Source organism: Salmo trutta, chromosome 14, assembly GCF_901001165.1.
Source record: "Salmo trutta chromosome 14, fSalTru1.1, whole genome shotgun sequence".
NCBI classification, from domain to species: domain Eukaryota; kingdom Metazoa; phylum Chordata; class Actinopteri; order Salmoniformes; family Salmonidae; genus Salmo; species Salmo trutta.
In genome coordinates this window covers 61,550,213-61,694,391 of record NC_042970.1, presented here as the reverse complement: position 1 = coordinate 61,694,391, position 144,179 = coordinate 61,550,213, and the positions used below count along the sequence as shown (strand labels likewise).

At 42.4% G+C, this 144,179-nt stretch overlaps 3 protein-coding genes across 4 annotated transcripts; 1 reads left to right on the top strand and 2 right to left on the bottom strand.

The window, feature by feature from the left end:
- Positions 1-33,156: 33,156 nt before the first annotated feature.
- Positions 33,157-34,509, bottom strand: LOC115208534 (microtubule-associated proteins 1A/1B light chain 3C). The gene is made up of 4 exons (XM_029776664.1): positions 34,387-34,509; positions 34,248-34,303; positions 34,052-34,158; positions 33,157-33,784 (listed from the first exon to the last, which is right to left on the bottom strand). Exons 1-4 carry the CDS (start codon positions 34,445-34,447, stop codon positions 33,577-33,579), a joined length of 432 nt encoding a protein of 143 aa, XP_029632524.1. The 5' UTR covers positions 34,448-34,509; the 3' UTR covers positions 33,157-33,576.
- A 745-nt stretch (positions 34,510-35,254) lies between these two features.
- Positions 35,255-122,953, top strand: LOC115208533 (striatin). 2 transcript variants are annotated; one of them, XM_029776662.1, is made up of 18 exons: positions 35,256-35,623; positions 69,977-70,080; positions 75,821-75,897; positions 79,277-79,358; positions 104,168-104,338; positions 104,670-104,805; positions 107,236-107,395; positions 109,943-110,053; positions 111,785-111,928; positions 112,261-112,397; positions 115,405-115,580; positions 116,040-116,087; positions 116,338-116,459; positions 116,839-117,006; positions 118,100-118,240; positions 118,696-118,797; positions 118,976-119,062; positions 119,366-122,953. In XM_029776662.1, exons 1-18 carry the CDS (start codon positions 35,405-35,407, stop codon positions 119,533-119,535), a joined length of 2,355 nt encoding a protein of 784 aa, XP_029632522.1. In that variant the 5' UTR covers positions 35,256-35,404; the 3' UTR covers positions 119,536-122,953. The 2 variants fall into 2 exon arrangements, with proteins under 2 accessions (XP_029632523.1, XP_029632522.1); XM_029776663.1 differs by lacking the exon at positions 109,943-110,053 and having other exon boundaries at positions 35,255-35,623.
- A 9,247-nt stretch (positions 122,954-132,200) lies between these two features.
- On the bottom strand, positions 132,201-140,191 carry LOC115208532 (opsin-5). Its single transcript, XM_029776661.1, has 6 exons — positions 140,015-140,191; positions 138,806-139,011; positions 134,007-134,106; positions 133,757-133,861; positions 133,196-133,419; positions 132,201-132,879 (listed from the first exon to the last, which is right to left on the bottom strand). The coding sequence occupies exons 1-6, from the start codon at positions 140,175-140,177 to the stop codon at positions 132,379-132,381; spliced, it is 1,299 nt and encodes a 432-aa protein (XP_029632521.1). The 5' UTR covers positions 140,178-140,191; the 3' UTR covers positions 132,201-132,378.
- Positions 140,192-144,179: the final 3,988 nt, after the last annotated feature.

The following is a 144,179-nucleotide window of genomic DNA, read 5'->3' as shown; positions in this document are numbered from 1 at the left end:
TCCTCCAGTCCAGACACAGCTAATGGAGGAAAATATGAGCCTGTAGAACACACACACATACACATACACTCACACTTGCAATAACATACACACATGCACACACAGACACAATCCTTCCCCCCTACCCACACACAGTTCTACAGTATATAACATATTCATGTGTAGAGTGTCCATATTTTATGTACTGTATGTGTTGTGTATGTACAGTGTTAGGCCATGTGCTCAGGGTGCACTGTACTGCAAAGGTGTGTGTGTGTGTGTGCACTGTACTATATGGAGATGGGACTGCTCAGCAGACTGAATGGAAATGTGCCGGAGGGGCCTGCAGTGCTGGAGCAGATGGGCGGGCCAGCGTGGTGCACCTGCACGCCAGTGTGTGTGTGTGTGTGTGTGTGTGTGTGTGTGTGTGTGTGTGTGTGTGTGTGTGTGTGTGTGTATGCGTGTGTGTTTCTGTCCCACCTAGCATGCTATGTAAGTGTTTCTGTTTCTGTGAGGAGTCAGCAGGGAGGGTGCAGAAGTCCACATTTGTTTTTTTCAAAGAACTCAGTCTGGCGTTCATCTTACTCTTGAAAGTTGTAATAGTAGAATGCACAAGGTAACATTTCGAAATTGGGTAGTGCATCATCAGTTCCTCTTGTCATGTTAGTCATTGCAGACCTTAGAGAGCTATTTACAACTTGTCAGAAATGTCCACATCAACTAGCCCATGTCAGCTTTTTTATTTTTTATTTCGTTTTTTTTGTCCATAGATATTGTTGTCAATTTTTTGTCACTCAAATATCACATGAATACACATTAAACATGGCATAATGTATAGAATTGCAAGAAAACTTGCATTAAAACGGCTAAATGGTCTTAGCATCCATGACAAAATGTGTAGAATTACAGGAAATAATCTTTAAACCTGCAAAATTCTCTCCACCAACAACAGTTGTGTGAACAGTTTGTGTCATGAACAGTGGTTGTGCCCATAGAAATAGAAGTGGCGCGCACAGGCGGGGCATGGAATGTTCCCTAATGCTGGAAGGGGGGGGCCCCAAGTGAAAAAGTTAGGGAATCCCTGGTCTAACTATTTACTAAGTTCTGGGGGGAACAAAATATTTTAAATAAAAATTATGCCATTTTTTATCTTAAAAGTCAATTATCTAACAACACTTAAACTCAGATTTTTTTCATATTCACATATGTTCTATTTTAGACTCTATTTTACGTAATCTGCGGTTTTTATGTTGTGCCGGCCAATGGTTGAATACAAGGTGGGTGTCATGTTTTGGCTGATAACTGTGCTAAAATTGGAATAGAATTTAAATGTCAACTTTCAAATGGTATCAAAAGATGATTGGAATTCCACACATCCGAGAATGTTGCCTTGAATGGGAATATCTGTTGTTTTAAATCATACTGTCAATCCTCCATAGGAAACCTATTGAAATCATAGAAATATAGACAATAGAATAAACATGACCATTCAATTTACATTTCAATGGTGTACCAGCTAAATTTAAGTAGTCTGAAGGGATAGGCCCATTCTATGAGTCTCTACTTCTATGAATGAAATGACACCCACCCTGTATTCAAGAGCATGCTGTCTCAACCGATGGCAGGCACAATACAAAAAAACTCAACACAAAAAGTGCCTTTGTTATACACACACTCACACACACACACTCTCACACACGTTTACAGTAAAGTACACACATGAACGCACACACATACAGTACATAGTCACATAGTATTACACAGTACACACACTCACACATGAATGCACACTCACTACTCACACACACATGTATGGTACACACTCACACATGAATGCACACTCACTACTCACACACACACGTATGGTACACACTCACACATGAATGCATGCACATTCGTTTCTCACATATACAGTGCACAGTTCCACATGAATGCACAGACGAATAGTCATACACTCGCTCGCACTCACGCCAGCACACACACATACACACAGCCCCCAGACAGCTGCTGTTGATGTCTCGTGCTTTTTCCTGTGTCCTCCTAACCTCTTCTTCACCCTGTTACAAACTGGGCTGCAAAATAATCCTCCCTCCCCCACTCTCCTTCTCCCTCTCCCTCTCTCCTATGGTCCATGGGCAGAAAAATCATCCTCTCTCTCTCTCTCTCTCTCTCTCTCTCTCATATCCACACAGTGAGGTGATGGTGAGAGCTTCAGTATGCATGACTACTTGCTCTCAACACCACCCCCATTCACTTACATGTACCTCATGAATATTAAATTGGGGAAAACACATCAATGACACACCTTGGCCAGACATACACCTATTTAATGAGATCTTTGGTAGCCTCCCACACAGACACCCACACACACACACACATGCAGGAATGCACGCACACAAGCACACACATACACACCAACCCCCATAGCTGAAACATGGAAACCCTTAAATCAAAGAATCAGCATCAGGCCTTAGTTACCATGATAACCCCTTTCCTGGTTGACCCCATGGGCCCTGGTTGAAAGTAGTGCACTATATAGGGAATAGGGTGCCATTTGGGACACGCCCATTGGGGTTCTCTGGTTTTCTACACTGATATTTATCAGACTTTAAAACATAGCCAAGTCTATATTTGGGAATCAGCCATTCTCACACCCTATTGGTTTCTCACATGTTTTCCCATCATACAAAGTCACCACCTGTGGTCTATTGGTTGACACACCCAGAGGCTCCACCCTCCTGTAATAGCCTGGTTTTGGTATTATATACCAAGGGGACATAAATTCTGTAGGCCAAATATTCAAGAGCCAGCATGTTTATGTGAGAAGCTACAGAGGCCGACTATGTATAATTTTTTGCAGTATATTGTAAATTGCGTCGCCTTCGAGTTTCGCCTATTCGCAAGTGGAGGAGTTTTGAATTGAGTGCACTGACTGCATGGTTTGTGTTGGTGTGTAAAATAAAAAGGAAGTGTCGTTTAAAAAAATCAACATTTCTCTTTTGTGCAGAGATTTACGAGTTAGTGTCCGTGTATGGTTTCTCTGTAGAGAACATGACGCATATTTTTACTGCACCAGCTCTTGTCGACTGGTCCAAAGACTGATTCAGACAGTCTGTGCAGTGTGTGTGGGGGTGTGCCGTGTGACAGTCTTGCGTTTGTGTGAAGGCCAAATCAAACGAAACGCGAATGAGCTTGGCTTCGCGTAGACGTGAGAAAAATAGACTTGCTTTCTAATTTGAGGTGCATGGCGCTTTTGACGCCGTTGACGTTCACGGCTCGTTTGTTTTCTGTCGTTCACTACCGTGCATTCTGATTCCAGCGTGTACACGCTCGTTCGTGTTTCGTTTGATTTGGCCTTGAGGCTACATAAACCTGTCAACACAGCAACCCTAAAGCTTGGATGGGCCATCTGGGTAGTCAGTAGTACCCTTAGCAACAAACCCCACCACCCCCAAAATCCCTCCATCCCCAACATCAACCCATCTTATCCAGAATCCTTCACTGCACTGCCCCGGCTCCCTACGGCTGACACCAGGTGACAGGATTACAGAGATTGGACTCAGCAGGGGAAGGCGTGTGTGTGTGTCTGTGTCTGTGTGTGTGTTTGTGTATGTGTGCTGTCCCATTTCTCCAGGATACACACCATGAATGACGGAGTAGGTAAATTGGCCCTAACCACTGATTCAGGATCAGCCACAGATTATCTGATCCTGGATCTGTTGTTATAAGGGCAATCCCTTTCTGCAGCATGAATAACAGAGGAGGGCATACCAGTCATTCAAAACAGACAGGTGATAGACTGATAAATGTTTGTGCTGGGAGACAGTAATATCCTCTTTATACCCCCCCCCCCTCTCTCTCTCTCTCTCTCTCTCTCTCTCTCTCTTTCATTCTCTCTGTGAGATGTAATAATATTATCCCCTAATCTCTCTCTCTCTCTCCATAACAATATCCTGTCAATGTTCTTTCTCTTTCTCTCTATCTCTCTATCTATCTATCTATATTTACTGTATTTTCTTTCTCCCAAATTGCATTTTTAGGTTGTATAACTCCATATGGACCGTGTGTCTCTTTCCCTGTCTCACTCCCTTTCCCCAGTCCTATCTCTCTTTTCCTGTGTACGTTTTGATGTTTTCTCTTCACCGCTCTCTCTCTTCCGGTTCTCCCCCTTTCTTCCTGTCAGCCCAATGTTTAGATACTTCAGCCCTGGGGTGAAATGCCCCTTCTCCCTCTCTCTCTTCCCCTCTTTCTCCCCTCTTGTCTCTCTTCCCCTCTTTCTCCCCTCTTGTCTCTCTTCCCCTCTCCCCATCACAGGGTGGGGTCCAGTCCAGACACACACATCCACTAGGCAGAGTCATCCCCCAGAGCGACATGATCTGTAGCGTTGCATAATGTTCTGTAGCGTTGCGTAATGTTCTGTAGTGTTCTGTACCCCCCCTATGAGTTGTAGTTCCTCCACCCGACTCCACAGATGTTCAATCAGGCCAAGCTGTTAGAGCGTTTTTCCCCTCTCAACCCTCTGATTTATTTGACTGCAGCATTTTGAGATGGGCCCAATGGTAACAACATGTAGATGTTTTCATGACTACTGTTGTAATGTATGTACAGTACTACACTGTCTATTGGGTTTCTCTGGGGATACACGAGGGATTACTAAATGAAACTAAACCAAAGTTGTTGTTTTTGACATACAACACATGCTGAGCACCGATAGTCACTGAAAGTAAACCTGAGATTGTCACGAGCATTCATACACGTACAGTTTCCACACTCAGTCATAAAAAGGCTGACAATGGTATCGAGACGCGGATTAGCTTTCAATGTACACTAGCCACCCCCTTTAGTGTGTCCGCTATATCGGTCCCACCAGAAACGAGCCACGGTGTTTAATCACTTCCTCTTCTGTGTTTGGGTTCTAGCTGCGACGAGTGTGTGTGTGTGTGTGTGTGTGTGTGTGTGTGTGTGTGTGTGTGTGTGTGTGTGTGTGTGTGTGTGTGTGTGTGTGTGTGTGTGTGTGTGTGTGTGTGTGTGTGTGTTAGACCCCAGCCTTGTGAAAAACGTCAGAGGGGCCCGTGAGGCTACACCCCTCAGTGGTTTCTCTGATGTTACTGATACTCTCCCCCTGTCCTTCATACACCACCCCACCACCACCCACCACCCACCCTTTGAACTCTTGCAGAAAAATAGAGAAATACGCACAGGCACACACACACACACACACACACACACACACACACACACACACACACACACACACACACACACACACACACACACACACACACACACACACACACAAACACTATCCTGTGGGAACAGCTGTGACCTATCATCTCAACAGGGCCCGGCCCCTTTCTCTTCCCACCTCCTCTCCTCCTCTTCCCCTTTCTCTCCCCACCTCCTCTCCTCCTCCCCCCCTTCTCTCCCCACCTCCTCTCCTCCTCCCCCCTTCTCTCCCCACCTCCTCTCCTTCTCCCCCCCTTCTCTCCCCACCTCCTCTCCTCCTCCCCCCTTTCTCTCCCCACCTCCTCTCCTCCTTCCCCTTCTCTCCCCACCTCCTCTCCCCCCCCCCTCGCATGGAAAACGATACCTTAATGGATCTACCACTCCAAGACCTCTCAAGTGTTTGGCTGGACTGGTGAGAGTATTCCTGGATGACTGGAATTCATTGTACCCCCCCCCTCAAACCCACATCCCAGCCCACCTCCCATACTCCATCCCAAACCCTGAGGTCCAAGGGGGGATGTGGGGTGTAATGAAGGCAAGGAGGAGGGAGCAGGAGGAGGAGGGGGGTGGCATGGCAGAGAGAGAGAGAGACTCCTGCAGCATAGCACCCGTTTCAAAATAGCTCACAGCAAATGTACCCTCTTTCCAACCTCTCTCCCCCTTTCCCCTCCCTTCCCTCCCTTCTTCCCCGAGCAGTAATGGAAACCACTACTTAACCAGGTCTTGGGACAAACTGGGGCATTATTGTTGATGAGCGGAGCGACTGAACGGGGGAAAAAAGGACACGAGGGGGGCCTGTATCATGTCTGCATTTTGAAGGAGGGACGGATGGAGGGAGGAGGAGGGTGGAGCGCAGCCAGGAATAGAGGAACGCTAATGATGAAAAGTCCATATGTTCACTGCCCACTGCTGCGTTGGTGAACTGTTGACTCTGTCGGAAAACCAAATAGCAACGCCGGAGAGAAGGTTTCTTTAAGGGAACCTGAGGCGTGTGTTAGAGAACTGTGCACGTGCATCAATTTTTTTTCTACCACTCAAAACCTCAACTTTGATTTAGTGCAGTTTGTTTACTGCTTCTTTACTTGGTAACAAGCGCTATCTATTATCGTCACCCAGTATCATCCATCAAAAATGCACGAAAGAGCATGAAAAGATAAAAACTTAGCACCATTCAAGAATATTGATAGTAGTTCATCAAACAACCAAAACAGAGGGGAAAACAGAGGGAGAAACCGCAAACGCAAAAAAAGGCAGAAACAGAAATAGACAGAGGAGGAAAAGCTAAGGAGGGAGGGAGAGGAGAGCAAAAGATAAACAAGGGGGTCTCCTGCTCTGCTCCCGGCAAACATGCCACTGTTGATGAGCGGAAAGTGGATGAAAGAGAGAGGGAGAAAGAGAGAGGGAAAGAGAGACAGTATTGTAGACAAGCAGGAGGACGTCTTCCCAAGAAACAACGGCAAGTAACTATGTCTGCCAAAGAAAAGAAAACAGCTAGAGACTGACAGACTGAGAGAGAGAGAAAGAGAGAGTGGGAGGACTGAGATAGAGATAGAGAGTGAGAGAGAGTTTTTTCCCTCCAAAAAATCCCCAAGCCCCTTGATATCCAAAGAGAGAGAAAGAGAGAAAGAAAGAGGGGGGAGAGAAAGAGAGAGAGAGAGTACTTTTCCTCCAAATAATCCCCAGGCCCTTTGACGTCAAGGCCCCAACTCACAACGCTTGCATCGTAAGAGGGGTGGAACGAGAGAAGAGATGAGAGGAGGAGAAGAACAGAGAAGAAGAGAGAATGTAAGCCAGGCCAGAGAACTCCCAGGAGCAGAGAGAGGAAAGAGACATTGGGAGGGGTTCAACAACTCAATGAATCAGCGTGTCATCCGCTTTCACTGGGAAAAAGACAGATCGGTGTTTCTAGTGTGCCAGAGTTGACAAGGGAGGAAGGAATAGAGCTCAGATGAACTGTTTGGACCTGGGTTGAAACACTACTTTCAAAGAATTTATTGGTGCTTGATTGAGCTTGCCTGGCATATAATGGACCGCTAGAATAGCCACAAAACTGCAACCCTCTCTCATCTGGCACTCCAGGCAGGCTAGAACAAACGCTCAAAGTATTTGAAAGATTTCAAATAGTATTTAAACCCAGGACTGGAAGAGTTACTGCATTCTTGTGTGATGACTACAAAAAAAAAGTGAGTGAGTGAATAGAAGCGGAGGCCACTCTCCACACCTTATCATGGGCAAAGAATGTCTCGCACCAAGGGACAGTTTTCCTGTTTGAACAAAGCGTTTTATTTGACAGCTGCGATTTGTCAAGTTCAATTGAATTTGCCGAGCCCTCTCTAACAACTTAAACCCTTATCTGGGTGCTAGCGCGTCAATGTTTGCATTGTTACTGCAAATTCCTCAACAGGTCTTCCCCGAAAAAAGGGAAAGAAGACAGAATCACAAAACCGACGACGACGATCTGACTAGCTGTCGACAAGCCTCGAGTATATAAACAGAAACAGCTACATCATCATACTCAAACAAACGTTTTTCACGGCCTCACGTATTATCAGAGAGCATGAGAACAACTTGTAGCGGAGAGATATTTTTGACACAGCTAGCTCCCAGGGGCCCGGGAGCCGAGGGGGTGAGAGGGATTGGGCTTTCTATCTATATGCAGGAGGTGTTGCGTGAGATACGCGCCCGCATTCCAATCAGAACGAGGTCTTGCAAGCCAAGTAGCTGTCCTATCCAGCCGTCCGATTTTAATCTCCACGTCCTTGGCATATTGGCAGGGTGAGCGGGTGAGCGCAGGGTCACACGGCCCGGAACGTCACTCATTTCAAAGGCCATCATCAAGGGCCCTCCCTCTCCAGCCATCCTCCTCCAACAAGGCCCCCTATTCATCGTCCATGGGGCTGGAGGTGATATGTGCCTTGAATTTCATTGGCAGGGCATTGGTTGTTAGGGCATACTAAGCAACACAGCGATGACATTTATGTTTGTGTTTTCGGACCTGCGGGCTAGTAGAGTTGAGTTGTTATGGAGTGTAAATGTATGAAGTTACAGGTGTAGAAAATATATTGACGTGTATGTCGGATTTGACAGGTGTCCGTTTCCAGAGCGCAGATATACAAACTGAATGCTATGTGTATGTGTGTGAGTGTGTGTGTGCATGTGAGGGCATAACACATTTCTACCTCCTACAGTGCTTGGCCCGATACCAGGAGTGGAAACATACCACTGTTTTTATGGCCATCTGCCAATGTTACCCACTATTATTTTTTACTCACACCTCTAGCGCTCACACCCACATAGTATGCCGTTCAGACACACACACACACACACACACACACACACACACACACACACACACACACACACACACACACACACACACACACACACACACACACACACACACACGGTGCAGTTAAAGGTCACCATCTGATCCAACAAAGAAAGAAAAGTATGCTGGGAGGAAAAAATCGCAATCAGTGTTTCATAACTTTATCAACAAAAACTGCCAATGGTCTAAACAGTGAAAAAACAAGGTCAGACAAAAAAAAACAGAAAGAGGGGGCAAAGAAAAAAACGCTGACAGCATAATTGTGGCCTGAGATTGGATAATTAAACATGTGAGAACCTCATTGGTCGGAGGACAATTTCTGAGAAAAGGGGGTGGAGCCGGTTATGAGTTAAAGACAGAAGGTCATGTAGCTGAGGCTGGTTGTGTGTGTGTGTGTGTGTGTGTGTGTGTGTGTGTGTGTGTGTGTGTGTGTGTGTGTGTGTGTGTGTGTGTGTGTGTGTGTGTGTGTGTGTGTGCGTTTAGACAGTTGGTCAGCTGATAACGCCATGCACAGCCGTGTCAGTTAGCTTTGCTGCATCGTTTTGATTGATTGGATGTGAGACATAGGCCCTCCTAGCCCGGCTGTTTGCGTCACAGGGCTCAAAGGCCAGGGAAAGTTCCGGAAACCCTACTCGGGTGATGTGGTATGTGTGTGTATTGTGTATTTTGTGTGTGTGTCTTGTAGCTCGGGTCAGGATGGATCCATAATGGATACTAAGTTTCAGCGGCACCAAGGCCGGGTCAAAGGGTATTCCCTCCCTTCCGTTGTCACTGCCCTTCATCTTTCCTGAACTTTATATGAAGTAAACCACATACCAATGTAAAAAAACACTGGCTTTTGCCAAAGCTTTATAGATAGACTAATATGCATTTAAACTTTCAGTTTAGCAAACCAATGGTAGAGGCTGAATTCCACAAATGTTATCAATGCATTTCTAGTCTTCATGCCTGACTCTCATGTATGTAGGAAAGGGTTACATTTTTGGCCAAGTCGGTAAGCATGCTTTGCTTCTAAACTATGGTGTAGAGGGGACGATGACAAAGCATTCTCTGGAACCTTCTGGAATTGCAACATCAGGTTCAGTAACTTCTTCTTTTGTTTCCTAACAGCGAAATGCAATTGAGTCAGTGCCTCAGGTCTCTAGCAGTTTCACTTGAATTACATCCATGTACACACAACTGTCTACTTGTCACAGACACTGTCGGCCTATATCAACACAGACACATTGTAGCATTTTAAAAGTTGCAGGCTACTCCGTCAAAAGTCATTGTCATAATTGTTCTAGGCAGACGTAACATTCCGTGCACAGTTACAGAAAACCATGTATTCACGAGTGGAGCCTCCTCAGAGAAGGAAGGGAAGACCATCCTCCTCAGTGAATTTCATAAAAATACAAATTGTGAAACATTCAAAAAGTTTTCCTTTTTAGATAAAACTTTACTAAATATATTCATGTCACCAAAAAATGGATTAAAACCCACTGTTTTGCAATGAAGGTCTACAGTAGCCTCAGCAGCACTCTGTATGGTAGCACCATGGTGTAGCCGGAGGACAGCTAGCTTCCGCCCTTCTCTTGGTACATTGACTTCAATGCAAAACCTAGGAGGCTCATGGTTGTCACACCCTTACATAGACTTACACAGTAATTATGACAATTTCCGGATGACGTCCTCCACCCTATCAGAGCTCTTGCAGCATTAACTGACATGTTGTCCACCCTAGCAAAGTATCAGATAATTAATATAGTACTGAACACATAAGCTATAGCTAGCTAGCGCTGCAGTGCATAAAATGTGGTGAGTAGTAGATTCAAAGAGAGAGAAAAACAATAGTTGAACATGAAGGAGAAGCAAGAGGAGAGAGAGAGAGAGTAAGAGAGAGAGATATATGCAGCTAGCTGGTTTAGCCTACTCAAACACTCAGATCAAACAGAGAGGGATGCTATGTTAGCTAGCTGGCTATGGCTATCCAACACTGGAACTCTTCCAAGTCAAGTTAAGCTTTTGGTTTTATTAATTTATTGCCACTGGGAACTGCCGGTGTAACTGTTAAACTGCTTGCAGACTGTACACTGTACTACACGATTGTAGTGGGTTTACTAACATTGTTCTAGTAGCTATGTTGACAATGACGTTGCTAACGATGTTAGCTAATATGGTGACAACAATGTAGGCTGTGTGTAGCGGTTAGCCGTTATGATATGATTTTTTTTGCCTGGTCACAGAAAACTGATGTGTTGTGCACTGAAGTCCACAAGCGAAGAGAAAAGGTGATAGGAGGAGAGCAAGCAAATTCAAAAAGGAATTATACAACGAGCAAAATGTTCATGCTGTTTGTATGTGGCTGCTATATAAGTGAATCAGGGGTGTATTCATTCTGCTGATTCTGTTGAAAAACTTTTCTTAAATGGAAGCAAACAGAACAAAACAGGGATAAACATACCTGAATTTGTCCAATAGAAACTCTTGTTTGCAACTGTTGGACTAATGATCACACCCTAGATCAGCTAGATGCAGGCAAGAGTGTGCAAGGCGGTATTGAATGTGTCTGTCACCTTGATTACTTACATTTTCTCTCGACCTGTGTACCTACATTGTAAACTATCATTCATAGGCTAGTTTTAGCAACTTCCTGATGAGTATAGGGAAAATGTGAGTATCATGTAGTAGCATAAACCTAGCGATGTTACATTGAGCTGGGTGAAAGGAATATTAATGACAGTCATCCAATAGCTGTAATAGAAATAAGGCCATGCTCATAAAAATAATTATTGTCATCCATCATCTTAAATGTCACCATCCAGGCTCTGTCACAGCCGGCCGCGACTGGGAGACCCATGGGGCGGCGCACAATTGACCCAGCATCGCCCGGGTTAGGGGAGGGTTTGGCCGGCAGGGATGTTCTTGTCCCATCGCACACTAGCGACTCCTGTGGCGGGCCAGGTGCAATGCACGCTGACACGGTTGCCAGGTGTACGGTGTTTCCTTCGACACATTGGTGCGGCTGGCTTCCGGATTAAGCGGGCATTGTGTCATGAAGCAGTGTGGCTTGGCTGGGTTGTGTTTCAGATGACGTACGGCTCTCGATGTTCGCCTCTCCCAAGTCCGTACGGGAGTTGCAGCGATGGGACAAGACTGTAACTACCAATTGGATTCCACGAAAAAGGGGTAAAATATATATCTTTTAAATGTACTCAAATATGGCCTATTACGAAATGTTGTTTCAGCAAGAAAAACTCAATGTCCAAATCGATTTGCCTACCTGAAAGAATTTGACCTACAGGTGTGTCTGTGTTGGTTAATACGGTAACACAGCCAAGTGTAATACTTGACAGCGCTAACATTTTGCTCATTGGCTTACATTTACATTACATTTAAGTCATTTAGCAGACGCTCTTATCCAGAGCGACTTACAAATTGGTGCATTCACCTTATGATATCCAGTGGAACAACCACTTTACAATAGTGCATCTAAATCTTTTAGGGGGGGGGGGGGGGTTAGAATAATTACTTTATCCTATCCCAGGTATTCCTTAAAGAGGTGGGGTTTCAGGTGTCTCCGGAAGGTGGTGATTGACTCCGCTGTCCTGGCGTCGTGAGGGAGCTTGTTCCACCATTGGGGTGCCAGAGCAGCGAACAGTTTTGACTGGGCTGAGCAGGAACTGTGCATCCTCAGAGGTAGGGAGGCGAGCAGGCCAGAGGTGGATGAACGCAGTGCCCTTGTTTGGGTGTAGGGCCTGATCAGAGCCTGAAGGTACGGAGGTGCCGTTCCCCTCACAGCTCCGTAGGCAAGCACCATGGACTTGTAACGGATGCGAGCTTCAACTGGAAGCCAGTGGAGAGAGCGGAGGAGCGGGGTGACGTGAGAGCTTCAGGGCATGTTAGAGCATGTTAGCTGTTTCAAGCTTTTAGGTATAGTTTCACAAGCAGTTCATTCCTCATTTCATCAAAGCAAGGCGTCTACTCAAAATAGTAGCCTTTCGGAAAGGCACAAAAAGGTTGTTAGCCAAGGTCACTTTTGCTACAGTTGGTCACTAAGCTAGCTCCAGCATTAGCTTAGCTTGCTCAAGCTCAGCTAGCTCAATCTAGGGTTTGATCAGTGCCTGTTGTCTGGTAACTCTCGGAGCGATTTCACTCACTCCAACCCCCCGCCTGTCCTTTTGGTGTACTAGCCTGTGAATCCTCCTACGCCCTACTCCACACCCAACGACCTTCATGCACCCACGCACATAACCCAGCCGTTACCTGGCAACCCAGCTCCTGCATGGAACACCTCGTTGCCATGTCAACAGAACGCAATACACGTGCAAGTGGGGTGTTTTGTGCTCGCAGTTATTGTCAAGGGGCGGGAAACAAACCTCCAGCCCCCAACTGCAGTTTTGATCTCTAGACGTTCTTTCGAGGCTGATGAGGATCGCATGGGGATGTTGTCGACACACCGCCACACCAGAAAATCCCCCAGATGACTCATATTTCCTAGGTCTCAGTGGAACAATCAGTGTTGACAACTAACAATTTGTCTAAGTCCATTTGTGCCATTCATTGTCTTTTTGTCTGTGTATGTTAAGACATTTTCAATTCTTGGTGTCTTACTTAAATTACACATTTTGAGGAATGAAAATAACCCCGGATTCCCTGTAGACATGAACTTGTGTCTCATCTAGTTACCCTTTCACTTCTTCCTATATAAAAGGCACTTGTTTCTCAATCCCTGCTGGGAAGAATTTCACCACACTAAAATATGCGCACAGAGCCTCTCGCTCAAAGGTTCTCAAAGGGTTGGCGGCTCTCTAACGGTTGTCCTGGCAACCACCCTCCATTGACTCTGTATTGGCATTACTTCCAGGGCACGCCTCAGAACTCTTTCCTACATGCCATATCAGGGGGTAACCTAGCACTCTCACGGTCAAGCTATCAATGTTTATCCCTTCGCTAACTTCCAACAATAGTGTGATGGATGAGCAGGTAAACAAAGTATGCTATACTCCAAAAGTTTGGATTTGAAATCAAACAATGACAAGGGGGGTAGAGTGCAGACTGTCAGCTTTAATGTGATGGTATTTTCATCCATGTTGGGTGAACCGTTTAGAAATTACAGCCCTTTTTGTATATAGTATTGAGACAAATTCACTTAGTGCATTCGGAAAGTATTTAGACCCTTGACTTTTTCCACATTTTGTTACGTTACAGCCTTATTCTAAAATGTATTAAATCGTTTTTTCCCATCATAAATCTACACACAATTCCCCATAATGACAAAAAAACAGGTTTTTAGAAATGTTTGCAAATGTATTAAAAATAAAAAACTGAAATATCACATTTACATAAGTATTCAGACCCTTTACTCAGTACTTTGTTGAAGCACCTTTGGCAGCGATTACAGCATTGAGTCTTTTTAGGTATGACGCTACAAGCTTTGCACATCTGTATTTGGGGAGTTTCTCCCATTCTTCTCTGCAGATCCTCTCAAGCTCTGTCATGTTGGATGGGGAGCTTTGCTGCACAGCTATTTTCAGGTCTCTCCAGAGATGTTCAATTGGGTTCAAGTCCGGGCTCTGGCTGGACATTCAGAGACTTGTCCCGAAACCACTCCTGCATTGTCTTGGCTGTGTGCTTAGGGTCGTTGTCCTGTTTCTACAATCAAGTTGTAGAAACATCTCAAGGATGATCAATGGACACAGGATGGGCCTGGGCTCAATTTTGAGTCTCATAGCAAAGGGTCTGAATACTAATGTAAATAAGTTTCTTAAAATGTCTAAAAAACTATTTTCGTATTGTCATTATGGGGTATTGTGTGTAGATTGCTGAGGATTTTTATTTATTTAATACATTTTAGAATAAGGCTGTAATGTAACAAAATGTAGAAAAAGTCAAGGGGTCTGAATACTTTCCAAGGCACACAATGACTACATCAAGCTTGTGACACATTTGTTGGATGCATTTGCTTTTTGTTTTGGTTGTGTTTCAGATGAATTTGTGCCCAATAGTACATTATTTACCATTCATTTCTATGTCATTTTGGACTCACTTTCATTCTAAATAAGAATAGAACATGTTTATAAAAACTTCTACATGAATGTGGATGCTACTATGATTACGGATAAGCCTGAATGAATAGGGAATAATGACAAAGTTACAGACGCACAAATATCATATTTGTGCGTCTGTAACTTTCTCACTCATCATTATCCACGATTCATTCAGGAATTGGTTGTGATGTTCTACGAAATTTCCCAAAGATGAGTCTCTCTTTAATGCCCAAGTGACATTAAAGTGTGTGAGAGCCTACCTATTCTCCACATCCAAAGTCAAGTCACAGAGTTTAACTGGGGATTAACCTTATAACGCTGAGGGATAACGCCATGGGAAAAAACCCTAAGGAGGTAGCAGCTCACTGGCGCATACTTTCTTTCCAAAGCTTGTGTTTACACAATTCCGTACCGAACAGGGAGACACTCACTGACAACTGATATATGACAGCTAGGTTATAAAACAGGCCGAAATGGGGAGGTACTATCTGAAGTTGTCCATTCATTTTTGTTTTCTGTTGCTCAACATTTTGAAACTTTTTTCTGCCCTAATTAATATGAGCCTTTTGCAATAATCACTTCCTCTTTCTACTTAATGTTTTGGACAGCAGTTGTATAACAGCCCACACAAACACCACTATCTGTCTGGTTATGTAGCTCGTAAATCAATGGGGTATGCTATGTAACAATGCTCTAGCCGCCCCATGGCAACATCAGCTTGGGACAACCTCACCATGCAACAGACAAACAAGACAGAGAGAGAGAGAAAGAGAGTGAGCGAGAGAGAGAGAGAGAGAGAGAGAGAATGAGGGCAGAAAGGGAAGCTCAAATAAGTCATTACCGAGACCAAAGTGTTGTTAAATTATTGATGTCATTCCGGGAACCTCTTGCCACTAGTCATCTCTCTGGGGTGTTATATCACCCACTACGCTGGGCCGGGGGGTCAAACATCGACGCCAGGCCCGGGATCGAAAAAACAACGCATTAATTGATTTGTTAATCAGCTTTGTGTCAATTTAATTCAGGAGGGCTGCGAATTAGCGAAGACAGATTAGCTACGAGGAAGAGAGTTAGGGATGATGCACGAAGGAAAAGAGGGAAAGAGCGTGTCTTGCTTTTAATATTTGGCCCACTCGCGATTCGCTTCTGATCCCCACTTTCCTCATCCCCTACCCTCCCTCCAATCTCCCCCGCCTCTCCCCCAACCACCACATTGGCAAAACAAACACGGTTACAGTCGGAAGCTTCAAAGCTCTCGCGCCTCAGATAAAGACATCAAAAGAGCGTTATTTTCTTTTCAGATGTAAATTGGGTTTTCAGGCGGCGGACAGAGGCGCCGCTTCTTTGCGCTTGTGTGCAAAAATAAACATGTTTCCACGGTGTCACAATTATTCATTGGCACACGCACTCTCTTTCTACACCAGCTGAAGAGAGGATGTGGGGGGCTTTTTGTTTCCTTATTTGGGGATGGGGTGAGGGGGTGGGGGGTAGCTTGACGGACGGGGGTGGATTAGTCAAGCTTTCACAATGGGCTGATAGGATTATGGGGGGTGCGGGGGAAAACAACACTTGTTTGCTGAAGGGGCAGTATCTAGTTCAGCTCATTTGTAATGGGAGTCAGGGGGGTGTGTGTGCAAATGCAAATGAAAAACCCACGTGCCCCAAAGAAGGTAGCGAGGGTGCAGCCTGTAACCAAAAGACATCCATAACCATCGATAGCGGCCCTATTTTAGGAACCATCATTGCTAGCGTAGCATAACTGCTTTAAGTCCAGGGTAACCTAGCTTACGCTATTCATTTGTGCGCAAAAAAATCTCCATAGGATGCTCATGCTAATTGATACAACGGAACGTAGCACAGACTACTCACATTGAATAGTCAAAATAGTCACACCGAATTGTAATATAGGGTAGTCGCATAGAATTGTAAGCCAGAATAGTGATGAATAGTCACATAGTCATGGAGGCTCACAATATATGATAGTCAGGATAGTCACACAGAATAGTAATACAGGATAATCATAGAGAATTGTCAGAATAGTCGTATAGGCTCGTCCTATAGAATAGTCAAAGTAGCCACAAACGTTAGTCAGACATAATAGCCTATAGTCATGTCGGCTTGCCGCGTGTAATAGTCAGACTGACTCAGGCCACAGCATCTGTCACTGCTCTCCTGTAACATGCGCTCCGTGGCCCTCTCCGATGACAACGTGGCGAGCGCACGGCAGGGCATGCTCCGATCCGTGTAACCCTGCCCATGTGGAAAGGGATATCGACTCATTTGCCCTTTCCTTGTCAGGGGTGAAAGAGTTGTCCCCCCAGTCCCTCTTCCAGTACATTCGCCCTCATTGGCAACAGAGACCCTGAAGAGGGTGGGCTATTTGACTATTTTTACATTGGGCTCATCTTTTTTTGGTGGGCAGCTTGGAGCCATTTTCAAAGGCAAGTTTGACAAATTGCAGCAGTCGACAGTGGGATCTAATACCAAGTCGTGGAGGCCAGGAACATGGAGCCAGTGAGAAGACACAGCTGTGAGATACTCCATCAAAGGACTTGGACCTACTGTATAGTGTTACTGTTGATGCTCAACCAGTCCAATATCAAAATATGCCAATTCCTCGGTTTCTCAGTATCACACACGCATACTGGCATGAAAATACACACATACGGTCTACCTCTAGATTGGCTGCACCATCTGTGTTTGTGACACAACGAACCAGGCCTCAAATTAGCTTAATCTCACCATGGAGATCAGGATATGGGTTAGTCTCAGGCTAACGCTAATTGTGGTTCGCTACGCAGCTGCGTATACCCCATTCTGGGAGAATAGCCAAGACTGACTGGGACTCTAAGCACAGAAAACAATGAAAGAATGTCACATTTAGCTGAATATGAACGTTTGACTTTTGACTAAAGCGAGTAAGGCTGGATACCACGGATCAAAATGTGAACTCAGCGTTCTCAAAGAAGTATGTGGAAACGCAGCAACAGGGATATAGCTAAGTTGTTTTGAAAAGGAGAATAATGTTCACTCAGGAGAAGAAAGTTAAAATGCAACAGTTGTACTGACTCACCCTCGGTCATTTAGAGGAAGAAACTGCCTAGCAACAATACATTTTAGTTGTATTTCTCAAAATCATTGCTCTGAATCTAGATAAATTGGTCAAAGTCAAATAGCCTAACTGGTTAAATACAAGGAAAGAATAATTCATGTTTTAAGAATGTTGACCAAACGTTCAAAGAATGTTGACCTTTGACCTCTTCTCACTACCTTACTTCTTCGTCCTGTTACAATGTATTCAATTCAATGCATTGGAACAGAAATGCAACTTATAGCATCGACACCAAATCCAACAATACACCACGCAATTCAAATCCCCATTGGGTATTGTTGTAACACACAAGTGGACCTTCTTGCGCAATCTTCCATCCATTTTGGGAGAGAGGTGTGTGTGTGTGGGTGCTCGTGCATGTGTGTGGGTTTGAGGGGGGTGCAATAGAGATGAACTCCGTAGAGATTAACTCCCGCAGATGTTTGAGCTCATTCAAGTCAGAGAGAGAGAGAGTGGGTGGTGCCTACACATGCCGAGACCTCAGTCAGCCGAGTCACACAACAAAGACAGAAGAGGAAGAAAAGAGGAAGAGATTTTTTTTCCCTCCCTTCTCTCGCTCTCTCTCTATTGGTGCTGTCGACATCAGACTAGGGAAGGAGGGAGGGAAGGGAGAAGAGGGCAGAGGGCAGCGAGTGCAGATTGCATCATAAGAGGGCTCGTCTCTTTCATTCGGAGGTTGCCGGCCCCCAGCCATGTAAACAGGAAACAAGAAAAGGGCTGATGATGAATCTGAGAGGGATGGAGGGAGGGAGGGAAGGGAGAGAGGGAGAGAAAAAAAAGGCGAGTGTCTTTCATCATCTCAGAACTTGGGAGGAGAAGGGAGGAGGAGGGAGAGACAAAGTAGGTGCGGTTCAGAATGTTTCCAATACCTCCCGTTCCCGAACATGCCCAGAAAACATCGCCTCGGGGCCCCCTTACAAAGTATCCATGTCCTCCGTAACATGCAACAAAGACTTCAAAGCCTCCGAACATGATATCTACTTTATGAGCTCTGTTTATTTTTAACACGATACTTCTGTATTTTATTGCCAAATACTGCACACATAATGTATCGGAAAGGAGTTTCACCCACCACACAAGTCCTGTGCTTTTTCTGCAACACCTCAAGGCTATGAAATATGAGATTTGAGATATGAGATACTAATGAATGTGTTTTGATTTCAATTTTCCTCAATAGGGGTTTGGTTACATGAGGAAGTAAAGTGCGGTTAACATAGCAACAAGCCCTTAGCTTTGCCTTTCCCCTCCTTAAGGCTGTCTGTAGTGCTCGCATGTGTCTGGAGGTTGAAAAGCCAGATGGGTTGCATGGCAAGACAGCACAAACAGATTTCCGACCAGGCTAGTTTACATATGGACGTGGACACAAACAAGGCTGACCAATGCACTTGATGGCGCTGTAGAGACTACAGGGGTTGCTTAAATAACATCAACATATGTAGGAAAATCATCATTTAGGGGCAACTTGTTTTTCCACCTCAGCTTCAGTTGTGAGAGTCTAGTAAAATCGGATATTGTGGAGGTTAACTGTTGTTAAGGAGGAAGTGAAATGCTGGTGGAAACGTCTGAATTCCAGAGTGCACTTTTCAGCCTGGAGCAACAGTGCCCCCTGGGGCTGGTGTACAGTACTACCGTCTGACCTACAAGGGCCTCAAATGAGGTTTATAAGCAGAAATAATGAATGATACGACGTTGCACCTGAAGATGGGTATACTTTCTGAACAATGGCATGTTTATATAAATGTTTGCATGTGTATCTGCGTGTGAGCATGCATGCAGAATGGGTGGATTTGTGAGTTTGTGAGTGTGTGTGTGTGTGTGTGTGTGTGTGTGTGTGTGTGTGTGTGTGTGTGTGTGTGTGTGTGTGTGTGTGTGTGTGTGTGTGTGTGTGTGTGTGTGTGTGTGTGTGTGTGTGTGTGCGTGTCAGCCAAGGTCGTATTCATTAGGACACACAATGCAAGAAGAATGAACACGGAAAACAAAAATTAGCATTTCTTATTGGACAAATCCAGAAAATCCCTCCCTGTTTTAGTCAGTTTTCTTCTGTCTGGCTCAGGTCTGCTATCAGATATTCTCCTCAAATGACAGGATTGGGATCCCATGAAGGGCACAGCTGTGCAGTTTAGCACCCATAGGCATTCTCCACCCATATCATGAATGTATGGTGCACATACTAAGACAGCCTCAGACTGACTCATGTCCTGTTGAGACTGAGACTGTCCTTATATGGACACTGTATTCGTGCAAAGAAAATATGAGTGAAGGATGTTGGTTAATGGGATTTTATGTAAATATGAACCCATAATTCCTTATACTCCTGTATTTAACTCTTGTATTGTCCATGTTTTGTTTTAATTGTGTTGCTGTGTTTTTGCCCCTTGGCTAGGCCGTTATTGTAAATTAGCACTGGTTCTCGGTTGACTGGCCTGTTGAAGGAATGAAAATGCATAGATTAACCCTAAAAAAATCCAATGTGACATACTGTATATGTAACATTTCATAACATTTAATTAGGAGGGGGGGGAAAAAATCTGCATGGTTTCTAGATGTTAAAGTATAAATATTTGACCAGGTAAGATCCTAATTCTGTAATATATTGACCAGCCTTGGACTAACCCTTCACTGCCACCGACACACACTGTCGAAGTACAGGTTGTCACGGTGACCATGATTTCAGGAGTACCTTGCATAAGATCTGGCTAATTGCACTATTTGTATTTGAGGCACGACATTATCAGTCGAAGACCTCCTTACAGGAACATGAGGACCATCTACGTGAGGTGTATCTTCATTTACAGTGCCTTCAGAAAGTATTCATACCCCTTGAATTATTCCACATGTTGTTGTATTACAGCCTGAATTCTAAATGTATTACATTTGTTTTTTTCTCTCACCCATCTACACACAATACCCCATAATGACAAATTGAAAACATGTTTAAAGAAGTTTTTTTTTCTGATTTATTGAGGACGAAATACAGAAATATCTCATTTACATAAGTATTCACACCCCTGAGTCAATTCATGTTAGAATCACCTTTGGCAGTGTTAAAGTTGTGAGTCTTTCTGGGTAAGTCTCTAAGAGCTTAGCACACCTTGATTGTGCAAGCAGATTTAAGTCAAAACTGCAATTCGGCCACTCGGGAACTTTCAATGTCGTCTTGGTAAGCAACTCCAGTGTTGATTTGGCCATGTGTTTTATTGTCCTGCTGAAAGGTGAGTTAATCTCCCAGTGTCTGGTGAAATGCAGACTGAACCATGTTTTCCTCTAGGATTTTGCCTGTGCTTAGCTCCATTACGTTTCTTTTTTAACCTGAAAAAAGCCCCAGTCTTTAACGATTACAAGCATACCCATAACAAGTTGCAGTCAACACTACGCTTGAAAATATGGAGAGTGGTACTCATTAATGTATTGTATTGTATTTGCCCAAAACATGACACTTTATATTCAGGACATTTTTTGCAGTATTACTTTAGTGCCTTGTTGCAAACAGGATACATGTTTTGGAATACATATATATATATATATATATATATATATATATATATATATATAATTATTTTTTTTATTTTTATTTATTTAACCTTTATTTAACCAGGTAGGCTAGCTGAGAACAAGTTCTCATTTGCAGCTGTGACCTGGCCAAGATAAAGCAAAGCAGTTCGACACATACAACAACACAGAGTTACACATGGAATAAACAAACATACAATCAATAATACAGTAGAAAAATCTATATACAGCATGTGCAAATGAGGTAGGATAAGAGCGGTAAGGCAATAAATAGGCCATGGTGGCGAAGTAATTACAATATAGCAATTAAACACTGGGATGGTAGAATGTGCAGAAGATGAATGTGCAAGTAGAGATACTGGGGTGCAAAGGAGCAAGATAAATAAATAAATACAGTATGGGGATGAGGTAGATTGGATGGGCTACTTACAGATGAGCTATGTACAGGTGCAGTGATCTGTGAGCTGCTCTGACAGCTGGTGTTTAAAGCTAGTGAGGAAGGTTAGAGTCTCCAGCTTTAGTGATTTTTGCAGTTCGTTCCAGTCATTGGCAGCAGAGAACTGGAAGGAGAGGCGGCCAAAGGAAGAATTGGCTTTGGGGGTGACCAGTGAGATATACCTGCTGGAGTGCGTGCTATGGGTGTGTGCTGCTATGGTGACCAGTGAGCTGAGATAAGGCGGGGCTTTACCTAGCAGAGACTTGTAGATGACCTGGAGCCAGTGGGTTTGGCGACGAGTATGAAGCGAGGCCAGCCAACGAGAGCGTACAGGTCGCTGTGGTGGGTAGTATATGGGGCTTTGGAGACAAAACGGATGGCACTGTGATAGACTGCATCCAATTTGTTGAGTAGAGTGTTGGAGGCTCGGTAGGATGGTCAGTTTTACGAGGGTATGTTTGGCACCATGAGTGAAGGATGCTTTGTTGCGAAATAGGAAGCCGCTTCTAGATTTAATTTTGGATTGGAGATGATTGATGTGAGTCTGGAAGGAGAGTTTACAGTCTCACCAGACACCTAGGTATTTGTAGTTGTCCACATATTCTAAGTCAGAACCGTCCAGAGTGGTGATGCTGGACGGGCGGGCAGGTGCGGGCAGCGTTCGGTTGAAGAGCATGCATTTAGTTTTACTTGCATTTAAGAGCAGTTGGAGGCCACGGAAGGAGAGTTGTATGGCATTGAAGCTCGTCTGGAGGTTTGTTAACACAGTGTCCAAAGAAGGAACAGAGGTATACAGAATGGTGTCGTCTGCATAGAGGTGGATCAAAGAATCACCAGCAGCAAGAACGACATCATTGATGTATACAGAGAAGAGAGTCGGCCTGAGAATTGAACCCTGTGGCACCCCCATAGAGACTGCCAGAGGTCTGGACAACAGGCCCTCCGATTTGACACACTGAACTCTATCAGAGAAGTAGTTGGTTAACCAGGCGAGGCAATCATTTGAGAAAACAAGGCTGTTGAGTCTGCCAATAAGAATGTTGTGATTGACAGAGTCGAAAACCTTAGCCAGGTCGATGAATACGGCTGCACAGTAATGTCTCTTATTGATGGCGGTTATGATATCGTTTAGGACCTTGAGCGTGGCTGAGGTGCACCCATGACCAGCTCTGAAACCAGATAGCATAGATTATTCCATACAGGCTTCCTTCTTTTCACTCTGTCAATTAGGTTAGCATTCTGGTGTAACTACAATACTGTTGATCCATCATTCAGTTTTCTCCTATTACAGCCGTTAAACTCTGTAACTGTTTTAAAGTCAGCGTTGGCCTCATGGTGAAATCCCTGAGCGGTTTCCTTCGTCTCTGGCAACTGAGTTAGGAAGGACACCTGTGTCTTTGTAGTGACTGGGTGTATTGATACACCATATAAAGTGTCATTAATAACTTCACCATGCTCAAAGGGATATTCAATGTCTGCTTCTTTTTTTTTCTTCCCATCTACCAATAGGTGCCCTTCTTTGTAAGGCATTGGAAAACATCCCTGGTCTTTCTGGTTGAATCTGTTTGAAATTCACTGCTCAAATGAGGGACCTTACAGATTGTATGTGTGGGGTAGAGAGGTCATTCAAAAATCATGTTAAACACTATTATTGCACACAGACTGAGTCCATGCAACTTATTATGTGACTTGTTAAGCAGATTTTTACTCCCGAACGTATTTAGGCTTGCCATGACAAATGGGTTGAATATTTATTGAGCCAAGACATTTCAGCTTTTAATACATTTGTAAACATTTAGAAAAACATCATTCTATTTTGACATTATGGGATATTTTATGTAGGCCAGTGACAAAAACATCTCTATTTAATCAATTTTAAATTCAGGCTGTAACACAACAAAATGTGGAAAAAGTAAAGTGGTGTGAATCCTTTCTGAAGGCCCTGTACTTCCCTCTCCTCTGACAGAAACATTGATATACTGTGTGTAAACACTCATGCACACACATGTGCAGGTACACACACACCCCACTTTAACATAGTGTTTACAACCCAGGGGACACAACTGTCACTTCTTTGGTTACAGTACAAATCTCTTCGTTACTTATCTTTCTTATGTTGATCTTTTGGGATCCACAATGATATTTTTTTTTATTTAACCTTTATTTAACTAGGCAAGTCAGTTAAGAACAAATTCTTATTTACAATGACGGCCTAGGAACAGTGGGTTAAGTGCATTGTTCAGGGGCAGAACGACAGATTTTTACATTGTCAGCTCAGGGATTCAATCTAGCAACCTTTCGGATACTGGCCCAACGCTCTAACCACTAGGCTACCTGCCGCCGCGAAATAATAGGAAGCAACTGTACAAAACCTCAAGGGATAATCTGCTTACAGTGAGTGGCAGTGTAATGTGTTAGTGTGTGTGTGTGTGTGTGTGTGTGTGTGTGTGTGTGTGTGTGTGTGTGTGTGTGTGTGTGTGTGTGTGTGTGTGTTGAGATGGGCAGAATTTCTGTTATGTGTATTTGAAATATGTATTTGAATTACTTCTGAGTGTTTTGTATTACACTGGGCTGAACTACACTCTGTATTTTGTTACAAGATACTTCCGAGAGCTGTGATTTGTATTTTCAAAATACAAAATACTTTTCTATACCATTTTTGTTTTACAGCGGTTCACATTTTGTGGCCCCCTTTCACCCTGCATTGGAATCAGAAGTCTGATGGCACTATGGTGTGATAAGAGTGTCTGCTAAATTAACTAAATATAAATGTACACTGATTGTACAAAATAACTTTGCCCTCAGAACAGCCTCAATTTGTCGGAGCATGGACTATAAGGTGTCGAAAGAGTTCCACAGGGATGCTGGCCCATGTTGACTCCAATGTTTCCCACAGTCGTGTCAAGTTGGCTGGATGTCCTTTGGATGGTGGACCATTCTTGATACACATGGGAAACTGTTGAGTGTTAAAAACCCAGCAGTGTTGCAGTTCTTGAGACAAACTGGTGTGCCTGGGACCAACTACCATACGCCGTTCAGAGGCACTTACATCTTTTGTCTTGTCCATTCACCCTCAGAATGGCACACATACACAATCCATGTCTCAATTGTCTCAAGGCTTAAAAATCCTTTAACCCGTCTCCTCCCCTTCATCTACACTGATTGAAGTGGATTTAACAAATGACATCAGTAAGGGATCATAGCTTTCACCTGTATTCACCTGGTCAGTCTATATCATGGAAAGAGCAGGTGTCCATAATGTTTTGTACACTCTGCTCTGCCCCGAAACAAGGCCAATAATAATACCCAGTGTGCATTGCAGTTCATTTCGGTATGTTTATTTTGATACATTGATCTGGTATTTTGTCATTTTTGCCCATCCCTGTGTGTGTGTGTGTGATGCCTCGCTTTACCTTGTTGCTATTCACCAAACATTTAGCCATCCGTCGATGAACCATTTATGGACATATAATGTCTTGTTTAACCTGAGCTCTCATTAAATTTTCATGTGTTCCTTTTATGGCTCTCTGGGAATATATGGGTTGTGTCCCAAAACGGCACCCACACAAAAGTAATAGTGCACTATATAGGGAATAGGGTGCGGTTTGGGACGAAGGGACAGTTATGAAATATTTATCATGCTCTGAGAAAGATTCACACACAAAAATACACAAATCTCCCTCTCTCACCGCCCTTGTCTCTTTCCCTTGCTACGTTGCTTTCGCTCCTTTTTCTCTCCCTCAATCACTATATCTACTTTCCTTTCTCTCTTGCTATCTCCTCCCATCTCCCATTTCTCTATCTCTCCCCCCTCTCTCTCATTCTCTCCCTCCTTCCTGAAGCCACATCCACCTCTGATGGGGGCCAATAGCATTCTGGGAGAAGTGATGTCACAGCTAGCTGTCTTTAAAAGAGAGAGAGAGGTTGAAAAATGTATCACTCCAGAACTCACCTCCACGTAAGCTTTCGGGCCTTCAGGTTCGTCATCCTTTTTGAAAAAAAGGCCGCCCACACACTGGGGCTCATTAGGGGTCAAGGGTCAGGTGGTCAGGATGAGATCACATGGCAGTGTTTGTGGTTGATATGGAAGTCACATATGGATAGAGAGTTTAGTAAACAATATCCAAACTGATGCATTTGTATGCAGTGTCTGATGTTTTGGATATAAGAGATAGGTATTGTTTAGAGGAGCTGGATATCTCCAATGAGTTTGGAGAAGAAGACAAGACAAACTGACACATTACTGTGGTATGTTGTGTTTGTTTACTCAGATAATAATACATGTTACAAGTATGGAGGCAAAAATTCAATATCCTGGATTATTGACTCTACAGTATGTAGCTATATGGGACAGACAATGCTTATAGCACAATATACTGTATAGTTTGCGTCCCAAATGGCACCCTATTCTCTTTATAGTGCACTACTATTGACCAGAGCTGGTCTAGAGTTGTGCACTATACAGGGGATAGGGTTCCATTTGGGACACAACCATAGCCCAACTGACCTGACCTGTATGATGTCACAGTGCAGTAGTAGTTCATCGCTTCCTGGCCAGAGGGCAGATTTGATTGGTTATGTTGTCATCCTTCTGATCGATCATACTTGGGACTGAAAATCAGAGCCAGCAAGGAGTCTAGACTCCAGACTGACATCACAGGAAGTAATAATGTATGACTTGAATGCAGCAGAGTCTAGGGTTTCATCTCAAATGGCACCCATTTCCCGATAGGGTGCAATACTTTCGACTAGGGCTCTGGCCAAAAGTAGTGCACTATGTAAGGAATAGAGTACCATTTGGGATGCAGCCTAGCAGTCTACTTAGTAGACTGTCTGTGAGAATGTCTGGACTAAAATGGATGTCTACATAGCTTGCCTTTGTCAGGAGCTACAACATAACATTATAGAGAGACACTTATGATGAATGCACTCACTTTAGGACACCCCCCGTGCACACATTTATGTATCGACCCACACTCTCACGTACGCACAATGTATAAATGTCAACAACTACAGATTGGGAATTCCACTGTGTACCACTGAGAATGCCAACCTGCACTTGCTGACATTCAAGTAGAGCAAATTCTCAAACAAAAAGAAAAGCATTCCACTGTGTTCAGTTCAAATGTTCCCTGTTAGAACATTAATAGTCCTAATAAGTTAATTTTGCGTTATTTCATTTGAATTAGTCTCGGCAAACAAATGTATTAACTAATATGTATTTTTCGGGGGTTTGGACAGGTAATTTACACTTCTAGAAAAAAAAGGGTCGTAAATATTAACCTCGCATTGATTTTGGAACTTTTATTTGGTGTTTTAGTAGTAATGCTCATACTTCCTCATTGCCATATGGCCCTGTAGTCACTGAGTCAGTCTACATTGGGCCCCTTTCCCCACTTTGACTATAACAACCACGAAAACTCAAGTGTGATGATGCATGGTCTATTTGGTCTTTGGCTTGAGTACATTCATGAAGTGAAGTCAAGGCATTTCACGTTCCTGCCAAAAAGTGGTCCCTTAAGATCATACCTTGATGACACATCAGGTTTTCCTGAAGCCAGATTATATGATTGTGACAGTGTAGTAATTATTGAAGCACTTTGAGACCTTGTGAAACACTTTTCATGCATGTCATTACGGCTAATTAAACTAGTATATTAATTAGCTTCGATTATATTGTGTTTGTGGTTTATTAAAAAGTGCAAGGTGCACTGTTCATGAGTGATGCTTATTTTGTTTAATTATAAAATGACATTGGGCAAATACAAAGAAATGTTCCTGGAGTCCTCTCCCCCATGACCACAAATAACTGAAAAAAAACTGAATAGATTCCTCCTGTTTCAAGACTATTTAGATCAGTGGTCAGACAGAAAAGGGGACAAGGAAAATATTGACTGTTTTGCTACCCCCTATAATCTATAGATGTAGGATCTTAATTTGAGCCAATTCGCTACAGCAGGAAGATAATACTGCAGCAACAGAAAATGTGAATTATTATGTGGATTATAATTAATGGACATTTTTTTTTGTAGGGGTTGATAAATTGTTTATTTTTCAGCAAATCAAGTCTGACATTTTTAAGTGGAAATCACAAACTAAGACACTACAAGTTTGCATTTCCTGCTGTGCAGGAAAATTTTGAGCAACAGAAGAGTGATCAAATGAAGATCCTACATCTGTAAGTAATATGACACATCACAAATAGAGTTTGCACAACAACAGCCTAAAGAGGTAGAGGCAAAGCCCTGATCACAAAGTTAGCAAAATGTTTGCATGACTTTTCCGACCTTGAGAAGCAACCCTTTTCTCTCCTCCAGATGCTGCTTTGCCTACTTTCTCCCCACACAGCAGGCTCCCTTTGGCCCGCTGAAGGGTCGCTATTACTGCTATGGCAGCTTGCTAATTACAGTTGTGTGTGTGTGTGTGTGTGTGTGTGTGTGTGTGTGTGTGTGTGTGTGTGTGTGTGTGTGTGTGTGTGTGTGTGTGAGAGAGAGGACCTTTTGGGCTACCTAGCATTTAGGACAATTAAACACACACACACACACACACACACCAGCAGGATGCCTGTCACCTGTCACAGTTCTCTCGATGACCTGTCTACTGTGCTAGGTCATAACCAAACAGCTGTATAAAGAGTCTGAAGGACATGGGGTAACTGATTCCGATATCCTGAAATCCTACCATGTTTCTAGAAGACTAGAGTTTTGTACTGACATATAGCCCTCTAACAACTCAATGATGAGGACAGACAGTAGGACAGTCAGACTGGGTGCGTGTACGTGCATATGGGCGCTTGTGCAGGTGGCAATGTATGCAATAATCATTTGACTTTACTCTTAGCGAGGCACACTGCTTTTTATACGATGACCAATATAACCAGGAACCCTTACATTAAAACATTCGCCAAAACAAAGGGTCTGGCAACTCTGACAAGTGAGACTTTGTGAAGTAAGTTTGGGACATTAAAGCTCTTCAGTTGAACAACAGGCCCCATTAACTTTCAGTATTGGCGCTCCAAAAGGTCTGTGGCTGCTTGCTTGCTGATTGCGATGGCACATTAAGCCGGGATCTTTACACCATTAAACAAATAGGTCTGAATGTCTCCCCCGCCCACTACTTTAAAGCGGAAAAGGATATACTCGCTTCCCCAGTCACCGATAAAAAAAGCAGGCATTGGAAAAAGGGGGTTTGTGATGAACAGTGTGTGAGTGAGTGTGTTCTTTGTCCCCTAATGAACCAATGTAATTTGGTAATGTACAAAAGCACCACTTGAATCAACAATGACAATTATAATATAGTGTGGTCCTGATTGCAGAGAATCAAGTGGTCCTCTCACTTTCTCTCTCTATGGCCCCCTCCTTCTCTCCCTCCATCCACCAGGGTTCTCTCTCTCTCAAACATCCATCCACCAGGGCTCTCTCTCTCTCTCTCTCTCTCGCTCTCTCTCTCCCCGTTTCCTCTCTCTTCGCCTCCTTCTCAACACGCATTGGAGGAGAAGGTCAGAGGGAAATAACCTTGGATCCTCTCCTCCAATGCATTTCGAGAGGAAGGCCAGGAGAGAGGACACGAGGAAAGACAATCGTACTTTCTGTCTCTCCAACTACTGTATTTGTTGAATGCTCCTCTTTCAGATTATATTCCACAGAGCTTTGTCTCCATTTTTTAACCACCGTCAACACTTGGTAGCATCCATGGCTAAATGTCACAACGAGATGCTTTAATGTTGCAAAGAAAAGCCATTCAATACAGTCATGGACATGACTAAGGAAATTGAAAACGTCCTGCTCCCCAGTCAGAATGAGATGGTCGATATCGTTGGGACGTAATACATGTGGTTAGTCGCATTACGGTTAACGGACCATAAAACTTTATGCTGCCGATCCAATGTCCTGGACTTCATCAATGCAGCACTGGGAGGAGTGTTCTCCACAAAGTCTTCAAAAGGTGAAAGCAATAATGTAATGTAGTCTGATTCAAGTGTGAAAGCCAACATGGCTGTACATTTAGAAAAATAAGAAAACATTCTTTATACATTTTGGGACTAAATATTAGGTGCGCTGCAGTGCTGACTGATATTGGACTTCTTTAACGTCACAACAGCTCAACATATTCTATGGATCTTGGGCTCCCCCTTGTGGTCAGTGATTTAGTCACTTAATAAAAGTCCATGCAAAAGCACATCCGTTTGTGTATTGTAGGGCAGCCCTGTATGCAAGAATTTCCTCTGTGTTGTCATAGGTGATGTCTCCGACCCTCATTGTCCAGAGGTTACATCATCAAATGTATTTATAAAGCCCTTCTTACATCAGCTGATATCTCAAAGTGCTATGCAGAAATCCAGCCTAAGACCCCAAACAGCAAGCAATGCAGGTGTAGAAGCACGGTGGCTAGGAAAAACTCCCTAGAAAGGCCAAAACCTAGGAAGAAACCTAGAGAGGAACCAGGCTATGAGGGGTGGCCAGTCCTCTTCTGGCTGTGCCGGGTGGAGATTATAACAGAACATGGCCAAGATGTTCAAATGTTCATAGATGACCAGCAGGGTCAAATAATAATAATCACAGTGGTTGTCGAGGGTGCAACAGGTCAGCACCTTAGGAGTAAATGTCAGTTGGCTTTTCATAGCCGATCATTCAGAGTATCTCTACCGCTCCTGCTGTCTCTAGAGAGTTGAAAACAGCAGGTCTGGGACAGGTAGCACGTCCGGTGAACAGGTCAGGGTTCCATAGCCTCAGGCAGAACAGTTGAAACTGGAGCAGCAGCATGGCCAAGTTGACTGGGGACTGCAAGGAGTCATCAGGCCAGGTAGTCCTGAGGCATGGTCCTAGGGCTCAGGTCCTCCGAGAAAGAAAGAGAATTAGAGAGAGCATACTTAAATTCACACAGGACACCTGATAAGACAGGAGAAATCATCCAGATATAAGAAGACTGACCCTAGCCCCCCGACACATAAACTACTGCAGCATAAATACTGGAGGCTGAGTCAGGAGGGGTCGGGAGACACTGTGGCCCCGTCCGGCGATAGCCCTAGACAGGGCCAAACAGGCAGGATATAACCCCACCCACTTTGCCAAAGCATAGCCCCCACACCACTAGAGGGATATCTTCAACCACCAACTTGCCAACATGTAGGTCTGATATACATTTACATCATTTAGAGCGACTTACAAATTGGTGCATTCACCTTATGATATCCAGTGGAACAACCACTTTACAATAGTACATCTATATCTTTTTTTGGGGGGGGGGGGGTAGAAGGATTACTTTATCCTATCCCAGGTATTCCTTAAAAAGAGGTGGGGTTTCAGGTGTCTCTGGAAGGTGGTGATTGACTCTGCTGTCCTGGCGTTGTGAGGGAGCTTGTTCCACCATTGGGGTGCCAGAGCAGCGAACAGTTTTGACTGGGCTGAGCGGGAACTGTGCTTCCGCAGAGGTAGGGGGGGCCAGCAGGCCAGAGGTGAATGAACGCAGTGCCCTTGTTTGGGTGTAGGGCCTGATCAGAGCCTGAAGGTAAGGAGGTGTCGTTCCCCTCACAGCTCCGTAGGCAAGCACCATGGTCTTGTAGCAGATGCGAGCTTCAACTGGAAGCCAGTGGAGTGTTAACTTTACAGTAATACTATTGGTCAACAACTCAGATTTTGAATCCAAACAACTCAGATGCTTAGAAAAGTGTCTTAGAACAATGAATCTTTCTCTTTTTTGTTCCTGATCTGCCGTGGTGAGATACTCTTTCTCTGGACACCCAATGGACTTTTGGGGCATGGTTTGTCAGACTGATTTCTTTCTCTCTCTGACCATGCTTAGTATAATGCCTTGTAATACTTTGTAACTTAAGCTTTATGCCTTGTACGTGAATCCATTCACATACAATGCTTGAAATGAATATTCACTCATATCCAGAAAGTAATACAAATGTACGTGAAATAAGCAGCTGGAGAAAAAAATAAAAAAAGCTTTATTCTGCAAGGAAAATGAACTTGTTCATGTCACTATGATCCCTCGAGGACCATTTTGGAAATGTGTTTCAAGTGATAGGCCTATAGTCTGGGATCAAATGGATGTATCATTTAACCCAAAATAAATGCAATTCAATCCTCTTAGATCTGCAGGAGTGACTTAGAAATAGGGGATAGGAGTTGATTTGGAATTCAGAAAGTGATTCACATTTCTCTGGGTTAACCCAGCTCCCTGCCCTGTCAAGGAACATGTCCAGTCCCTTGTAGTGCAGACCTGTGACTACATATCTATGGGTCACAAGTCACAACAATTAGGCTGAGATTACACAGGCAGCCCAACGCTGATCTTTTTCCTCAAATTGGTCTTTTGACCAATCATTTCAGCTCTTTTGCCAATAGGACAAAATATCAGATTTTGGAAACCTAAGTAAATGCAGCCTTAAGCACTGCATACAGACTTGTCCATAGTCTGGAGTTCATTTTATTCCACATGATAGAAAGTGGATTGACAATTTTAATATTCTATGCATTCTACACATCTCAATAGAACCTCAGTGCATCCTTAACCTCATTGATTTTGGAACTTTGTGGCGTTTCAGTAGTATTGCTCCTACTTCATTGCCATATGGCCCTATTGTCACTGAGTCAGTCTACATTGGGCCCCTTTCCTCTATTTGTAGCCCTAAGACTAAAATGACAAACTTAATTAGGATGATACATGGTCTACTTGTTCTTTGGCTTGATTACATCCAGGAAGTGAAGTTAAGGCATTTCATGTTCCTGACAAGTGGTCCCTTAAGAGCAATAGGACCTCAGTGAGTCAGTGAAGGTGCTACAGGGTCCACACCACAATGAACATTAACATCAAGTCTTCCTGTTTGAAATACATCAGTCCAGTCAAATATGCTAGGTTAAGATACACTACCAAAATTGTTTCCTTGAAGTTGGAATGGTTCTCTTACTAGTATATTTTTTGCAGCCTCTTAAGAACTTCAGACTTAAAAGATCAAAAATCAAACTGCACAGATATAAGATAGTGAAACAATACTGCCACTTTCAGGAGGATTGTTCCTAGTTGGGAAGTTCTCCTTCGAATGCAGTCCTCTGACACTTCAATCTTCAGACCTTGGTTCAAATACTGTGTTGTCTAGCCTGCCTGCAGTGGCAGATAGGGTTGTGGTTTTGGTGCCATTCTATTGGTTCATTAAGCCAAGCAAGTTTAGTCAAGCACAGATTTCAAATAGAGGTCTGATCCCCATATTGGATTGAATAGTTCTGCATTAACACTGTCAACCCAATTCTGATCTTTCGACCAATCAGATATGTACAAGTACCTTGAGGTAGTATAGGAGTCGATTTGTGCAACCTGTCAACAGGTCCTTCCTTTATAAACTGATGCCCCAGAGATCCTATTGAAGGCAATGTCCAAGTCCACACACTTCTGGGAAATTAAATGAAAAATGAGCGACAAGAATATTTGTTGTTGCTGAAATCGCTGCGCAACGTCGTGTTTACTGAAGTGCTAAGTTTGCCCAATTTCAGTTTGTGACCAAATAGAGAATAAGTCAATGTACCATCTAAACCGCTGTGAAATCACTTTAATAACCAAACATTTAACTTCAGCCGTTTGAAGCTGGCTTACAAACAAAAAAAGTTGGAAAACAAAAACTCAGGAATAGCGCACAGACTAGATCTACCGCTTATTAGACATGCTTTGAACGAGAATGACAAACCTACAACTATTTCTTTGCGAATTTGAGTGGTCGCCCAAAAAGTGACATATTTCCGTTTAATTTAATCTGGCCAAAGTCATGTAATTCAGAGCATGATCCTCAATAAAGTTTGAAACATTTATTACCTTAAAAACAATACAAAAACATTTCCAGATTAATATTAAATATCCTTATATATAAATCGCATTTCATATCTATACACGAAGTTCAGTTATTGGGCCTGCCAAAAGCTGAGGCCTCACATTATCCAATCCTGCAATTTAGATCTTCTCAAACATTTCCAGCAATTGGCACCGACTCCTCATGGATTTCAACACAATTACCAAACATTTCTTGAGAAGCATATGTCATGTAGAGAAATCCATCGTCATCTTTGTGGTCATTGTAGACTTGCGCCATGGTAAGAGACATGCTGGCCAGGCCACTATTATTGATGAGCAGGTAGAACGCTTGACTCTGCATCAGAGACATACGATTTCTGAAACGAGAACGTGCAGCAAGTATTGACAAGACTAATCAAACGTAGACATTCTCTGCACAAACGCAAGTCATTATGAGTCATTTAAGAAAAGTGACAGTCACGCGACACTCTTGGCTGATTCATCAAGTGATTACCAAGTTAGAAATTATGCACTTCTCTCAACCAAAAACTTAACGCATGAGGATTTAGGTTAATTTCAGTCATGATAATCCACGCTTAACAAGTTAAACAATCACAGCAAAATACATTTCTCAACAGACACACCTTATAATGGTGACAAACTGAGTCATGGAAAGTTCTTGGGGGACCAGGAATTTCGTTTTATCAAGAGGCGGCAAGTACTTCTCCCGTTGATACCTTTCAATTATAACCTGTGTGTGGTTGGAAAGGTCACTTTTAGAAGGTGCAAATTCAATGGAACTTCAGGGTAGAATAAGGTTTTAGAAATAAGCGAACTTACCGGAATTTTAGTTGGAAACTTTGTTCGGATCCCCGCCACCTCCTGTTTTCTCGTGGCTGTTTGGGATGGAAAACGTGGTTGAGATTATAAAGCAACGCATAGTTTACCACATGCAAATCATTACATGAAAATTAATCACCAAAGCTTTTTCTCTGCTTGAAGGACTTGGGGTGCTGTGCTTTCTCAAATGGCGGCATCATGTGGGCAAGTGACTCCTCTCTTCAATTCCTGCTGTCTGATCTAGGCTACAAGATTTGACCATGCTGATCAGCCAACAGAAATTAAATAGTGTGGTTGGAGTGACGTATCACATGATTACCATGGGGTTGTGTCAGCACGTATCATATGGCTAATGAATTGACCGTGCATAATGACTCGGATGTGTGTAAAACCAATCCAAATGGTTAAGATCTAATAAAATACCTGAACGTAATGTTTCATGTAATAGATATTTGAAAATAACAATACATTTTGAATTACTAAACATTATATAGAGGTCATTTGGTCATTCAAATGTTTTACACACAAATCATACACAGAGGCCTTATAATATTCGCACACTAAAGTATCATGTGTAGGCAACATTTTGTTTCATATATTTTCTTGGATTTCAAAGGGCATGAAATTCAGTCAGGGGGTCGTGGATGATAGGCTTGTGTGTGTGCTATGTAAACAACTGGATGAATGGATCTATGGAATGCATAGATAACTGAATGGAATGTGCTATAATATATGAAATATGGCTACCACAGATACACTTATGTAGCATACATTATGACATTTCCAATTTCAGATACAAACAACTAAAGAAAAAGACAGTTAAAAGAGAACAGGCGCATTTTAGAGTGAAAAATGCAGCTCTATCTTCTTTGAACTTCAAATTCCATCATGCGTAGCATTTATTTCCGATTGGCTTATTCCAGTGTGAATCGTTGAAATCGACCAATGGGTAAAGAAAACTCTGGATGTGGGTGGGAGCTCAGTGTGAACGTCACCAATTGACAGCTGGCTGCTCAGACATGAGTGTGCCTGCCCAGTAGAGAGAGCTGTAGGTAGCTATTTCCTTTCATATCACAGGGGCGGCTAAAGGAAAACCCATTCGTCTGAGCACGGTCGTGCCAGTTTGCGCGAACCGAACCCACACACCTGGCCTGGGCATGGACGAACAGGCAGGGCCCGGCGTGTTCTTTAACAACAACAACAACTCGGGTTTGCCTGGCGCTGGCAAAGGACCGCATCAGCCTTGCGACGTCGGTGGCGGAGAGGCGGCCAGGGCTCATTACAACATTCCGGGGATATTGCACTTTCTGCAACACGAATGGGCCCGCTTCGAGGTGGATAGAGCGCAATGGGAGGTGGAGCGAGCCGAATTGCAGGTAAACCACGTCAAAATGGCCCGCTTATGTTTGGTGGGGGTTTACGGTGTTGAGTCCGCTCTAGGAAGGTTGACATTTGTGTCAGGAAGCCTACTCGCGCGCTTCGGTCTTTTGTGGCGTGAACTGCTCGAGCTACGTAGCTACTAGAGTACTCTTGGTCGGATGACATTAGTCACTATAGCACAGGGTTTCCCAAACTCGGCCCTGGGCCCCCCCTGTGTGCACGTTTTGGTTTTTACCACAACACTACACAGCTTATTCAAATAACCAACTCATCAAGCTTTGATTAATGGAATCAGTTGTGTAGTGCTAGGGAAAAACACAAAACAGGGGACCTTGCTATAGCAGTGCACTGCCTGTATTGTACTGTACACAACTTTTCATTTCCAAGTGTATCCTACTGTGTGCAAATTATTCACTACCATTGTTTTTAAATGATAGAACGCTATCCAAAGTGGTCAGGCAGACCCAAGGACCTGTCTGTCCTCTATGAGTACCTACATCTTGGAATGCAGAGAAACATTGTATGATGCATTCCAAAGATCTACATCCCAATCTCAATAATATTGGTTGTACCGAAATGTCAAACACAAGTGTATTGAACAAGTAACTCATTAGGCCTACACACAGTTCCTGTTATTGAAAGCTGAGTTCACCTGTGAAGTGCAATGGCATGGCCAGTTTAAGTCGGTTGAATAATTGACAGTTATCCATATGAACAGCACAGTTGATGATTCATGCACTCAGTAGGCAGTGACATTAGTTTTTGTGCCTTATCACTCGTCTTAAATCTATCAGAGGTAAGGCTATTAGCATATTGTGTAGGCCTTGAGTGAGTTGTAGCTCCCAAATAAATATATATATATATATATATATATATATATATATATATATTATATATATACAATGTAGGTAATCCAGTAAATTGAAATAAATAAATTATGCCCAAATCTGTGTCTGGTGTGACCACCATTTTCCGCATGCAGCGCAATAGATCTCCTTGCATGGAGGTGATCAGGCTGTTGATTGTGGCCAGTGGAATGTTGTCCCACTCCTCTTCAGTGGCTGTGCGAAGTTTATGTATATTGGCGGGAACTGGACCACGCTGTCGTACATGTCGATCCAGAGCATCCCAAACATGCTCAAAATGGGTGACATGGTGAGTATGCAGGCTATGGAAGAACTGGGACTTTTTCAGATTCAAGGAATTGTGTACAGATCCTTGTGAAATGGGGCTGTGCATTATCATGCTAAAACACAAGGTGATGTCGGCAGATGAATGGCACAATAATGGGCCTCGTCCACCATTGATAAAATGCAATTGTGTTCGTTGCCTGCCAATACCATAACCCCACCGCCACCATGGGGCACTCTGTTGTGGTCTGCGGTTGTGAGACCTGTCGGACGTACTGCCAAATTCTCTTAAACGACATTGGTAGAGAAATGAATGTTCAATTCTCTGGCAACAGCTCTGGTGGACATTCCTGCAGCCAGCATGCCAATTGCACGCTCCCTCAACTTGAGACATCTGTGGCATTGTGTTGTGATGCACATTTTAGACTGGCCTTTCATTGTCCCCAGTACAAGGTGCACCTGTTTAATGATCATGCTGTTTAATCAGCTTCTTGATATACCACACTTGTTATCTTGGCAAAGGAGAAATGCTCACTAACAGGGATGTAAAAACAAAAAATGGTTCACAACATTTTAGAGAAATAAACTTTTAGTGCATATGGAACATTTCTGGGATCTTGTTTTTCAGCTCATGAAACAGGAGACCAACACTTCACATGTTGTGCTTTTTAAAATATTTTTGTTCAGTGTACATGAGTGCCTCCGAACATTGCTAACCAAGGCCAGTGCCAAGTGCTAGCCTAGGCAACCGATTGTGCAGATCTAACGTAGCGCCCATGCACTATCATCAAGGCTTGATGTGCATTCCCGTTAATACAATCGTGTCCCCGTAGACCGGCACGTACATAAAGCATTCTCTATTCAGGCCGCAAAGACATCATTTTCCAACTTAACTAGCTTTAATGGCGAGAAGGTGGGGAAAAATGTTGGAAAATATGCACACTTTCTTCATGAAACACAATTTTCCACCAACCATTTTGGATTTTCGGACAATTTAGGATGTACACCGTGTTCAGCCAAGGGTGTGCAACATCCAGAATTGTCTGAAAATGGTGGTGTAAAATTGTTTCATAAAGAAAGTATGCTTATTTTCCCAAAAACATTCTGCCTTCTAGCCATTAAAGCTAGACGATTGTACAGATCTAGCGCCCATGCATTATGGGTTGCCTAGGCTAGCTAATATAGGCATTTATTTTTACAATTTTAAAGGGCAATGCTTGATCAGATTCTAATTGAATTATGTGTAACTGGATGTGGCATTTGTGCATCATTTACTTAGAAAATGTCCTGCCTCAATCAAAGCAGACTTTCATTTCTTATTATGCCTGGACGAAGGACAGCGACTAGGCCTAGATGTGGAAGTTACCCTCCTGATTCCGGAGTAGGTTTTGTTTTTAAAATTTTCCTCCCCATTTACTTCTAGTGCTTATCAGTAGTAGAGGGAGCTCATTGGCAAGTGACGAATGAGTGTCAGAACCGCTCCACTGGCAATGAGCAGAAACCAATTTCATATCTTAATGCATTTGTTCTGCTGCCGTGCCACTATATAGTGAAGTAGCGACCCTGCATTCCGTTAAAGTCTTCGCTGAGCAAATGTAAAAATCTAATTGACTGGATATACAGTGCCTTCAGAAAGTTTTCACACCCCTTGACTTTTCCCACTTGTTGTTGTTACAGCCTGAATTTAAAATGGAATAAATTGAGATTGTGTGCCACAGATCTACACACAAAACCCCACAATGTCAAAGTGGAATTTTGTTTTCAAAATAGTTAATAAATTCAAAGCTGAAATGTCTTGAGTCAATAAGTATTATGGCAAGCCTAAATACATTCAGGACAAAACATTTGCTTAACAAGTACCATAATAAGTTGCATGGACTCACTCTTTGTGCAATAATATACTGAACAAAATGTAAACGCAACATGCAGCAATTTCAAAGATTTTGCTGAGTTACAGTTTAATATAAGGAAATCAGTCATTTGAAATAAATCAATTATTGACTGGTCAGGGGCACAGCCATGGGTGGGCCTGGAAGGGCATAGGCCCACCCACTGGGGAGCCAGGCCTATCAGAATGTGTTTTTCCCCACAAAAGGGCTTTATTACAGACAGACAGACTCCTCAGCACCAAATGCTCACTAACAGGAATGTAATCAAATTTGTGCACAACATTTGAGAGAAATAAGCTTTTAGTTTGTATGGAACATTTCTGGGATCTTGTTTTTCAGCTCATGAAACATGGGACTGGCACTTTTACATGTTAAGAACTACACTGAACAAAAACAATTTTTGAATGATTATCCAATCTCTGGTTTTACCCCACACTTGCAATTATATGTAAGGTCCCTCAATTGAGTACTGAATTTCAAGCACAGATTCAACCACTAAGACCAGGGAGCTTTTCCAATACCTCACAAAGAAGAACACCTATTGGTAGATGGGTAAAAAAAAACAGACACTAAATATCTCTTTCAGCAAGGGGAAGATATTAATTACACTTTGGATGGTGTATCAATACACCCAGTCACTACTAACTGTTGCTGGAGAGGATGGAAACCGCGTAGGGATTTCACCATGAGGCCAATGGTGACTTTAAAACAATTACAGAGTTTAATGGTTGCGATAGGTGAAAACTGAGAATGGATCAACAACATTGTAGTTACTGCACAATATTAACCTAAATGACAAAGTAAAAGAAGGAAGTCAGTGCAGAATAAAAAATATTCCACAACATGCGCCCTGTTTGCTATAATGTACTGAAGTAATACTGCAAGACATTAACTTTATGTTTGGGGCAAACACAACACATCACTGAGTACCACTCGTCATATTTTCAAGCATGGCGTTGGCTGCATCATGTTATTGGTATGCTCATCATCTGAAGGACTAGGGTGTTTTTTTTAGGATAAAAATAAACAATCGAGCTAAGCACAAAATCCTAGAGGAAAACCTGTTTGTCTGCTTTCCAACAGACACCGAATTTACCTTTCAGCAGGACAATAACCTAAAACACAATGCCAAATGTACACTGAATGTTCCTGAGTGGCCTAGATACCGTTTTGACTTAAATCAGCTTGAAAATCTATGGCAAGACTTGATCAACAACCAATAATCAGCAACCATTGTAAAATCCAGGTGTGCATAGCTCTTAGAATACTTCAATCAAGATATATTAGTGTTTTATTTTTCATTCATCTTTAAATAATCTTTTTAAATGTTCTTTCACATTGACATTACAGTATTTTGTGCAGACTGTAAAAACAAAAAACAGTGAAATTAGTCCCAATTTGTAACACAGCTAAATGTGGGAAAAGTCAATGGGTGTGACTGTAGGATTTCACTCTGCAACGAAAGCTTTTTCCTTCTGGAAACTAGTGGAGAAAAATGTAATTGAGCAGATGGAGATGTTTCTGAACCTTCGTTAAGGCCCTACTCAACATGCTGACCAGGAAGTGCCTGCGTTTAAAACAACATGTTGGTGGGGAATGTCACAGAGCACTCAACATTGACGGCACAGAGCTTTTTAAAAATGTTTTTTAACGTTAGTTAGTCACTAGTATGTGAACATCGGTGGTCACCCCACTCCCTGTTTCCATGTCCTTTTGCAGGAGTGTTGTGACACCAACCTGGTCTCAGAGCATTTCGTATTATTCTGTAAGTAATCCTAGACACTATATTTAGTATGATATGTTACGTTTTGTATGGTTTGTATTAATTTGTGGATGTCCAGCACCTATTTTGTATGAAACACTACATGACCAAAAGAGCATTAGTGAGGTTGGGCACTGATGTTAGGCAATTATGCCTGACTTGCTGTCGGCATTCCAATTCATCCAAAAGATGTTCGATGGGATTGAGGTCAGGGCTCTGTGCAGGCCAGTCAAGTTCTTCCAGACCGATCTCGACAACGCATTTCTGTATGGACCTCACTTTGAGCATGCGGGCATTGTCATACTGAAACAGGAAAATGCCTTCCCCAAACTGTTGCCACAAAGTTGGAAGCACAGAATCGTCTAGAATGTCATTGTATGCTGTAGCACTAAGATTTCCCTTCGCTGGAACTAAGAGGCCTAGCCCAAACCATGAAAAACAGCCCCAGACCATTATTCCTCATCCACCAAACTTTACAGTTGACACTATGCATTGGGGCAGGTAGCATTCTCCTGGTGTCCACCAAACCTAGATTTGTCCGTTGGACTGCCAGATGGTGAAGTGTGATTCATCACTCCAGAGAACGTGTTTACATTGCTCCAGAGTCCAATGGCGGCGAGCTTCACACCACTCCAGCCAATGCTTGGTGTTGTGTATGGTATTCTCAGGCTTGTGTGTGGCTGCTCGGCCATGGAAACGAAAAGTTATTGTGCTGCCGTTGCTTCCAGAGCCAGTCTGGAACTCTAGTGAGTGTTGTAACCGCAAACAGACAATTTTTACGCGCTTCAGCAATCGTCGGTCCCGTACTGTGAGCTTGTGTGGCCTACCACTTCGCGTCTGAGCCATTGTTGTTCCTAGATGTTTCCATTTCACAATAGCAACACTTACAGGGGCAGCTTTAGCAGTGCAGAAATATGACAAACTTACTTGTTGGAAAGGTGCCATCCTATAACAGTGCCATGTTGAAAGTCACTGAGCTCTTCAGTAAGGCCATTCTACTGCCAATGTTTGTCTATGGAGATCGCATGACAGTGTGTTCGATTTTATATACCTGTCAGCAACGGGTGTAGCTGAAATAGCCAAAGCCGCTAATTTGAAGGGGTGTCCACATATATATATATATATATGTATATGTGTGTGGACACCCCTTATATATACATACACACACACACACACACACACACACACACAAAAAAAGTATCTCTGGGCTGGGTCCTATTCGAAATGGCTGCCTTTGTGACCATTGCTGTCGGAGTTGGACAATAACATTTGACGATCACTGACAGGCACTGGCCTAGCATTTTGACCCCGAAGTACTGCTGTTGCACAACACTGGGAATCCATGACATCGCATTGAGTGTGTTAAAGAATCACTGTGAGCCTCTCTCTGCCTCTGCTCCTCCTTTGCCCCAGAGGATGTCTGGCATCATCACCACTTTTCCTTCCCTCCTTCCCCGCACTATAAATACATTGCAGAGTAGGCGAAGACGGGAGTGGGTGCAGAAAGAAACAACCAATGGGAAGAAAGAACCGACCAATGCTCACCAGCCCCTGTTGGGAGATCTCACTGGTTTTTTTTCTCGCTTTTTTTTTTTTTTTCTTCTGCATAACCCACACTTAATGTAAGTGCTGGGTCTCTGAGGAAACAGTACATGGGCCTGTTCAGCCTATTTCTTTGCCTTGGCTTGCACTAGGGAGCCATCCCCCCCATCTGAGCTGCCTGTCAGTGTTTGGTATTCAACTCCCTCAGACATTTGAATAATAGTCCTTTTTTTCCTTGTTCAGAGACGTTTGTTGTGGAGAGGGCGGACCGCGTCGTTGGGATCTTTCGGATCTCACGGCTTGTCGGCTTCCGCGTGTTCTCCAACGACCCATAACAACCAGTATGAGTTTTGGTTTCAGGTGACTCATGCCACAGAGCTGACACCGCGGATGTCGTGGCTCCCTGCCCCGTCGTTAAAACGGAGCCCGGTGTTTTTCACAGGAGCAAGCTCCAGGCTGAATCTCACGTAGCTGCTACCCAGTGCTGGTGAGGTGTGGGAGGGCGCCATGCGGTCAGGCATTTCAAACACACAAGTTCTTGAAATGCTGCCTCCCCAGCATTTTTTTTGTGTACATATTCCGCCACACTGACTAGTATACTAGTCGACATGTTACGCATACTCAAGATACTATTACTTTTGGCCTTTTCTGGGTCATCACATTTTGTCATTTCCCCACAAGTGTTTATTCCAATGACTCCCTTCGACCGCCCTGGTACAGTATGTCCATTTGAGAATGTGGGAGTGTGAGATAGTCGTCTCTGAAGGAGAGAGTGTCCGTCTCCAATGGCACTCCATTCCCTATTTAGTGCACTACTTTTGACCAGATAGCAATGGCACCCTGTTCCTTTTAAAGGGAATAGGGTGCCATTTGGAAGGTAGCCAGAGAGCGTTCTCTCAGGCAGTTGGGTTTACAGTAGCCCGGCACCTCCAGTCTATGAGTAACCATGTCTGGTATTCTAACGAGAGGCCCACCTGCTAGCCCTATGAACACCACCACTGTGTTTTACAGGTGTTTATACCGGAAGGGACTGTCTGGCACAGTGGACAACACTGCAGTATTCATACTTTGTTTTTCTGTGTTATTTCTTTGCATTTTATTCCACAATGCATTGGCCTTTAGATGATTTGGAGATTGCACTTCATGAGTTGTTTCACAACATGAATAACTTTTTACTTCTGTATCACTTCAGTTTTGTCTTTGGACATTCAGTTCTATATACTGTACACAACACAGTGCCAAAGCCAGTGCTGGACCTCCCTCAGTGCGTGCATACTCAATAAGATAGAGACCTTTATTCAAAACGGAAAGAGGTCACGGGCCAATAGTTAGAAAAGGCGACATCAAACCAACTCTGCAATCTCAATTATAACTCTGCATAATGTAAATGTTTTACTAAATAACACCTTTTTGTACTTTAATGATTTGCATACCACCATGCTTTCAGTGTGTGTGCCATCATATCATGACACTTAAATTATGCAAAGTTATGTAAATTGGGATAGGCTATGGGGGGGAATAAGGCCTGCAGGCTACTATTTAAAGTATCACTGCTTTGGCGTGTAATTCCAATGCCCTTTTATCTTTTTAAGTATTCTTTTTCAGACTATTTTCATCTCACTAATTAAATGATATCGTCAAGAGACCGATGTGAAATAGCCTTTTCTGTGTGGTAGATGGTATGCCTAGGATTATGCATAACTGACTGCATGTCAAGGCAAAATCTGGACCTTGCTGTCATTGCAGCGCGTACGTCAAATTCCAGATCGCTGTTTTTATGTCTTCCCATCATTATCCCATGTAATGAGGTAGTTTATGATAAGCCCGGACTATTATCGTTCTGCTGTCTGAGGTATGTTTTATTTGCTCAGACTTTGCACATTTGCACATCCACCATGTTTTGATGACATGACACAAATCGGTATACTCGCCATATGTTCAGGAGATCAATTGACACCCAGACAGCAATTTTCCCACTCTGGGGAGAAGGCGTGGAGTCCATCAGACTGGGGATAGTGCATCTATAAGCAGTCTCTCTGACCTCTGGATCGATGGCGGAGGGGGAGATTTGAGACCGAGCGCCCCAGAGGCTGACAGTCTACTCTAGTGGAACTCGTCTAGCAGCTCCAGAAACACTTGGCCCTGCCACAACATTTATCAGGCATAAATACATCTCATAAACCAATTTTAGAATTTGGAAATATATTCTCCTGCAATTTGTATTGTAAAAGTGTGACAGAACGAATGGTACCTCACCTCCAAAGCATGACAGAATAGAAATAATCCAAATTAGCTAGGTTTCCATGCAATTGGCGACAGGTTTTCCATGTGAATATTCTAAGATCTGTTTTTCTCTCAGCAGAGGTGGTTTTCCATCAAACTGACTTGTTGTGGATAGAAGGCTGTGATTTATGTAGTGCACATAAAAAGCCTTTTCTCCACTTAAGTTTTCATGTACCGAATATTATTAGAATTTTTTTTTAACTCTGCCGATGCTTTTGTAACAAATACTGATTTGATAAATAGCAAACTTTCCCAAGCTGTTTTTGGTGCAGCCTCTCTAGACCAGTGGTTGCCAACCTGTACTGCAAATGTAGTTATTTTTTCTTTCTTCCAAAAATAACAGTTAGGAGTATTAATGCTATTATAAGCAATTTTACATGACTTTTTTCACAATGCTAATTGTTTATAATAATAATAGGCCTTTAATTTGTTACATTCACTGCTATAATTGACTAAGTTCGACCGGCAAGATATTTTGTTTTAAAATGTGGCTCTGCAAATGGTGGTCCTGGAGCTTTTAACAGTGATTTGGTGGTCCCCGGAACGGGAAACGGTTGGGAACCACTGCTCTAGACAACAGTTTGCTGGTGAAGTGGACAATGTATGTTATATGATGAGACCCTGCACATTGACTCTGTACCGATGCCCCCTGTATATAGCCTCGTTACTGTTATTTTAATGTTGCTCTTTAATTATTTGTTATTTTCCTTTTTTTAATATTTTTTTTACTTCAGTTCATTTTAGTAAATACTTTCTTAACATGTATTTTTGTTATCTGCATTGCTGGTTAAGGGCTTGTAAGTAAGCATTTCACTGTAAGGTCTACACACGTTGTATTCGGCGCATGTGACAAATACAATTTTGATTTGATCTGCCTAATAAACTATTCATGCTTTTCCACGTCATGGTGGGAGGACAACACAACTTATCCTCTCGTGGCTCCAAGTTCACCTCTACATGACGGTTATTATATCAATATTCGCGCATATGCATATATCAATATGCTTATATCAATATTCGCGCTTCCAATGCAATTGTCGCATAATCTATTTCACCGGCCAAACAAGTATCATGTGACTTGGGATGGTTGACAACCAGGCGGGCTGCAGCGTTCTGGAATTGATTTATGCGTCAGCTAATTCATCCAAATTAATATGGTTGGATGGAAACCTGGTTATTGTCTATCATTTATTGGTGGATAGGTTTCTAGCATGCACAGGAGGCTTTTGAGATGAGTGTATATATTATAATATATTTTTTTAACCAGTTAAAAAATCCCTGTTGCTATTCTGGGAGAGTGCTGGTGGCTATTGTTTTTAACCCTTTGAAGATATGCCAACACCAAAAAGGCTTTTCAGAGTTGTACAGGAGCGCCTTGGAATTTGTTTGGCTTTTCTTGGTCCACTTGCTGTTTTAATGGTGTATCTGTGACCTAATGTCTCACATCACCTTCGTGTCTTCGCTGTAGCTGAAGTGCTGACAATGTCAGGTATAATATTACTGCAGCAGTGTGATCACGGAAGAGCCCTGCCAGCAGTTAGTGTCACATTCCCCATAGATAAGTCTCCTGACATTGGAGATGGAGGGAGTGCGGGCTTCCTCACGTGTCTGGACAGGTGAGCGAACGTCGCTGTGAAAGCACAGTGCTCTCGTCATGTGGAAATCACAACAGACTCCCACGCGTCTCTTCACAATTGCCAATAGCAATACCACCAAGTCTGTGGCAGTAATGCTGCTGACTGGGGTTTGCAGGTTCATACCCCATGATGCGTTGTGTCTAAATAATGTAACTTATATTTTAGTAATTCAGCAGAGTGACTTAGTAGTGAGTGCATACTTTTTCGTACTGGTCCCCTGTGGGTATCGAACCCACAACCCTGGGGTTGCAAGCGCCATGCCCTACCATCTGAGCCACACGGGACCACTTGTTGGGGGTAATCTTGGGTGGATGCGTGGGATTGAGACAACGCATGCTTCTTCAGCAATGATGAATCACGCGAGCACTCCCTCTCTTCTGGAACACAGGCCAAAACAAAGCCCAGGTTTATACCTCTTCCCTTTGACGTCATTCAGAGGCTCCCTTGTAAGGAATGGTATGCACACCTGCTTGTTTTGCCATGTAATGCAAACAGCGGAGCCAAATGCACCACACCCTGGGTCACGCCTAAGCACCATAAGCACTTTACTATTGCCGTCAACAACAGGAGGTGCCTGGCAGACAACGCTCTAGAGAGTGGCACTGAGGCATCCATCTTACACACTCACGGGCCCGGAACACATTGTAAGAGTGACTTTGGCTTTGTGCAAGAGCATATGTGAGTTCTGGCATCCCTGTGCAATGTAAACCTGATGTACGCCTAATGAATGTATACAGAAGCAGTATTTATCTCACTATACTCCTTTTATATGAATCACATATTAATTACAGGTCATCAGTCCAACTGATTTACCATGTAAGTATAGTCATGTTTTTGACCACTATAATCAGTTGATTCTTATAACCTGGATCATGTGATGATGGCAGCAGCGATGACACATTAGTGATGGATGCGATTGGACTGGTGACCTGATTTCAAGATTCAGTTAGATAGCCCTCCGAGAACTAACTGGTTGCTCCACTTAGCCAAGTGCTCCAACTCAGTAGCCGTTTTGGACACACAATCATGCATACAGGTCCTGGATCTTTCTGGGGGCTTGCTGTTGCTTTAAGAAAGGGCTTTGGGAAGAGTGGGTTTTTTTTCCTCTGAGAGGAAAGCCCTACCACCCCTGCAGTACATAGCAAGGACAACTGACGTGGTCGAAGAAAAGGATGTGGAAGCAAGAGAGAGACTTCACTTCACGTGGAGTCGTCAGAGTTCTTACTAGTCGGCACTGTTAACTTCTTTCTGGCCCTTGTGATATTATCCATGGGCTACAACTCATGGCAGTTGTCATCTGGTCCTCAAGCATGTGGACCAGATGACAACAGGCTGAGAGCGAGGCATAGAGCGAGAACATGGGAGGAGGGTGAGAAGTCGTCAGGCTCGCACCACAGAGCGAGATGTAAGAGAGGGCCCTGTGGCGTTCTCCAGACAGAAAGTACTTCCTTCCTACTCCCTTCTTCGTGCCCCTCAGGGGAAACCGAAAAGCAAAAGGGGATTATGAATCCTGTAATTTACATTTTGATGTAAACAAGAGGACTAAAAACAAAACACCCGCGGCTTTCTTAGTCTCCCAAAAAATCTCCTCAGTTTGTCAAAGTCCCTGGTTGGTCCTTCTCCTTTTGGAATTGTTTTGATACATTTTTGTTTCTGATCTTTTAAAGTGTCTACTGGTTTTATAAAGAAAATATTGACAATTTCTAGAGACTGTCAAGCAATATAAAATGGATGTGGGTGTATGGAATTAACCATACCATTAAACACAAATGTTTCCTTTTTGAGTTAAGTAATCACACAGGCTTTTGCGTGCTCTATCCTCCAGATGCTCTTCAATATCAGTTGCCAGATTAAAAGGAATCTGAGCAGTCAACGTGTGTGTGTGTGTGTGTGTGTGTTTGTGCCTCAGGGACACCACCTACTCTTGTGGTCCGCCGTCTCCACACACAGCGTTGGTGTTTACACTGTGTGTGTGTCCTTAGTTCAGACAGAGCGTGCCAGGGGACTGCTCCAGCCCTTTCGGTATTCATCTGAATTAAGGTTCAGCACTGGAGAGAGACCGTGCCGAAGTTAATACCGCTTTGGCCAAACCAGTTGGCCTGCTGTTAGCTGTCATGTTTCTTGTTTCGTATTGGGAAAGTCTCAGTGCTCTCTCAAGACCTTTTCTAGCAGGCTACCTATAAAGGGATTCTCACACTACGGAGTCAAACTGCACAGAGCTGACCTGGTTATGTGTCCAGCGTAGTTGCTGTAACCGTGCTTAAAAGGACAATGTGAAAATAAAAAAACCCGAGCCAGAACGGTTGGCTTCGGATCTTCACGATGGTGTGAAAAGGGCATAGCAGGCATCAAGGGACAGGGGATATGTAAACTAGCAACGCTGCAACGTTGATGAGCTCTTCATCTTAGCACTCCTTTGTAAACAAAACTGCATTGTCATTAAAAGACTGAACATTCAAATCCAATGTAGCAGTAATCACTTTGGAGATGTTTTGACGGTAACGACGAGCCCTAGAGTTACATACAGTAGGCGTTTGGAATCGAGTCTTTGTCTTGCAGACCGACCGATCTACAGATCACACGGAGTTGTCATTTAGGATGCCGGGTGATTTGTAGATCAGTCAGGCCGCAGTTGCCAAATGCACTTTAACTACTCCCTGAGAGTGCACTGTTAAGAGCCCGACTCCGCAAGGATCCTTGGCCGTTACTCTTCTCCCAGTTGGCCTTGTTGGCTCCAATTGCTGCCGCGTGGCACAGAAATGGCCCGCGGGATGCTCTTATCCAGGTTATTAAACAAAATGAATTGAGACAATTTTGTGCTGTGGCTTGTCAATGAGCGTCCGCTTCGTTAAACCGTGCTGAAGGACCGACCAGAGAGGAGAATTCCGGATCGCCTTGTGCAAGGGAGGTGAAATACAGTAATAGTAAAACCTTGTTCAGGTCCTGTATGTATCAAGCGTCTCAGAAGTAGGAGTGCTGATTTAGGATCAATTTTGCCTTATTAGACCACAATGAATAAGGTTGCATGGATGGGGGCAGCTGATTCTAGATCAGCACTCCCATGCTGAGGTGCTTGATACATACGGCCCCTGGTATCTTAAAGCTGTCGGGTTTTGTTTGTTAGTCATCTTTGTTAGTCATCACACACACACACAGCCACTCTGAGTGACCGCTTTGAGTTTGCTTTACACAGCTTTGACAGATAAGAGGTGCTGTGTGTGTGTGTGTGTGTGTGTGTGTGGTGTGTACACACACACACACACACACACACACACACAGTCTTCTAATCCCTAACCCCGTTGCTCCCCGCTACTATATTGTGACATGGAGGGCAATACTGATTTGGCCGTGCCCTCTGTGTATTCTCACACAGGCCCACATCCTGTCAGTCATATTGTCACATTCAGTATTCCGCAAAGACCTTCTAGTCGTTGAAATGGAGCATTGTTTTGAATTGAGCTATAGCTTGACAACTCCATAGTCATTATGTAGTATTCTATTACTTCCAGATGAGTTTAGCCTCTTACTAAGCCGTGAAACCAACTGTTACATTATACTAATGATATATCAGTCAACATAATGGCGGCGTCTTTGCTTGAACTAAGCAGCCTTGAAACTTTATAAGTATGAAATAGATTTTGTGGCTTGTGTACTGGAATCGTGAACTGTGTGTGGACTGTGTACTTAAATGTGGCACAATAAGTTAAACGCAACAATTTCATTGGCCTCTGCTGTGTGACTGACACTAGAGAAGCTTTTTGGACTCTGCAATGCCTCGCCATTGATTGGCTGATGTTTTTGGCGGCATAATCAGACTGCTTCCACAGACACTACCGCTGTGTTTTATTTCAACACAACCTGTGCAAGACTTCACTGTAGAGCTAACCCCGGCTGGCTGGCTGTGATCAGCTAACCACTCTAACCACAACTTTCATCTTCTCCTTCTTACTCACTTAACCACCTTTGTAACGGCTGCCGGGTAGCTCAATGCCCGCGCTGTTGCCCCGTAATCCCTGGGAGTTGACTCGTCAGCCACCGCGAATCAAAGGTACAACGGGCGCTTTGTGCCTATGTGAGCCGCTATGTAACGCTGGTTAAGCTCGCACGCATACCGTCGTCCACAGCCACTTCCTGTGTTAGCATAGCGAGCTAGCATGGCAATGTTGCATTCAATCTGTGAGTCCTGGCTGCTCTCTCAGGCAGAAAGACCTGAGAGAGCAGTTTTTGGTGCCTCAGTCCATCAAGGTCAGCAGGGTATAATCTCAATTTGGGCCAGGTATAGCCTAGTGTATGAATGCTTTATGGAGTCTGTTAGAACCAGAATGTACTAATTGCTCTGCTTCTTCTGCCATGAGCTGCCGAGGTTACTGAACATAGAGGAAAAGGCAGTCCTTCAACAGTTAATTTTGGGTGTTGTCGTTCAGTGTAACAGATGAATAATTGTCTGACAGTTAGTGTGTTGGATTTCCTCCTCCCTACTACTGCACCATATGTTGTAACACCTTACGCTCTTTTTGTAGGAGCCTAAATCATATTTCCTCATAAACTCTGTCTGCTCTTTTGTGTTGTAGGTAATGAATGTCCTTAACATTGACTTATTTTGGAAATGACAAAGACACCAATTCGAAGGCATAGCTTTTAAAAGCCTTACAGGGTAGGCTATATCAGCTACCTATACTACTAGTTTTGTGTGTGTGTGTGTGTGTGTGTGTGTGTGTGTGTGTGTGTTTTCATGCATTTCAGGCATACACTCCACTGAGTTTCTCGAGGATCAAGGGAAAAAAACAGAACGTACTGTTTCAACAAGCATTCAGTTCCTTACGTCAGCATAGCAGCTCCTTTTCCCAAGGGCCTTGCTGTTTTCGCCCGTCAAAGGGGAGTATTTGAGTACACGTGTTTACAAGTGCGGCCGGGCCCAATTTAATGCTAATATGGCGGTGCCTGCAAAGCTGGACGAACTGGCCAGGGAGCGGGGTCTTTAGTCCCACAAACATCATGGTGCCGCTGAGCCAGACCTTACGTCATGTCTCAGGCATTTATAACCCCCCCCCCCCTTTTCATTCCTCCCCACCTCAAAACCCTTTCCCCTGCAGCTTAGTGGAACAGAGAGGATCGGCAATGAAAGACGCTGACTTATATGTGATTGGGGCTACACACAACCCCCCCCAAGCCCAAGCCCAACTCCACCCCCTCTGATATTGCCTCCATGCTCCAGCCACAGCTTAGTGGAGCAGCGACTGTGTACAATTTACAGACCTTCCCTGCTGTCTAAATTCTCTAGTAACTGTATACTTGTGCACTTCTCCCCATGCATTTGAAAGCATTGGGTTGGCATCAGCATGGGCTGAGTTTCCACTGTATTTATTCTACCTTTTTTAAATCCATGAAGGGAAGTAAGCAAATGCGCACTTGGGCAGAAGCGTAGAGGATTGGGACGCAACCGTCTTGCATGTAATGGGGTTACACATTTTCTACACTGTCGTGATGATTGGGTCCCACTCGTCAGATGGGCCTTCTGTTCTGTGCAATGCTGTACCTCACATCACAGGACTAACTTGCAGGGTTTTTTTCTCAAGCCTCTCTCGTGTGTAAGGCAGAGGGAACAAGCGACGCGTGAGCTTAAAAGGTCAGGCCATCAGTGGGCGCAGACTGTCTGGCATCACAGAGTAGTCAGTTCATTCCTTCCTTTTCACTTATCTACTTGCCCCAACTCAGTCCACTCAATAAAACTCTACAGCCAAAGAACGTCGGCAAACGAAAAGCTGCCTGGATTTATTTAGTTGGTTCAGTGAGCGGCTTGTAAGTTGTGCATATTTACATTTCGGCCTAGTCTTTGCTCTATATAGTCTTCCCGAACTCAAACGCACACAATCTGCAAGGGCTCCCCTCCCTTCTCCCTGCCCCCCGGGCTCTGAGAGTTTTGCTGTTCTAATTAAAAAGCTGTTGCCCTCAGAAGTGTTTTCATGTCGGCGCTCACCCCAGGGCTGCTGCGTCACTCCGTTGTTCCTGCCATTCCAGAAGCCTAGCTCTTATTCTCCACTCCTCCCTTCCTCCTCCCTTCCTCCTCCTATCTATTAGTAGCGGTTACTGTGGAGCTGGGGAATTTGGGTTCATCACAATACCAGTGCGGTGGGTATCCAACTGAAGGTAGTCCCCTCAGGCACGTACGTGTGTGTGTGTGTGTGTGTGTGTGTGTGTGTGTGTGTGTGTAAGAGAGTGAAAGATTATTTGTTAGAGCCAGGAGATTTTTTTTTCTCCCCCCGGAGGTTTTCTCTCTGTTTCCTTTGACTCTCCAACATTTTAGCATAGAGATTCTTTGCATCACTCCGGTGTAACCACGGCTGGTTTACGGGAATGCAGACCATCCACACTGTCTAGAGCAGAGATCAGGATCAAGGACAATGGATCTAGTCAGGCAGATCTCGCAAAACACATCTTTGATTACAAAACAAACCTGTAGAGGAAATACTGAAGACGTGCATTCCTTCCCTAGTATGAAAGATTTGAAATAGTCGCTGTGTTCTTTGTACATTTTGAGTTACCAGAGCTGATAGCGTTTGGTGTCGGTGTGTTCAGGTTTCCACGGTTACCTAGATTTTGCATTTCTATCAAAGGACTCATAAGTACAAGCATGAAGGTCATAGAAGCATATCGAATTGGGTGTCCAATGAAAGCTAAGAGTCTCAATATTTTTGCGGAAATAAAGCCATAGATACATTTTATCTTAAACAGGCATAAGTAAAGGATTTGATTTCTGGGTAAACAGATGGAAAAGGGGGTCTTAGAAAACATCTACCAGGAAAAAGTATCAGAAATGCATCAAAACACAATGTTGATGTGAAGATCTCACTCTCACTCACTCACACTCTCTCACTGACGCCGACCTAAGAGCAAACTCTTTCCATTTACTGTAACAAACATCCTCACCCACTGAGCACAAACCGACACCGGACGTCCATGGCTGTTGAAATTTGATCAGTCCTCCCAGGCCTTGATGTTAACTTCCACAGACGAACTGGACTGGATCAAATCTGAAGCTATCATAGACGTATGTTTCACAAGTTTGATAGTACTGTACTGAGTATTAGTGATGTGGGGGAAAAAATCGCTACATTTACGTATCAGGATATTGTGACGATATATCATCTTGAAAATATCGCAATATTATTTTTGTGCTAGTTTCCTGCACCAAAACTCCAGTATTTTTCCATCATAGACAATTTGTTTTCTCATTGCTCGCACTTATCCCTCTGCAGCAGGCTTATGGTGAACAATATGTTTGGAACGCAGTAAAATCACAGTATGGAATCGTTATACATTGAGAATCACAATACATTTTGGCACCAAAGTATTGTATTGTGAGGTCCTTGCCCTACTGAGAACAGTACAGAACAGTGAGTAGAGTACAATAGAGTACGGTATATTTGGAATTGCCAGGGACCTCACGATACGATCACAATACTTCAGTGCCAATATACAGTTGAAGTCGGAAGTTTACAGACACTTAGGTTGGAGTCATTAAAACTCGTTTTTCAACCACTCCACAAATTTCTTGTTAACCAACTATAGTTTTGGCAAGGCAGTTAGGACATCTAGTTTGTGCATGACGCAAGCAATTTCTCCAACAATTGTTTACAGACAGATTTTTACTTATAATTCACTGTATCACAATTCCAGGGGGTCAGAAGTTTACATACACTAAGTTGACTGTGCCTTAAAACAGCTTGGAAAATTCCAGAAAATGATGTCATGGTTTTAGAAACTTCTGATGGGCTAATTGACATCATTTGAGTCAATCGGAGGTGTACCTGTGGATGTATTTCAAGGCCTACTTTCAAACTCAGTGCCTCTTTGCTTGACATCAAGGGAAAATCAAAAGAAATCAGCCAAGACCTCAGAAAATAAATAGTAGACCTCCAAGTCTGCTTCATCCTTGGGAGCAATTTCCAAACGCCTGAAGGTACCACGTTCATCTGTACAAATGATAGTACGCAAGTATAAACACCATGGGACCACGCAGCCGTCATACCGCTCAGGAAGGAGACGCATTCTGTCTCCTAGAGATGGAACGTACTTTGGTGCGAAAAGTGCAAATCAATCCCAGAACAACAGCAAAGAACCTTGTGAAGATGCTGGAAGAAACCGGTACAAAAGTATCTATATCTACAGTAAAACGAGTCCTCTATCGTCATAACCTGAAAGGCCGCTCAGCAAGGAAGAAACCACTGCTCCAAAACAGCCATAAAAAAACAGACTATTCTTTGCAACTGCACATGGGGACAAAGATCGTACTTTTTGGAGAAATGTCCTCTGGTCTGATGAAACAGAAATGGAACTGTTTGGCCATATTGACCATCGTTATGTTTGGAGGAAAGAGGGGGAGGCTTGCAAGCTGAAGAACACCATCCCAACCGTGAAGCACGGGGGTGGCAGCATCATGTTGTGGGGGTGCTTTGCTGCAGGGGTGACTGGTGCACTTCACAAAATAGATGGCATCATGAGGAAGGACAATTGTGGATATATTGAAGCAACATCTGAAGTCATCAGTCAGGAAGTTAAAGCTTGGTCGCAAATGGGTCTTCCAAATGGACAATGACCCCAAGCATACTTCCAAAGTTGTGGCAATATGGCTTAAGGACAACAAAGTCAAGGTATTGGAGTGGCCATCACAAAGCCCTGATCTCAATCCTATAGAAGATTTGTGGGCAGAACTGAAAAAGCGTGTGCAAGCAAGGAGGCCTACAAACCTGACTCAGTTACACCATCTCAGGAGTAATGGGCCAAAATTCACTCGACTTATTGTGGGAAGCTTATGTAAGGCTACAAGAAACGTTTGACCCAAGTTAAACAATTTTAAAGGCAATGCTACCAAATACTAATTGAGTGTATGTAAACTTCTAACCTAATTGGAATGTGATGTTAGAAATAAAAGCTGAAATAAATCCTTCTCTCTACTATTATTCTGACATTTCACATTCTTAAAATAATGTGGGGATCCTAACTGACCTAAAACAGGGATTTTTTTACTAGGATTAAATGTCAGGAATTGTGAAACTGAGTTTAAATGTATTTGGCTAAGGTTTATGTAAACATCCGACTTCAACTGTATGTATTGTGATTCTCACAATTCTTTGTGTATTGCGATTCGATGCTGTGATTTTTATTGCATTACAAACATATTGCTTACCATTGTCTGCTGTAGATGGACAAGAGGGAGCCATGAAAATTAGTTTAAATCAGTCGTGAAAGTAAGTGCTGAAAAGAAATTGGCTCCCTATTTAAAAAGATGGTGAACAAGCAATAAAGGAAAAAGTGTTAGAGCAGATACATCTAAGTAGCGCAAAAAAAAAAAATGTGCAATGTCAAAAAGATATAATATCCCGATTATGTAACTATCCATTTTTTTTTTTAATACTATTATACTGAACTCTACCCTGTTCTGCTGTGCTGCTCTGTGATGTCCAAACTTGTGAAGCATGAGAATGACATTCATATACATAATGCATTTCTGTGTAGTACAGTTCAGGGCCCCCTGATGTTATTTCATTACCATGTAAATCAACTTCACTTAATGTAGTTCAATAACAAAAATTATTATTATAAAAAAAAATTCAAACTCAAGTTGCCATGTCATTCGGAGCAGATATTTAAGAGTTTTTGGAAAACGTGGTCGCATACAAAACTGAGGGAGATTTTACCCTAATTCCATTAACAAAGTTTACGTCTGCACAGTTCTTTCACTAAATTAGTTTTTGTAAATTCTTCAGTTTAAATTGTTAAAAGTAGTCATTTTGCATAGTTGTATGATTGGTTAACCTTTTGAAATCAATGGTTTTCGTTTGGCATACACTTTGTCACTTTAAAATGTATTTCCCTTACCATGGAATGTCCCTGAGGTTACTGGTCCTCAGCTCACTGCCAAATGGTTTAACTTCAATTCTAGTTTGGACTGAACACATGTAGACCTATAGATATGACTTTGCATACAAACTGTACCAATTCAGCCATGGTCCTTTTGGCATAAGCTTTTTGCACCTGCTGCAATACCTAAACTGAATGTGATAGCTTTGCCTCCGAGTTAGAGCCGGTGCTCTGAGTAAGCTACTGTTTGTCATGCACCGTTCCCTCTCTTGCTCAGCACATCCTTTCGTTCCCCTCTAGTTCTCTCTTTTCTTCCCTCCTTCCCCACTCTCTTGATGAATCACCCCTGTGCTGCTCCAGATTTTGACGAGGGGACATTCCCCCTCAAGGAATCTGTTGCCGCTCACTTTATACCCTGAAAATCCCTGACTTTCTGGGATAGAAATGTTACAGTGGCAGAGGGGTTACTCATTGCCACCCGTTTGAAGTTTGGTTGCAGAATAATTGAGGTTTGGATGACTTATGTGGCGTTAGGCAAACTGGATTATAGGGCTGCCTTGTACTGCCTCGGCAACTGATTCAACCTGAAGGGGCTAGTCTTGCACTCCACACACAGGAGGTGGGGCTGACATGCTGGTTATAACAGGTTACGACCGGTGCTCAGCTGGAAATTACCCCGGGGATATTTCGTAACTCATACGGCAGCAGAAATGTCATGATTCTCCTGGGATTCACTCTGCATGTCTGGTGATATTCATAAGAGGGTCACTCGCCGGTGCCCATTTACGCCATGTCCTCCGTCATCAACTATGCATCCAGCCCCAATCCAAGATCTACTATGCTTTGGACTATTTTCCAATGCATGTAGGTCAGCTTTTAGACAACATACACATGTTCACAAATTTCCTTACGAGGAATAACGCAGAAAGAAACACGTCAAGTAAAAACTGGAACACTACTCTGCAGAGTCGGAACAGTCTGTCAGTCTTTTCACTTAAATGTAATGTTGTCAGAAGGCACAAAGATGCTGTTGGAAGGATATGAATCAAAGATTTTTGCTACTTCCATCCCTTCATGTAGAGCAGCAACTCCTAAAGACAAGACGAAGGGAATTTTTAACAAGTGGGTTACCCAGTTTTCCTGCATGTAGGCGAAGGCACCTCTACATGAAGGCCCCACTGCCAACATACAATTTTTTTTAGGACCAGACAGAGCCTCTACAAGTCCCCTAAGGCCAAGAGAGATTTTTCAGGAATACATTTTCCTACTTTAAGAGCATAGCTATATGCTTTTACTCATGGGTGTGGGGAGGTGTGCCCCTTTCTGTCCAATGTGTTAATTTCTGGACATTATATCTCCATTTAGGGGACCCTCTTTTGGTAGAGCACCCCCAGAGGCAAAAGTTTATAACACTTTTTAGGAGCAGTAAACTAGGGTTCTTAATTTAAGCCTAATGTATTAATCAAGAAGTAGAAGGCCTTAGGATGGATTTTTCTCTAGTCACTTGAAAATAACTAGAATACTAAGGCCTCAACAAATGGGCTTCCTGAATCCATACAGAGCAGGAGCATGTGCCCAAGGATTTAATGTTCTGGGTTACTGTTTTCTAGCAAAGTCGTCTATCTAGATCAGTGACTCACCTATGACATAATGACATATTTTAGAATCTGTTGCTGTATCGAGTTGTTCCTGGTGCAGGGGTGATGGAGAGACGGTGGCTCATCGTTGGAAGACCTGCTCTCTGCCCGTCTGCCTTGTGCCTCTGCCTCGACCAAAAAACCTTGTCAGTTGCCTTGGTAACCTTGCACATTAGACTGCCAGAGAGGCAGGCTTAGCGTCATCATGTGGGTGAAGTTGAAATTTGGGCCCTTTTTTTTCTATTAGTGGATGAAGCATCATACACAGAGAACGTTAGGAACACCTGCTCTTTCCATGACAGACTGACCAGGTGAAAGCTATGATCCCTTATTGATGTCACTTGTTAAATCCACTTCAATCAGTGTAGATGAAGGGAAGGAGACCGGTTAATGACGGATTTTTAAGCCTTGAGGCAATTGAGACATGGATTGTGTGTGTGTGTCATTCAGAGGGTGAATGGGCAAGACAAAAGATGTAAGTGGCTTTGAACGGGGTATGGTAGTTGGTGCCAGGCGCACCGGTTTGAGTGTGTCAAGAACTGCAACGCTGATGGGTTTTTCACTCAGCAGTTTCCCGTGTGTATCAAGAAATGGTCCATCACCCAAAGGACATCCAGCCAACTTAACACAACTGTGGGAAGCATTGGAGTCAACATAGGCCAGCATCCCTGTGGAACACTTTCAACACCTTGTAGACTCCATGCCTTGACGCATTGAGGCTGTTCTGAGGGCAAAAGGGGGTGCAACTCAATATTAGGAAGGTGTTCCTAATGTTTTGTACACTATATAAACATTGTATAAGAACATTTCTATATACTGGGGGATGATCAGAAGTATTAGCTGTGCTATGTTTCTGAGCAGCCATGGTTACTGGCAAGAAGCTGTGACATCACAAGACTCACTAACTGCATAATGACTGTAGGATATTGTTTTATTTCTCACAATAGTTGGTTAATACAATGTTGATAGAGCTCAGTTTGCCTGAAAGTAATGTGCCAATCATTACTGTCTTTTTCTACATAATTTGGAATTCTCCTAGATGGTCTTTGGGTGACTAGTACAGTTTGCCCCCCGAAAAATCATTCATTTAGCATTTTTCAGTCGAAGCACGTAATCGCCTGGAAATGCACTTTGACAACGGATCAGTGTGCTCAAAGGCACAGCAGATTCCCTCTAGTTAAATCACTGCTGGATAATCAGGGCCCGAGCTTAGAATTTAAGAAAAAGTCTGAGCAAACGCACACATTTGCACTAGCACACACAAACATGTATGCATGCACACACAGGCTTGCTTTCTCTCACTCACAAAGTCAAAACATGTCAGTTGGCCAAGTCATTTTCCGTACACAAACAAATTCGAGAAGCCAAGTATAAGAAAAAGGGGGGAAGATTATGACAAAATTAGCCTTACGGTAAGTCCTACTGTAACATCACTCCAGAGGCCTCTGCAGGGGTCAACATCCTACCTAACTGCACTAACTGCTGTGGCCCATGCAGGCTTTCACTGAGCTGTTGGCCCTCGCTGTATAGCATCAAACCATGCTGGGGTGAACAAAACGTGAAAGCTCCTGTCTTGAGCGATGATGGTTCGGGAAGAATGATGCACTGTCGTTAGAGGCGACGACAGTAACTCCTCCTACTGACTTCAACTGGGTTCCTAACTACATAATAATTTATTAGAATTGATTGGATTTATAGAGTGCTTCTCCAGAACTGAAAGCACTTGGAGGGGCTAACGCTCTCTCTTGAGCAGTTGTTTAACAAGGGAAATTGACAGTGACTGCTTGGAGAGAGGAAAAGCAGGGCATTGTTGCATTCTGGGCCGTGTCCACGGGGCTAAGGAGGGTGGGTGGTGGGTAGGGCTGGCATTCCCCGCTACGATTTGTGTTTGGATGCGAGTGAGCTGGCCGCATCATACCGCTCCATTTGGAAACTGTGGGTGTCTCACAAACAAAAACTGGCAGCAAGAGAGAGGAGCTTAAGGCAATGGAAGATGAGTATACTCTTAAGCGGAGAGGAAACTGGAGAAGAGAAGCGTAGGAGCAGATATTGGGGAAAGGGAGCAAGGCATATGGGGAAAAATGTTTCTACAAAAGCTGAATCGCAATGCCTACCCACCGGGACACCTCAATATGTCATGTTGACACTACATCGTCACTTTTATGTGTTATTGGCCCATATGCGCCAACCAATCCAGCCTCTCCTTACTATCCGGTCCTGTGTGGCTCAGTTGGTAGAGCATGGCGCTTGCAATGCCAGTATTATGGGTTCGATCCCCGGAGCCACCAAAATGTCAGTTGTATGCACACATGACTTAAGTTGCTTTGGATGAAAGTGTCTGCTAAATGGCATTTTACTAGAATGTGTTCACTGGCGCAGAATTGCATCACATGAGCGTTGGCGCTTAAGTGCCTTTTAGCCGCTATATTAAGATCATTCATTTTACATTTTAGTCATTTAGCAGATGCTCTTATCCAGAGCGACTTACAGTAGTGACTGCATACATTTCAATTCATTTCATAAATTGTTTTTTTTTCTCGTACTGGCCCCCCCGTGGGAATCGAACCCACAACCCTGGCGTTGCAAACACCATTGCAAACACCATGCTCTACCAACTGAGCCACACGTTTTTTTTTCTTCCCGCATCTAAGCTAGTATCGTATGTCACATCAGTCAGTGAACACCATTTTGACATGTCACTTTTGAAGTTAAATTGGATCAACAGACTGAGAATTTTAAGACGTCTCTCATTAACGAGTCACGAGTCTGCAGTCAGCGGACGTCCTCGACGAGGGGAGCCAGCCCGGGTTTTAGATACCTGGAATTGCCCCTCCCCTCCTCCTTTTCCCAGGTGGCTTGTGCTATCTGGGATGCCTAGAATCAGGCCAGAAGTCTTAAAGCAAGAGATGGAGAGGCTGAGAGACTGCAAAAGATCAAGAGGGAGAGAGTTGGGGAAAGAGACAGAGAGGGCTGACATGAGATACGCAGAGCTGGGGAGAGCGAGTGAGTGAGCGAGGCGGATAGAGAAAGATAGAAACGGAAAGGCTGAAGAGTGAGACGGAGAGGGAAAGCGAGTGGGAGAGGGCGGGATCCAGAGACACACTGGGAGACCGAGAGAGCTATTGGGAAAGAGTGGTAGAGAGAAAGAGGAAGGCTCAGTCTGGCTTGACACTGACCAGGGCAGACATTTATCACCTAATTAACAAGAGGCTCGTCTGCATTCTCACCACCATGCCAGCAAAGCCAGGGGTATGGGGGGACTCAGCCGCACAGGCTAAATATACACTAGCCTCAGTGCTTTAGAGGCATGACCCTGGCACAAATATAGCCTGGTTCCAAGTTGGCCAGACAGCACAAACAAATATCTGGGATCAGGCTAGTGTGAACAGGGCTCTGCTCAGGGTATGATTCATGGCATGTTGCATCATAACATTGAGTTCAAGGTAAAATCAAGTTAGATTAAATAAAATAGAATTGTATTTGTCACACACGCCAAATACAACAGGTGTAGACCGTAACGTGAAATGCTTACTTACAAGCCCTTAACTCTATTTCTCGAACTGCATTGTTGGTTCTAAGAAAATATTAAAATAAACTAAAGTAAAAAAAGAAATGTATCAAATAAAGTAACACAAGAAAATTACGTAATATCGAGGCTATATACAAGGGGTACCGGTACCGAGTCAATGTGCGGGGGTACAGGTTAGTCGAGGTAATTTGTAGCTGTAGGTAGGGATAAAGTTATTATGGGTAGATTGACACTGCTGCTTCTCACTGTTTGTTAATGTAAATAGTCCGGTTGGCTGTTTTTGATGAATCGTTCAGCTGTCTTATGGCTTGGGGGTAGAAGCTGTGTCGTGGGAATTCTAATCAATAATGAGGAGAGACGATGTCATTCACCAATCAGGATATTACTTTATTCGAAACGTATTAATAACATTGATTAATTATTACAATAATGAAGCTTGTCAACAACCCACCTAGAGGTGATTCGTTGAGAGCACAACGAGCGGATTTGAGCCACAGCATTTTATAGCAATTTACATCCTCCTGAATGTTCATGACAAACGGATGTATGGAATGGGTCACAAGGTTAGGATTTGTATGAAAGATACTAATAATTCACAGCAGACAGTATCTGCTGTGATGACTGTAGAAACCAGGGTCTGGCCCCCCAAAACGAAGTTCCTCTCATAATTATCCATACTGGAGCCATCTCCATCTGGGTACCTCAGTACAGAAACTCATGCTATGGACTGTGGTCTTGTTAGGTTTGTCACCCAAGGCAGTGTAAATCTTCTGTCAGCATTAAGCCCCCGGAGGCCCATTCTCAGTAGAACACACACAGATTAGTGTTCTGAGGACCCCCTATTCTATTGCATAGAACAACCCATTTGATGCAATTACAGTATTATAACAATCTTGCAATTTTGCTCTCACAGCTGTTAAGGAGCGTTTTGGACCTAGACTTGGTGCTCTGGTACCGCTTGCCGTGCGGTAGCAGAAAGAACAGTCTATGACTTGGACGACTGGAGTCTTTGACCATTTTTTGGGCCTTCCTCTGACACCGCCTAGTATATAGGTCCTGGATGGCAGGAAGCTTGGCCCCAGTGATGTACTGGGCTGAATGCACTACCCTCTGTAGTGCCTTACTGAGCAGTTGCCATACCAGGCTTAATGATGGTGTTGGAGTTGTGCTTGGCCACGCTGTCGTGGGTGAACAGGGAGTGGAGGACTAAGCACGCACCCCTGAGGGGCCCCTGTGTTGAGGATCAGCGTGGCAGATGTGTTGTTGCCTACCCTTACCACCTGGGGGTCATCCCGTCACGAAGTCCAGGATCCAGTTGCAGAGGGAGGTTTCAAAGCACTTCATGGCTACAGACGTGAGTGCTACTGGGCGGTAGTCATTTAGGCAGGTTACCTTGGCTTTCTTGGGCTCAGGGACAATGGTGGTCTGCTTGAAACATGTGGGTATTACAGACTCGGTCAGGGAGAGGTTAAAAATGTCAGTGGAGACACTTGCCATTTGGTCCATGCATGCTCTGAGTACGAGTCCTGGTAATCCGCCTGCGGCCTTGTGAATGTTGACCTGTTTAAAGGTCTTGCTCACATTGGCTACGGAGAGCGTGATCACACAGTCGTCCGGAACAGTTGGTGCTCTCATGCATGCTTCAGTGTTACTTGCTTCGAAGCGAGCATAGAAGGCATTTAGCTCGTCTTGTAGGCTAGCGTCACTGGGCAGCTCGCAGCTGGGTTTCCCTTAGTAGTACGTAATAGTTTGCAAGCCCTTCCACATCCGACAAGCATCAGAGCCAGTGTAGTAGGACTCAATCTTAGTCCTCTATTGATGCTTTGCCGGTTTGATGGTTCATCTGTGGGCATAGCGGGATGTCTTATAAACGTCCGGATTAGTGTCCCGCTCCTTGAAAGCGACAGCTCTAGCCTTTAACTTGGTGCAGATGTTGCCTGTAATCCATAGCTTCTGGTTGGGATCTATACGTACGGTCACTGTGGGGACGACGTTGTCGACGCACTTATCGATGAAGCCGTTGACTGAGGTGGTATACACATCAGTGCCATTGGATGAATCCAGGAACATATTCCAGTCTGTGCTAGCAAAATAGTCCTGTAGCGTAGCATCCGTGTCATCTGACCACTTTTGTATTGAGTGAGTCACTGGTATTTAGGTCTTGATTACTTAACATCGGTTTGTTGTGTGCACACCCACACACACGCTATATTTGCCCTGTTAACTGAAGGTGTACCCAGCCACCCGAGCCACGGTTATCTAGAAGGTAGAGGCAGTACTGGTGCATCAAAGCTGGGACCGAGAGACTGAGAAACAGCTTCTATCTCCAGGCCATTAGACTGTTAAACAGTCACCACTAGCCGACCTCCGCCCAGTACTCTGCCCTGAACCTTAGTCATTGTTTCTAGCCGGCTACCGCCCGGTTACTCTACCCTACACCTTAGAGACTGCTTCCCTATGTACATAGTCATTGAAGACTGGTCACTTGCATAATGTTTATGTACTGTTTTACCCACAGTGCATTCGGAAAGTATTCAGACCCCTGGACTTTTTCCACAGCCGTATTCTAAAATGTATTAAAAAAAAATAGATCCTCATCAATCTACACACAATACCCCATAATGACAAATCAAAAATAGGTTTTTAGACATTTTGCTAATTTATTACAAAATAAACATACCTTATTTACATAAGTATTCAGACCCTTTGCTATGAGACGCGAAATTGAGCTCTGGTGCATCCTGTGTCCATTGATCATCCTTGAGATGTTTCTACAACTTCATTGGAGTCCACCTGTGGTAAATTCAATTGATTGGACAGGATTTGGAAAGGCACACACCTGTCTACATAAGGTCCCACAGTTGACGTTGCATGTCAGAGAAAAAAACCAAGCCACGAGGTTGAAGGAATTGTCCGTAGAGGATTCCGATACAGGATTGTGTCGAGGCACAGAGCTGGGGACGGGTACCAAAAATGTCTTCAGCATTGAAGGTTCCCAAGAACACTGTGGCCTCCATCCTTCTTAAATGGGAGAAGTTTGGAACCACCAAGACTTCCTAGAGCTGGCCAAACTGAGAAATCGGGGGAGAAGGGCTTTGGTCAAGGAGGTGACCAATCACCCGATGGTCACTCTGACAAAGCTCCAGAGTTCCTATGTGGAGATGGTTGTCCTTCTGGAAGATTCTCCCATCTCTGCAGCATTCCACCAATCAGGCCTTTATGGTAGAGTCGCCAGACTCTTCAGTAAAATGCACGTGACCGCCTGCTTGGAGTTTGCCAAAAAGCACATAAAGACTCTCAGACCGTGAGAAACAAGATTCTCTGGTCTGATGAAACTGAGATTGAACTCTTTGGCCTGAATTCCAAGCGTCAAGTCTGGAGGAAACCTGGCACCATCCCTACGGTGTAGCATGGGGGTGGCGGCATCATGGTGTGGGGATGTTTTTCAGGGACTGGAAGACTAGTCAGGATCGAGGGAATGCTGAATGAAGCAAAGTGCAGAGATCATTGATGAAAACCTGCAGAGTGCTCAGGACCTCAGACTGGAGCGAAGGTTCACCTTCCAACAGGACAACGACCCTAAGCACACAGCCAAGATAATGCAGGAGTGGCTTTGGGCCAAGTCTCAATGTCCTCGAGTGGCCCAGCCAGAGCCCGGACTTGAACCCGATCAAACATTTCTGGAGAGACCTGAAAATAGCTGTGCAGTGACGCTCCCCATCCAACCTGACAGAACTTGAGATGATCTGCAGAGAAGAATGGGAGAAACTCTCCAAATACAGGTATGCCAAGCTTGTAGCGTCATACCCAAGAAGACTCGAGGCTGTAATCCCTGCCAAAGGTGCTTCAGCAAAGTACTGAGTGAAAGGTCTGAGTACTTATGTAAATGTGATATTTCAGTGTTTTTTTAATTTGTAATAAATTTGCTAACATTTCAAAAAACCTGTTTTTGTTATGTCATTATGGGGTATTGTGTGTAGATTGGTGAAGGGGGGGGAACTATTTAGTCCATTTTAGAATAAGGGTGCAATGTAAAAAACGTAGGAACTTCCCGAATGCACTGTATATACTGTATTCTAGTCATGACTCATCCTGTATAACTGCTGCTGTACACACCTTTTTCTATTCATGTCCTTACACACCATTACATGTAAAGCATATACAGTACCAGTCAAAAATTTGGACACCTAGTCATTCCACGTTTTTTCTTTATTTGTACTATTTTCTACATTGTAACCAAAAAAGTGTTAAACAAATCAAAATACATGTTATATTTGAAATTCTTCAAAGTAGCCACCCTTTGCCTTAATGACAGCTTTGCACACTCTTGGCATTCTCTCTACCACCTTCAGGAGGTACTCACCTGGAATGCATTTAAATTAACAGGTGTTCCTCGTTAAAAGTACTTTTGTGGAATTTGTTTCCTTAATGCATTTGAGCCAATCAGTTGTGTTGTGACAAGGTAGGGGTCGAATACAGAAGATAGTCTTTTACCGAATAGGGCTAAGTCTATGTGATAGCAAGAACAGCTCAAATAAACAGAGAAATGACAGTCCATCATTACTTTAAGACATGAATGTCAGTCAATCCGGAAATATTTCAAGAACTTTGAAAGTTTTTGCGACTGCACTTGAAGAAACTATCTAGCGCTATGATAAAACTGGCTCTCATGAAAACCACCAGAAGACCCAGAGTTACCTCGGCTGCAGAGGATAAGTTCATCAGAGTTACCAGAAATTGCAGCCCAAATAAGTTCTTCAGAGTTCAAGTGACAGACACATCTCAACATCAACTGTTCAGAGGAGACTACGTGATTTTTTTCAAATTAATTTTATTTCACCTTTATTTAACCAGGTAGGCAAGTTTAGAACAAGTTCTCATTTACAATTGCGACCTGGCCAAGATAAAGCAAAGCAGTTCGACACATACAACAACACAGAGTTACACATGGAGTAAAACAAACATACAGTCAATACAGTAGAAAAATAAGTATATATACAATGTGAGCAAATGAGGTGAGATAAGGGAGGTAAAGGCAAAAAAGGCCATGGTGGCAAAGTAAATACAATATAGCAAGTAAAACACTGGAATGGTAGATTTGTAGTGGAAGAAAGTGCAAAGTAGAAATAATTGGGTGCAAAGGAGCTAAATAAATAAATACAGTAGGGGAAGAGGTAGTTGTTTGAATCAGGCCTTCATGGTCGAATTGCTGCAAAGAAACCACTACTAAAGGACGCCAATATGAAGAAGATACTTGCATGGGCCAAGAAACACGAGCAATGGACATTAGACCGGTCTGTTGAGTCCAAATTTTAGATTTTTTTTGGTTCCAACCACCGTGTCTTTGAAACGCAGAGGTGGTGAACGGATGATCTCCGCATGTGTGGTTCCCACCATGAGGTATGGAGGAGGTGTGATGGTGTGCTTTGCTGGTGACACTCAGTGATTTTATTTGGAATTCAAGGCACACCTAACTAGCATGGCTACCACAGCATTCTGCAGAGATACGCCATCCCATCTGGGTTGTGCTTAGTTGGACTATGATTTATTTTTCAGCTGGACAATGATCCAACACACCTCCAGGCTGTGTAAGGGCTATTTGACCAAGAAGGAGAGTGATGGAATGTTGCATCAGATGACCTGGCCTCCACAATCAGCTGACCTCAACCCAATTGGGATGAGTTGCACTGCAGAGTGAAACATCCAACAAGTGCTCAGCATATGTGGGAACTCCTTCAAGACTGTTGGAAAAGCATTCCAGGTGAAGCTGGTTGAGAGAATGCCAAGAGTGTGCAAAGCTGTCATCAAAGCAAAGGGTGGCTACTTTGAAAAATCTCATTTTTATTTGTTTAACACTTTTTTGGGGGGTTTCTCCATGATTCTATGTGTCATTTTATAGTTTTGATGTCTTCACTATTATTCTACAGTGTAGAAAATCGTAAAAATAAAGAAAAACCTTTGAATGAGTAGCTGTTCTAAAACTTTTGACCGGTAGTATATGTTTTAGGTTAAAGTTATGTATAGTAACCCTAGGTAGTAAAATAGTAAAAAATGGCTACTTCTCAGAAAGTGTTAAACTGTCACTAGGAGTAAAACAAGTGTCCAAACTTTTGACTGGTACTGTACATAACATAAAAAAAAAAATATGACAATACCCAATCCCTAAAAGTAAAGAAATTAAGAAATATCAGAACAAGCAATGTCAGACGGGAATATAAACAAACATCTGCAAATCTGTGTTTTCGACCAATTAACGTCTGATTTGAATGTACAGCGTAACATATTTGAGTTAGGCTAACTCATATTAGTTTAGCTAAAATCAGGTTAGTTCATTGATCTGAGCATACGTTTTAGTACACAAGTTCGCTAAATTTGTTCTATTAGCTGAATGTGATTCTTGGTACTGATTTGTAGCATGTTAACTCATGTTGAGTAAGTTTTAAATCAAATCAGGCCATTGATGACACGGAGTGTCTTTTTTACTGGGTACACAAGCTAGGTAGGCTTATATTTAGACTTCGCTAGTTAACGTTTGTAGCTAGTGTTCAGAGAATTTACTCTAGTAGTCCAGCCTGAGAACAAAGTTGCAAAACTCAAGACCATTCATCCCCACAAAGGCCGAATTTAAAGTTTAGTTTAAATGTTTTTGCTGTTACTCAAAATACATAAATTATGAGCTATACAAAGTCTAAATGGCTTAGAAGGACGCATAGTCTTGACCTGGTTTGAGTTTTTGGACCAAAGGCGGCTTGTTTTGGCCGAAGTGCTTGGTATGTCAGTGCATTCCGGTGTTCATGGGTTACGTGGGGGTTGAAAGCCCTGCGGTTCTCTACAAACCAACAGGAATGTGTGGAGAGTAGATGGCCATTTTGGAGATGAATAGCACAGATACCATGGTCAACCCTTACCATCAGCAACTGGGTAACTGGAATTCACTGGAGATGTTGGAGTGGAAAGGTCATTCTGATTTTGGTTTGGAGTGAGGGTTTTACGAGTGCGTTTTACGATCTGTGTGCGTGCGTGTAGTATACTGTGTGCGTGTGTGTAGTATACTGTGTGCGTGTAGTATACTGTGTGCGTGCGTGTAGTATACTGTGTGCGTGCGTGTAGTATACTGTGTGCGTGCGTGTAGTATACTGTGTGCGCGTAGTATACTGTGTGCGTGTAGTATACTGTGTGCGTGTAGTATACTGTGTGCGCGTAGTATACTGTGTGTGTGCGTGTAATATACTGTGCGCGTGTAGTATACTGTGCGCGTGTGGTATACTGTGTGTGTGTGCGTGTAGTATACTGTGTGTTTTGTAGCCTATTATATTGTCAAAGGAATTATTCTATCCCAATGATGATAATTAACAATTAATAAGCCTTGACTAATTCCCAAGGTTTGTAAGACAATGGGTTAATAATTAGGCAAGGACTCAGCTTTTTGCAAAAGGTCTGTACAGTTTATTCAGAGAACGTTCTGCAGTCCATTTTACAGAACATCATTATATACCAGGCTCCTCATTTACGCACACTCCTCCACACAAACAGTAGATAACCTACACACATACATACACACAAACAGTAGATGTTATGAATCCCTCCCCGGATTTCTCACAACCGTTAATCACTATCCAGCGCTGCCCGTTCCTTTCCCCCGAGATTAGAGGAACCTTGAGGGTCACTCCCTTTATCCTCTAAGTTACTCCAAGTTCCTCCGCTGCCGGGTCCAGCACAGTCTACTTGTTGTTATCTTAGGCCCACTAAAACACACACACACACACCTTTTTGTCCCGGGCCTCTACTAGACCTTATGGGCCTGTCAATTAGTACTTTAATTATTCATTATACATGCTACATTAACTACTAATTAATAATGGATTATTGATTCATTTACCTTTATTAGATAATTCTCTTATCATATATACAGTCTCACTTCAACTGAAGTGTTAAATAGGCCTATTATTCTAATTAGCCTAATTTTCTACTAATGAAAAGTTATTACTAATTAATAACATTAAGTATTTAAAGCAATATTCATTTTGTAGCACGGTTGTACAATATACAGAGAAGAAAATAGGCTGTTTTGGTGGGGGGGGGGGTGCGAGCGTGGGTGGAGGTATGTTATTTTGCTGGTTTAGCATAATGGCTCAGTATCGCAATACGGCCTGATGATAGTCCTAGAAAACTGTGTGTGTGTTATTGGGGAGGAAACGATTCCTTTTTGTGTTTATCCTTAATCGGATTAGTTGCGATTTAGAGTGCTGTCCCTGTGTGGCCTGGCACAATTAGCCCATTCACACCAGTGACAGATCCGGGATCAGTTCTGCCTATCCCTATCCTAACCTTAACTATTACGAGGTGATAAACAAGACTGGTCCGGATCTGTCCTTTTTAAATGCAACTTTCACAAACACCCACTCAGGGAGTCCATCAGTCAACCATAGCATTATGTCACGAATCAGCTGACCAGCTACGATGCCTGGAAGCAGTTAAAATAATCCAGATCAAAACAAACAGGAAATATATCGCAGTTGAGTAGCCTAAGACTTGAGTTCGTCCCAAATGGCACCCTATTCCGTATATAGTGCACTTAAGCCCTATGGCCCTTGGTCAAAAGCAGTACACTATAAGGAATAGGGTGCCATTTGTGTCAGACTGTTGAGATTGTGCACATTGTCAGCTTTAAAGCCACAATCAGCAGAACTAAATGAGCACCTAGCTAAATAATGTGCAGGTATTTCTCTCCTTTTGCTGGCCTTTGTTTCACCCTGCTCCTGTGGACGTTTGTTAGATGTGTGTCCACTTTATTTGTACCGATGGCTAACATACCTTTTTTCTTTTGTCTCTCCTGGTCAAATGTTCACCTTGAGTTAAACACCTACAGTCACTGCTACTACTGCTACTACTGCTACTACTACTACTACTACTACTACTACTACTACTACTACTACTACTACTGCTCTACTACTACTGTACTACTAACATTGCCATTGCGATCACTACTACTTACACTGCCATAAAAAGATAGCTCAGCTGAAGCAAACACACACATTTTTCTTCAGGAAATGGACCTTTTCGCTCTTCTCTCCTCCAGGCCCAGATAGCCTTCCTGCAGGGCGAGAGGAAGGGTCAGGAGAACCTGAAGAAGGACCTGGTCAGGAGGATCAAGATGCTGGAGTACGCCCTCAAACAAGAGAGGTGAGGACCACATTACACTAAACTACACCACACCTTCAGTCTTTACGCTGGGGGGGGGGGGGCGCTTTGGTTCTAGGCGGGCTGGGGGGCTGAGAGTGTCTGCTGGTTGATTTTTGTCTTTTGCCCACACTTGTACCCTTTTCACACTAACATACCGAACCATACTATGCTGGCTTGAGTATTTCCCTTACACATTGTACTGTTCCAGAACTGCGGTGGATGCGTAACCAGGCCAGCGCAGTGCAGGTCAACTTGGCTCAATTCAGCTCAGTAGTGTGAAGGGAGTGCCAGTTTCCCAGGTCTAAATCAGATGAAAACCAGCAGACACTCAGAAGGCCTCCAGAACCTGAGTCACCCATCCCTGCTACATGCTGTCCCGAATATGTCAACATAGCTGTATGTCACAAACTGCATGCCAAACAAAACTGTTGGTGTGTTGTAATTTTCTAAGCATGTAGCTAGCTATGATCCAATACATTTTTATAGACCTAAAAGCGCAAGGGGGTCTCATCTCTCACTCAATATTTTTCTTCACAACAACAGGCTGCTATACTGTAAATTGATGTCTTACTGGAGGGAAATCCAACACGGTGGTTTCCCAGGACCAGAATAGAGAGACACTGCCCCAGTAACGCACGTGCTCGCACACACACACACACACACACACACACACACACACACACACACACACACACACACACACACACACACACACACACACACACACACACACACACACACACTGTGGAAATATTAGCATTGGGAAATTACTATTTTATCCCATCACATACCGTGCCTTCAGAAAGTATTCAAACCCCTTGACTTTTTCAACATGTTGCTGTGTTAAAATGTGATTAAATTGAGACTGGGAACAATGAATGGAGCCAAATACAGGGAAACCATTGAAAACCTGCTTCAGAGTGCAAATGACCTTAGACTGGGATGAAGATTTACTTTACAACCTGACAATGACCCCAAAAAAGCAATGCTGGAATGGCTTCAGAACCAAGAAAGTGAAAGTCCTTGAAGATTGCTATTCACCACTGCACCCCATCTAATCTAACAGATCTTGACAAAATCTGCAAGGAAGAATGGGAGAAAATCCCCAAATCAAGATCAGCTTTGCACATACAGACTCAAGACGACTCAAAGTTGCTGCCAAAGGTGTTTCTACAAAGTATTGACTCGGGTGTGTGTGTCATTTAAATGAGAGATTTCTATATTTTATTTTCAGTACATTTCTAAAAACATGTTTTCATTTGTCATTTTGTGTTGTAGATGGGTGAGAAATTGTATTTAATCCATTTTGAATTCGGGCTGCAACTAACGCAACAAAATATGGAATAAGTCAAGGGGTATGAATACTTTATGAAGGCACTGTACCATACAAACAGGATAACCTGCTGCTCATGCACATGTACACACACACACACACACTTAAACACACACTCACGCCCTGTGGTGCCATATCGTAATCTCTTGTCCCCTACACAGGATTATGTCCCATGTTAAAGACGCACACATACTTTGTGGGAAAGCACAGCACCGAGGCGGCGCCGTGTCCCCTATAACAACATTCCCACTGTCATGTGCTGCTCACACCTTAACATGGGTAATGCAGCATGGTGTCACACCCCTATTCCACCATATAATTGCATGTAGGACATCTAGAATAATTTATTAGGATCTTTCTCTGCTACACACTACTAGGCGACCTTCGGATTAGACTAGAATGACTACATGGGAGACTCTGACTGGTCATGTGGTTTGGATGGCTAAAACCTAGCCTGGAATCCAAACTCTCGTATGCTCTGTTTCATTTTGAATTCCAGGCTAGGAAGGAATCACTGGTGAAACGGAGTATGCCAGTTTGGAGTCCAGTCTTTACAATGTGAAACGGAGCATACAAGTTTGGATTCCAAGCTTTAGCCATCCCAACCATACGTCCAGTCTCCTATTATCAGTTTGGATTCCAGGCTAGCTAGAGCCTCACTCTGAGTCTTAAACCTACGGAGTCTGGTAGGGTGGATGAAGAAATGAAGCGAACCTGAATGACATGGTCTTTCTGAGAACCTCTGCCACTCGCTGCCATGTGATTATAGCCTCAGAACAAAATGTTCCCGGCAACTCCACGTCACTCATCCACCCTTTTCTTGCTCACATTCACGGTCTTATTCTCTCTTGCACTCTTATTCTCTCTTGGTCTCCTTTGCCCTCCTGTTCGCATTCTGTTTCTCTTTCTGTCGTCAGTCTTTCTGTCCTTATCGCACTCTCTCTCTTCTTGTCCGTTCTTTCTCCTCTCTGACCCTGCCTGTCTCCCATCTCTGTTTTCACTTTCTCTGCCCTCTTTTCCTCGCCTTTCTGTTCTCCATCTCTTCCCTTTTCCACACTTTCCTTTTCTCTCCCTCGCTCCCACTCTCTCTCTCTCTCTCTCTCTCTCCCTCACTCCCACTCTCTCTCCCTCTTTTTCTCTCGCTCGCTCCCATTCAATTGAGCATGAGTCATTCTGCATCGTTCTGGTATTATCTGTTTCTGTTTTTGTCTTTCCATGTAGGAGAAACCTTGAGCATCCAACCTACAGTTTATTTCAAATCAAACGGTCTGTCCGTTGATATTGGAATGCTAACATTTCATTGTGCGTCTGTATCAGTTTGCACCTACTGTGCGTAGGAAAGCTAACATTGCTTTGTGTATCTTTATCAGTTTGCACCTACTGTGCGTAGTGTTGGCATTTATTGATTTATGCCGAAGTACTTCTTCAGTTATGTGTTATTTCCTTCATCTGCATTCTACACTAAAATGAAAATACTAGAGTTAAAAAATTGACTAGTTTGAGAGAAGCATCCACGATATTACGTTCATCAGTGCAGATGAAGGAGAGGAGATGAGTCGAGGAAACTACATTAGACTACTAAGATCCACCCCTGTAGCCTGGTCCAAGATCTGTTTGTGCTGTGTTGCCAACTCCTATGGTCACTGTCATGTCAAATCATGGGAGTTGGCAAGACGGCACAAACCGATCTGGGACCGGGCTATAACTCCTGGATTGTGGCAAAGTCAAGGACTGCGTCCCAAATGGCACCCTGTCTACATTGTGCATTACCTTTGACCAGAATCATAAGGGCCCTGGTCAAAAGTAGTACACTAGGGATTAGGGGGCCATTTGGGATGCAGACAAGGTCACCCTCATGGTTAGCAAGAAGGGTTTATTTTTAGTTGTCCCCCACAATGAAATCGGGGAGGGGACTGTGGATGTGTGTCCATCCGTTAGTCACATGCAATATCTCAGACAGCACTAACCCGATTTTGACGAAACGGGTAATGATCCATCTTGCCATATAGAGCCATCTTTTACAAAATTACACTGATTGGCCAGATGGTGGCGCTATAACAGGAGATTGAAAATGGCAATTTTGAAAGGTCACGCCCCTCACCCCATTTGACCTAAAGTCGTGCAATTCAGTACATTGGTCCCTCCTCACAAGGAACACATTTGCCTCAGGGACCCATAAGGTCCGCCATGACAGATGTTCCGCCATTTTGAATTTTGTGAAAAACACTTAATGCTACTGTTCTGGCACCGAATGACTGATCTGTAGGAAACTTAATATGTGGCATCTATGAACAAAGGCTTCTCAATGCATAGAATATATCTTTTGTACAGCTTAGGTTGTTATGACTGTACTAATAAGTAGACAACTGTGAGGAAAAAAAACCTGATCCGAGTTGTGCCTGTTGTTCACACGCGTATCTGCCCTGTCATTGGCTAGAATGGTCCCACCTGATCTTGCCCCTTCCTGACTGCCTTCCAGATTGAGTACGTCTCTTTAGCTAACATTCCACTTCATGCCACTCCTTGTCATTGCCAAAGAGACCTCCCTTTCGGCGATCTCTATGTTCAATATGCGCTGGATTTACGGCGGAGTTGCTCATTGGTTGTTGTTCACTCCACATGTTTCCATGACAACATGTGGAGCCTCAAATAGTCAAAAACAAACATTTAGCTGTTAGCCGGGCAAGTTGTTGTATAAGACGTTTTGTGGTTGGAATTGCAGTCTTTGGCACATGACATGGAGTACAGGGAGAGGATTAGCTAAAGAGACCGGTACACCGGCTAACTGCCTTCCATTTTTTTTTTTTTTTAAAGACATTTATTTTCATTGTTAGAGTGGCCACTTAAGTATCTGGTCAATATAATGGATAATCTGTGGTCACACACGATAACTGGGAAAAAAAACAGAGGCAACATCGCGAGACCTCCGGGAAGGCTTGCGAAGCAGACTAGGTAGACCAGGTCGGGGTTTGGGAAGTCAATGAGAAAGTCAAAAATTATTATATATTTTTTTTTTAAATCTAAAGGCACAACCTAGATTTGAGCCAATGTCTTAACTATTTGAACATGTTATTATATTAACTTCGTGAAAGTGACAAACTGACAAGTTTTTATTTTTGTCAAAAACGACTATATGGAAGGAGTGCGTTTGATTTGACGGCCTGCACATGCGCAGTTCGGCGCGAGATGACCGTTAGACCCGATGACGTGTTTCTGCGGCTGAGCTTAGCTAGCCAACGTCGCCATGACATCGTCTGCAAGTGTGATCGGGGATTTCTATACTGTATTTGACTACTTTTTGGGGGAGTGCTCTTGTTTTGGATGACCTCTGGTGCTCTCCGGGGTGAAGTTTGTCCTAGGTAAAGATCTAGGCTAATCTTCCCCTCCCCAATCCTTACCTTAACCATTAGTGGGGGAAGTGCAAATGTGACCCAAGATCAGCATCTTGTTTTGAATGACCTCTCCTGGTAATACTGTTACTGACAAACAGAGACCTTTAGTTTTTGGGGCTGACAATTAGTGATGATGATATTGATGATGGTAATGAGGATAATGATAAGAATGACTGGAAATGAGCATAAGCTCACTTGACTGTTTTACATTCAATGTTTTAATTTATAAATCGCTATGTAAACGATTTCAAAAACAAGGAGTTAAATTACGATGATGATGATATTGATGAGGATAATGATGGTGTTGAAGTGATCCATCATCCCCTCAGTGTCTTATCCTCATTACAAGCACTCCACTCACCTAATCCTCTCTCCTCATGGCCTTTGTTTGTAGTGATTTAGATGTTTGAGTGACGTCAAGTCGCAGTCTTAGCTAAGCAAGTTTAAGTTTACATTTAAGCGCATCTACCTTCACAAGAGGGCACCCATCCAGGGCCTGAATTCATGAAGCCTATCATAGTAGGATCAGTTTTGTGTTTTATATTATAAGGAATGGACAGGGCGTGGACCTGATCCTAGATCAGCACTCGTACTCAGACACTTTATGAGTAAAGACCAAGATATCGCACACTTCTCTGGCCGACCTATAACGTATGTAGTATATAATTTGTGTGCTATTTGGGTTGTGGAAGCAATCTTGTGCAAAAAACCCTCAAATGGCTTAATATCCACCATTAAGTTTAGATTAATATCAACCCAGTGAATTAACAAATTCATTCCTTACCCCAGCCCTTGCGTAGCATCCCTCCCACCTGTTCTTAATATAATATATGCCATTTACAAGATACTTATTCAAATGTATGTGTGAAGCCAGATAATTTACAGATACAGTGAGATGGTTATCTTCTGTTACATCATTAATGAGCTGTTAAATCACTGTGGCTGCCTTATCATTAAAGCTTTTTATTTATCTCTTTCTCCTCTCCCTCTCTTTCTCTTTTCCTTTCACCCTCAGGTCAAAATACCACAAGCTCAAATATGGAACAGAGTTGAACCAAGGAGACATGAAACCTCCCAGCTACGATGATTCTGGTAAATCTAAATGTATGGATTATGTGAAGGAAATGCTATAACCACTCCACAGCCACATCTAGCTAAGTGGATGGGTCACTGTTGTCTAGACATGTACACATATTCATGAAATACAATAGATGGCCGTAATCGTCCCCAGACACACCTGGCTGACTTGATGGGTCATGTAATCATCTGGAGAAGTGGAGTCTTTTGTTTAGACATCTAGGTAGCTAGCTAAACAATGAACCGGAATAATCTCAACACCTACTACTACCAATACAAACACTGTCATAGCTGTAGTATGAATCTGCAGGTAGCTAAAGAGCTAACCAACTAGGTTCAATGTTAGCTAGCAAATGGATTAGCAATGCAAATGGATTTCTGATTTGAATATTACTACACAGATCATGCACGTAACTAGCTAACGTTCGCTAGCTAGCGAACAGTACACTTTAACTTGCAATGAAAACGACTTTCTGACAAAATTAGAAACGTATAATATCTGGAAATGTAGTTAGACTGTTACCTGTATACATGGATTAATGCTTCACGGCAGACTGGAACCATTTAACTCTGTTTTGTTTGTAGCTACATTTTGTTTGGCTAGTGTTGTCAAGTCACTCTGGTTCATGCCACACTGACCGTGGCATGTGCAGAAAGTAGCCCATCACTTTTTCCAACTGATCTGTCAATAGCACCTGCTAAATTCAGGGCATCAATGTTGTTGAGAAAAGTATCAAAACTTTTGTAGTTCTCAATGGCTAACGTTATATCTTTCAAAAATGGCACAGTAGAAATGACTATCAACACATGCTGAGCAGTTCATGTAATAGACAGAAGCATGCTACAAGGCAGACCAATCCAAACTCATCTCCCGGCATGTCCAGCACATGCGTAATCTCAGCCATTCATGGCTAGCGGGAAGGTTACTGTCATTTTCCGTGGCTAAACCAACTAGGCTTATAATTTTAAATTTTTTATTTTTAGGGCCCTATGAAATCAGTTTAAAAAAAATCTAAATTCGTTTTTATTTTTCCCAAATTCAGTTTTTTCCGTTTTGAATGTTTCTGAATTCTGTGTTTTACGATTTACGCTAATTTTATCATCAGAAAGAGTGTCTAATTTGAAATGAATAAAACGTTAACAATTTAATAAGATATAACAGTAAATTTGTAATGATGCAACACAACATTGCACTGTTTTTTTTATCAAGGCAAGAGCTTCAATACAGAGTTCTACTAAGTGTTCATTATAAATGAGTAAAAGTAATGCAAGAATCTAGGCAATAATGCAGCAATAGGCAAAACCTATGGAACTACCTTATGAGCTCCCATTGTAAGTTTTCCATCTATCACGGACATCTCCATTGAAGTACATGATTGTCAGCCTCTTTGTGTTGAGCTCGGTGAGTGCCTCGCGCTTGTTTGTGAGTAGAGTGTTGCATTTGCTGAAACTCCTCTCACAGTCGACTGAGCTGACTGGGAAGTAGATGTAGGGCACTGCCACTTCTGCAACTCTTGGGAATCTCTCACTCAGGCCCCTCCAGTAATCAGCAAGCTCCAAAGCAGGTGAGGGCTCACTGGACACACAGTGCTGATAGGCAATCCATTATTCACTGAGGTCTGTTGATGGGCTTGCCATGGGTTTCAGTTGTGTAGGCTTCAATCTTCTTTTCCATGGCTGGAGCCTGCATCGGATCGAACACCCTAGCCAGCCTGTAGACCTCTCTGGCTGCATGTGTGTCTCAGTGCTTTGAGAACTTTGTGAAGGCCAAGTGGATGCATCATGGAGTTGGTCAAGCACCTCCCTCCTCTCTCCAATCCCCATCTTTCTCAATAGCTCGTCTGTCTTGGCACCATACCCTCATGCTTTTGCCGTTCCATTCACTCGGTAGGATCCTACAATCCTCCAATTGTATGCAGACACTGCTGTGGAACGGTGGGTTCCTTCCAGGATTGACAGAGCTGTCATCAGTTTGGAGCAGCCCTCAGAGATGAAGGTTAGCTTAAGAGTGAAGGCCTGCACAATATAGATACAGCGATAGTTAGCTAGATGGAGAGGCAGACAGCTATTGACATTATTATATATATCGTTATATTTCACCACGGTAGCTCATCGTTTGGAATATCACAATTTGCATGCGGACAATTCATATTGCAGAATGTAAATGTAGGCTATTGCAACGGTATATTAATAGGCTGTTAAATTAACTCACCAATGATGAATGCTGCAATCCCTTGCATCTGTCTCGTCAACAACCACCGCAAACTTCTTCCCACGGATCTTCTGTAGAACGGCAGGGGCAGGGGAGTTTGACAGAGGCTGCTCTCATTTTCAGGCAACGCTCCTCCCTTATTTGCAATTCTTCACTAGAAATGGCCGCAGCTTTCTTAACTTTTCTAAGGGGATGTCAGCCTCGGCGCACTCAGCCACAAAGTCCTGAATAAATTCTCGTCTTGAATCTGCTGATGTGCTTGCATGAGTAATGGTTGTTTGAAGAGGCTCTGGCTAACACGGTGCTTTTCCTTGTTCTACACATGGGCTTTAGACTTCAAGTGGTCATCACACGTATTTTTACAGGTCCAATCAATAGTATGTTGACAGAATTTGCAAAACAGCTTACCGCCTGACTCATGATAGGCCCTTGGTTATTGCTCAGCTCTGAATTTAGGGGTTAGCATCACGTTTGAGTTTTTTTTGACGACTTGTTTCTCACAATGACAGCCAAGTTGTGAGGTAAGGGTCCCACGCACGACCCCCCCCCCCCCCCGGAATTATTTCCCTAGGGCTACTCGTCTGTAATTTTACAATTATGAAATCATTTAGGTTACTACAATAATTAGGCCTACTTTAGATTTTTTTTTAAAGCAATTTCAGCCAAGTTATGGAATATTGCAGAATTTTCCATATTTACAGTTGATTCCATTTTTATTACCAAATTCCGCGATTACGTCCGTGTTTTCCACATCGCGGAAATCATAGGGCCCTATATTTGTATTTACGGATGGAATACAAGTTTGTTATTAAAGCACATGAAGGCCTTTCTGCCAAAAAAAACACATTTTCATAAAAAAATTAATGTTTATGTTCAAACGGCTCCCCTGTGAAGTAGTGACATGCGACATATGCCTAGTTTCCTGAAACGAGTCACATTTGCATGTCAAATGTCACAATACTGACATGTTTTGTTCAGATGTACTTTATGCATTCTGACAGTCTAACCTGGATTACACCATGTGTCCTGACCTATGTTTCAATTGGAATTTTGGAATGAAATTGAATGCAGTACAAATACGGTATGTCAGTCCATGCTTCAAGACTGTGAGTGGAGCCTTAATAACACTGTGTATCTCTCTCTTTCTCTGTGTGTCTCATTCTTGTCTCCCCTCTCCATCAGATGAAGGAAATGAAAACGAGGTGCCGAGCCCCCCCAACAGTAGTCAGCTGGGTTGGAAACAAGGACGGCAGCTACTCAGACAGTGAGTGCAACACGCACACCTTTTTTGTCTTAATTGTGCCCTATGGCTGTATACCTTTAAGGGATTTGAGACCTGGTGACCTTCTGATCAGCAGGTTTGCATGGGCGGGAGTTTCGGCTTTCCACGGAGACCTCACCATGTGGAATATTGGCTAATAGACCAATAATAAAGAGCGTTCCAAACCTCTCTGCCAATAAAAGCCAGTTTTCAGTTTTCCCCTCCCCGCTCAGACCACTCCCAGACAGTACTAGCAAAGTTCTTGCTGGAGAAATAGTTTTTTGCCGAAAATATATTTTTGCCAATTTTAATGAAAATCCACTACAATAGGTACTTACCGTAATTTCCGGACTATTGAGCGCACCTGAATATAAGCCGCACCCACTGAATAAAAAAAATATATATATATATTTTGAACATAAATAAGCCGCACATGTCTATAAGCCGCAGGTGCCTACCGGTACATTGAAACAAATTAACTTTACACAGGCTTTAACGAAACACGGCTTGTAACAAAAATAAATAGGCTTTAACGAAACACGGCTTGTAACAAAAAATAAAAAATTAGCAGTAAACAGTAGCCTACCAAGAAAGTCATTGCTCCAGACCAAGCTCCCGTGCAGCAGCTCTATTTCCTTTTCCAACAGCCAGATCAATCGCCTTCAACTTGAAAGCTGCATCATATGCATTTCTCCGTGTCTTTGCCATGATGAGGGTGACAAAATGACTACCGTAATCAGAATGATGGGAAGTTTGAGCGCGCTCGATTTAATCTAAACAGTAAACAAAAAAGTTGTTTGACCTTAACCCGTTCGGCAATTTCATTGGTCTAATGAAAGCTTCATGCCGCCAAAAAACTGAGCACGTCACAGAATGTTTTTTTTTATTTTTTTTAAATTTGAAAGCAGGAAAAATCCTTATTAGCCTCGTCATTGTTTAAGCCGCAAGGTTCAAAGCGTGGGAAAAAAGTAGCGGCTTATAGTCCGGAAATTACGGTACACTGAACAAAAATATAAACGCAACATGTAAAGTTTTGGTCCCATGTTTCATGAGCTGAAATAAAAGATCCCCTACATTTTCCACACACAAAAAGCGTACAAATGTATTTACGTCCCTGTTAGTGAACATTTCTCCTTTGCCAAGATAATCCATCCACCTGACCGGTCTGGCATATCAAGAAGCTGATTAAACAGCATGATCATTACACAGGTGCACCTTGAGCTGGGGACAATAAAAAAGGCCACTTTAAAATGTGTAGTTTAGTCACATCACAATGCCACAGATGTCTCAAGTTTTGAGAGAGCGTGCAATTGTCATGCTGACTGCAGGACTGTCCACCAGAGCTGTTGCCAGATGTTTGAATGTTAATTTCTCTCCGTTGTTTTAAATATGGCAGTACGTCCAACCGGCCTCACAACTGCAGACCACGTGTATGGCATTGTGTGGGTGAGCGGTTTGCTGATGTCAACGTTGTGAACAGAGTGCCCCATGGTGGCGGAGGGGTTATTGTGTGGGCAGGCATAAGCTACGGACAACCAACACAATTGCATTTTTTTCATTGGAAATTTGAATGCACAGAGATATGGTGACGAGGTCCTGAATCCTATTGTCGTGCCATTCATCCGCCGCCATCACCTTATGTTTCTGCATGATAATGCACGGCCCCATGTCGCAAGGATCTGTACACAATTTCTAGAAGCTGAAAATGTCCCAGTTCTTCCATGGCCTGCATATTCACCAGACATGTCACCCATTGAGCATGTTTGGGATGCTCTGGATCGACGTGTTTGACAGCGTGTTCCAGTTCCAGCCAATATCCAGCAACGTCGCACAGCCATTGAAGAGGAGTGGGACAACATTCCACAGGCCACAATCAACAGCCTGATCAACTCTATGCAAAGGAGATGTCACACTGCTTGAGGCAAATGGTGGTCACGTTGTTGCATGGTGCGTTTCTGTTTTTGTTCAGTATAATTGTTACCCAGAAACAATTTGATATTGATATAGAATGGTTGCATTGGGCCTTTTAAATGCAATCCTTTATAATCTATTTCGCAGTGTGCTTTTCTGTCTGTGCAGCTGTGTGAAACTCTCCAGCATCTCATTTCTAGCTGGGAGATGTGTGGCGACGTGTACAATCGATATTATCCTGCATCTGGGTTGTCACAACAACCACTGACTCAATAGGGAAGGCCTCTGGGAGTGGTGTACTGTACGCCACCGTACTGTCTGTGTGTGTGCTTGTCTTTCTATTGACCATCTGTGTGTGTGTGTGGCTGTAGTCATAGGGCACTACCATCAGCTGCAAGTGTCTGTCTTAAGACAAAAAAAGCCAGCGAAGGGAGAAAAATCTTCTGAATGGAGATTAATAGCCTCGGTATGAATAGAGTAAGGGAGTAATCCCCCTGAGACTGGTGGGACGTGTGGATCGTCAGACACATACGCACGCACACACAGAGACATATAGAGCAACACACACAGAGTAAAATTCACGCACACACTTACACTTGATACACACACACGCAGACACACACACACACACACACAGAGAAAGAGCGATATACACATGTTGAGACACTCACATACTGTTTGTTACTCCTATCATGTGAGTACAAAGGGGTGTGAAAGCTGTTAAAGGTTTGTACTTTGGTGCCCTCTGGGTGTCAAAAGTAGTCAGGACATAGAATGAGCGGAAGGGGGATACACAGAGAGAGAGTGTGCATGCTTGTCTGTGTGTGTGCGGGCTTGTCTGTGTGTGTGCGGGCTTGTCTGTGTGTGTGCGGGCTTGTCTGTGTGTGTGCGGGCTTGTCTGTGTGTGTGCATGCTTGTCTGTGTGTGCGCATGCTTGTCTGTGTGTGTGTGTGCGGGCTTGTCTGTGTGTGTGTGTGCGGGCTTGTCTGTGTGTGTGTGTGTGTGCGGGCTTGTCTGTGTGTGTGTGTGTGTGTGTGTGTGCGGGCTTGTCTGTGTGTGTGTGTGTGTGTGTGTGTGTGTGCGGGCTTGTCTGTGTGTGTGTGCGGGCTTGTCTGTGTGTGCGTGCATGCTTGCGTGCAAACAAATGATCAAATTTAAGACAGAGAATCGTTATTGTCTTTACCGGAGATAAACAAAAAGAACGCGCTGTCTCGGCCATGCACTTGGAAACACTACAGCCAAAATGCAAGCCACTTAGAAAAACTACAACTTCTCCCTCATTTTTCTTTAAACCAGCCTGAAACTCTTTCTAAAGACTGTTGACATCTAGTGGAAGCCCTAGGAACTGCAATTTGGGAGGGTTTTGCCTTATAATAAAAATGCCAGCCATTGAAATCAGTGGTAGGCTGAATAATTTTTTTGGGGGGATGGTTTGTCCTTGGGGTTTTGCCTGCCGTTTCAGTTATGTTATACTCAGACATTATTTTAACAGTTTTAGAAACTTTAGAGTGTTTTCTATCCAATTCTACCAATTATATGCATATCCTAGCTTCTGGGCCTGAGTAGCAGGCAGTTTACTTTGGGCACGCTTTTCATCCGGACGTAAAAATACCACCCCCTATCCCAAAGAAGTTAATATCGATTAATTATTGCAATAATGAGGCTGGTCGACCCCCCCCCCCCCCCCGCCCACCCCCCTCCACCCGCTAAGTGTTGGACCGAGTAACCTAACCTTTAAACAAATGCAGAGTTCTATATATAGCTGACACAAACAATGCTCAGTCATGGTTGGTTCAACCCCCCTCATGCAGATTGGGGCATCATAAGCCACTCTGCATTCATCCTGTCGTTATCTGCACGTGGGTTGTTGTCTTATCCCCACTCTGGCTTAGCTTCCCAGATGCAAGGATGATTTTGAGACAATGAGGGATTGTTCTACTCCTAAGCTGTCTCTTGTAAAACACATTATTGTCTATGTAATGCAATCTTTAACTCATTTGTCAGCTCAAGCCGTCTCCAGTGACCATACGCCCAGATGAGTTGCAGGAAACTAGTGGAAACCATCTCTTTACAGAAACACAGGATTAGACATAACAGAAATGTCCTATTTAAGTATTAATTGCTAACTATTAATATCAAACAAACCAGGTAAATATGTAATTTTTCTATCACATTCACCCATTTTGAGAATTCTTAACTTAAAGGTAAAGTTACAAGGTTTAAAAATACATTTCTTCCGTTTAGTGCTGAACATGACACAGGACAAGCATCATGATCCCACTATGTATAAGGCATCGCCTATGGAATCTATGGTGCCATTAGCATATACCTGCTTTAGTTCCTGAGCTTTATTTTTATTTTATTTAACCTTTATTTAACTAGGCACGTCAGTTAAGAACAAATTCTTATTTACTTTGACGGCCTAGAAACAGTGGGTTTGTCAGCTCGGGGGTTCGATCTAGCAACCTTTCGGTTACTGGCCCAACGCTCTAACCACTAGGCTACCTGCTGCCCCATTATCATTAAACATTTCAATTTGGTAACGAATATAAATAGATTAGGATCAGTTTCAGGATCAGAGTTCACCCCTTCATTCACCAAGGCATGCTGAGAATACTCTCAACATAGTACACAACTTCTTTACCAATGTCATCATTAGCATAACAATAATAAAAACAATCGATCCATAATACTTTAATTGCTCCACTCATATAGTTTTTAACAAACTAAAACTTACTAAAATCAGTCAGTTCTAAAAATCATTCAGTTTCCAAATCACAATTCAAAACCCAATTAATTATCAAACATTTTGAATGACCTTGCTCAGTGATTCACATTGATTCTAACACTCAAAATGAAAACCCTCACTTTAACATACATCAACACTGGCAGAATGTACATTTATATTACTATCTATTAATCTCGTAATTCTAGTATTAAGTTTCTCGCCAGGGTTATAATTGCAGTTCAGTTTCTCAATGCATTCTTAGCCAAAATTACTATAAATGTAGCAGTGTATAAACCTCAATCAACCTGATAGTCTAAATCAATTACAGGCCCCTCCCTATCCCGGCACTCAATCTTCTGGCATTTCTTAATTTTTCTTCTTCAGATAGCTTCAACTGGATGCTGTACACCGGTTGCTGGCTCGGACTCGGTCTCTCGATAGAAGTGGTGCAGGACCTGGCCATAGTGAACGCTATTTCTTGAGACGGTTAGAGGGGTTTTTGAGGTCCACACCCTGTTTGTTCAAATTCCCTTCCATGCATCTAGATACCATCTGTAGTCACAATCCATAATCTCGAGAAAGGACAGATAAAAACAACAGTTGAAGTTGGAAATTTACATACACCTTAGCCAAATACATTTAAACTCAGTTTTTCACAATTCCTGACATTTAATCCTAGTAAACATTCCCTGTTTTATGTCAGTTAGGATCACCACTTTATTTTAAGAATGTGAAATGTCAGAATAATAGTAGAGAGAAGGATTTATTTCAGCTTTTATTTCTTTCATCACATTCCCAGGGGGCCAGAAGTTTACATACACTCAATTAGTATTTGGGAGCATTGCCTTTAAATTATTTAACTTGGGTCAGACATTTCGGGTAGCCTTCCACGGGCTTCCCACAATAAGTTGGGTGAATCTTGGCCCATTCCTCCTGACAGAGCTGGTGTAACTGAGTCAGGTTTGCAGGCCTCCTTGCTCGCACACACTTTTTCAGGATTGAGGTCAGGGCTTTGTGATGGCCACTCCAATACCTTGACTTTGTTGTCCTTAAGCCATTTTGCCACAACTTTGGAAGTATGCTTGGGGTCATTGTCCAATTGGAAGACCCATTTGTGACCAAGCTTTAACTTCCTGACTGATGTCTTGAGATGTTGCTTCAATATAGCCACATCATTTTTCTTCCTCATGATGCCATCTATTTTGTGAAGTTCACCAGTCCCTCCTGCAGCAAAGCACCCACACAACATGAGGCTGCCACCCCCGTGCTTCACGGTTGGGATGGTGTTCTTCAGCTTGCAAGCGTCCCCCTTTTTCCTCCAAACATAACGATGGTCATAATGGCCAAACAGTTCCATTTTTGTTTCATCCGACCAGAGGACATTTCTCCAAAAAGTACGATCTTTGTCCCCATGTGCAGTTGCAAACCGTAGTCTGGCTTTTTACTGGCGTCTTTGGAGCAGTGGCTTCTTCCTTGCTGAGTGGCCTTTCAGGTTATGTACTTGTTTTACTGTGGATATAGATACTTTTGTACCTGTTTCCTCCAGCAACTTCACAAGGTCCTTTGCTGTTGTTCTGGGATTGATTTGCACTTTTCGCACCAACGTACGTTCATCTCTAGGAGACAGAACGCATCTCCTTCCTGAGCGTTATGATGGCTGCGTGGTCCCATGGTGTTTATACTTGCGCACTATTGTTTGTACAGATGAACATGGTACCTTCGGGTGTTTGGAAATTGCTCCCAAGGATGAACCAGACTTGTCTTGGCTGATTTATTTTGATTTGCCCATGATGTCAAGCAAAGAGGCACCGAGTTTGAAGGTAGGCCAAGGAATACATCCATAGGTACACCTCCAATTGACTCAAATGATGTCAATTAGCCTATCAGAAGCTTTTAAAGCCATGACATTTTCTGGAATATTCCAAGCTGTTTAATGGCACAGTCAATTTAGTGTATGTAAACGTCTGACACACTGGAATTGTGATACAGTGAATTATAAGTGAAATAATAATAATAATCTGTCTTTAAACCATTGTTGGAGAAATTGCTTGTGCCAAGCACAAAGTAGATGCCCAAACCGGCTTGCGAAAACTGTAGTTTGTTAACCTGTTGAGGACAGACGTTCCACTAGCCAACAGCCAATGGCATCGCACGGCGCGAAATACAAAACCAACAAGAACCCTTAGCCAACAGCCAATGGCATCGCAAGGCGCAAAATACTAAACCAACTAAAATACCACAATTCAATTTTCTCAAACAATCAACTATTTTACACCATTTTAAAGATAAGACTCTCGTTAATCTAACCACATTGTCCGATTTCAAAAAGGCTTTACAGCAAAAGCAAAACATTAGATTATGTTAGGAGAGTACATAGACCCAAATAATCACACAGCCATTTTCCAAGCAAGCATATATGTCACATAAACCAAAACCACAGCTAAATGCAGCACTAACCTTTGATAATCTTCATCAGATGACACTCCTAGGACATTATGTTATACAATACATGCATGTTTTGTTCAATCAAGTTCATATTTATATCAAAAACCAGCTTTTTACATTGGCATGTGATGTTCAGAACTAGCATACCCACCGAAAACTTCCGGTGAATTTCATAAATTACTCATGATAAAAGTTGACAAAATACATAACAATTATTTTAAGAATTATAGATACAGAACTCCTTTATGCAATCGCTATGTCCGATTTTAAAATAGCTTTTCGGCGAAAGCAATGCAATATTCTGAGTACATAGCTCGGCCATCACGGCTAGCTATTTTGACATCCGCCAACTTCAGGGTCACCTAAACTCAGAATTACTATTAGAAAAATTGGATTACCTTTGCTGTTCTTCGTCAGAATGCACTCCCAGGACTTCTACTTCAACAACAAATGTTGTTTTGGTTCCAAATAATCCATAGTTATATCCAAATACCTCCGTTTTGTTCTTGCGTTCAGGTCACTATCCGAAGGGTAATGCGTGAGCGCATTTCGTTACAAAAAATGTCAAAATTTTCCATTACCGTACTTAGAAGCATGTCAAACGCTGTTTAAAATAAAATTGTATGCTTTTTTTCTCGTAAAATAGCGATAATATTCCAACCGGGCAACGTTATATTCATTCAAAGGCTGAAAGAAAAAAATGGAGTAGTCTCGTGAACGCGCATCTCAGTGTCACTGTCCCCAGGCTGACCACTCACAAACTCTGCTGCTGTACTTTGCCCAGAGACAGCAGACACCCCATTCCACTTTCTGGTGGCTTTAGAGAGCCAATGGGAGCCTTAGAAAGTGTCACGTTACAGCACAGATGCTGTAATGTCGATAGAGATGCAACAGAAGGACAACAAATTGTCAGACAGGGCACTTCCTGTATGGAATCTTCTCAGGTTTTGGCCTGACATATGAGTTCTGTTACTCACAGACACCATTCAAACAGTTTTAGAAACCTTAGTGTTTTTTCTATCCAAATCTACTAATTATATGCATATTCTAGTTTCTGGGCAGGAGTAGTAACCAGATTAAATCGGGTACGTTTTTTCCAGCCGTGAAAATACTGCCCCCTATCCCAAAGAAGTTAACAAGAAATTTGTGGAGTGGTTGAAAAACGATTTTTAATGACTCCAGTGTATGTAAACTACCGACTTCAACTGTAGTTCAGGTCGTTTCTGATTCAGGAATCAGATCAGGAAAGAAATCCAAACAAATGATCTACTGTATGACAAATTATTACTACTACCAATATTCTTAATCCAATGTTTAAAACACATCACATTCTGTTGAAACAGTTTTCCCATATTGGTTTATACTCCCCTTATCACACTGTCAACCTCATTGCAGAGTCATAGGACCAGTCACAGGGTCAGGGAGTTATCCTGATCATCCAGCAGACCCAATCTGGTGAGATTTTCAAAACAGAACACACAGCGCAACAATACGCTCATTCATATATTACTCGATGCATTCCTACATATCGCTCAATGTGTGTAAATTTCAATCCAAAACCCTCAAAAGACTGGTAATTCCCCCATTTTGACACATGACTCACCATTGTGACTGTAAAAACAACAGCACTGCAAATCAAATTGGAATTACTACCCTTAATAACAAAAACAATTATCGTTTGTACTAGACGTCAACCGATTATGATTTTTCAACGCCGATGCCGATTATTGGAGGACCAAAAAAAGCCGATACCGATTAATCGGCTGATGTTTTCAGATTTTTTACATTTTTATTATTATTATTTTTGTACTATTTTATTATTATTATTATTATTTTGTTGTAATAATGACAATTACAACAATACTGAATGAACACTTATTTTAACTGAATATAATACATCAATAAAATCTATTTAGCCTCAAATAAATAATGAAACATGTTCAATTTTGTTTAAATAATGCAAAAACAAAGTGTTGGAGAAGAAAGTAAAAGTGCAATGTGTGCCATGTAAAAAAGCTAACGTTTAAGTTCCTTGCTCAGAACATGAGAACATATGAAAGCTAGTGGTTCCTTTGAACATGAGTCTTCAATATTCCCAGGTAAGAAGTTTTAGGTTGTAGTTATTAAAGGAATTATAGGACTATTTCTCTCTATACCATTTGTATTTCATATACCTTTGACTATTGGATGTTCTTATAGGCACTTTAGTATTGCCAGTGTAACAGTATAGCTTCCGTCCCTCTCCTCACTCCTACCTGGGCTCGAACCAGGAACACATCAACAACAGCCACCCTTGAAGCAGCGTTACCCATGCAGAGCAAGGGGAACAACTACTCCATGTCTCAGAGCGAGTGACGTTTGAAACGCTATTAGCGTGCACCCGCTAACTAGCTAGCCATTTCACATCGGTTACACCAGCCTAATCTTGGGAGTTGATAGGCTTGAAGTCATAAACAGCGCAATGCTTGAAGAATTGCGAAGAGCTGCTGGCAAAACGCACGAAGATGCTGTTTGAATGAATGCTTACGAGCCTGCTGCTGCCTACCATCGCTCAGTCAGACTGCTCTATCAAATATCAAATCATAGACTTAATTATAACATAATAACACACAGAAATACGAGGCTTGGTCATTAATATGGTCGAATCCGGAAACTATCATTTCGAAAACGAACTGTTTATTATTTCAGTGAAATACGGAATCGTTCCGTGTTTCATCTAACGGGTGGCATCCCTAAGTCTACATATTCCTGTTACATTGCACAACCTTCAATGTTATGTCATAATTATGTATAATTCTGGCAAATTATTTACGGCCTTTAAAGAAAGGCATTGATGTTTATGGTTAGGTACATTGGTGCAACGACAGTGTTTGTTTTTTTGCAAATGTGCTTGTTAAATCATCACCCGTTTGTCGAAGTAGGCTGTGATTTGATGAGAAATTAACAGGCACCGCATCGATTATATGCAACGCAGGACACGTTAGATAAACTAGTAATATCATCAACCATGTGTAGTTAACTAGTGATTATGTTAAGATTGATAGTTTTTTATAAGATAAGTTTAATGCTAGCTTGCGACTTACCTTGGCTTCTTGCTGCCCTCGCGTAACAGGTCGTCAGCTTGCCATGCAGGCTCCTCGTGGAGTGCATTGTTTAGCAGGTGGTTAGAGCGTTGGACTAGTAACCGGAAGGTTGCAAAAACGAATCCCCCCTGAACAAGGCAGTTAACCCCCGTTCCTAGGCCGTCATTAAAAATAAGAATGTGTTCTTAATCTGACTTGCCTAGTTAAATAAAGGTGTAAAAAAAAAAAAAGGCTAATCGGTGGCCAGAAATACCGATTATCGATTGTTATGAAAACTTGAAAGCGGCCCTAATTAATCGGCCATTCCGATTAATCGGTCGACCTCTAATTTGTACCCATAACTTTATAGTAAAAATAGACTAGAGACAGGTCTATCCTTCTCGTGGTCCTATTAGTTATAAAACTTCTCCGTAATTATCAGTATTAAATATGACCTTTAAATCATCATCCAGTCATCTCGGCTTTCCAGTGAGGGCGATCAAACCACACTAGATAGTCAGGTCAGAGGTCATTCAAACCCTTCAAAAAAGTGTTTCTGTCTATATTAGATTAATTATATAAAAACAGTCAAAGCATTTCATACATTTCTATTTCCAGGTTCACAGTAAGTTTCTTCACATGTTCAATTAAAACTCAAAAAATAATAACTTCAGAAAATTTCGTGTGTGTGAATGTCCCTTTAACATACCCAAATAAAATGGAACACTCACAATAAATCAGACATAGTAGTTTTTAAAATCACAAACAAATATAAAACAAAAATGGCCAGGCCTTATTTAATTTGGTAACTCCTCTTTAACACCGAATCCAGATACCTTTATTCCTATAAAACTGCTGAATATCACTAACCCCTCTCCCAAGACCATAGCCTCAGGAGACATTTCAAAGTGAGAGAGAAATGTTTACACAATTCTCCTGGAAGAGAAAGTGTCAATTTCTTTAGCATTCACTATACTAATATCATAATCAGCAACCCAAATGTTTTAACTACAAACAAAACATAATGATAAGTCCATTGTACTCCCTCAAATCATTCATCATTTGTTTTAATGTACCCCAACGTTTATGTGCTCTTAATTTAGCGTGCAACGTATCTTGCCACTGAGTCTGACAATTCACTCCCATATCGTATTATTTGACTGGTCTCTCCATTAATAACCATGTAAACTTATCCTGGTATCATTACTAGACCAATGTCCAACAACGCATATGTAACAGCTGTTTCGCCATAGATTGTTCCTGTTGCCACTCTAAATGTAATACCTTTTTCTGTCGCAAATGTAGTGTGGTGGTTAATTTCTTTACTATCAAATGAGGAGACAAACTTATCACACAAGTCAGAGTTATACTTAAACTAAATCTTTAATCACTTATTAACTTCTTGGGGCTATGTGGGACGTTAGCGTGCCCCCCGTGGCGCACCCTATCAACAGCAGGTGCATTTCAAGAGCGGCAAATTTGAAACCAAATAAATGTCAAAATTCAAATTTCTCAAACATACAACTAACTTACAGCCTTTGAAAGATAAACATCTCCTTAATCTAACCACGTTGTCCGATTTCAAAAAGGTTTTACGGGGAAAGCATAAAGTTAGGTTATGTTAGGAGAGTACATTGACAATAGCTGTGTGTAATGTATTGTCGATTCAAAGACAGGCGGCACCAAAACCATAAAATCAGCTAAAATTATGCACTAACCTTTTACAATCTCCATCAGATGACACTCCTAGGACATTATGTTAGACAATGCATGCATCTTTAGTTCTATCAAGTTCATATTTATATCTAAAAACAGCGTTTTACTATGGCGTTGATGTTCAGGAAATCGTTTCCCTCCAATACCGGCAGTCAAGTCATGACAACAAAATAATTAATTAATATTAGAAAACATTGGTAAAATATTATATTGTCATTCAAAGAATTATAGATTTACATCTCTTGAACGCAATGGACTTGCCAGATTTAAAATTAACCTTACTGGGAAATCACACTTTGCAATAATCTGAGCACTGCGCCCAGAAAAATACGCATTGCGATACAGACTAACCGCCATGTTGGAGAGATCTAAAATCGAAAATACTATGTCCACCTGGCCATGCTGCTGCTCCAGTTTCAACTGTTCTGCCTGCGGCTACGGAACCCTGACCTGTTTCACCGGACGTGCTTGTTGCACCCTCGATAATTACTATGATTATTATTATTTGACCATGCTGGTCATTTACGAACATTTTAACATCTTGACCATGTTCTGTTATAATATCCACCCGGCACAGCCAGAAGAGGACTGGCCACCCCTCATAGCCTGGTTCCTCTCTAGGTTTCTTCCTAGGTTTTTGGCCTTTCTCAGGAGTTTTTCCTAGGGAGTTTTTCCCAGCCACCGTGCTTCTTTCACATGCATTGCTTGCTGTTTGGGGTTTTAGGCTGGGTTTCTGTACAGCACTTTGAGATTTCAGCTGATGTACGAAGGGCTATATAAATAAATTTGATTTGATTATGTAAATAATCCATTACCTTTGATTCTCTTCATCAGATGTCACTTCCAAAGAATCCCAGGTCCATAACGAATGTAGTTTTGTTCAAAAAAGCTCATCGTTTATGTCCAAAAACCTCCGTGTTGTTAGCACATGATCTAAGCCAGCCGGACTTCACTTCATTTCACGAACGGAAAAAATATATTTACGTTCGTTCAAACATGTCAAACGTTGTATCGCATAAATCATTAGGGCCTTTTTTACCAGAACATGAATAAAATTCAAGGCGGACCATTGGGTTCTCTTTTAAAACGTTTCGGAATGAGAGTACCCACCATCAACTCGCGCGCAAGGTGTCTAATGGGCCATCACAGTTCCAAGGCTCTTATTCGGTCAGATCTCACTGTAGAAGACTCAAAACACTTTGTAAAGGCTGGGGACATCTTGTGGAAGCAATAGGAAGTGCCAAAACATTCCTCACCCCCTTTGTTTTTCAATGGTATAGGCTTAAAGTCAATTCAACACATCAGGTATCCACTTCCTGTCAGAATCTGTCTCAGGGTTTTGCCTGCCAAATGAGTTCTGTTATACTCACAGACACCATTCAAACAGTTTTTGAAACTTTAGGGTGTTTTCTATCCATATATAATAAGTATATGCATATTGTAGTTACTGGGTAGGATTAGTAACCAGATTAAATCGGGTACATTTTTTTATCCAGCCGTGAAAATACTGCCCCCTATACCCTAACAGGTTAATAAGGGAGCAGATCAATACAACACACACACATAAAGTGAATCGATTGAGTGCTCTACGATAATGATGGCTGGTCGATGATTCACGCTCAGATGATTCGTTGAGAGCCCCGAGACAAAAGTACAAAGGTCTTTTATAGCCAAGATACACTCCTTTCAACCTGCATGACGAACAACCGATATATAGAATGTCACAAGGTTAAGACCTGTATGAAAGATACCTATAATACATAGCAGACAGTATCTGCTGTGTCAACAGTTTTCATTGTGTAGAGACCAGTGTCTGGCCCTCCGACTCCAAACTGGAGTCATCTCTCCCTGGTACGGTATAGAACAGAAACATTAACTCATGCTCTGGCATGCTCTTTAGGTTTTATCACCCAAAAGACATCTTAAATCTCCTGTCAGTGTTATCTCCCAGAGGGCCATCCTCAGTAGAACACATACAGTATATAGAACACTCTATTATGTTGCATAAAACAACCATTTCATGCAATAAAAGTATTATAACATAATCTTGCAATTTTTCCACCATAGTAGTCAATTTCTCAGCGTAAAGAATCAATATTTGATCACAGGCATCTAATAAAAAGTTGTTTGACACGTGGTCTCCACGTCTCCCTTAATTAACAAACATACTGTATTGGACTTCCATCAGTCCTGGAAGCCAGAATCCTATTCAAGACACATCAGATAATACCGTGTTCCATTAAGTGGAATCGACCCTGTCTAAAATAAACAATCCCAGAGCCCCTTTCCGGTAATCCTATCAGTTTAACCTGTTGCATTAATTTAGTAAAATGGAAAACTGTTTAACAAATGTACAACCTTTACAAAACCAAGAAACAATAATCAGAAACTGTCAAAGAATGTTTCTCATACCTCTACTTCAAATGTCCCACTGCCTGCTCGCTTTCAACCACAGCTAATTTGTTTTACAATCTCATGGCTCAATCCCTCTACTCATCATTTAACCTTGTATTATTAAAATATCGCCTCATTAGAGTGCTATAAAAATCACTAATAACCTACAGGGGCTTGCAAAAGTATTCACCCCTCCTCCCTTCGCTTGGCATTTTTTCCTATTTTGTTGCCTTACAACCTGTAATTAAAATAGATTTTTGGGGGGTTTGTATCATTTGATTTACACAACATGCCTACCACTTTGAAGATGCAAAATATTTTTGATTGTGAAACAAACAAGAAATAAGACAAAAAAAACTGAACTTGAGCGTGCATAACTGTTCACCCCCCAAAGTCAATACTTTGTAGAGCCACCATTTGCAGCAATTACAGCTGGAAGTCTCTTGGGGTATGTCTCTATAATCTTGGCACATCTAGCCACTGGGATTTGAAGGCAAAACTGCTTCAGCTCCTTCAAGTTGGATGGGTTCCGCTGGTGTACAGCAATCTTTAATTCATACCACAAATTCTCTATTGGATTGAGGTCTGGGCTTTGACTATGCCATTCCAAGACATTTAAATGTTTCCCCTTAAACCACTCGAGTGTTGCTTTAGCAGTATGCTTAGGGTCATTGTCCTGCTGGAAGGTGAACCTCCTTCCCAGTCTCAAATCTCTGGAAGACTGAAACAGGCTTCCTTCAATAATTTCCCTGTGTTTCGCGCCATCCATCATTCCTTCAATTCTGACCAGTTTCCCAGTCCCTGCCAATGAAAAACATCCCCACAGCATGATGCTGCCATCACCATGCTTCGCTGTGGGGATGGTGTTCTCAGGGTGATGAGAGGTGTTGGGTTTGCACCAGACATAGCATTTTCCTTGATGGCCAAAAAGCTAAATTTTAGTCTCATCTAACCAGAGTACCTTCTTCCATATTTTTGGAGAGTCTCCCACATGCCTTTTGGTGAACATCAAACGTGTTTGCTTATTTTTTTATTTTAAGCAATGGCTTTTTTTCTGGCCACTCTTCCATAAAGCCCAGCTCTGTGGAGTGTACGACTTATAATGGTCCAATGGACAGATACTCCAATCTCCGCTGTGGAGCTTTGCAGCTCCTCCAGGGTTATCTTTGGTCTCTTTGTTGCCTCTGATTAATGCCCTCCTTGCGTGGTCCTTGGGTTTTGGTGGGTGGCCATCTCTTGGCAGGTTTGTTGTGGTGCCATATTATTGACATTTTTTAAGAATGGATTTAATGGTGCTCTGTGGGATGTTCAAAGTTTCAGATATTTTTTATTACCCAACCCTGATCTGTACTTCTCCACAGCTTTGTCGCTGACCTGTTTGGGGAGCTTCTTGGTCTTCATAGTGCCGCTTGATTGGGGGTGCCCCTTTCTTAGTGGATTTGCAGACTCTGGGGCCTTTCAGAACAGGTGTATATATACTGAGATCATGTGACCGATTATGTGATACTTAGATTGCACACAGGTGGACTTTATTTAACTATTTTTGTGACTTCTGAAGGTAATTGGTTGCACCAGATCTTATTTAGTGGCTTCATAGCAAAGGTGGTGAATACATATGCACGCACCACTTTTCTGTGGTTTAAAAAAATATATATGTTTAACTAGTTATTTTTTTTCATTTCACTTCACCAATTTGGACTATTTTGTCTATGTCCATTACATGAAATCCAAATAAAAATCATTATAAATTACAGGTTGTAATTAAACAAAATAGGAAAAACACCAAGGGGGTGAATACTTTTGCAAGGCACTGTATTACCATTCACATACTGTCAACACTCATTAAGTTTACATCAATCCTCCTTATCAATATTACAAAAGAATGTATACCAACCTTTGCTTTACACTCATTAAACATCTGTTATTTTAAGATTAACTTGTAATGCTCAAATGTATAACATACATCAGCCAATTCTTAAGTAAAAAACACACAAAGGTGGGCACTATCCTATAGCCTCTTACCACCCAAAACTTCGATTCATTGCTGTTGTAGCCTTGTTTTATCATTTTCCCGGACGCTGCCTTATGGGAATAATGCTCCACACGTATCCTCAACGGTTCCTAGACTTCCAGAAATTATAAACGTGCAGCTATTTTCTAAAATAACATCTAGCACTTAATAATACCACCCCCTGATATTCTATGATGGGCCGTGTTGAACGGACCCCAAGATAACGCTACATATTTTATTATCCAAATGTAAGATTAACACTTATTTCTGCCCTCACACACTCTAATTCACATTCACACACTACTGTTCCCAAAACATACTTCCCTCACACACGCTCGTATCACATTCACAGAAAACACAAACAAAAAAACAGGGGAATGAGACAGACGAGGAAAACCGGTTAGGGCTGTTTTTAGATTTCAATACCCTGTCTATATAAACAGGGAAACTCATACCATTATCAGAATATTGCCTAATTAGTGGTCCCACAACGGCTGTTGTATCCACACTGGGATATCGCCTACTGCGATTACGATGGTATAGATTATCTTCCATCTATCCAAATGTGCAAAACTACCTACAGAGTACCCATGTCTGCTATCTAACTTTGTAACACAGTCCCAAAATCCTATCTTACCTCATGTTTTCTAAGTATCAGGAATATCAAAACACGCACAATAACACCTAAAAATAGTAACCCGGGCCATACCTGTTAACACACTAAAAAACACATAACTAACACAATACGTTATAATTAGATTTCGCCAGGGCTAGTGTCCTTTCAGGTGTCACCGGGCGCAAGTCCCTCGTCTAATAGAACTTCGCCAGCACTAGTGCCCCCGCAGGGTGTCACCAGGCTCTGGTCCCTTGTTCCCACAAACCTCACCAGTCCTACTGTGATCAATTCAGTACTACGGGCTGGTCTTTTGGTTGCCCTCAACTGGCTAATTAACAACCATTCCCAAGGATACCTCACTTAAGAACACTCTTATCAACTCAGTCCTGCTAGTTACCTCAGCTGTGGCCCTCTTAAGGAAGAACTTGCTCTGAGCGTACCCTCAACCAGGGGCTTTTATTTCTTTCATCATTTTTTGTCATACACTTATTGATACATTGTCCAAGCCTACCTCTCTCTGAACTCTGGTATCCACCCAAAATCTATTTTTCAAGAGCGTCCTGGCCAAGATAGGCAGCGCCAAGTCATTACAAAAATTACAGACAAACAACATGAAAAACTACAAGTAATCTAGTAAAAACCATCGAATTCACAAGAGTATAACAAAATCAAAAACAGCAAATTAAAAACATTGACAGGTCAGGGAATCAGACTCAAGATCATTCATCAGTGATTTAAAAATACCAATCGGGACAAGTTCTTCCAGTATAAAAGTATTTTGTAAGGCGTTCCAAGACGGCACAGAGTACATAAAAGCCCTTTTACCAAATTCAGTTCGGACATTTGGAACAGTTAGCAGGATAAAGTCCAGCGAACGAAGAGAGTACCCACCACATTTCAGAACAATAAAAATGCCCAAATAAAAAGGTAGTAAACCCAAAATGGCTTTGTAAATAAAAGTATACCAGTGACTGAGCCTACGAGTGACTAGAGAAGGCCAGCCAACCCTGGTATACAAAGTGCAGTGGTGCGTAAGGGTTTTGCAGTTTTAAAATAAATCTCAAAGTGCCATGGTAAAGGGTGTCAATTGATCTCAAACACTGAGCGGAAGCATTCATATATAAAATATCCCCATAGTCTAGTAAAGGCATAAATGTAGCTGATACTAGCCTCCTTCTGGCTTCAAAAGAAAAACAAGCCTTATTCCTTAAAATAAAATCCTAAGTTTACCTTCAATGTTTTTGTAAGTTGTTGAATATGCATTTTAAAAGAGAGGCCATCATCAATCAAAATTCCAAGATATTTATATGAGGTTACAACCTCAATCTCCTTGCCCTGACAGGTAGTAATAGGTGAAAGGTTGAGGTCTATTTCTTGCTTTAGAAAACACCATTAGTTTAGTTTTGTCACTATTGAGGATAAGCTTCAATTGACACAAGGTATGTTGAACAGTATAAAAAGCAGTTTGCAAGTTCTGGAAAGCTTTTGTAAGAGATTAGGCACAACAGTAAATAACAGTATCATCAGCATAAAAATGAAGTTGCGCATTTTGGACAATTATTTATATAAATAATGAATAAGAGAGGACCAAGTACAGAGCCTTGGGGCACACCGCTACAGACAGACAGACAATTTAACAGACCTAAGCCCATCAAATTGAGTGCACTGAGTTCTATCAGACAGATAGTTAACAAACCATGCAACTGCATGCTTTGAAATACCTACACTCGACAATCTCTGCCTTAGTATAACATGATCAACTGTATCAAAAGCCTTAGAGAGATAAATAAAAAGTGAGACACAATGCTGTTTTTTGTCAAGAGCTTCAGTGATATCATTTAAAACCTTCATGGCTGCTGTAATTGAGCTATGCTTCTTCCTGAAACCCGATTAGTATATTGATAAAATAGAGCTAGTAAATAAAAACTATTTTAGCTGTTCACTCACAAGGGTTTCAAGTATTTTCACCAGGGGTGACAGCTTTGAGATTGGCCTATAATTATTTAAGAGTTGGATCTCCCCCTTTTAAAAGTGGCAGGACAAATGCTGATTTCCAGATCTTTGGAATTTCATTACATTCCAGGGTTAAATTGAACAGATATCTAAGTGGTTCAGCTATGAAATCCGCTGCCAGATTTAAAAAGCAGGGATCCAGATTGGGGCATCATAAGCCACTCTGCATTCATCCTGTCGTTATCTGCACGTGGGTTGTTGTCTTATCCCCACTCTGGCTTAGTTTCCCAGATGCAAGGATGATTTTGAGACAATGAGGGATTGTTCTACTCCTAAGCTATCTCTAGTAAAACACATTGTCTCTGTAATGCAGTCTTTAACTCATTTGTCAGCTCAAGCCATCTCCAGTGACCAGATTATCTGCAGGGAACTAGTGGAAGCCATCTCTTTACAGAAACACAGATTTAAACAGAACAGAAATGTCCTATTTGTTAAGTATTAATATCAAACAAATCAGGTAAATATGTAATGTTTCTGTCACAGTGCGGGTGCGTGTGCGTGTGTGCGCATGCATAGGAGTGGGACATGGAGAAAAAGGAATAAACAGAGAATACTGTGATGGAGCAATGAGAGAAGTGTGTGTGTCTTTGCTCATCCATTGCAGAATCATCCACTTGTATTATCCCAGCCATCCACACACAGTACAGACTAGGGTTAGCAACGCAACTCCTAACACAGGGTGACTATACACACACACACACAATCCTCTCTCTCGCTCTCTCTGCTATGCCTTCTCATGATTCACACAAGTTCGTAGAGCACACCAACAGCAGCATCACACATGGCGTGGCCACATCTCGGTTCCACAGAGTGGTCATTGATTTCACACGTCGGAGCACTGTTAGACACACAGCACAGCAGATAGTCCACGCAGCCCCAACCCTGATCTCATCTCGCCAGCCCACACTATGTAACAGGGTTCTTCTTGTCGATATTACTCTGGTCTCACTGACATGGGCTGCAGAACGTACAGTGTACAGTCAAAATCAAATCAAATCAAATGTATTTATATAGCCCTTCGTATATCAGCTGAAATCTCAGTGCTGTACAGAAACCCAGCCTAAAACCCCAAACAGCAAGCAATGCATGTGAAAGAAGCACGGTGGCTAGGAAAAACTCCCTAGGAAAAACTCCCTAGAAAGGCCAAAAACCTAGGAAGAAACCTAGAGAGGAACCAGGCTATGAGGGGTGGCCAGTCCTCTTCTGGCTGTGCCAGGTGGATATTATAACAGTTGAAACTGGAGCAGCAGCATGGCCAGGTGGACTGGGGACAGCAAGGAGTTATCATGCCAGGTAGTCCCGAGGCATGGTCCTAGGGCTCAGGTCCTCCGAGAGAGAGAAAGAAAGAAAGAGAGAAAGAGAGAATTAGAGGGAGCATATTTAAATTCACACAGGACACCGGATAAGACAAGAGAATACTCCAGATGTAACAGACTGACCCTAGCCCCCCGACACATAAACTACTGCAGCATAAATACTGGAGGCTGAGACAGGAGGGATCAGAAGACACTGTGGCCCCATCCGATGGGGCCAAACAGGCAGGATATAACCCCACCCACTTTGCCAATGCACAGCCCCCACACCACTAGAGGGATGTCTACAACCACCAACTTACCGTCCGAAGACAAGGCCGAGTATAGCCCACAAAAATCTCCGACATGGCACAACCCAAGGGGGGGGCGCCAACCCAGACAGGAAGACCACAGTCATGGCCAAAAGTTTTGAGAATGACACAAATAATTTCCACAAAGTTTGCTGCTTCAGTATCTTTAGATATTTTTGTCAGATGTTACTATGGAATACTGAAGTACACTGCTCAAAAAAATAAAGGGAACACTAAAATAACACATCCTAGATCTGAATGAATGAAATAATCTTATTAAATACTTTTTTCTTTACATAGTTGAATGTGCTGACAACAAAATCACACAAAAATAATCAATGGAAATCCAATTTATCAACCCATGGAGGTCTGGATTTGGAGTCACACTCAAAATTAAAGTGGAAAACCACACTACAGGCTGATCCAACTTTGATGTAATGTCCTTAAAACAAGTCACAATGAGGCTCAGTAGTGTGTGTGGCCTCCACGTGCCTGTATGACCTCCCTACAATGCCTGGGCATGCTCCTGATGAGGTGGCGGATGGTCTCCTGAGGGATCTCCTCCCAGACCTGGACTAAAGCATTCGCCAACTCCTGGACAGTCTGTGGTGCAACGTGGTGTTGGTGGATGGAGCGAGACATGATGTCCCAGATGTGCTCAATTGGATTCAGGTCTGCGGAACAGGCGGGCCAGTCCATAGCATCAATGCCTTCCTCTTGCAGGAACTGTTGACACACTCCAGCCACATGAGGTCTAGCATTGTCTTGCATTAGGAGGAACCCAGGGCCAACCGCACCAGCATATGGTCTCACAAGGGGTCTGAGGATCTCATCTCGGTACCTAATGGCAGTCAGGCTACCTCTGGCAAGCACATGGAGGACTGTGCGGCCCCCCAAAGAAATGCCACCCCACACCATGACTGACCCACCGCCAAACCGGTCATGCTGGAGGATGTTGCAGGCAGCAGAACGTTCTCCACGGCATCTCCAGACTGTCACGTCTGTCACATGTGCTCAGTGTGAACCTGCTTTCATCTGTGAAGAGCACAGGGCGCCAGTGGCGAATTTGCCAATCTTGGTGTTCTCTGGCAAATGCCAAACGTCCTGCACAGTGTTGGGCTGTAAGCACAACCCCCATCTATGGACGTCGGGCACTCATACCACCCTCATGGAGTCTGTTTCTGACCGTTTGAGCAGACATGCACATTTGTGGCTTGCTGGAGGTCATTTTGCAGGGCTCTGGCAGTGCTCCTCCTGCTCCTCCTTGCACAAAGGCGGAGGTAGCGGTCCTGCTGCTGGGTTGTTGCCCTCCTACGGCCTCCTCCACGTCTCCTGATGTACTGGCCTGTCTCCTGGTAGCGCCTCCATGCTCTGGACACTACGCTGACAGACACAGCAAACCTTCTTGCCACAGCTCGCATTGATGTGCAATCCTGGATGAGCTGCACTACCTGAGCCACTTGTGTGGGTTGTAGACTCCGTCTCATGCTACCACTAGAGTGAACGCACCGCCAGCATTCAAAAGGGACCAAAACATCAGCCAGGAAGCATAGGAACTGAGAAGTGGTCTGTGGTTACCACCTGCAGAACCACTCCTTTATTGGGGGTGTCTTGCTAATTGCCTATAATTTCCACCTGTTGTCTATTCCATTTGCACAACAGCATGTGAAATGTATTGTCAATCAGTGTTGCTTCCTAAGTGGACAGCTTGATTTCACAGAAGCGTGATTGACTTGGAGTTATATTGTGTTGTTTAAGTGTTCCCTTTATTTTTTTGAGCAGTATATAATTACAAGCATTTTATAAGTGTTAAAGGCTTTTATTGACAATTACATGAAGTTGATGCAAAGAGTCAATATTTGCAGTGTTGACCCTTCTTTTTCAAGACCTCTGCAATCCACCCTGGCATGCTGTCAATTAACTTCTGGGCCACATCCTGACTGATGGCAGCTCAGTCTTGCATAATCAATGCTTGGAGTTTGTCAGAATTTGTGGGTTTTTGTTTGTCCACCCGCCTCTTGAGGATTTACCACAAGTTCTCAATGGGATTAAGGTATGGGGAGTTTCCTGGCCATGGACCCAAAATATTGATGTTTTGTTCCCCGAGCCACTTAGTTATCACTTTTGCCTTATGGCAAGGTGCTCCATCATGCTGGAAAAGGTATTGTTTGTCACTAAGTTCATCAGTTCATTTGCATGGCAAAGAGGGACTTTGCAATTAATTGCAATTCATCTGATCACTCTTCATAACATTCTGGAGTATATGCTAATTGCCATCATACAAACTGAGGCAGCAGACTTTGTGAAAATGTAATATGCGTCATTCTCAACTTTTGGCCACGACTGTGTGTATATATATCTCTCTCAGAGTGTGTGTGTCAGCGTGTTTAAAAGAAAGTCCATGTGTGAGAGTGTGTATGTGTGTTTCAAAATGGCAACCAAGCCCTCAAATGGGATAAGAGAGAGAGAGAGAGAGAGAGTGTGTGTGTGTGTGTGTATGTATGTATGTATATATATGTATGTATGTGTGTGTGTATATATATATATATATATATATTTATTATTTATTATTATTATTTTTGTATTTATGTTATATCTGTCTGCTTGTGTGTATTGCAAACAGTGACATGAGCGGCAGCAACAGGCAGGCACTGAACCACTCAAGGGGCAGGGTCCCTCCTCACTCCCCCCCCATCAGAACCATGAACTCACTGAACCGGACCTGACAGAGAGAAGAGAGAATGAATAGGGGGGAAAATGGAGAAGAGCGATGGGAAGAGGGCAGAGCAGAGAATCATGGAGTGCAGCTAGTCTAAAGACAGTTAAAAGAAGAAAATAGACAAAGTAAAGTTCAACAGACACTTGATCAGAGTCCAACATTCATTGTTACACCTATTCTTGACTTCTGGCTCTAAAACATTTGACATTTTCTCAACAATTGAACTTAATCTTGTTTTAATAATAAATACTAGGTATTGGCTAATTTGCGTTCCTCTGTGCATGTTATGAGCAGTTTTACTCATTGAGAAGTTGCACATAGCTCCAATACCTACAGCATACAAGGCCTTATGTTAGCAAGAATATGTGCTTATTGCCAAAATAGATCAAGCCATAAATCTGGGCACTAAATTGTATTATCCTTGGATGACGTCCTTGGATGAAGGAATGTGAATGCAGCGTCTCATTGAGAGGAAATGTGTGTGTTGTGTGTGTGTGTGTGTGTATTGTCTCTGGTGTGTGTCTGTGTAACGAAGCACAGTGTCCGAGACCGAGATGGTGTTAGCCCATGAATGGAGGATTGTGTCGGGGCATTCAGGGCTCCTGCAACTGGAGAGGCTGGTACAGCAAGAGACGGAGAGATACTTTTTTTTCTCCTCTCCCCCTTCCCTCGTTCTGTTAAAGCTTGCACAAGACGCTGTTTTATCAAAACCTCCGACCTTGGAGCATCAGCATCAGAACTTAAGCGCTTCTTGAAGGAATCAGGATAGAAGGGTGTCATCTGGATTTTGGTTTTGCCTACCAAGTGAGGTATGTTGTGGTTTTGGAGAGCTTTCATGAAATTTTGCATTTGATCTTATTAAGTTGTTTGTAAGTTGGCTTAAGATTCTATTCATGTGTCGTTTTAATTGGTTCCATTATGCAGTACTGTTTCATTCCCTTGTTGTGTAGTGACTGAACAGTTTTTTTTTTCTGCTCGTAGGGAAATAGTTTTTCAGTCAATTGCTTTCTTTGGACACTATGGTATATAAAGGAACATGTTTGTTTTCTTCAGAAACGGTATCCTATAAAGTAGGCCATATTGATGAGTTATGGCTTGTTTGCCTTTAACAAACCTTTTTTTTCCTCCAGGATTTTGTCTTTGTTGTCTAATCCAGTACATCTTGCTCCTGAAATGGTCAAATGTCCTGCTCTATTCTGTCCGACCAACACACCAGGAACTCCACTTTAAATACAGTTAACTCCAAATAACTCTACTTAAATATTAATGAAAATAGTTTTAGAAACACTTTCAAGTGTAATTTTATCCCTTTAATCTTGACTCTAATCGTCTGTTTTGATACCTAATTTACAGTGATTTAGCGTGACACACCAAATATCATAAGCAGTCGTAAAAATATGACTAATATATAATATAGTCATGTCGCTTCTGCAATGTTATGTGAACTAGAGTAGATGGAAGTTGCACCTAGGATTTAGAGCTGGTCCTAGATCAGTGCTTAAAGACACTTCTCCCTCTACGCACAAAATCTCCAAATTATTAGCCAATCTCTCCCGTAACATTATGTCGGGCCTTACTTTCTCCACTCCTCCAGGTACCTTCAGGAGGTGGGCTACACGGACACCATCTTGGATGTGAAGTCCCAGAGGGTCAGAGCGCTGCTGGGCCTGGCTGGAGACTCCGGAGAGAGGCCGTCGGACAGGAAACCGGAACCCATGGTGAACGGCACTGAGCCATCTTTGCTGAAGGACAGCGGCATGATCAGGTGAGCAACTGCTAATGACTATTGCTGTTGTTATTGCTAAATGCTGTTGTTGTAGTTGGTGCTAAATGTATTGCCATCACTAATGCTATTGTTGTAGCTATCGCTAATGCTAGTGTTGTATCTATTGCTAATGCTGTTGTTGTAGCGATCACTAATGCTATTGTTGTAGCTATTGCTAATGCTATTGTCGTAGCCATTGCTAATGCTATCACTAATGGATAACTAGCATTCATCAAGGAAATCCAGTGAGAAACTGCAAGTGTAGAAGTCCTGCATTGTTTTTGTGTTCTCACTAACATCTGTCTCGCTTTCTCTCTGTTCTCTCCATCAGTAAACCTGACATGTCTGACTCGGCCACTGTCCTTGAGGCCTTCAAGTTCATAGAAGGCGCCGCCGCCGAGTTTAGCGACGAGGAGGACGACGAAGACAGCGACGGGAGGGACAAGACCATTATGAACTTGGCCACTGTAAGCAAGGACACACACACACACATTCATGATGTGACTTGGGCTTCTTCATGGGGCAATTCTAATTAGCCATTAGCAATATCATTCGCAATGGCTACAACAATAGAGTAACAGTTGGAACCCTATTGAATTAGCGACAGGCAGCAATAACAGTCAAGGAGAACCAGTAGCAGTCACAAGCCATGTTGGCTCATTCCTCCTACTTCATTCTAGGGTGGTGATAAAAATTAAGTGATACAATTTCACTTATGTTACAAAATACATTTTACCAAGACAAATATGATTATTCATGTTCTGAATCAGTGGGGTCTTTCTCTAACATATTAACATTATATTAAAAAAGTTAGAGTTTGTATCCGAATACATCCGATAATGAGCACCAATCAGTGTTGACATAGTGGTGCAGGTTTTCTCTTAACTTTTGAGGATTTTACATTTTGTGGTCGTCGTCTCCCAAGTTGTTTCTGTGGGTCACAAAAGGCGAAGTTAGCATGACACGAGCTGAATTAAATGTAAAAGGCTTTTAAAATAAAAAGCTTGCTATAAGCTCCATTGACATTTCAGAGAAGCTTGTTTTTGTGAGAAATCTTTAAACAGAAACACGAATTTCAAATTAATACGAAAGCGTATACTACAATATGAAAACACTTTGTCATGTCTCAAAATTGATTTACGTCTTCCCTACAGTTGAAGTAGGAAGTTTACATACACTTAGGTTGGAGTCATTAAAACTCGTTTTTCAACCACTCCACAAATTTCTTGTTAACAAACTATAGTTTTGGTAAGTCGGTTAGGACATCTACTTTGTGCAAGACACAAGTCATTTTTCATGGCTTTAGAAGCTTCTGATAGGCTAATTGACATCATTTGAGTCAACTGGAAGTGTACCTGTGGATGTATTTCAAGGCCTACCTTCAAACTCAGTGCATCTTTGCTTGACATCATGAGAAAATCAAAAGAAATCAGCCAAGACCTCTGGGAAAACTTTTTAGACCTCCACAAGTCTGGTTCATCCTTGGGAGCAATTTCCAAACGCCTGAAGGTACCATGTTCATCTGCACAAACAATAGTATGCAAGTATAAACACCATGGGACCATGCAGCAGCCATACCGCTCAGGAAGGAGACACGTTCTGTCTCCTAGACATGAACGTACTTTGGTGCGAAAAGGGCAAATCAATCCCAGAACAACAGCAAAGGACCTTGTGAAGATGCTGGAGGAAACGGGTACAAAATTATCTATATCCACAGTGAAGCCTCCTATATCGACATAACCTAAAAGGCCGCTCAGCAAGGAAGAACCCACTGCTCCAAAACCGCCATAAAAAAGCCAGACTACGGTTTGCAACTGCACATGGGGACAAAGATCATACTTTTTGGAGAAATGTCCTCTGGTCTGATGAAACAAAAATAGAACTGTTTGGCCATAATGACCATCGTGATGTTTGGAGGAAAAAGGGGGAGGCTTGCAAGCCGAAGAACACCATCCCAACCGTGAAGGACGGGGGTGGCAGCATCATGTTGTGGGGGTGCTTTGCTGCAGGAGGGACTGGTGCACTTCACAAAATAGATGGCATCATGAGGATGGAAAATTATGTGGATATATTAAAGCTGCATCTGAAGACATCAGTAAGGAAGTTAAAGCTTGGTCGCAAATGGGTCTTCCAAATGGACAAGCTTACTTCCAAATTTGTGGCAAAATGGCTTAAGGGCAACGTAGTCAAGGTATTAGAGTGGCCATCACAAAGCCCTGACCTCAATCCTATAGAAAATTTGTGGGCAGAACTGAAAAAGCGTGTGCGAGCATGGAGGCCTACAAACCTGACTCAGTTACACCAGCTCTGTCAGGAGGAATGGGCCAAAATTCACCCAACTTATTGTGGGAAATTTGTGGAAGGCTACCCGAAACATTTGAACCAAGTTAAACAATTTAAAAGCAATGCTACCAAATACTAATTGAGTGTATGTAAACTTCTGACTCACTGGGAATGTGATGAAAGAAATAAAAGCTGAAATAAATCATTCTCTCTACTATTATTCTGACATTTCACATTCTTAAAATAAAGTGGTGATCCTAACTGACCTAAGACAGGGAATTCTTACTAGAATTAAATGTCAGGAATTGTGAAACTGAGTTTAAATGTATTTGGCTAAGGTGTATGTAAACGCCCGACTTCAACTGTATTTATTGTTTTTTGTCCTGCGGGTTGAAGAAGAAAGATGACAAGTTCAACGGGAAAGTGAACATCTCAGGTAGCCTGTAGCCTTAATTCTTGCACAGAATTCAGCCTAGTTTATGCAATGCAATTTTCCCCGTTTTTGACCCCGTTTTTGATTGGACACCCTACTCATTCAGACCTACACTTTCACTCAACTCATTCAGTCACTCAGACCCCCTCTCCGACTCTTCAACCCTCTCTGTCTTCCACAGATGGTGAGGAAGAAGACGTCTTCGTCTCCCTCCTCATCCTCGGACTTGAGTGACGACCAGGACACGGAGGAGGCCCTGAAGGGCTTTGACTTCCTGGTCAGCCCAGATGAGATGGACGGCTCGCCTGATGTCCGGAGTGCTGAAGACAGAGGAGACTGGGGTGAGGGTTGGTTGGTTGATGAACACTCAAACTAGAATGGTAAAGTTTACATGTGGGCCAAAGTAACTTATTGGGGGCAGTGAGTCTACTAGTAGACCCAGTCAACAGTGAATGGGAAATGTTGACCGCGGATCATAATTGGAACAGTGGACTATAGTGGCCATAGTAGGACTATAGTGGCAAGTAAGTGGGGACAGGCATGTATTCTCAGGACACTAGAGCATAACAGGGACAGGAGGGCCCTGTATTCTCTGACCTAGTCTTCACACAAAGACACAGCTGGCCACCTAGCTACTGTGGCTCCTTTATCCCCTTCAGCTAACAGAGAACCCCCTTCACTCCCGTCACCTAGCAATGCCTTGTGTTTATCTCCACTCAATGACAAAAGGCATTCCCACGCAATCAGTGGGAATGCCTTTTTCACAGGTCAGGCAGCAGTCAGTTGTCAGCCAAAGAGGAACAGATGATGTGGGGTCGCTGGTTGTGTGACAGAGGAAGCCAGAGGGATCCAGTTGAAGGCATAGTATGCATATTGGAAGATAGCCTATGCTCATAGTAAATACTAAGTAATATGCTAGTGTAGACATTAGAACACGGCCACAACAAATGACCAATTGTCTATGATGCATTGACCCACTGACTAGATGTTGACAATCCAGTTATTTTTATAAATACTATATTTCAATAGTAGTTCATATAAATAATGGTGACTATTAAAAAAAAAAAGACTTCTTGTGTTATTGGGATAATTAGGTCAGCTTGCATGCGAAACGGAGTTGTTTGCATTTCTCTATGTTAACCATAATTGACGAATCCATGAGCTGAACACACAGCAAAGGACGGCTAGGTGGATGGTATTAAAGGTCCAGCGGCAGCGAGGCGCTTCGCTGATCAGTTACGAAACAGAGTTGTCATCAGCAGCTCTGTGCTCTCAAGTGTTCATCTCCTCCGCTTGATCCCACACACTGCCACTACAGACCAAGGATATATTTTTATTTTTATTTCACCATTATTTAACCAGGTAGGCCAGTTGAGAACAAGTTCTCATTTACAACTGGGACCTGGCCAAGATAAAGCAAAGCAGTGCGACAAAAACAACACCACAGAGTTGCACGTAAACAAACGTACAGTCAATAACACAAAAGAAAAGAAAAATAGGACGATCTATTCACAGTGTGTGCAAATGTAGAAGAGTAGGGAGGTAGGCAATAAATAGGCCCTAGAGGTGAAAATAATTACAGTTTAGCATTATACTGGAGTGATCGATATGAAGATGTGTAAGTAGAGATACTGGGGTGCAAAAGAACAAGCGTGTATGTCCTAATGGCACCCTATTCCCTATATGGTGCACTATTTTTGATCTGAGCCCTATGGACCATGTATGAGCATGCCTGCATCTGAAATTAGGAATAGTGATATGCTTATAGGTATAGATACAGATAACTCCCCCCACATTATTTGACATTTTTTGTTGAAATACATGATGTGTTGTGTTTATAGTTCTTTAGCCAGCTCACACTATAAAACCTACATGGTTGCTGCTTTTGATATATAGAACATTTCAAAACATGGAGTATTGTTGAATGGCATTGCATTTGTTTTGGGGGGGGGGTATTGAATGTTATTTGCATTGTCTTAACATTAGCATGTTATGCTGTTATTGACGTTGCGGCACAAAGGACAAAGCCTCGCAGAGACTGAGTGAGGCATGGCATGACGGCTGTTCACCATATGCTTTGTTGTCACCTGATTTGGCTGGACACAGCTTTCTTTGACATGAATATTTTTGAATACATTAACGCAAAAAATTTCAGGATTGCTGCCGGCCATCAAATTCAACATTTGATGTCAGCTGTTTTTTTTTGTCAGAAGCCAATCTGGCTTTTTACAACGCTCCCCCCCCCCCCCCCCCCCCCCCCCCCGAATCCTTTGTTTAATGGCAGTTTTGTGCATTTGTGTTTCCATATCGAGTGGCGCAGAGACGGTAACCCTCAGGCATGACTCTATTCTCCTGTTCCATCCCTGTCTGTTGTCATATGAGGAGAATTTTACCGATTCTCTTCCTGACTGACCCCAATGTGTTGACATCACCACCCCCCTATATTTGCTTTGAGAGAGGCCTGTAGAAAACATAAACTTGGGGCTCTCGGTGGTGGGGGGGGGAGTATTACAGCAAGAATTTCCATCACACACTTTTTTACATACTGCCGCAAATGGCAATAATGCAACATACTATACATTGCCGGTCTCAAACCGAGATCTTCCTGCCGTAGGCAAACTCGCTAACCACTGCACCAATAGGGGTAATAGACTTGGGGGGGGGGGGGGGGGGGTCATAGGCAAGTGTCTCTGCAATACATTTTACAGGCTATATATATTAGGATTAAAGAGGCCATCTTCACTTGAACCACCTTTTAATTTCATAACACTTTGGATTTGAGTTTCGTTTGGTCTGGTTCAATAGAAAGTTCTGGACACTGACCGGCTTCTCGGTTTCTGCCCACCCCCATCCCCCCCCCTTCCCCCAACCCCTTTCTTCGGGTGTAGAGAAGGAAGAGCAGTGCCCCATGCCCGAGGCCTGGGACGTGGACCAGGGCCTCATAGCCCAACTCAAGGAGCAGTACAGGAAGGAGCGCAAGGGCAAAAAGGGGGTGAAGAGTAAGTCTCAGGCCTCCCCTTCTTTCTTTCTCGCAATTGCTTTCTATCTCTTTCTTTTTCTTTGTCCTGGCGATAAGAGCTCTCTTTCTCTCTCTCGGGTTGAGGTCAACTATATCATGCAAAAATTATATTTAACAGACACGTTAAGCACGTTAGAGACACTTCCTCCCATCGCTTCGTTTTGGCGCTCCTTTTCGGCCATCTAGCACCCCCTTCTCTATGATTGTGTCTGTGCTTCTGTGTGTGGCTCCGTGCGTACATGTTAACAATTTAAGGGGATTGCAATACACTGCCTCTCCTCACAGTGCTCAGACCCGCGCAGGACAATTTGATCACTCTTGTAAGTGATCGATCACTATAACCACATTCACTATAAGAAAAGTGCACTGTGCTGCATTTCTAACCCTCTCGCTGTATCGACCTTACTCATTGCTGTTTTAAGTTGCACCCATAGAAATATAATTACTAAAAAGGGCATAGCCCATCAGACCACAGCAATTTGAATGCACCCTTGCGGGTACACTCAGTATGGGTGAAATGGCTTACCCATTATGGCCTCATTGTCTTGAATGGGTGTGCCCCTTCTAGTAATTCTATGTCTATGATTGCACCATCCTACACTTGAGACATTCCATCCCGCTTCGTCGTGTTTGTACCTGTCTTTATTATGCCATAGGTTATCAGCTGCACCTGTGTCTTTTTGTATGTGTGATGGTTCCTGTTTTCTGTCTCTGTATTTTTCAACCATTCCAACTTCTTATTTTCTCTGAAAGTATGCCGGTGTCAGTGACTTAACGCTCTCCTTTCCTCCCAACTTAAATTGCTTTCATTGTTCTATGAGTTATTTCTATGTTCTAGCTACGAAGTCGTCTTTCACCAAGCATCAGCCATGGACCTGCTCTTCAATCTGCTTATTTGTGTCTTCAATCTTGTAAAGTTTGAGTATTTAAAAAAAATTAAAAAAATCTTTATTTAACTAGGCAAGTCACTTAAGAACAAATTCTTATTTTCAGTGACAGCCTAGGAACAGTGGATTATCTGCCTTGTTCAGGGGCAGAACGACAGATTTTTACCTTCGATCTAGCAACATTTCAGTTACTGGCCCAACGCTCTAACCACTAGGCTATCTGCCGCCCCTGAGTAGCAGTGCTGAGCTAGGATCAGGTTCCCCTGTCCATAAAATCATATCAATTATTATCTAAAAGGCTGAACTGATCCTTAATCAGCACTGCTACTTTATGATGCTTTATGAATACGGGCCAAGTTATCTTGTCCGTTCTCTGCATCACTTTTTGATTTTTGATTGTGTTCAATCAGCCTTCCAGCAGGGGTCTCCAACTCCCAGCTACTTGGAGTGCAGGCTTTTGTTCCAGACCAGCACTAACGCACTTGATTCAACTAATTATGGTTCAGACTGAAAAATGTGGATTATTTGAAACTGATTAGTAGTGCTGGGCTGGTACAAAACCCTGCGCACCCAGTAACTCCAGAGAGCCGGTGACCCCTGCCCTACAGTATTTAAGATGAGGATTGCGTGCCCTTCTACTCTAAGATGATGACCTTCCATTCTCCTCTCCTTGTCTTCCTTATCCCTCTCCTTTCTTTCTTTGACTCTTCTCCTTCCTGATCCTCTCTGTATACTGCTACTTCTCCTCTTCCTCCTTCCTCCCTCTCCTTCTTTGTCTCTACTCCTTCTCCATGATTCTCTTCTCATCTTCCTCCTCCTCCCAGGGCCTAACCGGTCCAAACTGCAGGACATGCTGGCCAACCTGCGAGACGCCGAGGACCTCCCCTCCATGCAGCCCCCCGTGACACCGCCCTCCCGGCCCAGCGTCCCCAGGCTCAACGAGCACGAAGTGGGCCACCCCGAAGAAGGTAAGACGAGAGCTTAATTGTCCCCAAAGGGTTTGAATTTACCCAGTGCACAGTTTCCAAATATGCACAGTTGGACTGTAAATAATTTCATTTACAAATTGACAATTGTACACAACAATATCTAATAGGCCCAAATACCAGTAGTAGTCGTTTAGTGTTTTGACTTCTGTTTGTCCATCTGTTTAATTTTTTCCTACTTGTCTGGTATCAGCCTGTCTAATTTGTTTGTCTGGCTCTGTCCCTCTGCCTGGTCTGTCTGGTCTGTCCATCTGCCTATTTTGTCTGGTCTGTCCATCTGTCCGTCTATCTCATTGTCCATCCATCCGTCCCAGTGGAGGCCATGACATTTCCGCCCACGTCAGGGAAGTCGTTCATCATGGGGCCGGACGAGGCGGCGGAGAATGAGCTGGGCTTGGGCGAGCTGGCGGGCCTCACTGTGGCCAATGAGGCAGACAGCCTGGCCTACGACGTGAGTACCCACATCTGCAGGGAAGGGAGGATAAGGAAGGAAGTGAGGGGGGGAGTAAGGGGGGGGCGAGCTGGCAAGGCAGCTAGCAATGAATGAATAAATGAATGAAAACCTTTATTATGATCTAAACAACACACTTTATTGCCCCAAAGGGAATTTTATTTACATATCAAATTTTATTTGTCACATGCGCCGAATACAACCGGTGTAGACCTTACAGTGAAATGCTTTCTTACAAGCCCTTAATCAACAATGCAGTTTTAAGAAAAATACAAACAAAAAAATCTGAAATAAAAGTAACAAATAATTACAGAGCAGCAGTAAAATAACAATAGTGAGGCAATATACAGGGGGCACCGGTGCAGAGGCACCGGTTAGTCGAGGTAATTCAGGTAATATGTACATGTAGAGTTATTAAAGTGACTATGCATATATAATAAACAGAGTAGCAGCAGAGTAAAAGAGGGGTTGGGGTCAATGCAAATAGTCTGGGTAGCCATTTGATTAGATGTTCAGGAGTCTTATGGCTTAGCGGTAGAAGCTGTTTAGAAGCCTCTTGGACCTAGACTTGGCGCTTGTGTACCGCTTTCTGTGCGGTAGTAGAGAGAACAGTCTATGACTAGTGTAGCTGGAGTCTTTGACAATTTTAGGGCCTTCCTCTGACACAGCCTGGTATAGAGGTCCTGGATGGCAGGAAGCTTGGTGATATACTGGGCCGTACGCACTACCCTTTGTAGTGCCTTGCGGTCGGAGGCCGAGCAGTTGCCATACCAAGCAGTGATGCAACCAGTCAGGATGCTCTCGATGGTGCAGCTGTTGAACCTTTTGAGGATCTGAGGACCCATGCCAAATATTTTCAGTCTCCTGAGGGGGAATAGGTTTTGTCGTTCCCTCTTGACAACTGTCTTGGTGTGCTTGGACCATGTTAGTTTGTTGGTGATGTCGACACCAAGGAACTTGAAGCTCTCAATCTGCTCCACTACACCCTCATTGATGAGAATGGGGGCGTGCTCGGTCCTCCTTTTCCTGTAGTCCACAATCATCTCCTTTGTCTTGATCACGTTGAGGGAGAGGTTGTCATGACCACAGCAATCATAAAAAATGAAGTAAACAGTAGACACGGACATAGTAATCTTTTGACACACAGTACAACATTCAGCTAATCAGATCAAAGGGCACCACCACCAAACAGCAGGCAGCAGCATTCTCAAATGACATTTTCTGCTGTATATATAAATATGGTGTGTTTGCACCCAGGTAAATTAGCAATTCATCTACATGACCTAAAACCTGTGGAGCCCCATGGACAACTCTTTCAGCGCTTAGGTCCCCCGGGGCGGCAAATATCTACTGCTTTACATTTCCATGTAGAAAAAGATCGATTGATTGGCTAGATTTAGAGACTTTGAGCTTCTAAACTAGAACACTAAGTAGAAAGGCATATACAGTGCCTTCAGGAAGTATTCAGACCCCTTGACCGTTTCCACATTTTGTTACATTATTCTAAAATGAATGAAATAAAAAAATGTCCTAATCAATCTACACGAGTGGGAGACTAGTCAGGATCGAGGGAAAGTACAGAGACATCCTTGATAACCGACTCCAGAGCGCTCAGGTTCACCTTCCAACAGGACACCGACCCTAAGCACACAGCCAAGACAACACAGGATTGGCTTCAAGACGAGTCTCAATGTCCTTGAGTGGCCCAGCCAGAGCCCGGACTTGAACCTGATCGAACATCTCTGGAGAGACCTGATAATAGCTGTGCAGCGACGCTCCCCATCCAACCTGACAGCTTGAGAGGATCTGCAGAAAATACCCAAATACAGGTGTGCCAAGCTTGTAGCGTCGTACCCAAGAAGACCCGAGGCTGTAATCGCTGCCAAAGATGCTTCAACAAAGTACTAAGTAAAGGGTCTGAATACTTATGTGAATGTGATATTTCATATATTTTTGTGGAAAAAGTCAAGGGGTCTGAATACTTCCCGAATGCACTGTATTTATCTAAAGGTCCAACCTATTTTTCAAAGCTTTCAAAATGTCAATATTTAAACAGGCTAGTCTGATTAGCATGGGCTTTGACTTTCGCTTTTATTGACACACGCACTCACACACACACACACACACACACACACACACACACACACACACACACACACACACACACACACACACACACACACACACACACACACACACACACACACACAGAGAGAGAGAGAGAGAAACGGGCACATACGTGCACATACACACTCCAGATCAATTGAATGTGAAGTGAACTGCAGTTGTATTGCTGTAGAGAGCTAGCATGCAGATTGAGGTTGTGGTTGAAGAGACTGAGTGTCATATTGCTCAGTTGGACCCAGTGTGGGAGGACACCTTAGTGTTAGAATTATATTTATATGATGGACACACTCATCTCAAAATGGGAATGGATTTGTGTGCGTTAGATAACATTAACGTTTGTATGGTAACTTTCATACTAAGATGTTGCAGCTCTAACAAGCAGGAAATGAACAGGATACGCAGTGACTGGGGTCTACCGGGGTCAAGCACAAGAGGCACATTGCAGACATATTTAGAAGACTCGGTGAAGAGCATAGCACCACTGAACTTGCATTGCGAACAGGAACGACCCTTTTTTTTAAGTCTGGCGTGACCACGTAAGTTACTTTTTGTAAATTGAAATAAATAAGTCAAAACTAGTGACTTCTAGCTTGCTCTACCTTCTGAAACATTATTGTACAGCACTTAGGCTTGAATCCTAATAATAAGTGCTTGCTTGAAAAAGCGAAACAAAAACAAGCAAATAACAGCTGTAGGTCTGGTAGGTCTGGACTGCGATTATCAGTCGGAGTTGGAGCCTCAAACGGATGGAGAGACAAGAGGGAACCACATGGCTTGAGCAGAGGGAGGAGGTGGTCAGTAGGGGGACATCTGTGGGCATAACTTGCATTTTGTTGCATATCTCCAATTGACATCAAAACTCTTTGTCATTTTAACTCAGGTGACCAACAGTCAGGATGCGCTGCGGAAGACATGGAGCCCCAAGTTCACACTGCGGAGCCACTTTGACTCCATCCGGGGCCTGGCCTTCCACCCCGTGGAGCCCGTTCTGGTCACTGCCTCCGAGGACCACACCCTCAAACTGTGGAACCTCCAGAAGACCGCCCCCGCCAAGAAGTAAGAGCTCACATAGGCCTACCCTGCTGTCAGTCAAACACCTGGATCGTATTTACTAAACCCCAAACAATTGAAATGTTTGTCTTTATTTAACCAGGTAAGTAATTGAGAACACATTCTCTTTAACAATTAACAACCTGACCAAGATAAAAGCGATACACAGTAGTAAAGAAACTCTCGGTGTGCACTAATGAATACGACCCAGCTGTCAGTCAAAGACAATTATGCTTTTAAGCAGGTGCCTAAGTAGTGAAAGTGGGTAACTTGGTCACTTTCAATGGGGTAAGAGTCATTTGGAATTGTTAAGAGCACTATTGCGAAAAGACAATCGATAGCTAAAGCATGCCTTTTTCTTATTATACATTTCTGATGGCTGTAATGGGCCATTCTGTTCTATTTAGCGTATGCTCGTTGAATATGTACACCAAAGGTAGTTATGTCCCCTGTCTGTCTTCCTAGGTGTGCTGCCCTAGATGTGGAGCCCATCTATACATTCAGGGCCCATCGGTGAGTAACCTTTCTTATCCACTATAACCCAACCTTTTTATAAATGGACAGCTGGACCGATACTCTTGTATACATCAATCATTTGTTCAAGCAAATTAACTTTATCTTTGCATAAGTAAATATTATTTTTTTTAAATGAATTTTATAGTGACAGATATTGCCACTTTCTCCTGTAGGAGTGCGGTGTTGTTTTGTCTTCCCCAAAACAAGTTGAAGTTAATAATGAGATGAGTTTTCCTGTCTTCTGTAGGGGTGCGGTGTTGTGTGTGACCATGAGCTCTACAGGGGAGCAGTGCTTCAGTGGGGGGGTGGATGGAACCATTCAGAGCTGGAACACCCCCAACCCCAATATCGACCCCTATGACTCATATGGTACGCCCCCAAGATGCCTTCGCTACACCTCTGATTATTAGCACATCTCTCTTCTTTCTCTTCTTTCATATTCTCTTCATCTCTTCACTGATCTCTTGACCCTTTCTCTCTCTACCTCTTTTTTCCCTTTCACTACATGGCTCTCTTCTAACTTTCCACCTGACACTCCTTTCATCCTCCTCTTTTTCATCCTCCTCTTTCTCTCTTTATCCAACTCTTTTTTTTTCTTCCCCTGTCTCCACATGATCTTTCGTTCTCTATCATTCCCTCTCTCCTTTTCCCCTCCCTCCTTTTAACTCTCCCCACCTTAATTCTGCATCTCTCCCTCATCTCTCTTTCCCTCTCCCTCCTAACTCTCCCTCTCTCTTTCCTGCCATAGAGCCCTCGGTGCTGCGGGGGGCGCTGCTGGGTCACACTGACTCAGTGTGGGGATTGGTCTACAGCTCGGCCCACCAGCGCCTGCTCTCCTGCTCCGGGGACGGCACTGTGCGCCTGTGGAACGCTGCCAACACCTCCCCCGCACTCGCCGTCTTCAACGAGAAAGGAGGTGAATTACTGAACGCAGATCAGATCGACGAAATGATCCCCCAATAGACTTACTTTGGCTGCCCCATACAAACACTGCCCTAGGATCAGTTCATAAAACAGATGCCTGACACATTTTCACCAAATGTTCCACAACGCCTGCTCTAGAATCAGCTTACAAAGCACCTAATTGACCCTCTTACACGGACTGTCCGACATAACCACTGCTCTGGGATCAGCTTATAAAATCTATTCGTAATTTCACACTATACAATGACCTAGAATCCGCTCCATAAAGAGTTACTCCGGGGTTTCCCAAACTAGGGATCGCGACGCCATGTAGGGTCGCCTGATGAAAAATAAAATGGTGTTGCGAGAGAAAATTGACGCTTGGTTCATAGAAGGTAGCCGCTAGATGCGGTTGTAAGAATCAGAGGGGTTTCTGTTTTCTTCCTACAAAATGTGTCCATCTTTTGCATGGTTTATGCTACTATGCCCACAAGCCATTAGAACAGAATTGACAAGACCAGTCACTAAATCAGACTGGGGGGGAAACAGAACATGATGATGTTCTTTTCTACACAGAAAGTCATACAATATTATTGCCTGCTGATCTTCTGAACTTCCCAATGCCTTTCTGATGCATTTCAGTCACTTCAAACCATACTGTCTTCAGATTGAAATACTGTCAAAAATACTTTGACTGATTTGTAATAGACTGTCATAGTCCCAATTTTAAAAAAGTAAACATTGGCCGTTGATTACGTAACTTTTTTTACATGGTGGGGTCGCTGGTCCAAAAAGTTTGGGAACCTCTGAGTCAATTCAGAACACTACGTGCCCCAAAAAGAGGTCTGACCGAGGACCAGCCAGGTCCCCACAGCCAAACCCTAACCTCTCTACCTCTGTCTGATTCAGAGCGAAACTGACCTAGAATTAGCTCAATTCAGGACACTATCAGCCCCATAAAAAAGGTCCTAGGACCAGGTCACCACCATAGAAATAGATGTATAGAATGGCATTCTATTTATATGGTCACCACACACAAATCCTGCCCCCTTCAACAGAACTGCTCTAGGATTAGCTCATAACCTTTCCAACTCTGTCGGTTTCAGAGCTGGGCGTCCCCACGTCAGTGGACCTGGTGTGCAGTGAGCCGGCCCACATGGTGACGTCGTTCAGCACGGGGGAGATCGGACTCTTCAACATGGAGACGCGGCAGCTGATCCTCAAGCTGGACCAGACCGGAGAGCCCAGTAAGCTCCGCTGCCATTTCTACACAGTGACTGTATAGATTTGTAACTCAAAAGAGAATAATTGAGTGCACTATGCGCTCACTGCCTATTTTCTTGCGCTCTCCCTGTCAACGCCCTTTACCCCTGTTGTCACACCATAAATGTTTGTTGGTGCATTAAAAGTCATACTCTTATTTTGTTGGTGTACTCGCTTCAGAAAGCTTCCCTAGTTTATTTCTTTGTTTTATTAGCAATAGGGTATAGCAGCTGGTATATCATTACAGTCTGCAATATAACCCTAGTATCCACCAATTATGTTATAGCTCTGTGGATTTTCCTTTCAACTCCCTACTTTTGAATCATTTTGTCTCGAGTTATAACTCCCATTTATCCTGTTGTTCTGACAAATGACCAAATGTAAATGAGAAAGGATAATCTGCAATGTTCAATTGAGTTCCATGTCTTGTCACACACAGAAGCCCCGTGCAAGATCAACAAGGTGCTGAGTCACCCCACTCTGCCCATCACCATCACGGCCCAGGAGGACCGACACATCCAGTTCTTCGACAACAACACGGGTGAGCTAGACAGCGGCCATTTTGAACCGACATTCCAGCTGGAATTAAAATTTAAATAAAATGTATACATAGTAAGACAAACACATTTTGTCACAGTATAAAGTGTACTTATAACAGTTGGTATAAACACAACATTGAGGACAGTGATTTTTGTACTCATCCCGGGTTCCTATTACAGGGAAATGTATTCACTCCATGGTAGCCCACCTGGACGCAGTCACCAGTTTAGCTGTGGATCCCAACGGCTTGTACCTGATGTCTGGCAGTAAGTATTTATCTGGAAACAGGGAAGTACTAGTGTTTATGTTGGTTAGCGTTTCTTGTAATTACAGCAGTATTGTTCCTTACATAACTGGAGATACAAACTGATAGTGTGGCAAATATCTGAGCACAGAAACCGAAGCCCCCGTCGATCTTTCTTGTGGTAACTTTCACTAAAAGGCAGTTTTAGAATTGTAATGTCTCCCTCCAGCTCTCTTTCTTCCTCTCTCACTCAACCTCCCTATTTCTTTATATTTTTGTTCCTGTTTCTTTATATTTTTGTTCTCACCATCCTCCGCCCTGTTAGGCCACGACTGCTCCATCCGCCTGTGGAACATGGAGAGCAAGACGTGCATCCAGGAATTCACAGCGCACCGCAAGAAGTCGGACGAGGCCATCCACGACGTGGCGTTCCACCCCACCAAGTGCTACATCGGCAGCGCCGGGGCCGACGCGCTCGCCAAGGTCTTCGTATGACCGCAAATCCCAATGGCTAACAGCTGCGTCCGGCTCGAAGGACCATCAAAAAGGGGACGAGTTTTTTTGTAACTGAAGGGAGAGAGTTGGAGCCCAACTCAAAGGCAGTGTGGAAGGAAATGTAGTGAGGTGGATGGGTAACTAGCCACTGGTGTCTGAGTCTCGACCAGTGGCAGTCGAGAGGGATGGTTAGACACCTGATGGTTTGAAGGCTGAAAGGGGTGAGTGTGAGAGCGTTTTGAGAGAAAGAGGGCTACTCTACTATCCTTCCACCCGGGCGGGCCTGGGTGCTACAGCCAAACCAGAAGGAGATGTTGTCGAACATCACAAAGACCAAGCGGATATCCAGGAAATTCTGTACTCTCGTTTAGAAACATTGCGTTCGTTTCCTAACTAACAGAAACACAATAATCGTATTCTACCCCCACCCCACACCCTCCCCGGCCACCCCTAAGACTGCCTGTGTCTTCAATGTCGTCGTTTTGAAAGATTTCATGAAAATGTGCCTTTTTCGTCAGTCTTGCAGACAATGTTATTTTACAATTTGTGTGCAAAGTAGGAGTGGGCAGGGTGTTCAACAACAAGTTATAATTTATTGCCCCACATAGTACTGGACCTTGTCTATTCCATTTGATCCATAAAACTAAGTTTGAAAATAATTATATTTACATCAGATGTACACAGCATATATACAGCTAGTGGTCAATAGTCACAGTACTGTTTAAATGATTGAACAAGGGAGTTGAGATCCACAATGCCCTCCAATCCACTGAAATATACAGTAGCGTGCAGAACTCGAGTCCCCCTGAATAAGAAAAATGGTAAATAAGTTTAAAGAAACCTGAAAGTCAGTTTGAAGTTGAAGTAAAGGCCATGAGCCTGCATTTCCTTGATGTGATTTATTATAGCCTTTTGTATATGTCAATGTGGTTTTGTATATAATCACAACCAATTGGAAATGACTCCATTAATTCATCTCTAAAACAAGTAAAAATGTAGCTTTTTAAGTAGTAGTGCCTATTGTCCATACTCTTGCTTTGCACCCTCTTGAAAAACCAACCCCATGAAAATAATTGAATTGTGTGATGAAACTTTGCTAACAAAATTCCTACATATTAGCCCATATGAATCTGTCACCTAAGTGAGTAAGCCATCCTTGTATTCCAGCTTGCTTTGCTTCGGTGTTGAATCAGTGTTCAAATCCAAATTGCCTGTACACAGCCAAAACACTGACTTACCCAGGCCACATCCTTTCTGCAACTTCATTTAGTTTCCAATTAAATTGTAAATGCTTTTATGCTCCACCTTCAGCTCGCCTAGGTACAAGGAGTGCCTCTTTTGGTGTTTGGGTGTTCCATTCTTTACATAAATAGGACAACAACATTGTAATATACTGTACCAACATAAGTAGAAGCTTTAACTCTTAACAAGATCTGTCCTGTGACACTTTGCTAGCGGTAGATTAATTACTCAAACTTTGTTTCACAATGTAACGGAATCGATTGATCAATGTTGTGGTTTGACCTAATTTGAATACATGCTGCTTTATCGTGTATTTATAGTTGAGCAACCAGACAAACTGCACTGAAAAATGGTTTGCAGTGAAACAATTTATTCATTTGATTATTTTTTTTATTTGAGCTGTGTATTTATTTATGCCTCCGTGTCATTTAAGCCAAAAGAATCAACCAAGTATTGTCTTACAACGACAAGACGCTTCACAGAGAGCCTGCACATGTAAAGTTTCCTGCGACCGTTAAGTTGGCTCTTTCAGCTTATAATGCTAAGTTAGCTATTTTGCTAATGCTAAGTTAGCTATGACTGCTAAGATAGTTTCTTCATAGATATCCTGCTTGCCCCAGTGCTGAGTTAGCCCCTTGGCTCCCATTTTTGACAGCAGAACTGAGGTCTCTCAGTACTCAACTGCACACAAGCTACACTCCTGTGTTTAGGCGATATGACCAGCTCTGGTCAGAAAGCAGGGTAAATGCTTTAGGTAATAACTGTTTGAAAATAGAATTTTGTCAAATTATTTTGAGCAATTACTAGTTTTTTATTTACTATACATGGTTGGTGAAAAAGGTAAATCCTTGTTAAATACAGGTAAATATTTTTTTAAAGAATATTTTCTGTTTTACTTGAACATTTAGGAGTTATTCCTTGGGATTTGTGTACTTTGTTTATTTTGTAGTGGAATGGTTGGAGATTTGCCGGTCTTATCACAAGTTGTATGCCTTTGGTTGTGAGCACTACAAAACAAGACAGATTTTTGTCATTTATTCTCAAAGTTGTCTCATCTGCAGTTGAACATGTGAGAGATTAGGATTTCGCTATCTACCAAATGCTTTGGTCTCTAAAATAAGGACTGTTGAATGACGTGGATGGATCAAAATCTGTGGGGAATTCGGTGTGCTTGCGTTGTACAAAGATATTTTTTCTTTGGTGTCAGGTAATTTTAGACAATGTAAGGGAGCGAACAAAAAACGTGTACAGTTTTAAAGTATATAAAAAAAAAGATATTTATTAACACAGTATATTGAGTGGCTAAACATGGTGATGTGAAATGGAGTCAGTATGTATGGTGCGCTTGTCGTGGTAAACGTACAGTAGTCTCGTCACAACACTGAGTAGTTGAACAAAAGAGGAGTTAGTATATGGCCCCCTGCTGCTCACAATGTGGAAGAACCATATTTCACCAGGTTGGCTCACATTTCATGTCTTTTAATGGGCTGTATGTCCATTTGAATGACAGAATAGTGAGGGCTGACCATAAGCTAGTGTTTCTTTTTGTGTGTTTTTGGTCGTGGAGAACCACTTTAAATACTAGTTTTCTCCAAACTAGTTTGATTGAGCTGTCGTTTTTGAGACCTGTTAGTTCGCTGTGTGTCCATCAAGACTGCATACGGTCCTCAATTGGAACAATAATAACCAAGCAAACAGTGGTCCTCCAGAACCAGTTGTCGGACAAGAACTAGGATTTGAACATAGAATTATCGTGTTATAGGCAGTGTAAAAGCAGAATGCTCTAGTCTAAATAGTGACTCATAGATATGCGTCTAAAATTCACTTGTCCATTCTGAGCAGCAGGGGGTGTTGCTTACAAGCACTACAAAGTGTATGAAAAGAGATCACACAAAACAAAGAGCCTATTAATAACCAATGGGAAAACGAACACAAAGTCCTGGGCCAAGCCAAGTTTGCCTGTTGTAAATCAAAAGTAATTCCCCTTTTAACCTCCAGTTGTATAGAGAATTCTTTTAAGATGTGAATTTGATAAATATGCTAATTGGACTGTACATACAGTACATATAATTATTGTCATTATAGTTTATTCTTTTTTTCATGATGTATTGTATTTTTTCTCAGACGGGAGAGTGACAGATTTATCAATAACAACAATAAAGGAATATGTTGTATATCATACTGGTAATGTAGTATTTGTTTCCCACCTTTAGAATAATGCCTTTCATTGCTTCAACATTCACACATTTTCCATTCAAGTGTATACCTACCGATAGGAAAATGTATTTGATTAATACTTTTAGGTACCCCATATTACATATTAATTGTAATCCAATAGCAATGTTTATACCATGCAAAAGTCCTAAAACATGTTTTGAAAAGTATTATTGTTATGTTAACATGTATATTATTTAAATGCATATAGAGCTGGTATGTACGTAAGTATCATTTGTTGACGATGTAGTACTTCTCCCAGTGTGTAAGAGACCACACACACCAGAACGATGGTCAGCCGAGCGAAGTAGGAGGCCGTTCCATCAATTACTTCCGCCGTGAGGTCATAGGGAACAGTGCCTGTTTTCCATGCCAATTTAACATGTAGAATTGTTGGAAAATGACCAGAAAATGCAACCTGATATTCTGGTCAGAGGCACTCTGTGGTACTCTCAGCTGACTGTCGTTTTGGTGTGTTCTACGTAAGGGTTCAGTTTTGGGGCTGTGAGCTGAACTCTTGACAGATGTTGTGTATGATAGTGGGCACCAGCTTACGGAGGTCATCAAAGTCCTCCATGAAGAACGAGTGCTCCTTGACTGGCTCACTGGCTATGTCTTCTAGCTGCTCCTGGGAAGTCCAAGCAATACCAATGGAGTAGGCAATTATACCTGTTTACACACACATACACACACCATATATCAGTGTCTTGCTCCATTCAAATACTTCCATTCAAATTAACCCTTTCTCTGGCAAGGTAGTCCCTGATGTGATTAAATGGATGAAAGCAATAATGTGGAAAGTGAAACCTTGCTTTCATTCACTCAAGTCACCCAAGGTATATTTTCAGTCTTCAAATGTGGCCTCTCTGCCCTGCTACAATTCTTTTCCACCCCCCCCCCCCCCCATTGTTCCCTCTTAGCCAATCAGCTCTTGACCCTCCCTCCCCACCTTACTTCCCTAACTGTTGAGTGGCCAGAGCAGGAGACCTGACGTTGTCATATGAATGCCGCCAGTGATAACTACTATGACCTTCTGCTTACTCCTGTTCGGTTGGCTGAAAACTTCTCGGGTGGTGAGCGCAATGGCCACCCCCTGTGCTGGTCCCCCGGCTCCAGTAGCTTATCCTCAGAATGGCGTCCAACAGCTCCTTCTTTCCACCATATTCCCCAAGGCATATCTCCAACCTCTGCTCATATGTGTACTGCACTAGCGCCACGTGTGTCCGTGGTGGAGATGTCGACGAGGAAGATGAGGTCATGGGCATTTGAGCCAGGTGCGGCTACACACCAGGCGGGGCATGGAACACGTGTTCCATCAGGGCCCGCGCGGGGGAGAGTAAGGAGAACCAACTGGCAAAGGGCAGGGAGAAGAAGACGCCGGCCCGACACTACCTGAGGGAAGGAGAAAACGGAGGTTGTCAGTTAGTGTGTTTAACTGACGTTTCAAATCATGAACTGAAAGATTCCTCATCAAAAAGATTTGAAAATTGTCCATTACACAATGACGACAACAGTGGTAGGCCTGATCACCGACAACGATGAGACAGCCTATAGAGACGAGGTCAGAGACCTGGCCGAGTGGTGCCAGGACAACAACCTCTCCCTCAACGTGTGCGAGACAAAAGAGCTGATTGTGGACTACAGGAAAAGGAGGGCAGAGCACACTCCCATTCACATCGACGGGGATGTAGTGGAGCAGGTCGAGAGTTTCAAGGTCCTTGGTGTCCACATCACCAATAAACTATCATGGTTCAAACACACCGAGAAAGTTGTGAAGAGGGCACGACAACACCTTTTCCCCCTAAGGAGACTGAAAATATTTGGTATAGGTCCCCAGATCCTCAAAGTTCTACAGCTGCACCATTGAGAGCATCCTGACCGGTTGCATCACAGCCTGGTATGGCAACTGCTCGGCATCCGACCATAAGGCGCTACAGAGGGTAGTGCGTACAGCCCAGTACATCTCTGAGGCCAAGCTTCCTGCCATCCAAGACCTATATACTAGGCGTGTCAGAGGAAGGCCCTAACAATTGTCAAAGACTCCAGTCACCCAAGTCATAGACTGTTCTCTCTGCTACCGCATGGCAAGCAGTACCGGAGCGCCAAGTCTTTTTCCTCCCATTTCTCTGTTTGATGCAGCTGCATATCCTGGAGGGAATCTTATTTCAGTCATTAACTAAAACAGCAGTGTTGGAGAGGCAACAAAAAAATGTAAACACTACTGTGAAGGGATGAGCTTGAAGACAATTCAACTCCCCCGGCTTGGTGTCACTCATGGATTTTAGTGAGTATATGTGTATTATATGAATTTTAAGTAGATCTACAATACAATTTTATGTACATTTCTTTTGATTGTCGTTTTTCAATGCGTTTAAGTGATTTCGATTCTCATGTGTGTTTTTAATAAATGCAGATGAAGGAGGCCTCTTTAGATTAAGGCTGCTATTTAATCAAAGGTTTCTCTGGTAAATCAACCATCTTTGTTTCACAAAGTTAAGTTTGGAGGATTACACAAATCTTAAAAGGAATTCTTGTTAGATACGTATTGTGTCTAATCTCTGCAAACCCATCCCACCCAAACCATACTATTCATATTGTTTTTCTAAGTTGCAATGAGTGTCAGCCTTGCCTGCCTGCCATCCTGTTGCACACAATGGAAATAAGCCTTAAGGCTTTGTGAAGTTTATCCTTTTATGTGTGTATTGTTCCTCTGGCTGGAGCACCTTTTTTATATATATTTTTTAATTGTCAAATAAGTCATTTTAAAATCATGTGTGTGGCAACTCACCCACATTGGAGGTACCCCCTTTTTGGATGATACGTTCTACACAGGTCCTTACATTTCTATTTACTTATTTAACGAGGCAAGTCTGTTAAGAACAAATTGTTATTTACATTGACGGCCTACACCGACCAAACCCGGACGACGCTGGGCTAATTGTGCGCCGCCTTATGGGACTCCAAATCACGGCCGGTTGTGATGCAGCCTGGATTCGAACCAGGGTGTCCGTAGTGACGCCTCAAGCACTGAAATGCATTGCCTGGCGAAAGTGTGCCACTCGGGAGCCCGATTTGAAGATCCCTGGTGCTGGCAACACCAGGGTGTTATTGAAGAAATGGGTCACTGTCAGTGTTGATAGATGATACATTTAATTCATTTAGCACACGCCCTTATCCAGAGCGACTTACAGTAGTGAGTACGTACATTTTTCATACTGGTCCCCCGTGGGAATCAAACCCACAACCCTAGCATTGCAAGCGCCATGCTCTACCAACTGAGCTACAAGTGACCACAGTTCTGTGAGTTGCTTTGTTTGCATGTCCTAATGACCGTATCAAATATCTTGTTCTGACATTTATTTTGTTCTCTTCCAGTTGAAGGGGAAAAGGGAGGCACCGCAGTTGAGTCTGACAACATAATTTATCTCTCTCCCCCTCTCTCCATCATTATCCATCACTCCATCTGTCAAAAATGTCTCTCTCAGGATGTTCATTAAGCATGATGGTGAAGGAGGAGGCCCGGAGTGTGTTCCAAATGGCACACTTCCCTATGTAGTGCTCTACTATTGACCAGGGCCCATAGGGCTCTGTTTTAAGTCTGTTTGACAGCCTTAAGGGGAGTAGTGCTGTATAGATGACGAGTGGTTTGTAGACTACATGGCAGCACCTCACCTTAGTCCATTTTCAGTTAGTTTTGACATGTTGACACCCAATCAAAGCCTAGGAGATGGATGAGTGGCCTGGGGTGCTTCCCAAAAGGCACCTTATTCACTACATAGTGCACTTTTGACCAGAGCACATGGTCAAAAGCAGTGCACTAAGGTTATGTAAGGAATAGGGTGCCATTTGGGATGCATTAGTAGTGCCCATGTCCCAACTAGCACTACCTCTTTCAATCTTTCTTCTGCCCCATCTTATTCTGTTCTTTTCCTGTCCTCCTTTCTCCAACCACTCTAGCAATCGCCTGTTCTGTCCTCTATCCCAGTATTTTGTTTACCTTTCTGCCCATCAGACTCCACTTCTCTCTCTTATACCTCATAAAGGTAATATGTTTATACTGTACTTATAACAGTGGCTAGTTAGATATATCCATTTAGAGTTCAAAATACTGTTTGTAATCAGCACAGTGGGTGGGGGGGACAAAGAATATTTTGAGATACTTAACATTTCTCTCTCGATTTTCCTCTATAGATGCCACTATGATACTCAGAGCTGATACTCAGAGAAGAGAGGTATTCGGTTTTGCACTACAGGATTTTTTCTTATTTTTTGCCTTTTTGAAGGTAAAATGAGCACTCAAACAACATGAGCATGCAAACACCTGTTTCTTTGTATTTATTGTATGTACAGTATATGATTGTGATTTGTTTAAAAGTCACAGCAAAACAATGCAGTGAATAGCCTTCATCTCCTCTTCTTCATAGCAACTGATAGATACAATTACTGGATAAGTTTCCACCTTGTCACTTTCACCTTTGGACTCTTACAAATCAGTAAGACATATATTAACATTAACTGTGTGTGTTACCTGAGTCACGTGCCCCGTGAGTGAACCTGTCAGGGTATAGATAAAGAGGCAGAGGCCAGTCTTTCATTGTATAATCTGTATGGAAAAGAGATTACCAAAAATATAGTTTTTTGGTTTTCAACAAAGCTATGTTAGTGTACTTTTTCATTGAAAGAAACCACCAAAACCAGTAATATATTTGTTAAACACTTTGTTAGGTACTTAGATTTTACCATAATCCTCTGGTTAGTTGAAAACAAAAATAGGCCTGTCATAGGTGGAGATGTGTTGTGTGACAAAACTGCAAATTTTAGTGTATTTTTATTGTCCCCAGCATAAGGTGCACCTGTGTAATCATCATGCTGTTTAATCAGCTTCTTTATATGCCACACCTGTCAGGTTTATCTTGGCAAAGGAGAAATGCTCACTAACAGGGATGTCAACAAATTTGTGCACAAAATCTGAGCTGAATTCTTTTGTTGTGCATATGGAATATTTCTGGGATCTTTAATTTCAGCTCATGAAACACGGGCCCACCACTTTACATGTTGCATTCATATTTTTGTTCAATATAGTTAATCGACAAAACTAACTTCATTGACAGAGTGAAAAGAAGGACGCTTGTACAGAATACAAATATTCCAAAACATGCATCCTGTTTGCAACAAGGCACTAAAGTAACACTGCAAGAAATGTGCAAAGCAATTCTCTTTTCGTCCTGAATACAAAGTATTATGTTTGTGGCAAATCCAATACAACACAATACTGTGTACCACTCTCCATATTTACAAGTATACAGTTGGAGTCGGAAGTTTACATACACCTTAGCCAAATACAGTTTTCAAAATTCCTGACATTTAATCCCAGTAAAAATTCCCTGTCTTAGGTCAGTTAGGATCACCACTTTATTTTAAGAATGTGAAATGTCAGAATAATAGTAGAGAGAGTGATTTATTTCAGCTTTTATATCTTTCATCACATTCCCAGTGGGTATTTGGTAGCATTGCTTTTAAATTGTTTAACTTGGGTCAAATGTTTCGGGTAGTCTTCCACAAGCTTCCTACAATAAGTTGAGTGAATTTTGGCCCATTCCTCCTGACAGAGCTGGTGTAACTGAGTCAGGTTTGTAGGCCTCGCGGTAAATCCTTTTTGAAATCGGAGAGTGTGGTTAGATTAACGAGAGTCTTGTCTTTAAAATGGTGTAAAATAGTCATATGTTTGAGAAATTGAAGTAATAGCATTTCTAAGGTATTTGAATATCGCGCCACGGGATTACACTGGCTGTTGAGTAGGTGGGACGCAAGCGTCCCACTGGCCCAGAGAGCTTAATAACTCTTGAGGTTTCTTGGGTCTCCACTGAATTAGGTAAATCCGCTTTTAGTTTTAATGCAATTTGCAGAACTCATTACAATTAGATGTTGTGCCTCTCGGGCAGTTTAGGGTGTTCATTGAGGACCTAGCAGCAGTTTTTCATAAATGTTGTGTTTTGTATAGATTGCTGTTTTGTTTTACGTTATATTGGCTGTTGTGTTCTTGTGATCAAGGCACCGTTGGGAATGAGACCCTGGCCTCAATGGATTTTCCCTGAATAAATAAAGAAGAAGAATAAAAAAGTAGGTTTACCACATCATTCCTTTGTCAAAGTAAAGACGTACGAGTTCATGTTTTTCTGTCTGTCAAGTCATGTAGACCTATCTTTTTCATAAGAAGAGCTATTAAAGCAGATCACGCTGGAAATCAGCAGGTTGAGTTTACCAGATTCAAAAGCACACTGGAATGTTTACTTCATCCAATGAGTTAACACAGGCCTAACAGCAGCCTTATTATATGGGGGTGTTCCTTTAAAAAGGAAAAACAGGAAAAGCACTAACAGGGCTGCTCAAGTCCACACTTGTCTTACTAGACCTTGATCATGACTCTCAGTTCCATTTCATTACACATAAGAGTCATTGGACGAAGGTGTCTCCTGTACGGGGGAGTTTTGCCTGCGGTAAGGTTTTGGAGGCATGAGGACCTTATCTTTCATATCTGTGAGAAATAATAAAACAAATTAAAGGATACATTGACACCCACCTTTATAGGGTTAGAGTTAGTGTTCGCACACGGCCAGACTGTATATACTGTACATGTTACAGCGCGTGATTACGGAAGACAGACGGAATTAGCTATCTAGCATGCACCAAACACCTGTGTCACGGAAAGAGGCCGCCAGAAACGTTTTGTCACTGAAAAATACTATCGGCTGCAACTGCGACAAAGCCAGGTTAAAACGGTGTACAGTTGCTGTTATATTGCATTTATATGTGATATGAAAGTAAAGGGTTTTATGTTTCTCCAACCGTACCGCAATTTAAAACCGATTCACGGTTAGATGGAGTATTTGGCTGTTTTGGCTGCCAGAACCTACCTCTGAAGATATCCTACACTGAACAAAAATATAAACGCAACATGTAAAGTGTTGGCCCCGTGTTCCATGAGCTGAATATAAAATATCCTAGAAATGTTCCATACGCACAAGAATGTTGAGCACAAATTTGTTTGCATCCCTGTTACTGACCATTTCTCCTTTGCCAAGATAATCCACCTGACAGGTGTGGCATATAAATAAGATTAAACAGCATGATAATTACACAGGTGCACCTTGTGCTGGGGGCAATAAAAGGCCGCTCTAAAATGTGCAGTTTTGTCACACATCACAATGCCACAGACGTCTCAAGTTTTGAGGGAGCGTGCAATTGGCATGCTGACTGCAGGAATATCCACCAGAGCTATTGCAAGAGAATTGAATGCCTCAAACACTGTTTTAGAGAAATTGGCAGTCTGTCCAACCAGCCTCACAACTGCAAACCACGTGTATAGCATCGTGTGGGCGAGCAGTTTGCTGATGTCAACATTGTGAACAGAGTGCCCCATGGTAACGATGGGGTTATGGTATGGGCAGGCATAAGCTACGGACAACAAACACAATCGCATTTTATTGATGAAAATTTGAGATACTGTGATGAGATCCTGAGGTCCATTGTCGTGCCATTCATCTGCCGGCATCACCACATGCTTCAGCATGATAATGCACGGCCCCATGTCGCAAGGATCTGTACACAATTCCTGGAAGCTGAAAATGTCCCAGTTCCAGACATGTCACCCATTGATCATATTTGGGATGCTCTGGATCGACGTGTACGACAGCGTGTTCCAGTTCCCGCCAATATCCAGCAACGTCGCACAGCCATTAAAGAGGGGTGTGGGGACAACATTCAACAGGCCACAATCAACAGCCTGATAAACTCTATGCGAAGGAGATGTGTCGTATGAGGCAAATGATGGTCACAACAGATACTGACTGGTTTTCTGATCCACACCCTGTCACGCTCTGGCCATAGAGAGGGTTTTGTTCTCTATTTTGGTTAAGCCAGGGTGTGACTAGGGTGGGCATTCTATGTGCCCTTTTCTATGTTTTGTGTATTTCTTTGTTTTGGCCGGGTATGGTTTTCAATCAGGGATATCTGTCTGTCGTTGTCTCTGATTGGGAACCATACTTAGGTAGCCTTTTCCCACAGGGTTTTTGTGGGTAGGTTTTTGTTTAGTGTTTGCACCTTACGGAACTGTTTCAGTATTCTCTTTGTTATTTTTGTTTTAGTGTTCAGTTATTAAAATAAGCATGAACACTTACCACGCTGCGTTTTGGTCCGATGATTCATCTTCTTTAGACGACGAAGGTATCTGTGACCAACAGATGCATATGTGTATTCCCAGTCATGCGAAATCCATAAATTAAGGCCTCGTTTATTTATTTCAGTTGACTGATTTCCTTATGTGAACTGTAACTCAGTAAAATCATAGAAATTTGATGTAGCATTCATATTTTAGTTCAGTATATTAGGTCCTTGAACCTTAAAGAGTAATGGTAGGCTCCTTAAAGGAAAATACAGAAATCATCCCGTATGATGCATCATGAAATAAGCTGAAGGAAGCATAAAGATAAAGAAAACATAAATAAAATCTGCCAGCCTGTTTTCCTGTGGGGCATCGAAGACCCTTTCAATGTATTTTTTTCCTTTCTCCCTCTTTTCAACGTCCGACTTGATTTAGACTACTTATTAAAGCAGCCTACAACTTCACCATTGGCACAATCAACCTTGCAGTCAGTCGCCTTTGATAGTAGATTGCGCATGTGGAATGGATTGTTTCGTGCCAAACCCAAAGGTGGCCAACACGTAAGCATATTGCAGGGGCTTGAGAAGGATCTGCTTTTTGTTTTGTATTAATACAGCTCTCTTGGGTATTGTAGCTTATACTTGTAGCCTATCAAGGTAGAACACACTTTAATTCACTTCAACTGTTTCTTATGGTACATGTCCTACCTGAGGTGAAGTTGGTTTGTGTGGAGTTCTTTGGAGTTCTTAGGGGGAACAGATGGATCATTTTTTCACTGGACGAAAACAAGTCAGCCCATGAAGACACGCCTGCCTCAAGTAAAGTTATCATTAGAACTGGTATGTTGCCTATGTGTGAGCTGAGCATCTCAGAGCATTTTCATAAGAGATACACTTACATTTCTGTAATGTCTTGTCCTATATTCGCTAATGAGGTTGAGTTATTATGTTGGACAGGAATTTATTTTAAAAGAGTGACAAAATGAGTATTGATTTTGCAAACATCTTTCAACTTGTTCCCTTTGAATAGAAACAGTTTTATTCACAAGTATAAACACAATTCATTAAGAAAATAACAAACTGTATCAACAGGTATACATACTTACACAAATCAAATACAAAATAGTTATCCTTAACATTACCCCCTAAAATTCAAGTAGCCCCCTTTCAAGTAAATTCCCATGTGTTTTAAAATAAAAAAGTAACACAAAAATAAACAGATTGTTCTTAGAGTCTGTCACATTCCCACTCTGGCCCATCAGACAGATGGGGCACCTCGATAAAGTACATCTCCTTGTTGGCGGGAGGAGTACAGGGGGGGCTCCCCACTCCTGAATCTGGGCTTGGGGCAGCCTTAGTCGCCGTGAGCAGATATGGATTTCCAGGGGCATACTTCATCTCCTTCATCTCCTTCTGGTGATGAGGATGTGCTTTGAGTCCATTGCCTCTTCCGGAGCCCTGGTGAGCCTCGCCTTTCGGCTTAAAACGCTTCAGCTTGACCGTGTCCTTGCCATCGCCGGTGCAAGGCAGCAAGATGGCGACGTCCTTGCGGAACTTGGAGCTGAGGCCGAAGTAGATGAGCGGGTTGTAGAAGCTGGCCGACTTGGCAAAGAGGCGGGTGAAGATGCTGGTGAGGCTGGGTACATGGAAGCCACAGGCCGACCACATGGAGACCACGGCGTACGGCGACCACGCCAGGATGAATGCTGTGCAGATGACAATGGATACCTGGGAGAATGACCTAAGTTAGATTGCCCGTTAAATCATAACCCTTCCTTTAAAGCTTGATCTATATGTAGTATTATTTGTACGTGTTATTTTCTGGATTGTGACACATGTTCACTCTAATATATCTACTCTGGATTGTTTATTGGACTCACTCTGTCATTTCTTGATTTCTTTTTTAGATTTTTGTATTGTATTTGCAAGACATTCTACTGCACTCTTGGAGCTAGTAACATAAGCATTTCGTTGCACCTGCTGTAATTCCTGCAAATCTGTGTATGTGACCAATAAACGTTGATTTGATTTGAATCCTACTCACAATGGTGACGTCCCTTTCAATCTTCCTCTGCCTGTCCGTCAGGTCTCCCTCAGCAGCCATGGCATTGCCTCTCTTCACTGTGTTGATGATGGACACGTAGGTGAAGAGCATGACCAGCACGGGGACGAAGAAGCAGAAGATGAGGATGGAGATGATGTAGGACCTGTAGACGGTGGAGTAGTTGGCTTTGGCCCAGTCGATTTCACACGTTCCATATCCACGATCTAAAAGAAGAAGGAGGAGATTGAGACACAAACACATTGTTCATGTGAAGAATGTTTAACATTTAAGAAGAATTTCCTCAATTTTGGCCCTTAGAAAAGTCAGGGTAAGTGTGGAAAAAAAAGGTCCACATATGTCAATGTGGTCAGTTCTCGTTTAAAGATTGTCTTCTGCCAACGTTTTAGATAACTTGCTTAAGGGCTATTCTTGTTTTGTCGTCATTGTGCACATACAAATCTTGAAAATGTTGCCCAACCAGAATGTTACAAGAACCTAACACAAGTAAGTGCCCCTGTATCAAATAGTATGTCACATCATTACAAGCCATGTTCATCTCACCTGTGTAACTCCCCCAGCCCAGAAGGGGTGCTCCCGACCAGAACACAGCCCCTGACCAGATGAATATTAGGCACATGCCTATGGTTGTGTTGGTTATGCAGTGAGCTAGGTAAAGGAAAAGAGTTGACAGTTAAAAGAAAGGTTCCCACAAGAACATTATGTCTGACCAGAACATCTAGCCTATAGGGGGCATTTTTCTGGAATGATTGAGATGAAGATTAAAGGTTAAGGTTGTGTAACAGTGTCTTACCTTTACTCGGATGGCATCCCTTGATGTATCTCGTGACACTGATGACAGTCAAAGTATTGATGCTGCTGAGGCCAAAAACCAAGGTGAAGAAGCCGTCCACCTGGGAAAGACCAACAGTACTGTTAGGGATGCTTAGAGGGGAAACGTGCAGGGAAGAAAATCTCCAAACAAATACAGTAGAAAAAACAGACATCCACTTTTTCTTGCAGAAGTTGAAGGACCCCAATCACTCAGAAGATCAAGTTGAAAACAATTATCCTGCTGTTGAATACTTGTCTGGATTCTCATGTACTTGACAAATCCGTCATTAACCAATTACTGATTTTGTGTGAATAGGGCTCCTCTCTACTTTTGCCTACTCCTTTTCTTGGTTGTTCAGTTTTCAGTTCACCCTGATGGACATTTATATAGCCCGAACACAGAAAGGCTGATCTAGCTACATTGAATGGAGTTAAAGATCGGTCCATCACAGCTATGGTCAGCAGTCGTGAGTATGTCTGATCAAGATCGACAGCTTCTACCGAATTAACTTCTCTTCCTAGTAGAGACAGGATCAAATCTACTTTGACTGATCGGATTACTTAATCTAATCTAATATATTTACATCCAAGCCCCTTCACTTTTGCCTCACGGTCAGATACACTTTGGAGGACAATGCAAAGTCTATTGGAGGAAAAATCTTGGACCATAATTTAAAAAACACCTGGTGGGATGCTTCGAGCAACATAGCATTTTGGGGTTTCTCCATAATTGGAAACAAACCTGGGTTCAAATGCTATTTCAAGTATCTCAATTCCTTTTACATGTATTCAAAGTAAGTATTCAGATATAGTTTATTTGAAAAGGCAAGTAGTTGAATATTTTAATGTATTTGGAAATACACTTGGAAAGTATTTGAAAATACTCTCAAATACAATTTGGTAGAGTTGGTTTTAGAAATAACCATTCAAATACTTCAATAAAAGTACTTGTTTTGGGCTGTGTATCTAAAAAAACTAAAATACACAGAAAAAATGTATTTTAAATACCAGATACTCAAATACACATGTATTTGAACCCAGGTCTGGTTGGAAAGTAGTCACATGTCAGAGTTCATGTCCCATCATGCATTTTACTTGCTGCTTGTTAGGGTAAGTGTACCTATTAAGCCCACTTCCATCTTTGGACAAAAAAATAAATAAATACATTTCCTGCTGTTTAATGTTTCAACCAATTCATCTGATTGTTATTTCCATAACATGTTTTATTCTAAGACAATCAGATGTTTTAGACATAACTGTCAATAACGTTATAATAAGTTCCTACTAGTGGTCAATTTCAAAGCTTCAAAAAAACTTTGGTGTGGAGGTGACTCATAATCACTTTTTTTTTTTTTTACATTTTCTGTACCTTTTCAGATAAGTGATCACACTTCATGTAAAATTAAGAGATGAATGTGTTGATATATGCACAAGATAGTATACTACATAGGTATTAATGCCTATTTCTTGCCAATTGAAAAGATGGGCTTTTCATGCTAGCGGTCGTACCACGTCAGTCAATACAGTCAAACATAACTTGGTGAACCACAATAATATAATAGATCTTAAGCACTCACAGCTCACATTTCTTTATGCATTGTGTCTTATTTTACTGTTAAATTAACCTTGCATTGTTATACATGGATGCCTTTTTTGTAAATTTGACATTTATCTCAGGTGGGCTTAAAGGGTACAGTAGCACAAAAAGCACTCTATACAGAATATAAATTAAAATAAAATAATATTGTTCAATATGATCAATACTAACATCACATAATATTGTAGTCTATAGTGCATATTTATACTCCTGAGATGAATCTCTAGTACTATTTCCTGAGTACTTTATTATTTTGTACTTTGGGGTTCTTCCCGCTTTTATCTATGGTGCTTTAATAAGTCCAGTAGTTTTAAACCTGCGACTGCCTCCTGCCTACTCCTCTCTACACTTGTGACAATATTGTTGTCCCTCATTCATCCAGGTGTTTCTATTTTTGGGTAATACAACCGTAGAGAGGGAGATTTTAAACTGTCTTCAGACTGGCTTTAGGAAGACAAGTTCAACTAATGAACAAGAAAAAGACTACAGTAAATGTGAACCAGCATTCAGATAATTCATTCAAAGTTGTTTGTGTTATGGTCTTTGTGCATGTCGTCTTATCTACAGAGGGCCGGTGAGGGTGCATGTTTTTGTTCTAACCAAGCAGTAACACTGATTCAACTTATCAAGTCTTGGTTGAAGTTTATGACTAGTTGATTAGTCAAATCAGGTCTGTACTGGTTGGCATGAACAAAAGCCTGGTTTATAAGTTGAATCAGGTCTGTACTGGTTGGCATGAACAAAAGCCTGGTTTATAAGTTGAATCAGGTCTGTACTGGTTGGCATGAACAAAAGCCTGGGCCCGCATTGTTCTCTGCGGATACGATTGGACACCCACTTTTATGAGTGCTACTTCCATGATGAATAGTAATGATCAGTTGATTTGAAGAACTTTAGGGGAGATTACTATAATTTATGTTTACATAAGATATGACAGTTTGTAAGTTTTCAGCATTACGGTTAGGATTATTTAAGAGGTGGGATTATTTGGGACACCCATGGGCTTAAAGGGTACATTCGGTAACCAACTTCTTAAGGATCCGCCCCTTTTTTTCAATTTTCGCCTAAAATTACATACCCAAATCTAACTGCCTGTAGCTCAGGACCTGAAACAAGGATATGCATATTCTTGATACCATTTGAAAGGAAACACTTTGAAGTTGATGGAAATGTGAAATTAATGTAGGAGAATATAACACATTAGATCTGGTAAAAGATAATACTAAGAAATTTATTTTTTTATTTTTTTGTACCATCATCTTTGAATGCAAGAGAAAGGCCATAATGTATTATTCCAGCTCAGGCGCAATTTAGATTTTGGCCACTAGATGACAGCAGTGTATGTGCAAAGTTTTAGACTGGTCCAATGAACCATTGATTTTCTGTTAAAAATGTTGTATCAAGACTGCCCAAATGTGCCTAATTGGTTTATTAATAACTTTTCAAGTTCATAACTGTGCACTCTCCTCAAACAATGGCATGGTATTCTTTCACTGTAATAGCTACTGTAAATTGGACAGTGCAGTTAGATTAACAAAAATTTAAGCTTTCTGCCAATATCAGATGTCCTGGGAAATGTTATTCTTACTTACAAACTCCTGCTAATCGCATTAGCGCATATTAGCTCAACCATCCCGCGGGTGGGACACCAATCTGTAGAGATCCTTAAGAGGACTTTCCACATATTTTAACAAATATTTTTCTGTTATATAAAGAAATTGGGTAAATCAAGTCATAAAAATTCACGAGAGATTCATCTTTCATATTATCTCCACCTTTCCTACAACAATTAGGACACGTATATGTTAGAAATGTCTAAACTTAGATTTTGGTGGGCTTAATATGTACACTTATCCTATAGTCTCATCTTTGACAACTCTCCCCTCACTCTGACCCATACATTCAATAATCCAGCTTTCAGTGTCATGACCTCAGGACCACTTTTCTTTCTCAGAAGAAACTCTCCTCTCTCTTCCTCATCTGCCCTCTCTGCCCTGTTACTTATTGTATTTTTTTAACATAATTTCTGTCTCTCCTTTTAGCTCGTTTTCACAGTAGTTTTCATTTGGTTGTTTTCCTATTGTTTTTAGCATTGGCCAATAGTAAATGAAAATATTATTGTTCAGTGTTAGTTGGACATTATTCAACTACGATTTGTCCCAAACAAGCAGCAACACCTGCTTGGGGAAATAACTGTAATTGACATTGAAACACACACACACTGTTGTTGTGTTAACACGTTTGATACAAATAGAACAGGGATAACATTGTAATTTCACAGACATTGCATTCATTCATTGGATTTTTTTAAAGTGGTATTTTCTCACATTGTGCACCAAAACAAAAACCCATCTGGTAAATTGATTGATAGGCTTGAACTAAAATGTATATTTTCAAGAGGCCCCAATAAAACAAGGTAATCGATAGTGCCCGTCAATCACGTGTACGCAAGCCCTTGTGCAAATCATGCTTCCTCTTTATCAAATGCTATAAGCATGTACCAGACCTTAACCATCCATCTATGTTTGGCTGTTGATGTGGCTAAAGCATTCTTATTCCCCCCTAAGATAGTGTTACAATTCTCTTACTTCAGGTAAAGAATACAGACATTTTCTCCTGTGCTGTAGTTAACAATATAATACCCTTGTGACACCTGTCCGGAGTACCCATTGTTAATGTTCTATTCGTAACCAAGTAATAATAGAAAGGACTATCACTCCAAAGAACCATTGTGCAGTGAAATATAATGATCTGTTGCAACACATTTCTATGCTTTATCCATTGTGTTATGTTTACTTAGTCTTCCATTCTGAGTGGACCGTTGATATTCTTAACTAGGCAATTAGCAGGAAATGACAAAGAACTGGCAATAGAAACAAAGCCATAGAGCAGTGTTTTTGCAAATCTGCAACCGTAAAGGTAAGTTGTCCTGTTTGTGTATTTGACATTTGTGAAAAGGATGGCGAAGTTAGCGTCTCTCAGTGACATCACCTTCCAGGAGACTTGAACTACTAAAGTCGTCTCCAATCATGCCATGTTTTATAGGATAGCGGTAATGTCTGTGTCTTGTGAGTATTGCTGTGAGTGAGTGTATAGGATGACACATGCAACACATGACCATTCACATACAAAACAAATTTGAAGCCTCTCAATTCTCAAAACAACTTTTCCTCATTGCCTACCTGGCATGTCCAGATGGAGTTAACCAGGTATCCGCTGTCCCGGAACACATTGAAGATCTCCAGGATCCCCCGGGAGTAGCCAAAGACGGAAATACTGGCGTCGGAGATGGCCAGGTTAAAGGTCAGATAGTCCGTGGGCTGCAGCGACGCACGCTGCTTGTACAGGACGAAGATCACGATACTGTTGCCGAACCACGACATCCAACCTGACGAGGAAAAAACCCATTGACATACTAACTAATTAGCTTCATATAGCTCTTTTCCAGACGCTAAAAGCGCTACATAGATGGAAGTTCGCCCCATCTATCACCAGCATGTCCCCCACTACCTACTGAGCAAAGGCCTAGTCAGTCTTGCGAAATGTCATGGAATTGTAGTCACACCACACAAAATGCGGGTCATAAAGCAGCATGAAGCATTCAGGTGACAAAGCGCCTCATCTGTGATTTTAACCTACTGACCTCTTCAGACACTACATATTCAAATCCCAAAATTAGCATAAACCTTCATTAAATTTCCTTCAGAGCTAATAGTAGGTGCACTGAGTAGCCTACCTATACTGTAAATAAAATTACAGTCGCCCTATTGGTTTCAAAAGTCAGGATCAATTTAAATCAATTTGCACCAAATAACAGGCGGTTACACGTCTTTCTGCCCTCTCTTAAAGAAGGTCAGATTAGCTGGCTGCCATCCTTTCTTGATTGACTATTTTCACGGCTTAGACAGGATCTGAATGACTGCAGGATTCACCCCTCTTTACCAGGAGAAGATTTGTCCTGGTCTACTTATAGCACCAAATCCACTAACCGTTGCCCATACACTACACTGACAGTAACAGTAGTATAACAACTGCAATAACAAAGGTTTCTGGTATTGGTGATTTGTATTCTGCAGTGCAATCGAACTCTTCAGCCATGCAATTGTTGTATATTGCGATGTCAAAATATGGTAGAGTAAAAAAGAACAAGATAAATGTAGGCTACACTCTGAATATTTTATTTTGACAATTGGTAAAAAGTACTGTCATTCATCTTACCTTAACGTTTAGGTAATAACATATAAATGATGAAGTGGTAAACAAGCCATTAGTGACATATTTCCAGATTATTTGCCATGAAAGCAAAACTAAAGCAACTCTTTGCATCATAAAAGCAAAGCTGCATTTTAAAAACGAAATTACATTCCAACTACATGAGCAAGTTCTCCCACCTAGCACCAGCAGGTATATTCCTATAATGGTCTCCCCTTGATCCGAAAAAGGTGGGTCTTTATTCGACATGGTAAAATTGTTATTCCTCCATGGACTGTTAGCCACTTGAAAAGCATTATTGACTGACATTTTGTTGTCCGAACGTTCCAGCTGCCGAGACATACACGGAGCTGCGCAGCTCTCTGCTTGCAAAGACACAAAGGTGCGTCCTCTGAGAAAACACTTGACCGGCTCCTCTTTCTCTAAATCCAGGCTAATATTATTAGTCGGCGCACAGTGTATTGCCTGAGAGGGATGACGTGTACTTCGCTAATCCCAATTATACCCCGAGGTTGATGCCCTGCGGGGGGGAAATCACTTGTTGTTTCTGATTTGAGCTATGTTGTTTTGTCCTCGAGGAAATTGATTTGCAACTAAGGAAGCGTCAGTGTGTTTTTGTATTTGGGTGAAGTTGTAGGCTAAGCACAAGTTGTCGTGGGTTTTATTTACTACATGACCAACTCAGTTTAATATAACCCAGTGTATAATGAAAAATATTAGTACAGTTGCCAGCCTACACGTTTTACAGGGACGCGCTGCTGTCAAATTGAGAGCAAGTCAGCGACTGCAGACAAGGATTTCCATGTAGCCTACATCCGCTGTCCAAGGTGCTGAAAATGAGAGAGCTTGCAATTAATAATGCCTTTACTTGTCTTTAAAGTCGAAATACGTTGTTGCAGTGACTGAGGCAAATAAATTATATCAGGTCAATTAAACCTACATTTCTTCATATTAACCTACTTTTTGAAACGTGTATATATTATTAAATGTGATTATGGCATTGGGCGAAAATTATTAGAATTCCTTAACAAAAATAATTTTAGGCATCTTAAATACATGGCTGTTGTGTACTAAAATAGTCTGTCTAATTTAGCTTTTCGCCTTTAGAAAATGTATTTAAAAGTGAATGCTTAAATATAAAAAAATGGATTAATAATATTTTTCAGATTGTTTTCTATCTATACTGCCTTATAATGCACAGATAGTGCTACACAAATGTCGTTGCTAGATGTTGTGTTAACTGTGTTAGTTTAGTGCTCATAAAGGTTTAATTTTCAACTTTGTGTGCTAACTTTCCAGTTTCCCGTACTGCATGTATGCATTTTGTTGCATGTGTGAATTTGTATGCTGAATTTCCATGTAAATGGACAATAAATTAGACTGAACAAAAAATATAAAACGCAACATACAACAATTTCAAGGACTTTACTGAGTTACAGTTCATATACGTCAGTCAATTGAAATACATTCATTCGGCCCTAATCTATGGATTTCACATGACTGGGCAGGGGCGCAGCCTTGTGTGGGCCTTGGAGGGCATAGACCTATCCACTGGGAAGCCAGGCCTAGCCAATCAGAATTAGTTTTTCCCCACAAAATGGATTTATTACAGACAGAAATATCCTCAGCACCCCCCTCGGATGATCCCGCAGGTGAAGATGTAAAGGGTAACTGGTGGCAGGGAAGTCAGACGCAGGAGAGCAGAACTAGGTAGTAGCCGGAGCAGTTTAATCCAAAAACCAACGGCATAGAAATACAACAGAATATGGGTACAAAAAACCCGACGCGCACCAGTAAACAAGTGCACAAGCACTTACAACAAACAATCCCACACAAAGACATGGGGGGAACAGAGGGTTAAATACACAATAAATAATGATAGAAATGGAAACCAGGTGTGTAGGAAAACAAGACAAAACAAATGGAAAATGAAAAGTGGATCGACAATGGCTAGAAGACTGGTGACGCCGACCGCCGCCCGAACAAGGAGAGGAAACGACTTCGGTGGAAGTCGTGACAGAAGAAGCCGGATGTGGAGGTCCTGGGGTGGTGTGGTTACACATGGTCTGCGGTTGTGAGGCCGGTTGGACGTATTGACAAATTCTCTAAAACAACGTTGGAACCAGCTTATGGTAGAAAAATGAACGTTCAATTCTCTGGCAACAGCTCTGGTGGACATTCCTGCAGTCAGCATGCCAATTGCACGCTCCAACAAAACTTGAGACATCTATGGCATTGTGTTGTGTGACAAAACTGCACATTTTAAAGTGGCCTTTTATTGTCCCCAGCACAAGGTGCACCTGTGTAACGATCATGCTGTTTAATCAGCTTCATGATATGCCATACCTGTCAGTCAGGTGGATGGATTATGTTGGCAATGGATAAATGCTCACTAACAGGGATGTAAACAAATTTGTGCACAAAACATATTTTGTATGTATGGAAAATGTCTGGGAATTTTTATTTCTGCTCTTGAAACATGGGAACAACCCTTTACATGTTGCGTTTATATTTTTGCTTAGTATATATTGTATCCTCAAAAGCTAAATGGAACATGGTAGACATAAAGCAGGGCTATTCAACTGGCGGCCCGCTGGCCAGATCCGGACCGTTTATTAATTTAGACTGGGCCTTTGATCAATATTGAACATTAATAAAAGATATGCAAAAAAATACCTGCCAAAATCTGAAGTTCTGTTCCAAAATTACAAGCACTACTGTGGTTGTCTATGGTGTGGTTTCTAGCGCCTATGTGGAATGTTGATAATTTTTTCTTCATATGAATTTGGCTCTAGTGTTTAAATGATTTAAGCTACAAAATAGTATGACCCCATTCCTGAGAGCTATGACTCTCAGGAACATGCTTTCTAGTTTCCTCTCTGATGCTCACAAGGACTCGTTAAAAGGGAGTGAGGGAAATTACTGAGGGAAATGAATTCAAAGCATACTTCCTTCAGCCTGGAATTTTACATTACCTGATTTGAGATACTTAGCTTTCAGATGATTTTAAAATTACTTACTTTTTTAAACCAATTTACTTTTAATTAAGAAGCTTTTAATAGCTATTCAAATAAAATAAAAATGGTGAGCGAGCGTTGTGCCTTTTCCTTTTCAATGATTATCAAATGTTTTGGTTGCACCTCGACTCTCGTTGGTTGAGCACTCCACTTCTTTCCTAATTACTTTAGGTGTGTGTGCGTTGCTTTTTCATACAGTTCTTCTGAAGAATGTGGAAATTGTCCGGCCCCCCTGCAATGAACTTTTTTTACATCTGAAACCATCTACATACTTTTTTGTTTAGTTTGACCGTTCTTTGGTAACCTCAGGCTATTCATGATGGTTTTGTTATTGCACTATGTTGTGTTGATTGTGAAAGGTGTGAATATAAGATGTCAACTGTATTTAAGGCCCGGTTTGTGGATTGATACATGCAGTAGCTGGTAGACATTTGTATAGTGGGAGACGCTCCAAATTCTTTGCCTTGAACTGTAAAGGGAGACGTCAAACTGTGTACATAGGTCATCCCTTCACTGTCATGGCTGCTCTCCTAGGGTCAGGCCCATTAGGAGCTTACTGAGCTAATGTGACCTCAGAGAGACATGTTGCTGTCGTGTAATGTTTAACGTTAAACTTTGGCACAGTGAACAGATCCCAGATCTGTGCCTTGGGGCTACATACGTTTTACCTGGAGTAGAGAGTTGTGCAATGTCAGAACAAGTGTACACTAGTAAAATTGAAGGTGTGATGTGGAAATGGACCTCATGAGCTGAACACACACCAGCCGTGTCTTGATACCCATTGTTATACACACACACACCAGACAGCTCGATAGCCACTGTCCCTGCATGTAACATCTGTAGCTTTCAGACTCATAGCAGCTGGGTTCATTCATGAAATGAATTATATTAAGTAATTCTATCAAACGTCAGCCATAACCAGGAAGCCCAGTCCTCCCTTTCACCTAAGCCAGTCTAAGTGCACTCCTAGACTACCTAATTGCACGTAACACCTAGCTGAGCGCACCAAGCTTACGCATGGGAATGCAATTATGGTGTCGGCTTCAAAGCCTTTATTACGCTAATGATCCAGACAGAGGACCCTTAATTTAGTGAGTCATGGTTCATGAGTAATGTTCTGATGGAAGTTTTCAATGAGGGCTCTTACATGCGTCAGCACACAACCCATGCCTTGACCGCTGATTCTCTTTCTCTCTCTTTCTGTCTCTCTTGGATTCATGGGTCTTTTTCTTTCTCTCTTCCTTTCTCTCTCGGTGCCACATGTTTTTATTTAATAGTGTATCATATGTTGAAATGTCATGCCGAAAGGAAATTCACTAAATAATGC

Excerpts from the sequence above, each read along its gene's own strand:
- LOC115208534 (XM_029776664.1), bottom strand. The coding sequence starts at position 34,447 with ATGATGCCGCCATTTGAGAAAGCACAGCACCCCAAGTCCTTCAAGCAG. Across the intron at positions 34,304-34,386 it reads CAAGCAGAGAAAAAGCTTTG|CCACGAGAAAACAGGAGGTG; the intron begins GTGATTAATTTT and ends CATCCCAAACAG. Across the intron at positions 33,785-34,051 it reads CAGTTTGTCACCATTATAAG|AAATCGTATGTCTCTGATGC; the intron begins GTGTGTCTGTTG and ends TTCTCGTTTCAG.
- LOC115208532 (XM_029776661.1), bottom strand. The coding sequence starts at position 140,177 with ATGTCTCGGCAGCTGGAACGTTCGGACAACAAAATGTCAGTCAATAAT. Across the intron at positions 139,012-140,014 it reads AATATACCTGCTGGTGCTAG|GTTGGATGTCGTGGTTCGGC; the intron begins GTGGGAGAACTT and ends TTTCCTCGTCAG. Across the intron at positions 133,862-134,006 it reads GGGATGCCATCCGAGTAAAG|CTCACTGCATAACCAACACA; the intron begins GTAAGACACTGT and ends TCCTTTACCTAG.
- LOC115208533 (XM_029776662.1), top strand. The coding sequence starts at position 35,405 with ATGGACGAACAGGCAGGGCCCGGCGTGTTCTTTAACAACAACAACAAC. Across the intron at positions 104,806-107,235 it reads CCATTATGAACTTGGCCACT|ATGGTGAGGAAGAAGACGTC; the intron begins GTAAGCAAGGAC and ends TGTCTTCCACAG. Across the intron at positions 107,396-109,942 it reads TGAAGACAGAGGAGACTGGG|AGAAGGAAGAGCAGTGCCCC; the intron begins GTGAGGGTTGGT and ends CTTCGGGTGTAG.